General features: G+C 44.1%; 1 protein-coding gene across 1 annotated transcript; it reads left to right on the top strand.

The window, feature by feature from the left end:
* Positions 1 to 68545: 68545 nt before the first annotated feature.
* Positions 68546 to 130895, top strand: ABCG2 (ATP binding cassette subfamily G member 2 (JR blood group); the record flags this gene model as incomplete). Its single annotated transcript, XM_082272093.1, has 15 exons — positions 68546 to 68742; positions 88892 to 88951; positions 89496 to 89610; positions 95420 to 95572; positions 95665 to 95822; positions 96493 to 96644; positions 98989 to 99093; positions 106241 to 106488; positions 110063 to 110145; positions 113102 to 113191; positions 115666 to 115790; positions 115981 to 116135; positions 119990 to 120079; positions 125093 to 125178; positions 130543 to 130895. 15 exons carry the CDS (start codon positions 68546 to 68548, stop codon positions 130688 to 130690), a joined length of 1965 nt encoding a protein of 654 aa, XP_082128219.1. The 3' UTR covers positions 130691 to 130895.
* Between the last annotated feature and the right edge of the window lie 13284 nt (positions 130896 to 144179).

Raw genomic sequence — 144179 nt, 5'->3', positions numbered from 1 at the left:
GCTTCCGGTTCAAACAGCCGAACAAAGCCAATCCCGGCTTTGTTTGGCTGTCCTGCCTGCCGGCGGAAGCGTTGGCTGGTCACTTGGGTCTTCCAGTGGGACAGGAGACCTCAGGAGAGCCGTGAAAGGTGTCGGGAGGGGGAGACATCCCCTCCCACTGCTTGTAATAGCAATTAAGCGGCTTGTAAGCCACTCTGATTGCTATCACATGAGAGTGGACTGCTGGCTCTAAAAACGATACTGGGGGGATGCCTGCAGCTGCATGCATCATCCCGGTACAGACGGCCACCCCAGGCAAAAGCCTTGTTTACCTCAAGGTAAATACGCCCCTGATGCTGACAGTGGAGACATTGAGGGCCGGATAGGGATAGCCAAAGGGCTGGATGTGGCACTGGGGCAGCAATTTGCCCAGGTCTGATATACACATTGTGCATTTAGATCAGTACTTGCCCTCAATGCACTTAAAGTGGAATTGCAGCTTAAACCTAACTTTTCTTAAAAATACTCCCTTGCCCCTCCTAACACATATGCTTAATACCCTGAGTAAGAAAGATGTGTATACTTAGCTATTCTCAGCCTGCTCCAGTGTGGTCACGTGATCTCCTCTGTGTTAGCCAGTGATCCAGAGAGCACTCCGACAAAAGCTAAGAAAACCTGAAGCGGTGACGTCACATATATGCTTCAATGGCCCATCCATTGTCTGCGCTCCCTCCTCTCCTCGGCAACCATGCTGCCTGATACAGGAGAGCTGGATCACGTGAATGGACTGGAATTGCCTAAAATAGTATTCACATATTTCTTACACAGGTTAGCAAGCATTGATGTTGGGAGGGTGGAGGGGACAGTTATGGGAATAGTTAGGGTTGAGCTGGAATTCCACTGTAAAATCTAAGTTCTCAACCTCACATACTGGGGCCCTTCTAAGTAGGATCCCATTAACCTACAAACATATATTTGGAGTGGGGGAGGAAATCCAAACAAGCACACAAGGAGAATTCAAACTTCATGCAGGTTGTGTCCTGGTTGGGGCACAAACCAGAAACCCTAGTGCTGCAAGGCAGGAGTGCTAACCACTGAGCGAATGGTGCAACTACCAGGGTTGCAAAGGTCGCACTTGCAACCGGGCCCTGGCTCTCGGCCACTGTTAGGGGGGGTTTCCAGTGAGGTTGCTAGCCACAGGGCTCTGAGCTGAGAGTGTCTCTCTCATACAGCCCAGTTCCTGCACTGACAGTTCCTCCATCGCACAGGTGGGAGAGGAGAGAGCTGATCTGCTCCTTCTCCCGCCCCTCTCCTTCTCTGTGCACCATGGGAAGTGTGAAGTTAAGCAGCTGAATTCTGCTGCTGGGCTTTACGATTCCGACTTAACACTTCCTGTGGTGCACACACAGGAGGAGAGGGGTGGGAGGAAAAGGAGCAGATCGGCTCTCTTTTATCTGTGCAAGGGAGGAGGGAGGGGAAACTGTCAGTGCAGGGTCTGGGCAGTATGAGAGAGACGCTCAGAGACTTGCTGAGAAGGCACTGATAGGCAGCACTGATGGGCAGCACTAATAGGCTGCACTGATAGGCAGCATTGATGAGCACTGATAGGTGACACTGATAGGCGACATTGATAAGCACAGATAGGTGGCACTGTTAGGCAGCACGGATAAGCTGCACTGATAGGCTGCATTGATGAACACTGGTTGTTGGCACGGATAGGCAGCATTAATGAGCACTGATAAGTGGAAATGATAGATGGCTTTGATGAGCACTGATAGACGGCACTGATTGACACTGATAGGTGGCATTGATGAGCACTGAGAGGCAGCACTTATAGGCAGCACTGATAGGCCACACTGATGGGCACAGATATAGGCATTGATAAGCACTGATAGGCTGCACTAATGGGCACTGATAGGCAGCAATATTGAGCACTGATTAGGGACACTAATAGGTGGCATTAATGAGCAGTGATAGATGGCACTGATTGGCTTTGATAGGTGGAATTGATGAGCACTCATAGGTGGCACTCATAGGCAACACGGATAGGCTGCTCTGATGGGCATCGATAGGCGGCATTGATGAGCACTAATAGGTGGCACTGATGAGCACTGACACTGATAGGCGGCATTGATGAGCACTGATAGGTGATAGGTGGCACTGATAGGCAGAATTGATGAGCACTGATAGGCTGCACTGATGGGCACGGTTAGGCAACATTGAGTACTGGTAGGCGGCACTGAAAGACAGCATTACTGACCACTGATAGGTGGCATTGATAAGCACTGATAGGCGGCACTGATTGGCATTGATAGGAGGCAATGATGATCACTGATAGGCGGCACTCATAGGCAGCACTGATAGGTTGCACTGATGGGTGGCACTGATGGGCACTGGCAGGGGGCATTAATGAACACAGGCAGCATTGATAGGCTGCATTGATGGCCACTAAAAGGTGACATTTAATAGAACTGATAGACGGCACTGATGAGCACTAATAGATGGCACTGATAGGCGGCACTGATAATCAGGGCACTGATGAGCAGCGCCCTGATTAGAAGTGTAAACAATGCACTGACAGACTTGCCGGTGATCGCCTCTCCTGTCTTTACATAGACAGTGTGGAAGGAAAAGACTGCCGATCACCGGCAGGTCTGTTTAAATTTGATCAGCTGATCACCTGGTATAAGGCCACTGTGATTTGCCCTTTACAATGATCTGTAATCAGCTGTGTCCGAAAGACACAGCAGTAACACAGCGCGCTGGATGCATGACCCAGAGGGCACGCGGGAGGCAGGGTTCTGGGAGTATGTCCATGGATGCCCTCTCAGAATTGGAAGCCCGAGGCTCAGATAGAAGGGGGGGTTAGGGGGGCCCTTCATGGTTTCTTGAACCAGGGCCCTGAAGGTTCTAGTTACACCTCTGCACTGAGCAATGTTGTGCACAGTGTGCATATTAACACTGTAGTCATAAAAACATTGATGTGCCCAACCAAGTGTAATGCTTATTCTGAGTGCAGATAATATTTTCAATCTGTTTGTGCCACAGTACAAATTGTACAAATAGTAAGTTATCATCCACATTTCCATTGCGTTTTGCCTCGCATGTACTGTAGTTATTCTAGATTGTTACAAAACCTGCATGGCTGTGGGGCCCATCCCTTCTTTTTTCTTTATGGAGGATCAAAGTGCAGCATTAGCACTGCTTTCAGCCTGGCAGGTCCTTTGGGGACAGATCTAAACTCAAAAGCAAACTTGTAATAAATTGCAGTTTACATGTCCGATGTTAGTACAGCAAACTCCCCTGCTGTTCTATTGTTCTCTTGTGTTCTGACAGGGGATGGCCCCTCGCCAGAACACTCCAGTCAGCACTCTCAGCCATTGGCTAGGAGCGCTGATCGATAGCCAGTCGGCTGCTGATTCTCCAGCATGTTCGGACGACTTTTGCCATATACACCGTCCAAATGTCGGACATTTTTTATTGAACCGGCCGATGTCCTCTGACATTCGGCCCGTGTGTACTAGGCTTTAGATGTGGTGGCTACATTTGTTTTTTTAGGCTTTTTTGCCTTTTATTTTAATGTGGTGACCGAGCAAGTAAGGCTCTGTTCACATATTGGCGTCCCGGATTGACCAAGTATCAGAGAGTTGAGACAAACCATTTATCACTGGGTGCTTACAATGGTAAGCTTTTTTTTAATCGATTTAAAACCTTTATCCCAGAAGGAAAAAACTGTTCTTGTAACAGCTTAAAAAGTGTTTGCTGGAGGTCTACTTTTATTTGTTTGTCAAGTCCATCTGAATCTGCTAGTGTATCTAACACTACCTTCTCCCCAGACTGACAATGCTGTTGGCCAAGCGTGGCTCTGTACTTCTCCATTCAGAGTGGAGACACAAAGTGGAGACACCCAAAGACAGGAAGTGTGATACTGGCTGGATCACCAGGAGAGATAAAGGGAAAAAAATGAAAAAACGAAATGAATGCATCCACCATATTTAAAGAAGAATTCCTGCCTAACACTAAGCAGCCTTAAAAAATGTCATCCCACTAGTATATTTTTGTATAAATACAGGGCCCCCTTGTCCTGCAGGGGCTCTGTCACAGTTTGACGGGCAGCCTGGTCCCCAAATGTGTCACAACCCTCATGGGTGCTTGGGGCCAGGGTCTCGCTCGCCAGCTTAGCTTCTTTTCACCTCCTGCATTCGGTTTCCTTGGCTGCCGGGAGGACATAGGGGTGTATAATCCTTCATAAGGTAATCTTTGTAATGTGACATATTGCTGAGCCACACAGTTGGTTCCTGCTCTTCAATGACATGTACGTTTTTGTACTGGTTTCTCGAAGTTGTTTCACCTTGCTTATGTTACGATAACACTCTATTACCTTGTGTTATCAATAATGACTGTATTTGCGCTATTATCTCCAATAAAAATGCTTGAAAGAAAAAAATGTCCCCTCTCCACTCCTGCTTTCTATGCTGACTAACCTGTGTCTAATTGCTTACAAATTGAAAGTGTTTAGGTTTGACCTCGTATTATATGGTTTTGGTAAATTTAAAAGGAAAATTGTATAATGTATGGCAAGCCTTACTCCTCTCCCTTGCCGCCACCGCTGACTAACACAGGGGGTCACATGACCATTTATTCAGCAAGGATGGAGATGGGGCCGAAATTCTACTCTTAGGATCAGTAAACTGAAATATATTATTTTTTTGTTAGATATGCAGATATGCTTTACCTGCATGCATTTTTGCTGGGCAGATGTCTGACTGATTATGTCCAGTAATGAAGGGCGCTTGACACCCCTCCCCCAGGGAAAGGGAGCCTTGACTGCTGGAAGATTGGCAGCTACGTGGGGGTTAACCTAAAACAAGGAGGTTAGGTGGCTCAGAGGGAATTGGCCACTATGGCACAAGGTGACTGGGTGGAGCCTGAACTCTAGAAAAGGCTACGCAAGGGCACGTCCCACTACTCTCGGGAGATTCTGATGTCACAAGAGTTGATCACCCACCCATCAACCACCCACCCACCCGCCTGCCCGTTGTGAGTATCATCACCGCTTTTTTGGTGGTTTTACCTTGCCAGCCATTGATAATGCTTCATGGGCTATGCCCTCAAGTCACCACTGATGGTGGAGACAGGCCTTTTAGACTATCTGCGTTTTGTTTTTAATGCTTGGTATTATTGTGAGTGGCATTGTTAGTTATGTGGTATTTTGAATATTGTTACAGTTGGTTAGTTCAATAAAGCTATGGCTCTGCCCTAATTCCAACTTAAATCAGTCTGTGTCTTTTTTTTGGGGGGGGGGGGGGGTTTGGTTTGGTTTAATAGCTGGTTAAAACGCACCTATGCTTCTCAGCAGTCATGTTCATCTCGCTTATTGCAGGACTACCAGACAGGTCTATCTGACTCAAAACAATGTAGTCTCATTGTGGCTAGGATTTTTTTTCTTTGAAGTTATTAAATACTATTCTTGAAAAAAAAAATAATAATAAACTGCTTCAGATATGGGGTGTACATATCTAGAGGTTTTTGTACATAGTTGCAGTAGCATCCCAGACTTTCCTGTCACCATTGAATCCCAAGCCATTTTCACAGGTAAAGATTTGGCACTTTTTGTTGAAGTTTGCCCACACTTTCCTGTGTCCGTCACATTCCTATTGGCCATCGTACTGATATGCCTTTAAGAATATGTGGTGGCAGAAGGGCAAGCTTCAACTTTACCCAGAATTGTGCTTTGCCTGTCAAAAGTTAATTCAGTCATGAAAAGAAGGTCTAGGAGGCTGCTGCCCAGTATATAAATCAGTGAAGCAGATCATTTTTAAAGTGTGGAAGGAAAAGGGGCATTTTATATGCCCCTTTTTCCTCATGGGATAAGTGGCAGGTAAACAGGTATTAATTTCTAGTCAGAATTTAGGCGGGTTTTTCTTCCTCTGGTTTTTTACCTCAGAAAAAAGAGCGGGATTCTGCCTAGGGATAACCTAAGGAGGTGGGGACAAGCGTTTACTGGCAGGTGATAGGTTCACCTGTAGTAGGCACATCCCCTATGCTGGAAGGTTATGGAAATTACTTCGGAGCCTATATAAGGTCTGTACTTACCTCAAGGGGCTCATTCGCCTCACAGGACAGCAAGCTTGCGCTCCCCGCCCCCCCTCCCCTTATGTCGTGGCTGTTATTACCTTTGTAACTATGCAAAAGGGGACCAGTGGTTTAATAAGCTGTTTGGCAGTTGTTTTATGAAATTAATCTGATTATTTATTGATATAGCCTGAGCTGTAATGGCTAGGCTGTTTTAATTGTTTTTTAAGAGAAATAAATTATTTATTTATTTATTTGCTTAAACCAATAATAAACAGCCGTGGCTAAGTTAATCCACATGTTTGAGTCTTGGGGTTTTTATTCATAGTGTTAAGGGTATTTAAACATACATACTGCCTACTATCCCATAAATCCACCCTAACACTTAATCCCTGAATCTACAGACATCCACAATCTAACTAATCTATCTAACCCTGTAAAGAAGAAATCCGTATACATATCTTTTCTGAAGTCGATCCAATCTGGTCTCCAGTGGTGGAAGCTCTGCAGAGGACACGGCCGACAATGGCTGTGAAATGAATGGGAAGTGACGTCACCCATAGAATTACTATGGAGGTTCCGTTGTTGGTTGTGTCCTCTGCACCTGCCTCCACAGCGAAGCCGCGGCTGACAGCTCAGAGTGGGTTCAGGTCGGATGTTTAAAAAAAGGTATTTACACTAATTTCTTCTTTACAGGGCCAGATGGGTTAGTTTTAGATCGTGGGTGTCTGTAGATGCAGGGATTTTAGTGTTAGGGTGGATTTACACTTTAATCTTGCGTTTCTAACCTACCATCCGAATGCTACAGATATTTTCCCTCTATTACTGTTCCAATGACAATTTACCTCAGACCCTGCTTCTAGTGAGAGGATATCGCTTCAAGGTGAGGGAAATCCAAGGGTGTCCAGTTGAAGATTTTCCCTCTATTACCTTTCCAATGACAATTTACTTCAGACTCTGGTTAAGTGAGAGAAAATCTCTCCAAGGTGAGGGAAATCAAATGTGCCAATAGCAGATTTCCTTGCTATTATTGTTCTGGTGTCAATTTAAATCAGACCCTGGTTTAATGAGAAGAAATTTCTGCAAGGTGAGGGAAATCAAGTATGTCGTATGTCCAATGGAAGATTTTTCCCTCTCTTAGGCTCCATGTACACGGGACACTGGAAATGGCCGTTTAGGAGCAGTTGGGCGTTTTTTTCAGAAGCCCCTGAACCCATCTACATTTTATCTTATCTGTCCATGTACACCAGGTCGTTTACAGTCATTTGCAGGCAGTTGCGTTCAGGGACTGTTTTTAGAACGCAATTATTTGCATTCGAACGTGTGTTTCCCGGCGTTTCAAACGCACAAACGCGTCTGAACGCGATGACCCGCGTTTAGCGTTCGCAATTTTCCATTTTAAAGGGGAATAATTTTTTTGACCTCTAGGAACGCTTCTAAACGCAAACGCCCGCTAAACGCGGGTACAAACGCGACCGAACGGACGTTTCAAACGTCCTAAAAATTCCAGCATTCAAAGGGACTTTTAACAACGTCCCGTGTACATGGAGCCTTACTGTTCTGATGACAATTTACCTCAGATTCCCATTTTAGGTCACTTCTTGCAAGTACTGGTGAAATTGCTGAGGCTTAGCTCTATAATATATAGTATTGTATTTACTGTATTGTACTGTAGTTACTATTATTATTATAATTATTATTATTATATCGTATGGGTTTTCAATACTGTTTTTTTTTTTTTTCTTTTTCTTTTTTTTTAACCAGATGGACTATGTCTTTTTTCAACCTGACTAACTATGTAAAATTGTGAGGTTTTGTAGTATGTTTTCTATTTATTTTTTTTATAGTGTATCATATGATATATATAATGTCATAATGATCTGAAGGAATTTGTTATGTCTAATATTTATAGTTCTTTTTAAAATATGTTGCATAAAAAAATAATCAAGTTTCAAATATTTTCAATTTTTATTGTTGTATTTAGGCAGAGAAGAAATAAGAATATCTGAATTTTTCTTATTAGTTTCTAATAACCTTATGTATTTTTTTTTTCCAGCTCCAACTGCAGTAAGCAAACAGCTGTACTACCAAAGAACGCAGGCAAGCCAATTCTGAGTCATGATTGACCCCAGTGTTAAGTACCAGCCATGCAGTACCACCGACACATCCGTAAGTAACAAATGAACCTTTTTCCACTCTGCATGTCAGATCAACTCGCTCTCACAAAAGGTACCACCACAAAAAAGTTAAAGCCTAACACCAGGAAAATTGAAAATTCTCCCATGCATTGGGGTTGCGCCAGCACTGTTAGGGTTAACTGCTTATTTAGATTTAAGGGGCACCTCTGCTCCTCCCAAGTTGCTAAACCAGTCCCCACAGCGTCGTCTTCTCTATGCTCCAGTGTTCTTGACGTCCTTAAGACCATTGCAGGGTCCATAGCCCTATATTCAATTCTAGATTGTAAACTCTAACAAGCAGGGCCCTCTAATTCCTCCTGTATTGAATTGTATTGTAACTGTATTGTCTTCGCTCACATTGTAAAGCGCTGTGCAAACTGTTGGTGCTATATAAATCCTATATAATATAATAATAATAATGACGCAGAGGGACTGTCTAACCCTGGAGCACAGTGGAGCAGATGATCGAAAAAGTCAAATAATTTTCAGATTTCCTGGAGTTGGGTTTAAACCTGGCTGTGCACTGTATGAATTGTGGCCAATTCCTGATAATCTGGCTGCAGATTGCTACGTGGGTGGCCCTTTCGCCATTCTCCTGCCCGACATACTTCTTCCCGACATACTTCTTTTGAAAAATTTAAAGTAGAACTATGCTTAAACATTTTTTCATTTTGGATTGAGTAATGGAGGATTGTAACCCCTGTCAAATATTTTTTTAGTCATCTGTGTCCCATTACAAAGATTTTCCCTTCACTTCCTGTCCCATAGTTGAACAGGAAGTGAGAAGAAATCCCTGCAAATTAGGGGAATTTCTTGGGGACCTCTAGGTCACCAGAACTAGCCCCCATTGGAAGATTTTTCCTCTATTACCTTTTTGGGGACAACCCAAAATTTGGGATTTTCTTTTACTTTCACTGATAATGGTAAACAGGACAAATAGAGAGGGTGAATCTCCCTAACGGGGTAACAGACAGCAATAGGAACTGACAGGTGTTCTAATCCCTCTCCACTCTATCCAAAACTAAAAAAAAAATGTTTTGCTTCTACTATCCAGACAGAAAATTGTCAGACAAACAGCAGCTACCTCCAATCAGATGCAAACGCTGTTCCAGTATTCTGACGGTTGCCGGTGCCTGCTGTAAAAACGCAAAAGCTGCAGCCAGAAATTCGTCCATCTGCACTGTTCAGCATGGATGGAGGAATATGTTATGCCTCGTTTTCACTGAGCGGTATGGTTCGGTTTGGTACAGTTCGGAACGGTATACCTTGATCAGGTTTGCGTTTCCACCGCCAACAGTACCCTTACATGATAGGCGTGGTGTAGCCGGAAAGTAGTGATCAACGTCACTTGATAGGCGTGGTGATAGGCATGGTGTATGCCGGAAAGTAGAGAATGAAAGGAAAAGGGGAACAGTAATAAGCCCCCTTTTCCTCATGGGAGAGTGGCTGGGGGAAATAGGAAAATATTTCATGAGGTAATATTTCCCTCCTTTTTGCCTCAGGTAAAAAGGGAGGGATTTTCAAGGTATCCTGAGGGAATAGCTGTAGTGGGCGTTACATTGCAGGGGTCAAAGCACCTATAGGAATAGGTTTAGTATGGAAGTTTCTAGAGCCCTCTGAGACCTTATATAAGGTGGAGCTCCCCTCAGAGGGGCTCATTCGCCTCAGAAGATTCAGCAGTGTGAGTTCCCCATCCCCCCCTCCCCTGTCGCGGCTGTATATTATGTGGTGAAGTCACCTTTGCTATAGCAAAGGGGGACGGTTTTTTCTTGTATATTTGAGTGGAAGTTGATGATTTTAAATGGGATTTTATTTATCCGGCCTGAGCTGTGGTGGCTAGGCTGTTGAGAGTATTAATGTTTTATGATATACAGTATTTATTTATTGAAAAGTTTTAAAAACCAGTAATAAACGGCCGCGGCCTATGTCTGCTTTTTATTTAAGTTAAGTGTTAATATTAGATATTGGATCCTGCCTACTATCCCATTCTAAACACATTTGTGTTGCTTCCGTAAACATAAATGGCGCCCCCGCGGAAGTGACGATTCTCTGTCAACCAATCAACGTTCTGCAGAGTGTAGCTCCACCCTGTTGGTATGGTACGATTGTGCTTGCTACCCCAACGAAAGGATCCCAAAAAAGTGGTACGGTACGGTTCAGAATTAGGGTACCTTTCACAACTTTTGAAAATGGAAATGGCAAAAATTGCATACCGAACCGTACCGCTTAGGCTCCGTTCACATCTAGGCGTTTTGGGGCGTTTTTGGGGCGTTTTTCTGCTCTAGGATCAGCTCTCAAAACGCCCAACAAGACAAATCCTATTCATTTCAATGGCCCCTGTTCACATCTGAGCGTTTTGACGCTGTATACAAAACGCCCAATGCTCAAAAAAGTACATGAGCTTCTTTTTGGGCAGATTACAGGCGTTTTCCATTGATCTCTATTCAATCTAAAAACGCCTGCACAAAAATCGCAGTAAAAATCGCGGTAAAAAACGCCGCAAAAATCGCAGTAAAATCGCGGTAAAAAACGCGCGAAAAACGCTACGCTCAGGTGTGAATGTAGCCTTAGTGGAAAGGAGGCATTAGATCTCCTTGTGTATGGCTAGCTTTAGCCTTCTCTACCTTGTCTCACAACTCACAAAACTAACATTTCTTGACTCGCCTACACAAATTCTTATCAAATCACATTGCAAACACAAGATTTTCAGCTGAACAAGCAGTGACTATTTATTGACAAGTAACTTATAATAAAATTATCCAAAGTACTTTTCCTTCAGCCTTTGACAGCAGTAAAAAACAACACCTCTGTTAATGGTAAGTATGGTTTTATAATAAAAGCTATGATGCACATATTATAAAATCATGATTACTTAACATGTGAAATCTATTTGAAGTGAGCAAAGGCTATTTTGTAGGCGCACGTTTTTTATTAATAATGCGAAATCAGACCTAGTGGGAACAGGATGTATGTTCTGAGAAAAATATCTTGATAAGAGATTTGTAAATTTAGTGAAAACAGAAGATGGAAGTCTCCAGCGGTCCCAGTTTCCTGTGTATAGCAGGAGATGGGACTTGTGCTAACAAAAACCTGCTCCTTCTGAAACAATGAAGTGAGGTTCTCCACCTGAGAAAGAATAACAAACACTATACAATAGCCGTGGTGTAACTGTTGTGTCTATTGATGGCTTGCTTAACATTTACGCATATCTTATTATAATGATAAACCTTCACAGGTTGTGTGAAGGCCATTTGTTAGCAAATGAATAGTTGTAATGAATAATTCCATTTAAAAAAACGCCTCATTTTGTGGTTGTCCATTTGTCTTTAAAGCTTCAGCCCTCCCACCAAAAAGTGGAAAGTCAGCAGCTACAATGTAGCTGCTGACTTTTACTATTAGGGCAATTACCTGGTCCGGCAGTGTCCTCACCCAAGCCGATTCTTGAAACAGCTCTCGAGTGCTGGCGCCGCCATCTTGGGTAAGGGAAACTGGCAGTGAATCCTTGCAGCTTCACAGATGGTTTCCTACTGCACATGCGCGAATCGCAGTGTGCTTTTTCAATGGGCCGGCTGTGGCAAGGGCCAAACTTCCAGCAGAGTTTGCCGCTGCCAACTGAGCAGGAAGTGGGAGCAGGTACCTGTCAAAACCAGGTACCTGCTCCCCCTCTCCCCCACAAGGTGCCAAATGTGGCACCGGAGAGGAGGGGAGTGCAGAGCTTCTCTTTTTGGGTGGAGCACCGCTTTAAAGTGGATCTCTGTCAATAGAAACTGTCTGCCAGTCTATCTATATATGTAAGTATACATATGACGGGTATTTGTAATATTTTATTTACTGTCAATTATCTGCCTTATTAATTATTCTTTTGTCTTCAAATACCTACTCTTGTACTGGATCTATATGGAAACTTTGGATTGGCATTCTATTTGTACTTTTATTAATTTTTAATTTGTACCTCCCTTTTTTTTCCCCTTTCCTTTTCCTTTTTTAAATTTGTATTTCATGTACTGTTAAAAAAACTTTTTTCAATAAATTCATGTGTGTGTCTACATATATATGGCCCCGGCACATTAATCTCCCTGCCGGAACAGTGAAAGAGAATTGCATAGGCACTTCTCTTATGGCAGAGCCAGTAGGAGATCTGTCCTACAGTATCTTCCCATTGGCACACAGAGCAATAATGCTAATGCACATGGGGTGAGTAGAGTGTGTTCAGGCACATCTGGCACACCCTGTGCGCATGCCTTTGACCTGAGACTTTATGCATGTGGCTGCAAGGCAAAACCGCATAAATTCAGGGATAATACTTCCCTTTTATTTAAGTACCACTCAAATGTACATTTATTTGTACAGCTGCTGCAAAGTTCAGCCTGTTATCAATTTTTATAGGCTGTTGGCAGTGGGATATTTGCTGCACCTGTGACACATAGGCAGCGAATTATGCTCCAATGTACATTGTATGGCCGTCATGAAAAAACATTTTTTAATTTGATTTGTGGCTGGATTTGGATTTACTCTGTAGGAGAACATCCAGTGGTCATGTTGTCTGCAGACGCAGTGAGGGATCCTTTATTCTGGCCTGATTGTTACAGATAATTTGTGGGCATTACACACATGCATCTAGTGCACCATTGTCCATGAAGTGCTTAGTAAATGTCAAAGCCTGACAAACACCTTCTTTTACAGCCCATGTAAATTCAGGTTTAGGAAAATATGAACTATTTATTATGAATAGTTCATATTTACCAGCAATCAATACATTTGAACCTGATCTTTAACCACTTTATTAATAGGCTGTGAATAGCCTATCTATAGTCAGTCTGTTGCTTATCAGGTCTATTCATGTACTCAACTAAATAGTTTAGAGAAAGAATACACCTTCTCCCTCTGTTATTTTATATGGAGCCATATGGATTTTCCGTTAAATGCATGCAGTTCAAAAGTGAACAGGCATCACTGGGCTGTATTAAAAGAAAGTCTAGTATGCTATGTAAACATGATCATTAGGAAGTACCATGTTTAAAATGTCTATTTGTAAAGTAAAATTTAAAAAAAACTATATAGTAAAAGTAATAAAAATTAAAGGTTATTTTATTAAAAAGAAAACATTGACTAAATATTGTGATAGATTCCCATTAAAGTGGTAGTAAAGTCCGCTTTGTGATCTTTACCTACAGGCAGTGGTGTATTTCGATTTTGTGCTGCCCTAGGCCTGACTAAACTTGTGCACCCCCTAATTTAAATATGACCCCCCCTTCCTGTAAAGGCCACACCCCTTCCTGTTTCTGACCCGTTCTGTCATCTGTAAACCACAGACCACAACCACAGTGTATCAGTGCCCATCAGCGTAGCCTCATCAGTTCCCAAAAGGTCAGCCTCATTAGTGCCCATCAGTGCAGCCTCATCAGTGCTGCCTCATTACTCCCTATCAGTACAGTCTTAATTGTATATGATGGAATTCAATATGCTCGCTCAAGGACAAGGATGTTTAAAGAAATGAAAATTTATATTATTGACATGATGCCTGCAATACCTGGGGGGCTGAGGAGGGTAGGCGGAGCATTAGACTGCAGTGCCACACTTATTGGCATTGGGGGCCGTCGGGCCAGTTGTATTAAGTGTGGTTGGCGGCCTGCAGTCTGTCCGAATGTCCTCACCCGCCGGTATTATCATACTGGCTGGTAGCAGTATGAGTGCTTTATGTGGGTGCCAGACTTATTTGCCTCCTGGACCCTGCCCTCTGGCCCAATTCGCCCCATAAGACTGGCACTATCCTAAAAGTGTAGTGCAAGCTGACGGGAACCCTTTTCATGCGGGAGCAGGGAGGAGGCTGTTTTCTTTTCTTTTTTTTTATGCGGGGTGCAGCTTTTTTGCTGCCCCCCTGCAAAGTGCCGCCCTAGGCCTGGGCCTTGTTGGCCTAGGCCATGATACAACACTGCCTACAGGTAAGCTTATAATAAAGCTAGGTAAAATGAATATCTCCTAAACGTGCACCATTTCGGATGGAGATGCCCAACCAGTGGCTCTGGGTCACATATGGCCTGCAGAGCCCTCTGATGTAGCCGCAACCTTCTGCTCTGGGATGGCGGGTCAGCATGCCCAGATCGAAGGTTGCCAATCCTCTAATCTCAGAGCATCAGTGTTATGAATGAAGCCGACGGTAGAGGAAGCAAGAAGATGCAGGGCAGAGCCAGATAAGCCAGTGCTTCCTGTATATATTCGTAAAATCACAGCGTATATATGGGCATATCTGCTCTGCAGTGGTTACTGGGCTGCTTTTAAATTGATCCGCAGGTGCAGTGCAGTGCACCTGTGAGTTACCTGCACTAAACCATAGACTTCTGTTATTACTGGTGGGTTTGGTGTGCTTTCTGAAAGTGCACCACACCTACAGGATATAATAGAAGTCTATGGTGCTGCTAAACCGCAGGAAAGCCCCAGGTGCAATGCGCTGCAACCGCTGTGTGGGTAAAAGCAGTGTGAAAGCAGCCTTAGGCCCCTTTCACACAATCTGGTCCATCAGGCGGACTCAGTTTATCTCAGCGGGGGATCGATCCGCTGATCCCCCGCTGGGCAGGCAGATGGCAGCTGTGTCTCCGCGCTGTGTGCGGAGACACAGCTGTCAGGTCCCGCTGTTCTCTATGGGAGAATCGGATGGGAACGGACCATCTGTCCGTTCTCATCCGATCCGCTGGACGGATGGAAATTAGGGTTTCCATCTGTCCAGATTTGACGGATCGGATCAGATGTCAGCCGCTGACATCTGATGCCCCATAGAGTTACATGGGGTGTCCGTTAAGATCCGCCAAAAAAGCTGACAGGTAGATCTAAACAGTCCGCCTGTGTGAAAGAGGCCTAAATCCCCTTTCACAAGATCAATCTGACCGAAGCAGGCCCTCTATTCACCTCCATGGAGCGGCAGATGTACATTGACATGGGTGTGTGATGCATACTAGCATATTATACTTTTAACTTTTTGGTGGAAAAAACATTTTCCCACTTAACCACTTACCACATACTAACGTAGGTCTACGTCGGTAAACTTTGCGGTAGTGTACCGGGATGATGCCTCTAGCTAGAGACACCATCCCGGTACCGTGGTTTGAAGCCGATGGTTGGCTTTCCGTCGGTACCGACCGATGCGGCTCGGGAGCCGCTCGATCGGTACCCGGGGGGGCGGGAGGGGACGTCCCCCCCCCCCCCCTCCTGCCGCCTTCCGTGGCTTTGCTCGGGGCTCCCGTCTCAGCTTCCGCCGGCTGGATGGAGTCCCGATGAATGCTGGAAACGGCATCGATCGGGTCTCCGTTGACGTAACCCGGAGGCGGCGTCCATGACGTCACTTCCGGGTTACTGTGCTGCAAAAGGCGGCAAATTTGAAAATCGGCTGTATGCAAAAACGCAGTTTTTGGCGTTTTGCATACAGGGAAGTGTAGTGGAGGGGTCGAGGGTCTTTTAGACCCTCGATCCCTCCATAAAATGTACCTGTCCCTACATATTGGTGTCACAAGGGATGTTTACATTGCTTGTGACAGCAATAAAAGTGATCAGATTTTTTATTTTTTTTTAGAAACTGTAATAAAGTTAAAAAAATAAATAAAATAAATGGGGAAAAAAAAAATTTAGCCGCCCCCGTCACCGTTAGCTCGCGCACAAAAAAAAACGTATACGCAAGTCGAGCCGCAAATGAAATCGCTGTTCAAACCACACATGTGAGGTATCGCGGCGATCGCCAGAGCGTGAGCAATAATTTAAAAAAAAGAGCTACACTCCAACTCTAAACTGGTAACCGTTAAATAAATTTAAAGCGTCGCAGATTGAGATCTCTATTGACTGTAGTTTGTCGCCATCCCACGGGGGGGCGCAATTTTAAACCGTAACATGTTGGGTATCTATTTACCCGGCGTGACATGTTCTTTCACAATATACAAAAAAAAATGGGCTAACTTTACTGTTTAGTATTTTTTAAATGCAGTGAAATGTGATTTTTCAAAATTTTTCCAAAAAAATGGCGCTTTAAAGACCGCTGCGCAAATACCGCGTGACAAAAAGTATTGCAATGACCGATATTTTATTCTCCAGAGTCTTTGCTAAAATAATATATATAATGTTTGGGGGTTCGAAGTAGTTTTCTAGGAAAAAATACTGTTTTTAGCTTGTGAACAAAAAGTGTCCGAAATAGGGCTGGGGCTTAAGTGGTTAAAGGAGTTGTAAAGGCAGGTTTTTTTTTTTTTTAATCACAAAGTCTTCTGTGTGCAAGAGCCTCCCCAGCACCCCTTAGTACTTACCTGAGCCTTATCTCTGTCCAGCCATGTCCACGAGTCCCTCGGCCATCCGGGACTCTCCCTCCTGATTGGCTGAGACACAGAAGCGGCGCCATTGGCTCCTGCAGCTGTCATTTAGCCAATCAGGAGAGAGAGGGGGACACACAGAGCTGCAGCTCCCCTCATGTGCCCCCACCCATAGAAAGCTGCTTGCTGTAGGGGCACTCAACAGGAGGGAGGGGCCAGGAGCAGCGAAGAGGGACCAGAGGAGAGGGGGATCTGGGCTGCTCTTTGCAAAACCAACTGCACAGAGGAGGTAAGTAGAACATGTTTGTTTTTTAAAAAAAAAAAACTAGACTCTCATAATAATTTTAAGTCACTACTGCTTAAGGTCCCTACAGCCCCATTTTTTTTTACGGTATCTATTTTAAATGTGGGGTGCATGGATATGTTTCCTGTGCTTTGTGCTGTGCTACTTCCTTTGTCGCTTTCTCTTTTTTGATGTTTAAACAATCAGATCCAGCTTTACAAAGTAATTGTGAATCTAAATGGTCGTTGTAGGGAAGTAATTTTACTCTTAACCTATTAGTGACACTTTTAAATATTAGGCTTTTTGTTATGTGACAGCTGGAAAATTTCCTGAAGTGGGTATTCTTTTACAAACATAGCACTACCCCTGTAGGAGCTGCTGGATAGGATGGGTCCTCTGTTCATTGCCTCAACCTTTTCAAGAACCTCAGCCAGGCTGAGTGTGCAAACGTACAATATTACAGGAAATTACTGCAAGTAATACTTAGTACCCAATAGTAGTGCTATATATCAAAGAAAACAGGCACCAAGCCACGTAGTAAAGGCAAACTTAATATACTGTCACCCAATGTGGTTGGTAGGCAAGCATAAAATGGATTAACCATTGTAGTAACACAATTTAGCATACAAAGTGATTTACAGTAAGAACTAGGCATAAGGTGGCATTTGCCATCCAGATCAGCATAAACAGTGGCAAGGTCACCCCAAGGGCAGCAGTGAGCAGTAGTAAAATTGAGTCTACCGAATGCTGGACCTATACTGCCAGAGTGCAGTTATGGCAGAGATACTAGTCCTAAAGCAACTGGGTATAAATTGTCCAAAAGAAAATGAGGATGGGGGTGGGGGGGTTGGAAGGGGAACAAAGGAGGCTTGCAGAATAATTTTTCCAGGAGGGGCAGTCCTTTAAAATGTCCATTTGCTGGTTATTATTGGGGCCCTCTAAGAGCGTCTTTGCACTTAATGACAGTCCCAGTTAACCTGCATAGGTACAGTATAGTCTAAGCACAGGTTTAAGGTAGATGTGGTTCAGATCCCATCAAGGTTTCATATATTGCAGTATAGGGTTGGTATAGGTGCAGTCTAGGTTTGGAATAAGTGCAGTATATAGTGGGTACGGTATGGATTGGGTTCACTTAGTGTCCTGCCCAGGGGTTCAGTCCCTACTATAGGGACTATAAAGCCCCGTACACACGTACCGATGGTCGGCTTACAAATGTTCCTCTTTTCTCCCCGGGATGTCGGTGTCTGCTGAAAAGTGCAAAGACAGCACAAGGACAGCACAAGAATTTTGTCCGCCGACTGCAGAAGTGATGTCATGTAATGGTTAACTTTCCCTGTGTTTTCTATTTTCTGAGCATGCCCAGTCTTGCAAATCTGCGGTCTGTCGGCCGAATTGTGTACTGACAGGCGAACAATCGTCCGTTCTGGTGTCGGCATACAAATATTTTCATGTTTGCACGAAAGACTTTTGTCCGCGGATTGTGCGCAGACATCTGTCGGAGGCACCATACTAACACGCGTACAATCGGCAGATCCTTCGTCCACCGACGTTTGTATGCCGACGATCGGTACGTGTGTACGGGCCTTTAGCCTCTATGATAATAGGCCTCTCACCAGTTCCCAAGGTGACATGTTGCTGTAGAAGGGGGGCCCCCTCAGTCTCTCCCTTAAAGGCTTTGACGATCAGCGTTGGGAAGCAGAGGATAAGTGGACACTCCAGTCTCCCTGCTGCAGCACTTCAGGTAATGCGATGTGGGTTGTGCTGTGGGTTGTGCTCTCCTAACTCCCTCGGTGCACTGAGGAAGAACTTTCCCTGGCAGTTTAGCTCTCCCCCTGCTGGCCAGAGCAGGATGGTTCAGCATAACATTAATATCACAGTAGATGGAGAGAGGTAATGGTCCAAATAATTTGGGGGAGGGGGCATTGTGGTGTGGGGTTGTTTTTCAGGGGTTGGGCTTGCCCCCCTTAGTTCCAGTGAAGGGAAAATTTAAGGCGCCTGCATACAAAGACATTTTGGAAAATTTCATGCTCCAAACTTTGTGGGGAACAGTTTGGGGATGTTCCCTTCCTGTTCCAACATGACTGTGCACCAGTGCACAAAGCAAGGTCCATAAAGACATGCATGAGAGTTTGGAGTGGAGAACTTGACTGGCCCTAGAGCGGAGACTGCAAGCCAGGCCTTCTCATCCAACATCAGTACCTGACCTCACAAATGCGCTTCTGGAAGAATGGTCAAACATTTCCATAGACACACTCCTAAACCTTGTGGACAGTCTTCCCAGAAGAGTTGAAGCTGTTATAGCTGCAAAGGGTGGGCCAGTTCAATATTGAACTCTACGGACTAAGACTGGGATGCCATTACAGTTCATGTGTGTGTGTAAAGACAGGTGTCCCAATACTTTTGACACTATACTGTATATCAAAGGTTATCATTATCAAAAGTGTGAATGAAGGCTTACTCTCTCTCCTCTAGTGATGTCCAGGCTACCCTGTGCCATATCGGTCCAATATGTGGGGCACCGGCCACAGTTCTACTTACTGTACATTTTACATTTTGAATGGAATGTAGACCTAAAGCAGTTCTTCTTCTTCAAAAAAACTAAAAGTCAGAAGCTACACATACAGTAGCTGCTGACTTTTTTAACCACTTAAGCCCCGGAGGATTTGGCTGCTCAAAGACCAGGCCCTATTTTGCGATTCGGCACTGCGTGACTTTAACGGACAATTGCGCGGTCGTGCGACACTATACCCAAATGAAATTGACATCCTTTTTTTTCTCACAAACAGAGCTTTCTTTTGGTGGTATTTGATCACCTGTGCGATTTTTACTTTTTGCGCTATAAACAAAAAAAGAGAGACAATTTTGAAAAAATAACAATATTTCTCTGTCTCTCATTGACAGACGTAGTCCTCCTTGATTAATATCAACTCGGGTTATACTGCCCTCTACAGGAGTAGGACTAGACAGGAAAGAAAACGTTCTGGCCACACCTTAGGGGCAGTCCCAAAGGGTATATCCTCTCACTTCCTGCTACAGCAAATCAGTTTTTTTCTGTCTAGTTAGGAGTAAGGACCTAAGTTCCTTGCTGGGATCTTTTGGTCCTGGCAAGATTTTTTAGAAATACTTTTTTTAGGCAGCTTTTCGTCTCCAGTGTTCCTGTGAGATCTTCAAGCAAGTACGCTGAAACTGGGCGACGGGCTGGGTGTTGAGATCCAGTGGTCACCCCAGTTCAGCCTACGAGCGCGTGCAGGCCATAGCTCCGCGCTGGGTCGGCCGCGACATAGTCCCACTGGACGGGGACTGACCCTGCGAGTTAAACGTCTCGCCTGGACGCCAATGACCAATTGCAAACTGAGTCACGGCGTCTGTATTGGTCGACAGCCCCCCACCCCGGTGGAGAGGGGTTCTGTCAGGAGTTAGCGCCCGCCTGGTTCCGGTATGGTAAGTAAGATGTTCCCCCTCTCCCCCTGTCGGGTTTGTTGGTGAACGCGGGCCCCTCTCTGGGATGGATGGACGTGATCCTAGCTAGTGTCATTGATCCCCCTCTTAAGAGCTTGGTTTGGGAGCTGACTATCTATAGTCACTATATGACACTATAAGGGAGATGACTGAAGTCAGTGGTAGACTGCTAAAAGGCATTACTATTAAGCTATAGAGGTATCTTACCTGACATAATGTGTATACAGGCCGATGCCTATGTCTGGATTACCGCATCCACAGGTCGCCATCCTTCTATAAAGCCGGTCACCTCCGCAGGCTGCACAGCCTCCCGCAGGCCGAGCGCACACTCCCGCAGGCCGCACAGGCCGAGCGCACACTCCCGCAGGCCGCACAGGCCGAGCGCACACCTCCCGCAGGCCGCTGCTACCTTACAAGCCGCCGCTATCCTCCACAGGCCGCACGGGGGCGCCATTTTGGCGTAGCCTCGTGTCTCTAGCATGGGGGCGGCCATGTTTGAGGTGACCAAACACCTCGAGGAGCAATTGGGAGGCGCCGGAAGGCGTGTAAAGGGGCGGAGCCGCCTCCTATACCCGGGAAGGCAAGCCAAAGACTTCCTGTCTGTAACAGACAGTGCTGGAAGCAGGTTGTATAGAAACTTCTGAGCATCAAGTGGTGAGCCTTGGGGTCTCTCTCTCTCTGTAGGGGTCCTAAAGCAGGTAACACTGAGGGGCGCTGCTGCGCTGGGGGACTAAAGAAAATAAAAAAAAGTTTTATTTTTTGATTGCATTAATTTTTTCTGGCAAGTGTCTTGTATAATCATGGACCCTGCCACACATGTATCCCCACCTGATCCCCTCGAGGTGGCCGCAGGACCCTCCAGTGCCTCACAGAGTATTGATGCATTATCAGCAGTTTTGGAGTCTTTAGTATCCCGGGTGGAGATGGCCTGTCAGGGACGGGGGTCAAGAAAGCGACCCCCGCCTACCCCTATTTCATCTGATACTTCAGATTCAGATTCTGAGATGGTCATTGCAGCTGCAGGTCCCTCTGCAGGGGCTGTTGTCTCAGGTAATGTTCCCTCAGATAGTGAGGAGGACGGTTCTACCTCCGCCATAGCACAAGAAGAAGCATTGGTGGACGCACTAGTTGTGTCTGTCCGGGAAACCTTAAGACTTGAGGTTACACCGGCAGAGTTAACCGAGATGGAAATTCCCTTTGGTACTAGTAAGCCTACCAAGACGGCGAAGGTTTTTCCCTTACCCAAATGTTTTGGTAATAAGATTAAAGAGGAATGGGATCATCCGAAACGAATCCTTACTATTTCCAAACGCATTGCTAGATGCTATCCGTTTGAGGAATCCCTCATAAAAAAATGGACGGTACCACCAGTGGTGGATCCACTGATTTCCAGACTAAATAAAGCCACTGTTATCCCGTTGGAGGACGCTCCGTCCTTTAAGGATCCGGTGGATCGAAAAGTGGAAGCGGAATCCCGCACTGTTTTTTCCCTGATAGGGTCAACCTTTAGACCAGTGGTTGCCATTGGTTTAGTTTCACAAACATTGACAGAATGGGCAAAATTGTTACGCCATGACTTAAAGGGGAGAAGTATCCCCCAGGCAGTGTCTGATTTGATGGAGCAAATTATACAAGGACTACAGTTCGTCTGTGACGCAGCCCTGGATGCCACTCCCTTGTTAGCGCATGCATCGATGTCAGCAGTAGTCCTCAGACGTGTGCTGTGGTTAAAGTGTTGGTCGGCGGATCAAGGTTCCAAGAAAGCTTTGGCGAATCTCCCTTTTCAGGGGGATCGCCTATTTGGGGCCACCCTAGATGAGATCATAAAGGATGTCATTGGGGGCAAGAGCACTTTTTTGCCGCAGACTGCTAAAGCTAAAGGACCTCGTAACAGGCGAGGACCTTTCTTTTCCACTCATAAAAGGTTTGTTCGCTCCGCTGGGGCGAGCGTGAAGGGCAAAGCCCCTTCAGGAGGTTTCAAAAGGCACTGGTCGGGTAAACAAAAGGCCGACTCAGCCAAACCTGAAGATAAGGCTAATACAGCCTGAAGGTGCGCCCCCACCCAGCTCAGGGGTGGGGGGACGTTTTCACCGGTGTTCAGATCCAGGGCTTTCCTGAATCCCGGACTAAAGGGTTCAGGAGATCATACGATCAGGATACAAGATCGAGTGTCGATCACTTCTACCGGTGCGATTCTTCCCTTCCAACATTTATATGCTACAGGGAGCGGTAGTTCCCGTTCCTTGAGCAGAACGTTTTCTTTACCTTTTCCAAAGATCATTCCCAGTTCCCTCCAGGAATCGGATCCGGTTGAGCGAGCGGACCAAGGAGTCTCTGGTCCGGTGACTTCGGTCTCTAATGCTCAGCCAGGAGAAGTCATCACTTCCGATAGGAATCAAGTTTCTGATAAATGTGTGGGAACCGAGAGCGATCAGACTTTGTCTGATTGCCTGGACCAAGCAGCTCTAGGGCAGCCCGGTTCGGATCCAGTCAGACAATGTCATGGTGAGGACTTAGGTCGATCACCAAGGATTTCACCATCTGTGTCTTCATTAGGGCATCCCGGAGGTGGATCTGTTGGCATATCGGCTCAACAGGAAGGCGCGGAGGTTGGTAACTCGCGGCCGCGATCCTCTAGCGGACGCAGCAGACGCGCTGAACGCCCCGTAGGGGCAGTATCAGCTATTATGTCTTCCCCCCCTCTCAAGTTGCTGCTGAGATTTCTCCGCAGGATAGAGGTGGAGGGAACTCCAGTTATCCTGGAAATTCCGGGCTGGCCTCGTCAAGCCGGGTACGCCGACTTGGGCAGGTTAGTCGCGGACGCTCCGTGGAGACTTCCTCTCAGGGAGGATCTGCGGTCTCAAGGACCGATCTTCCATCGTGCTTTACAGTCGCTGGTTTTAACGGCCTGGCCATTGAGACCCAGGTACTGAAGGACAGAGTATTGTCAGCTTCAGTTATTCCTACTCTAATTAAAGCAAGGAAAGCGACTTCCAGCAAAGTCTATTTTTTGCACATGGAAGACTTGTATTGCGTGGTGTGAATCTTTGGGATTTCCCCCACGTACCTATTTGGTGACCCGAATTTTGGCTTTTCTGCAAAAGGGGGTTGAGCAGAAACTATCCTTGAGCACCATCAAGGGTCAGGTTTCAGCGTTGGCAATCTTCTTTCAGAAGCCGCTAGCTACTCATTCCTTGGTGCGGAATTTCATCCAGGGGGTGCGGCACTTGGCTCCGCCAGTGCGCGCGCCCTTACCGCCCTGGGATCTTAATTTGGTTTTGTTGGTTCTGCAGAAACCTCCCTTTGAAAATATCAGGGAGATTCCCTTGCTTACTTTATCCCAGAAGGTGGCCTTCTTGGTGGCTATCACTTCTGCACGCAGGGTGTCAGAACTGGCTGCATTATCATGCCATTCCCCATATCTAGTGGTTCATAGGGATAAGGTAGTTCTTCATCTGAAGCTATCCTTTCTTCCTAAGGTGGTTTCAGATTTTCATCTGAATGAAGATATTGTGCTACCTTCCTTGTGTCCTAAGCCCAATCATCCTCGGGAATGTGCGTTGCATTCCTTGGATGTAGTTCGGGCAATCAGGGTATACCTGAAGACTACGGAATCGTTCCGTAAAACGGATTCACTTTTTGTGATCACAGGTGGCCCCAGAAAGGGGTTGCCTGCATCTGCCGCGACTATCTCCAAATGGATTAGACAGACGGTGGTACAGGCTTATTCTATTAAGGGTCGGAATCCTCCGTTCCCTGTTAAGGCGCTCTCCACTCGAGCGCTCAGTACTTCCTGGGCCTACCGCCATCAGGCGTCAGTGGTCCAGGTTTGCAAGGCTGGCTACCTGGTCATTGGTGCATACCATTACAAAATTTTATAAAGTTGATGTGATGGCATCGTCAGATGCCTCTTTTGGCCGCAAGGTTTTGCAGGCCGCAATTTGAGGAGACCGGTGGTCTACCTCGAGGGTTTTTTTCTGTTGGAATTTCAGTTGAGTCTCATCTTTGGATTTGATGAGCCTTTAAGACTTCTAGTTGGCACCGGTTGGGCCTTCTAGATTGGATTTTGATTTTTTATCCCACCCCTCATTTGTGGCACTGCTTTGGGACGTCCCGAGTTGATATTAATCAAGGAGGAATATGTCTGTCAATGAGCGACAGAGAAAATGGATTTTTGTAAGATCTTACCGTAAAATCCTTTTCTCTTAAGCTCATTGACAGACGTAGTACCCGCCCCTCTGTTTTTGAGTTGGGTTGGGTTAAATTCTCTAAACACTGCTTTGTGACATAACTTACTTGCTGTAGCAGAGAGAGAGAGGATATACCCTCTGGGACTGCCCCTAAGGTGTGGCCAGAACGTTTTCTTTCCTGTCTAGTCCTACTCCTGTAGAGGGCAGTATAACCCGAGTTGATCTTAATCAAGGAGGACTACGTCTGTCAATGAGCTTAAGAGAAAAGGATTTTACGGTAAGATCTTACAAAAATCCATTTTTTTCAAAAAATTTTTATATGAAATTCCCCCCCAAAAAAATGTAAAGATCAAAATTTTTTAACATTTTAGGCCAATTTGTTTTCTGCTACATATGTTTGGTAAAAAAAATCACAATAAGCGTATTTTGATTGGTTTGCGCAAAAGTTATTGCATTTACTAACTAAGGGAAAGATTTTTGTCATTTTTATTGTTTTTTTTTTCTGGCGATCTGCGTTTTTTTTTTTTTTTGCGGGACTGCGACATTGCGGCAGACAGATCGGATCCTTGACTGACATTTTTGACACTTTTGGGGGTACCAGTGACATTACTACAGTAATCAGTGCTATACATATGCACTGTTACTGTAAAAATGACACTGGCAGGGAAGGGGTTAAATTTATTAGTGATCAAGGGGTTAAATGTGTCCCTAGGGGCGTGATTCTAACTGTAAAGGGGCATGGCTAGTGATGTAACCACAGAGACATACGATCCTACACAGCAGGATCGTATGATCTCTGCTGTTACATCAGGGAGAATGACAGGCGGCTTTGTTTACATTAGCCGCCTGCCTTTCTCCCTCTCCAGCGGGAGATCGCGGGTGACCGGCAGACATTGGAACCGCCGGTCACTCGCACGGACATGTCAGGGAACGAGCAGGGGCGGGAGCGCGCCTCCGGCGGTGCGCGCTCGCCCCCTAGAGGCTCGTAGGCGAGCGACATAGTACTACGTCACTTTGCCTGTACGGGGCTGACTGCCGCAGTAAATAGTTGTGGTTAAAGAAGTGGTTAAAAAGCAAGATAGACCGCACTCCGAAGTGAAGATCAAGCGGACTTTATTGAACAAAAATAATGTACCATGTTACAGACATAAAGGACACACGAACAGGAGCAGTTGACGCGTTACACAAACTAAATTCGCTTCCTCATAAATAATAAGTTATCAGGAAGCGAATATAGTTCGTATAACGAGTCAACTGCTCCTGTTCGTGTGTCCTTTATGTCTGTACCATGGAACATTATTTTTGTTCAATAAAGTCCGCTTGATCTTCACTTTGGAGTGCGGTCTATCTTCTTGTGTGTGGATATTGCTGGGTTCGCGGACCGGGCGTGCACCTGTTGTTTGAAGACCTAATTGCTCGTACTTGAGCGGCAGCAGCTCTGTGAGCTATTTGTGACTTTTATAAAAAGGACCCTCACCTGTCCAAGATTCCACCGCCATCCTCGCCGGTTGTTCATCGGTCTATGGGTCCCTGGCATGTTTAATGTGGGAAGCTGGCTTACCACTGCGTAAGCAAGAGCTGCGCTGTGTGAATGGTCCGCAGTTTGCTGGGGCCTGTGACATGTCCCAGAATGCTGCAGGCGGGGGGGCACTGACTAGGTGACCAGAAGTGGGAGCGGCATCTTCCAAAACTAGGTACCCCCCCAAAAAAAAAAATTTCCAAAAGAGGACGAGGAGGGGAGGGAGGACATAAGGCAGAACTTTCCCTTTATTATTATTTTTATTATACAGGATTTATATAGCGCCAACAGTTTGCGCAGCGCTTTACAATGTGAGGGAAGACAATACGGTTACAATAGAGTTCAAAACAGGAGGAACTACAGTGCCCTGCTCATTAGAGCTTACAATGGGTGAAGTACTGCTTTAGGCTAGGTTTACACTGGTGCTATGTGGGAACCAGCGCAATTCCTGGGGGGGGGGGGGGGGGGTTGTGTTCTGCATTGCATCAGACTCGCAGGCATTTCAGATTCCAGTGTGGACCAAAAAAGGGTCCTGCACTGTTTTGGTCCGAATGCAATGCAAAGTCAGCCATACAAACTGTATGGCTGAATTTGCATCACACAGACATTGCATGTGATGTGCACAGCAATGCAATGCGAATCACATGCGATGTCTGTCTTTCCAATAGTGTGAACCCAGCCTAAAACTTGTCTCCCTGGTCACTTACCCAGCCTTATCAAGCTTTACAGTACACCTGTTATAAAAGGAATAATTCCCTGCAGGGATGGGCAGTCCAGCCCTGTTAGCAATTAAAATGCAGAATGAACGCTAATTAGGTTCATGCTTTAGAAGATCTATTTACTAAAGATTAACATGATAATGTTTGATAGATGATGATTTAAACAAATCACTCAATATTTTGTTTTAGGTTTGTCACAGCCACATTCTTTGCTTAGCATGCAATCAGAATGCATGCTGTTATTACAGTGTCAGGCTTGTGTCCTCTCCTTTTACCTGTCTGTGGACAGTCCTGAATGCTGCAGAGAAAGGCGCTGACAAAATTACATCAGTGACATTTCTGCAGCATTTTCCTGTGAACCCCAGAAGGAGGAGGAGGTGATATACATTTGATATACAATTTGTGATACTAGTGCTGTGAATTTCAGTTTAGTCTGTTTAAAATGGAAAACTATGATGTTGATGTATTTAAAAGAAGAGCCTTGCGAGCTACCAGGTATGTTCACACCTAAATTCAATACAAATTATAATGAGCTGCTGACACTGGTCACATTCCCATATAAATGTGCAAAAGTTACAAATCAATAAATGTGCCGTGCTATGTAAAAAAAAAAAAAACATTTTGTGTACATACACATTAAAATCTGTGTTAAATAAACAATCATAAACACTAAAAAGTAATTATAAATAAATGTTAAAAATATCAAATAGAGTAAGGGCTCTTTCACACGGGCGGTCCGATCAGATCCGCCTGTCAGTTTTTTAGGCGGATCTGATCAGATCCTCCATGCAGCTCTATGGGGCAGCGGGTGTCAGCGGAGACACCTCCGCTGACACCCACTGCCATCCGCATCCGATCCTGTGCTGAAATCTGGACGGATGGAAACCCTATTTTTCCATCCGTTCAGTAATCTGTGCGGAGCGGATCTGATGAGAGCGGACAAGCGGTCCGCTCTCCTCCGATCCCCCATAGAGGGCAGCGGGTGCTGAGACACCTCCCTCTCTGCTCTGCAAGCGGAGACGGAGCTGTCATCCGCCCGGCTCAGCGGGGATCGCGGATCGATCCCCGCTGAGCAACACGGATCCGCCTGCGGAGGCGGACCGTGTGAAAGAAGCCTTACATGTAGTGAAAAGTGCTAAACAAAGTGCATCGAAATGTAAATCCACAGTAATCCACATGTGACTTGATTCTGTGTTGGAATCACATTAGATGAAAGATTCTGCGATCCAAAAAAAAATGCTCCAACTCCCGCTGTACCACCTCACACGTGCTTCCCCCCCCCCTTTTGGGTGTATTCTCACCTCAAGGTTTGTGACCCCTCACTTAAGTTGGGTCAAAAAACGCTTGTGAACCACTCCAGGGTCCCATTATGGTGCATCTAGATCCGCTGATTCCTACGCTCTTCCTTATGACAGTCTCCTCATCAATGGGCAGCATACAAGTGCATGTAGATGTAAAAAAACTCTTATAGTGCTTATATAATTTAGGCATAGAAATGTATTAAAAAATGTCAAACAGGGTACTCGCATGTACCTGGTGCTTCTAACGCATCAGGCTATATCAGGCAGTGGTATATAGGATCGCCCCCAAAGCAGCACAACCGCTATCTCCCTGCTGACCACTTACTCCTCGTAAGGGTTCGGGTGCCTTCATCATCCTCACCCCTCCTCTACGCGTATCAACACAGGGCCATGTGTCTTCCTCAAATCCCCCTGAGGAAGAAACTGGAGGGGCCAAGTGCGGCAAGGCCAGTCCGGAGCCACTAAGATTACCGGAAGATGACCGGAATCCCTTCTGCCTCGATCCTGCATAGAAGTCTTGGCAGAAGCTTGAGAGGAGGAAAGGTGTAAATCAGACAATACTGACCCCACGGGGCCACCAGCACGTCTGTGGCGTCCGCCAGAGGATCCCGTGACCGAGCCACAAACATCTGCACCTTTCTGTTGACTCGAGACGCCAACAGATCCACCTCAGGGATGCCCCACCGGAGACCCAACTGATGAAACCCCTCCAGATGAAGGAACCACTCCTCTTGGTCCAACAACTGCCGACTTAGGTAATCCGCCTGCCAGTTTTCCACCCCAGGAATGTGTACGGCCGAGAAGGCTGGAACAAAGTGTTTTGCCCACCTTAGAACGCTGGCAACCTTCAGAGCTGCCAGGACACTTCTTGTGCCCCCCTGGTGATTGACATAAGCCACGGCCATGGCATTGTCCGATTGAATGCGCACTGGACATCCCTGAAGACAATCCATCCAATGGTCCAGGCACAGTCTAATTGCTTGGAGTTCCAAGACATTGATCGGTAGTCTGGACTCTTCCAGTGTCCAGAGCCCCTAAGCAGAATTTTTGCCGAGGACGCCTCCCCAGCCAGGCGGGCTGGCATTTGTGGTGACCACTGTCCAATACAAGGGGAGGGAGGATTCGCCAAGCTGAATCGCCAGAGAACGAAGCCACCATATCAGGGACTCCTTTGTTCCACGGTTTAGCCAGATCTGATTGTCTAGAGACTGCGGAAGTCATGTCCCATTTGGCCAGAACCTCCCTTTGCAGGGACCTCTCATGGAGCTGTGCAAACGGAACCCCCTCAAAGGTAGACACCATCAGGCCCAGCACCTGCATGCAAGTCTGGAGAGATGACCATCTGCTGGACAGCAGGAGACGAATTGCAGCCTGCAATTTCTGGAGTTTGTCCAGAGGAAGCAGCACTCTGGCTAAGGCAGAGTCCAGAGTCAGACCCAGACCCAGATAGTCCGGCTTTGTGGCGGAACTAGGGCAGGCTTCTGAAAGTTCAGAATCCAGAGAAACAAGGAAAAAGAAGTTGCATAAGATGGCTCAAACACTGGTATGATGCAAGTAAAAATTGGTACTTTATTGAAACATGGTTAAACAGGTATATGCAAAATTTAATAAAACAGTACAATATCATAGATGAAAAAATGCTCAAGGACCCTAGATCAGAGCAGTATAAAATAGTCCCGCCTCTTGTGGAACGCTGGTTTCACCTCAAAGGCTCCACCCGCCACCCAACCAAGGCCACAGCCACCTATAGCTAACCCACCGCCCCAGCCACTCTACCCAAGTCCACAGACCAATTTGTGACTGCTAAGGGTCCCAGAAAAAGGTCTTGATTGAAGACTCACAGGGAAATAGAAACCATCAAGGATACAATGGGTGTATAAAGGGGCTGAGAAAGTACTGTATGCAGATACTTGTAAAGCTTTAGTGGGCTTGGTATGCAATCCTGAGGCTGAATTCCCACCTGATAGGATCAATAAATTAGACGGCTCAATTTCTCCAAAGCAGCCAGATCTGGTATTTAGAAGCACAGTTCGGTATGATAAGTCCTTTACCGGCACCTAGGCGGATCAGAGTGGACAGACAATTGGCAGAAGCGACAGTGCAAGACAGTCCAGCAGCACATTGAACAGCAAGCAAGCATAAGACAAAGCGGTGTGCAAGCCTCCTCAGCTCAAATCATCCCTGGGTCACAGGTATGGGGGTGCAGAATCCCACCCTAATTAATGGGCAAATAGCAGTGTCCACAAGAAATGCTTGATAGAGGAGCAGGTAGCCCAGTATACATATGCTGTGTGCAAATTGTCCCTTCGGACCCAGGTGGGAGACAGGGAAGAGGCTTACCGAGCAGATGCAGGCATAATAAAGCAGGGTGCTGCACATGGATCAGTCAGCATGTAGTAGCGTATCACTCACATGCCAAAGTAGTTGAAAGTCCATGGAGCTCCAGATGGTGCAAGCCGAAGGTGCCAGGTAACGATGTTGGAGATTCTGTAGATGCTAGCCAGATCAGAAGGAGAGAGCCGTGATCACTGGTGAATAATGCCGCAAGTCCGGCTACAGCTGTAGGGAGGAGTGGCTGCGGCATCAAGGTCCAGGTGGTGGGCGGAGCCGGAGGCGTGACCTCGTGTGACGTCAACGTGTTTCGCGTGACCCAGCACGCTTCTTCAGGACGTAAATTGCATCATGCACGTCCATCCATAAATACTAGGAGCTCGGGCGCTCATTGGCCGATAAACACCTGGTTTCAGTTGGACGTGCAATTAGGAGCTAAGAACATCTAGTGGACATCGGGAGGCTCTACATCAAACCCATAACTTGAAAACCAAAATCAACACATGAGAAAAGGTGAAAGAGGAAAAATATATAGCAAAATATAGCACAGGCAATAAGGGCAAAATGTACTATGATACATGGAAGCGGCTAAGAAGAGAGCATTTGACACTTTAACATAATATAATGTCATATAGGGAGCCCAGTACATTCCAAGCCCACTTAATAGCATCCATGTATACTAGTATAGGGGACATTAACTCTTGGATGTCCAGAGGGTAGAAGTTCAGAATCCAGCCGAACTCTCTCCGAGTTCATTTGGAGATTTCCAGGTTTTCCACCAGAGCAGTAGGAGACTCTGCTTGCAGAAGGAGGTCGTCCAAGTAGTCTAGTACCGCGATCCCCCATTGGCGTAACAATGCTAGCACCGGAGCTAACACTTTTGCAAAGACCAGAGGAGCAGAGGCGAGACCAAAGGGTAACGCTACAAACTGATGATGCTCCTCTCCCACGGAAAAGTGGAGGAAGCGCTGGTGACCGGCACATATTTGAATGTGAAGGTAAGCGTCCTTGATGTCGATAGAGGCAAGAAAATCCCCCTGATGCAGGGATGCCACCACCATGCAAATGGGCTCCACCCTGAACTTCTGCACCCGCACAAAGCAGTTCAGCGCCTTGAGGTCCAGGATTCGACGCACCTTGCCTTCCTGGGAACTGTAAACAGGTTTGAGTAAAAACCTTGAAAACGTTCCGAAGTAAGAACTGGGACAATCGCCCCTTGAAGTAACAGGCCTTGCACTGCCCCAAACGGACCCGTTAAGCAGTCCGGGGACAGGCGCAAGTTGGAAGGAAAGAACCTTGCTGGGGTACAAGAGCGAAACTCGATCTTGTAGCCTGACCGAATTACTTGGTGGACCCACTTGTCTTGTGCCAGGGAAGTCCATGGGTCCGGAAACCAGCAAAAACATCCACCCACCCCTGATACGGGTGAAGGCACACCTTCATGCTAAAGGAGCCTTGTCCGCGGGTCTGGAGAAGCCCACTCCCTGCTTTCCAGACCAGGTTTGTTTGGCTCCTCCAGAGGAGTCCCTGAAAGGCGTCAAGCCCTTACCAGTAGACCCTGAGGGACACAAAACTTCTTATGAGCTGAGAAGGGGGGCCCACATCTACGACGAGGGTCCTTGCCCTAAGTAGCCTGCGGAAGAAAGGTACTCTTTCCCCCTGTGAGACCTATAATGATGTCATCCAGGGTAGCTCCAAATAGTCGATCTCCTTGAAAGGGGAGATCAGTCAAGGCCTTTTTAGAAGTCTGGTCCGCAGACCAGCAATTGAGCCAAAAAACACGCCAAAGGACCACTGCCGCAACAGAGAGCCGAGCCACTAGGGGAGCTGCATCAAACAGATAAACTGCAGCCCCTGGACCAGCTGGTCCGCCGGCTTAGCAAATGCAGGGGGGAGCTGTTCTCCCCCCAGGTCTAGGCGTAAAGCTTAGCCCACCCAGTCAAAATTTGCGACACCATGGTAATGGGGAATACTGGCCTCAGTGCCAAACCAGCCAGAGTGTACATATTGTGGGCCACAGCCTCCGCCTTCCTGTCAGCCGGATCCTTAAAGTCTGGGGACTTCTCAACTGGAATCATGGTTGCCTTGAAAAAAACAGGAGAAAAATTTATATCTAAAAAGAAAAAAATGCCAGGACCAGAGATCCCAGCAAGGAACTAGGTCCTTACTCCTGACTAGGCAGAAAAAAAGTGTACCTATAGCAGAGAGAGGGAGTATACTTTCAACTTTCACAGTTGAAATGGCCCACTCCATTGTAAGTGCTCCCAGTTGGGTTGCTGTCTGGCCTGTTTGTGTTGCTGGACTTTTCTTTATAATATATATTTGAAATTGCACCTGGATTCTGTGTGTTTTCTGCCCGTCGAATCACACTGCACCTATCCACACTATTGTCTCCTGCAGCTGTCAGTCAAATCCTGTAACGAGGGAGCTGGGAGAGTGCTGTCTGTTTCTATGGACACAAGCAGCACTGCTCAGGATCGAGCCTGCTGGTGTGCCACAATAGGAAATGGCTTGCTATGGTGGCTCACACCGAGAAGAGGTGGAGCCAAGAAGGATGGCGGGGGCAGGGCTGCTGTTAGAAATCGCGGGGCCCCGTACAGACTACCTGGCAGGGCCCCTCCCAGAAAATATTAAAGATATATTTAGCTAAAATTACAACAAAATCACTATTATCAGACACAAATATAACATAACTCGCATAATTCCTGCTAAATCTAAAAAAAGAAACTATGTTAAACAAAAAAGAAGATGAGATGAGAAAAATATACAGGCTGGGCAGTTGGAGCTCAGTGGACAGAGAGAGAGAAACAAAGTTACAATTTACAAATAAATTCTGGGAGGGGGATTAGTGAGGGACGACTGTCTCTTTCTCAACAGATAAAAGCTGATAGCAGGGAGAGGGACAGATCAGATTCAGGTGCTGGAGGAAGATTTCTGTATTTGTTGTCCATCACTAATCCCCCTCTCTGTGTGGGCCCCCCTGTGTGCTAGGGCCCCCTACAAGAGGGCTGGTGGTCCCCCCCCCTATCAGCGGCCCTGGGCGGGGGACCCGAGAAGAGGAAGATCTGTGCCCCTCTGTGAAATTCCACTGCACAGAGCAGGTATTTAAATCATGTTTGCTTTTTTTTTTTTTTTAATAACTTTACAATCACTTTAAATAGTGCAGCGGGTCCGGTGGATGCGATGTCCGCCGGCCACCCGCAAGCGCCCCTTATGGAGACAGGACGGGGGTCTGCATATGTAAACAAGGCAGACCACTGTTCTGTCAGAGATGAACACAGGGATCCTGTGTTCCTCCTATTTAGGAACACAGGTCTCTGTGTTCATTCAGAGAGTCCACCCCCCATACAGTTAGAAAGCACCCCCTAGGAGCACACTTAACAATTTAATCGCCCCTGATATTAACCCCTTCCCTGCCAGTGTCATTAGTACAGTAACAGTGCATATTTTTAGCACTGATTACTGCAGTAATGTCACTGGTCCCCTCAAAAGTGTCAGGTGTCCGATCTGTCAGCCGCAATGTCGCAGTCCCTCTAAAAATCCCTGATCGCTACCAATACTAATAGAAAAAAAATAAATAAAAATGACATAAATCTATCCCCTAGTTTATAGACGTGATAACTTTTGCGCAAACCAATCAATATATACTTATTGGTTTTTTTTTTACCAAAAATATTGTAAGAATACATATTGGCTTAAAGAGGAAGTAAACCCTCCTCTGCAAGTTGTACCAATAGGTAAGCCTATGATAAGGCTTACCTATAGGTACTGTAAATATCTCCTAAACATGTACCGTTTAGGAGATATTTACCTTACATGCAGCCAGTGACGTCACTGGTGCATGCACTCTGAAGGAACGGCCGCTCGTGCCGTTCCTTCAGAGCCCCGTGCCGTGACCGTCGGGTCCCGCGCGCATGCGCGGGAGTGACGTCACCGCGGCTCCGGCCAATCAGATGGCCGGATGCCGCGATCCCGGAAGACGGGCGACTGGACATGTCGCCCGTCATAGAGGTAAGCGGACGGCACGGCGGGGGCTCGTTCTAAGGTAAGTATTTCATAATGAGATAGTATGTGATGCATACTAGCTCATTATGTGTTTTTCTTGCAGGGTGGAAAAAAAAATGTGGGTTTACAACCTCTTTAACCACTTGCCGACTGCTCACAGTATATTTACTGCGGCAGTCAGCCCCTCACAGGCAGAGTGACGTAGATCTACGTCGCTAGCTGTGAGGGTCTAGGGAGCGAGCGCGCGCCCCTGGAGGCGCGCTCCCGCGTGGTCACCGACCCCCCCGCGCGTGACCGGTGGACCCGATGTCCGCCGGTCACTCTGCGATCGTCGCTGCAGAGGGAGAAAGTCAGGCGGCTAGTGTAAACAAGCCGCCTGTCATTCTGCCCTGTGTAGAAACAGTGATCACACGGTTCTACTATGTAGGACCGTTGATCACTGTTTCTACAGCTCAAGCCACAGCCAATCACAGTTAGAATCACGCCCCTAGGGACACAAACAGCCCCTCCCTCTCAAATAAAGTTAACCCCTTCACTACCAGTGTCATTTTGCAGTAACAGTGCATATGTATAGCACTGATTACTGCAATAATGTCACTGGTAACCCCAAAAGTGTCAAAAATGTCAGTCAAGGGTCCGATCTGTCCGCCGCAATGTCGCAGTACCGAAAAAAAAATCGCAGATCGCCGCCATTACGCGTTAAAAAAAACAAAAATGACAATCTTTCCCTTTGTTAGTAAACGCGATAACTTTTGCGCAAACCAATCAAAATACGCTTTTAGCGTTTTTTTTTTTTTATCAAACATATGAATTTTGATTTTTACATTTTTTTGGGGGGAATTTCATATTAAAAAAATGTGAAAAATATTGCTATTTTTGCAAAATTGACGCTCTTTTTTTGTTTATAGCGCATGATCAAAAAATTGCACAGGTGATCAAATAGCACCAAAAGAAAGCTCTGTTTGTGGGAAAAAAAGGACGTCAAATTCGTTTAGGTACAGCGTCACACGACCGCGCAATTGTCCGTTAAAGTCACGCAGTGCCGAATCGCAAAATAGGCCCTGGTCAGGAAGGGGGTAAAATCTTCCGGGGCTTAAGTGGTTAAATTGATAACTTAATTTTTTAAATTTTTTTGTTATTGGAAATGTTTTATAGCAGTAAAGTAAAAAAAAAATATATATTTTTTTCAGAATTGTTTTTTTTTTTTTTGTTTATAGCGCAAAAAATTAAAACCACAGAGGTGATCAAATACCACTAAGAAAGCTCTATTTGTGGGAAAAAAGAAAATCAATTTTATTTGGTTACAGTGTCGCACCACTGCGCATTGCCGTATCGCAAAAAACTGCCTGGTCATTAAGGGGGAAAACCTTCTGGTCCTTAAGTACTTAATATTCTTTTTACAGCTGTTCAATTGCATTAGACAAACAATTCAGATCAGTGTGTGAAAGGGTATTGTTGTGGGTATAGGAAGCTATACAGTATGTGGATCTCCCAAATAGCTGAGTCACAGTCCTGTCATGTTAAAATGCTTATCGTTCGCTAGAAGAGGTGAGGAATCTACAAAGTAGTAAAGGTAACCAGACTCACCTTTACCTTACTGCTGTGACTTCATTGAATAACAGCTTACACAACCCATGTCAGTCACATATATAGCATGGTTATCTAACTAGAAGAAACGTGATGGCAAACATCCTTCAGGTGTCATAAACAGAAGAGCTAGGTGGCTATTTCAATGTAACAGTCACGCAAAGCATGAGAAACTCGGTTACAGAATCAGAACAAACATTATTATCACCTTTTTGATCTCAACTCTGTTTTTTGGTAGTATTTAACATTTTGTTCTTTAATTTTTATTGCAGGCTTGTGAAAATTCAGTACTAGCATTTTTTTTTGTTTTTTGTTTTTTTTTTCAAAAATCCATTATCCATAGTATTCCGAAAAGCAGGAAGAATATTTCCTGCTTTTAAGGGAGGGTGCATGGGTATATTTATTTCATCTTATACAAGCAGGATAAAAAAAAGTTGCTTTTTTGTCTTTTAAAAAAAAAAAAAATCAAATGTACTCTGTGTTAAAATAGAAAAAGTGCGGAAGGATTCAAACTTCTGTTAGGTTTTACCACTATATGGAGCTCCATTAGTGCATATTTCCTTCACTTCCTGTCATAGTGACAAATATGATCTGCAATAGGGACTCAGACAGCAATAAAAAACTGAGGGGTTCTATCCTTTGCTCTAAAAAAAATGGTTTGTTGGATTTAATTGAAAAAAATAAATAAATAATAAATGTATAAAAAAATTTTGCACACAGCATTTTAATAAAAAAAGACACATAAAACCAAAAAAGTACTTGAAGAAATTAACACCCACAATTTATTGTAAGCTATCCTAATGCATTCTGTATTTTCCCAATTAAAGATATTTAGTTAAGAAAACTTAAAGAAGAAATATAGGCAATACATTTTTTTCCCTTTGGATACAGTAAGGGAGGGTTATAACCCCTGTCAGATTTTTTTACTCTATCTGTGTCCCGTTGTGGAGACTTCCCTTCACTTCCTGTCCCATAGCCAAACAGGAAGTGAGGGGAAATCAATGCAAATTAAGGGAATTCCTTAATTTGCAGGGTAAATTTTACATAGAACTATATAGATCAGACTAAAATTAGGTCACCAGAACTAGTGCCCCCGTTGGAAAATTTCCCCTCTATTACTTTTCTGGGCAGAACCCAAAAGTTGGTATTTTCGTTACTTTCACTTTCAATGATAATGGTAAACAGGACACATAGAGAGGGTGAATCTCCCTAATGGGGGCACAGGCAGCAATAAAAACTGACAGTTGTTCTAATCCCTCTCCACTCTTTCCACAACTAAAAAAAAATGTTTTGCCTCTAGTTATACTTTAAATTCAGTGAGTCACACAAATTCAGAATCTTGTGCTAGCAAAACATTGCCTTATTTTTTTACATATATTTATTTAATATATCCCAACTTTTTGAAATGGAAACGAGGGACACCTATTAGCAAACATATGTAGGCATAGGCAATGTTCCCTCTAATTTTTTACTGTGCTGAGCAAATAAAAAATTTTCTGAGCGCGGTGCTCCCCAACCTTTTTATCGCCGCGGACCGGTCAACGTTTGATCATTTTTCTGTGGCCCGCTGGGGGGGGGGCTTTGTCAATGCAGAGTGCCCACAGCATTGCCCCCAATCCATGCAGAGTGCCCACAGCATTGCCCCCAATCCATGCAGGGTGCCCACAGCATTGCCCCCAATCCATGCAGGGTGCCCACAGCATTGCCCCCAATCAACGCAGAGTGCCCACAGTATTGCCCCCAATCAATGCAGAGATGCCAGCGTGCCACCTTTCAATGCAGAGATGCCAGCGTGCCACCTTTCAATGCAGAGATGCCAGCGTTCCCCCCGCGAGACCAGTGCACTTACCTGACGGCAGCTTCTCTTCAGTCCCGACTCCCTGCGTCTCCTCGAGTCCTCAGTCCTCCCGCCTCCTCCTCGGCCAATGGCATGGGTTTTGCCTTTCGGCCAATCAGGAAGCGGGAGGACCCACTCCCTGATTGGCCAGGAGGAGGATCCATGTGAATTTTCATTCGCTATTGTCACACAATGGGCGGGCTCGGGGCGCACTGCTCTGCTCCCCGGCCGCCACGTCTGCGGCTGCGCGGTCTGAAACTGTGCTTGCGCGGGACCGTCAATTAGACTGCGCGTCTGCGCATGCGCGCATCTTAAAGGGAACATTGGGCATAGGACACACACCCTGCCATGCCCCCTTGAAGGAGAATTATACCAAAAAGTGATTAGTTACACCCACAAGTGTTTTTTTTTTTTTTTTTTTTTTTTATTACTACCATTCCTTTTATACTGGTGTAGCAGGTTTTCCAGGCATTGGGTCTGCCATTGTTACCAGTGACACCTTCAGCCCATTTAAGCTGAATACCCAAGTGTGAGAGTTGAGTCAATGACCATTCCGGCATCTTTGGTTTGTTTGAAAATGGGGATGGGAGAAGGGAATGAGTGGGATACTCCTCTGGCTCAACTAGGTACAACTGGGACACTGCAGAGAAATGCCTGGTAGCGCTGTCTTGACGCCAGCTGGATGCCGACCAATGCTTACTGACGCTTGAAAATGCTTTATTACTGCACTGTGCGCGAACTTGACTTGTAACCCTCTGGTTAACTCAAAAGATCCTGGACTGTAGTGAGACTTGACACTTGACACTCTGTTAAGCTCAAAAGTCCTGTGAACAGCCCCCTCCAGCCCTTCATTGACTGAGGTAGCTCCTTGTAACTGCTTGTGCTGCTGCAACTCTCAACACTGTACACTTCACACTGTATAGTTAACTCTTCAGGGCCCAACCGCTGGTGCCTCCTTTACACTTTCAGGGTCCTCTCACTAGGCACCCCCTCAGCATTTCAGGGTCCTCTCACTAGGCACCCCATCTGACACTTCAGGGTCCTCTCACTAGGCATCCCATTTACCGCTAGCTAGCTCCTGGATCCCTTGGACCTTCACCGGAGCGGTCCCCTCTCAGCTAGGCAGACCCCCAGGGGCAGTTACAGTACTCATGAACTTGGAATGCTTTCCTGAAACTGGGCCCCCTCAACTCCGCTGGCCTTCGGCCAGTGTTGGTAGTAACTGCGTTTAAGTAAACGGCGTTACTTAACGCAGTTACTTTTGAGGGTAACGAGTAATCTATCAGATTACTCGTTCTCTCATTGTAACGCCGCTGCCGGTACTTTCGGCTGCATTACCGCAATTACATCTACCGCCACTAGATGGCAGTAGATGTAATTGTAATTCCCCCTCTCCTCTATGACCGAGGACGAGAGAGGAGGAGGAGGAGGAGACTGTGAGTGAGCAGAGAGGACGAGCGCGGACTCCGGACTGGGTGAGTACAGCACGCCAAGCCCAGCAGCAGCCAGCCAGCCACCACCATCATCCCCAGCCACCACCACCATCATCCCCAGCCACCACCACCATCATCCCCAGCCACCACCACCATCATCCCCAGCCAGCCACCATCATCCCCAGCCACCCACCACCACCATCATCCCCCAGCAACCACCATCATCCCCAGCCACCCACCACCACCATCATCCCCAGCCACCACCACCATCATCCCCAGCAACCACCACCATCATCCCCAGCCACCACCACCATCATCCCCAGCCACCACCACCATCATCCCCAGCCACCCACCACCACCATCATCCCCAGCCACCACCATCATCTCCAGCCACCACCATCATCCCCAGCAACCACCAACATCATCCCCAGCCACCACCATCATCCCCAGCCACCACCACCATCATCCCCAGCAACCACCACCATCATCCCCAGCCACCACCACCATCATCCCCAGCCACCATCATCCACAGCCACCACCACCATCATCCCTAGCCACCACCACCATCATCCCCAGCCAGCCACCACCACCATCATCCCCAGCCAGCCACCACCATCATCCCCAGCCAGCCACCACCACCATCATCATCCCCAGCCAGCCACCACCACCATCATCCCCAGCCAGCCACCACCACCATCATCCCCAGCCAGCCACCACCACCATCATCCCCAGCCAGCCACCACCACCATCATCCCCAGCCAGCCACCACCACCATCATCCCCAGCCAGCCACCACCACCATCATCCCCAGCCAGCCACCACCACCATCATCCCCAGCCAGCCACCACCACCATCATCCCCAGCCAGCCACCACCATCATCATCCCCAGCCAGCCAGCCACCGCCATCATCCCCAGCCAGCCACCGCCATCATCCCCAGCCAGCCACCACCATCATCCCCAGCCAACCACCAGCAGCAGCCAGCCACCACCATCCCCAGCCAGCCACCACCATCACCACCATCCCCAGCCAGCCACTACCATCACCAGCAGCAGCAGCCGCCAGCCACCACCACCAGCAGCCACCAGCAGCAGCAGCCAGCCACCGCCACCTCCAGCAGCAGCCACCAGCAGCCAGCCAGGCAGCACTGCAGCAGCAGCACAGGTACAAAAAAAAAATACGGTTACTCACAGTCAGGACAGGAGGGCACGGGACTCAGACCCCCACCACCAGTGTGCCACACCACCACCAGCCACTACCAGCAGCCATACACTCCAGGCAGCAGACGCAGGTACCACTCAGCAAATACCACTCAGGTACCAGTGTACCACGCAGCCAGCCAGTACCACTCAGCAAATACCACTCAGGTACCGTACCAGTGTACCACGCAGTTACCACTAAGAAAATACCACGCAGGTACCACTCAGCAAATACCATGCAGGTACCACTAAGCAAATACCACACATACAAGGGGCATACAAGTTATTTGACATATTTGATTATTTTTATAAAGTAACGCGATAGTTACTTTCCCTGGTAATTGAGTTACATCAGTAAAAAAGTAACTCAGTCACTAACTCAGTTACTTTTTGGGAGAAGTAACTAGTAACTATAACTAATTACTTTTTTTAAGTTACATGACCACCCGAGCCGCCCGAGAAACCTGATCCTTCTGACAGGAGGAGAGACAGCCGTACTTTCCCTCCTGGGACTCTGCTTCCCGCCAAAGACTCTGCATTATGTGCCCCCCCCAAACTTATACCCACTCCCAGAATGCTGTGCGTCAGAATCTGCCTTCCTAGGGTAGATACAAGCCTGAATGTGCCCCTGATTGGTTTTCTTCCACTGCCCAATGAGAACCCTCTCATGGAGCCAGTGGGGAGGCTCCCCTCTCAATAGCAACACCTGGAAGACTTGACAGCCCAGCTGAAAATCAGGGCCCTGCTGTTAGGCAGCCAAGGCCCACTATACTTTTGCCTAGCACCTACCTTGTAGGGTGCTACACTGGGGTAGCACCCTCCTAGGTAGGTGCTAGTGAGAGAGTATAGATTTTGGCTCTGTCTATCTACTAGAGGAGCTGCAGGTAAATCTATATTACTCTTTGCTTACCAGAGAGCAGGATCTGTTAGTGAGGTCTGCTCATTGTGCTCAGTATGGGATTCATTGTGTCTAGAGAGTGTTTGCATAGGCTTTGATACAGTCCTGGTGATTGGCAGTGGCAAGTCACTTCAGTGCATTCTGGGATACTGTATAAAAGCCAGGAGCACATGTGCTGCGGGGTCTTTGGCTGGAGAGCAGAGTCCCGGAGGGAAGGGGGCAGCTGCCTCCTCCTCTGTAGCAGTGGCACGTGGTCGCAGGAGGTCGTCCTGAGGGCCAGAGGAACGGAGCTGAACCCAGAGGTCCAGGAGAGCTTACTGGAGGGGAGACACTGGAGACCCTGGAAAAATAGTATCGTGAGTACAGGGGCTCGTGTCAAGGGGCCTGGCCTGAGGGGGGCCACCCCAGGAGTAGGATAGTCAGTGGACGGGTGTCGGCAGTCAAGAGAGCGAGGATACTGAGGAGAGTTTCCTGACGATAACACATAGTTCATCAAGTTGTCTTAAGAAAGCGACTCAAAACTAAATTCACCTCAGTGGCAGGGTGAATCAACAGCCTGGCTGTATCTAAAGATAGAGGTCCTCCAACATATTGAATAGTTAATTCGGAGTATCCCATTATTCCCTTCTCCCATCCCTAGTTTATAATAAAACACAAAAACAAACACATTCCTCTGGACTGGTTACTGGAGCGAGCTGACGAGTTGTAGAGAGAAACTGTGCATATTAAGGTTGCTAATAGTAACTCAGAGGGGCCCGAAAATGTGAAATCTGGCAGTCCTCAAGGGGGCAGTGCTAGACTGGCTTTTAAAATTTACAAATGCTGCAATTTAGAAATTGGATGAAAAGTTTAGCTCTGGGAAATATCTTTTGAAATATAAAAAGTACATTTTACATAGAACTATATAGATCAGACTAAAATTAGAGACAAGTGAGGAGGAAAGAGGGACACAGGGACTTTGTTTCAAATCAGGGACAGTCCTTCAAAATCAGGGATGGTTGGAAGCTATGTTCATATAGCACTGCAAACTGTATGCAGAACCTTATATACTTTCACATTAGTTCCCGCCTTAAAGCAGTATTAAATCTAATGACAAAAATGTAGTATTTTGCAGCTTACCAATCCTTATATGTTGTGACTGCTTTAGATTTTTATTTTATTTTTTTCCCATTTATTTTACACAATAATCCAGCCAGTAAAACTCTTAGGGTGTCTGCATTCTGGATGAAGTAGTAAAGCAGACACCTTTTGGGCAGCAGCATTGTTAGTCTAGAGCAGGGGTCTGCAACCTTTAAGACCTAAAGAGCCACTTGGACCCGTTTCCGAAGGAAATAAAAAACTGGGAGCCGCAAAAACTACAAAAACCTACCGGGGGATCGAAAACAGGGACATAATTAGAAATCACAGGGCCCCATAGCAAAATTTGCTATGCCCAATGATCATACCCCCAATGCAGAGACCAGCGTACATGCCCCTTTCAATGCAGTGACCAGCATACATGCCCCTTTCAATGTAGTGACCAGCATACATGCCCCTTTCAATGTAGTGACCAGCATACATGCCCCTTTCAATGCAGTGACCAGCATACATGCCCCTCTCAATGTAGTGACCAGCATACATGCCCCTTTCAATGTAGTGACCAGCATACATGCCCCCTTTCAATGCAGAGACCAGCATGCGTGCGTGCCCCCTTCAAAGCAGTGTGTGGACCCCCCCCCCCGAGGCATCACTTCACTTACCTCACACTGGTGCCTGGCTTGCTGCTGCTGACGGGAGTCTGGACGGACGTCTTCTTCGAACTGCATACGCGCCGCTGCCCTCCTCTCTGACAGCGGGCGGGAAGGTGCCGTCGGGACGGTGCGTGACTAACGCACGCACCGCCTCCCACGCGACGTCACAGCCAGGACAGCGCCACAGTGGGGAGTGTCGGGGCACACAGTGCGCCTCCTCCCCTCGCTAGCATCTGCCCCGGAGCCGCAGCAAAGGTTCAAAAGAGCCGCATGCGGCTCCGGAGCCGCGGGTTGCTGACCCCTGGTCTAGGGGGAAAGTAATGTTAGACTAGGAGATTTAGATGGCCTTGACTAACAAGTTGTAGCTGACCATTGTAGGCACCCCTTTCCGTGGTAAATGGTTTGTCTTAACACTGTAACTGCTACTTTGTCTGGATAGCTTGGTCTGCTAAAGGAAGTTGAAAAATACCAGACTTACTAGCTCAATCACCAGATGAAGAAAAAATGAAAAAGCCATAAAGAGTAAACGAATGCAGTCAGCTGAAGAAGAGGAGTCCTTAAAATGTGTCCTGCAACCCTGCACCCTGGGGGGACCACAATCCATCCAGTGCTGTTGAAGTGAAGAAGCCCAGGATCCCATGCAACCTCTCCCCTGCTCATCCCTCCTAGGATTCTTCTGTGATTCAGTGGACTTGTCCCCTTTGGACTACATAAACTTTTTATTTCACTCTTGTGAATATATATTTTACTATTGTTCAATAAAGCAGTGAATGTTTCACTACACAATGAGGTTTTCGCTGTCTTCCCCCTGCCCTGATTTATTCACAGGAAACTGTGCATGAATGACACAGCCGTGTAGGCAGAGCCCTGCCTCTTTTTAAATAGTGACAGTGGGTGCAGGGAGAAGATCCCCAGCCCGCTGTCACAGGGATGGAGGGCAGCGATGGGGGGATGGCTGCAGATGCTGGAACATGTTACATGTTCCACCCAAAAAATGTGTGGAAAATGCAACATGTTCCAAAAGTGAACTTGTCCTTTAAAGCATGGGTGTCCAACCTTTTGGCTTCCCTGGGCCACACTGAGTGTAGAGAATTTTTCTCGGGCCGTATATAAAATATATACTATAGTTAAGGTATATAAGTGATAAAACTCTGTCGCGCCCTTCCCGCACTGCCGCGCCCCCCCCCCCCCCCAGCACTAATTTAACACAACTATAGGATGATCCCAGCCTCTGCCTACAGTTAGCTGGAAGCCGCTTTGGCCGTGCCCCTGACCCGCTTTCCTTCCTCCCCAGCAAAAAAAAAAAAATTGTCAGGGGGCAGTGGGCCGCACTGCCTGTGGTTCCGGGCCGCAGGTTGGACATGCCTGCTTTAAAGTGTTACTAAACCCAGAACCGTAAAATCAGTGTGTATATGCAGTAAAGCATGCTTGTTATACTCACTATGGAACCTAAGGGGTTAATTCTCTGCATTGTGTAAAAAGGCTGTTTGATCCTGTATGCACAGATCCTCCTCTTCTTGTATTGTCCCCATGACATGTCCAGATAAGACAGAGTTACGGGAGTCGGGCTGCACATGCTCAGTTTAGTGTATATTGCTAGTTTTGTTTTCTTGGGAGAGTGCATGTGATCAGCACAGGGCCAATCCGCACAGTCCAGACAGAGAGTCAGTGGTCCTGCATCCTGATTGGATAGCCAGTGCAGTATGAAAACTTTTCCTACAAGCTTTACCCAGGTACTGAAAGAAGTTACAAAACTGCTATATACTGGTAATAAGAAAAGATATTTAGCAGTTTATATTTACTAAAATAATTGCATTTCCATGTTCTGTGTACTGTGGGAGACCAGATATAGTGAATGCAGGGTCCTGGGTTTAGTAACAATTTAAGATTTTGTAGCACCCTCTGTGGTACAGTGTTGGAAAATTCAGTTGTGCTTCTCTGTAGGCAGAGGAGCCTGGGTTAGTTTGTTTAGAGTTAGCTGGCAGAGCTCCAAGGACTGAGTCTCTGTTACCTTCCCCTGGCTTTTGAAATTGCTGGAGGGCTCTAGAATTTAGAGGGTGGAAGAGCAGAGATTAGGTCTGAATATTTTTATGGAGTTTCCTCTAATCCCTGGGTGGGGATGGCCCAGAAGGTGGAGAGATGGAGCATAAATATTCTGGAGCCTGGCCATGTGGAGAGCACAGTCCAAGGTCCAGTTACCTGAAGGGAACCCCTGTGCAGTTGATTTCTGCCCCTCGGCAAAAGGAAGGAGCCAGAGGAAGAGAGAGAGGCCAGAAGCAGATGAAGTTTCACACCTTTTCAGCTTTAGCTAGGCTTTTGTTAAGCCATCCTGAAAGCCAAGGTCCGGACCTGTTCAGAAGGAGGTCTGTCCAACGGAAGCCAGAAGATAGCTTTTAGTCCTCAGTTTGCATTCAAGTTACAATTCTGGGCATCTCATACCTTCCCATTCCCATCCAAGTTCATTCCCTAATACACTAAACATAAAACCAACCACCCTGGACTGACTCTAGAAGTCTGAGCAAGTGCTGAAAAATACCTGATGCCTGACTGCATGTGAGGAGAGACCCAAAAATCCTGTGGCTCCTAAGGGTGATAAGGCTATGCTTTTTAATATGGAATAAAATTTCAGCCTTGTAATCCTATTTTATACAATTTAAGGCTCCGTTCACATATATGTAAATTGGATGCGTTTTGAACCGCATCCGATTCACATGACGTGAATCAAACTGGCTTTCTATGGAGCTGGTTCACATATATGCGGTGCAGTGGCATTACAAATTCACTGCAAATTTATTAAGAGTCCTATTCACTTTCTGAGCACTGCAGTGCGATTCAGATGCAAATTCCAGGCTCATTGCCTTCTATGGGAACGCATCTGAATTGCACATCTGATCAGTTTTAAACACAAATTCATTCTAGGAAAAAAAACAGCGTGGGTTTCTACCCCAAGCCACACCAGACCCTTTCTGGTCTGGTATGGATTGTGAGGGGGACGCCACGCCAAAATAATAAAAAAAATGGTATGGGCCCCCCCCCCCAAATCCATACCAGACCCTTAGGTCTGGTATGGATTTTGAGGAGAACCCCCACACCAAATACTTTTAAGAAAATGGTGTGGGGTCCCCCCCAAAAATCCATACCAGACCCTTTTATGAGCATGCATCCTGGCAGGCCAAGAAAGGAGGGGGGGGGGTGAGCGAGCACCCCCCCCCCTCTCCTGAGCCTTACCAGGTCACAAGCCCTCAACATGGGGGGGGTGCTTTTAGGCAGGGGGTCACCCCAAAGCACCTTGTCCCCATGTTTATGGGGACAAGGGACTCTTCCCCACAACCCTTGCTGGTGGTTTTGGGGGTCAGGAGACTTATCAGAATCTGCAAGCCCCCTTTTTTTATCAGTGTCCTCAAATCCCCTTTATATTAGTGTCCTAAACCCCTCCCCCTTAAAAGCACTGTCCTCAGCCCCCTTTTAAAGCAGTGCCCCCCCCCCCTTTAGAGCAGTGTCCCCAGCTTCTCTTTATAGTAGTGTCCTCAGCCCCCATTTTTTATAGCATTGTCTTTAAACCCCCTTATAGCAGTGTCCTGTACCCCCTCCCCCTCCTTGAATGGCTGAACATACATGTGAATGAGCCCTTAGGTGATAAGAGCTCATGATTGCCCTTTGAATCCTTTGGGAATATTAAAATAATGTGGTTAATTCAGGCCTTCCTAATGTGCCTGTGTGGGTTTCCTCCGGGTACTCTGGTTTCCTCCCACACTTCAAAGATATCCTGGTAGGTTAATTGGCCCCTGTCTAAATTGGTCCTGGTATATGTATGTATGAATGTGAGTTAGGAACCTTACATTGTATGCTCCTTGAGAGCAGGGACTTATGTGAATGTACAATGTACAGTGCTGTATACATTTTCCACTCTATAAAAATACTTTTATTAGAAAAATTGACGATCAGATAAAAATAACAAAACTGAGAAATTTTGTCCAGTGTGTATAGCAAAAATAGTATTAGGCAGTCTCAAAGTTTTAAAAATAGTAACCAAAATAGATGAACAAATTTATATATCAGGACTTTTTTTGCAAAATAGAGGTTATCTGACAACTATACATGGAAGCAGGCCGCTCAGATGTTCATTGCATGGGAGATTAGTAGAAAGATGAATACATCATGCAGGGTGATGGGGCGAGAAAAGAAAAAAACAGGGTGACCTGTGCCACCCCCTACCTGTCATTGGTGTCTTAATGCATGTTCCAACCCCGAGGAGCGCAGCGACCTCAGTTGCTAGGACAGTGTTTGCTGCATAGCAATACTGGTTTCTAGGATGCTGTCGGCTGCATAGCATCACTAGTTGCTAGGATGCTGTTTGTTGAATAGCATTACTGTTTGGTAGGATGCTGCTGGGAGTACAGCGTCACTGGTTAATAGGATACTTTTGGCTGCACAACCCACAACACCTAGCTACCAGTGATGCTATGCAGCTGACAGTACCCTAGCAACAAGTGATACTTTGCAGCTGACAGCATCCTAGCAACCAGTAATGCTATGCAGCTGACAACATCCCAGCAACCACTGATGCTATGCAGCGGACACTGCCCTAGCAACTGATAACACTATGTGGCCCAGGAGCTTAACATGCACTTGGGAGACACTTGGGCCTCGGTGCTGCCCCCTATGTACCTCTATGTAACAAAATCCTGTACATGTACATCCAAAAAGTACATGAATTTGTAATCTCAGCTTATGACAGTTTTTTTATAAGTTTCAGGGACTGTATTTTAGTAATGCAATTAAAAAAATATTATAATATGACTTCTAGGAAAAGTTTTAAAGTGTTACTAAACCCACAACAGTAATAGTCTGTATATGTAGTAAAGCATGCTTGTTATACTCACTGTGGAACCTAAGGGGTTAATCCTCTGCATTGTGTAAAAAGGCTGTTTGATCCTATCTTCTCTGACCCCCCCCCCCCCTTCTTCTGCTGTCCCCAAACCATCTCCTTATAGAACAGAGCCTTGAGGGCAAACTGCACATGCTGAGTTTGGTGTGTATTGCTAGAGAGTTTTTTTTTTTTCTTGGGATTTTCATGTGATCAAAACAGGGCCAATCAGCACTGTCCAGATAGAGGGTCAGGGGTCCTGCAGCCTCATAGGACAGTCAGAGTAGAATGAAAACTCCTCCTACAAGCTTTAACCAGACACTGATAGAAGTCACAAGACTGCTATATACTGCTGATGAGAAAAGGTATCTAGCAGTTTATATTTGCTGAAACTATTGCATTTCCATGTTCTGTGTTCTGGGGGAGATCAGGTATAGTGTATGCAGGCTCCTGGGTTTAGGAACACTTTTTAAGCTTTTAGCCTGGGCTCACATTTGTGCGTTACAGACACCGCATTCCTGTGCACGTCACATACAATTTTTTTGGGGTTTGATTTGAGCCATATATTTTGTAAGGAATCCCATTGCATCCGCACCATAATGGTGCAGGACTCTTTTTTTTCCCCCGCCGCTGAATCGCATCGAATGGGTGTTTACCCCGGGTGTTTACCCCCATACGATGCAATTTTGGCAATTGCACTGCATTTTGTAATCTGTTTCGGGGTGTTAATCTAACTTTGACACCCGCAGCAGATCGCATGGACACTGTGCGATTGCTATGCAGTGCGATGCGGGAAAACCCAGCAAGACTTGTGCGTTCCCTGCATCAGTGTGAACCAGGGCTCAGCGCCGGTTCACATATATGCGATGAAAGACATTGCATGTGAATCGCAGCGCACTGCTCTGCAAATCACATGCAAAGTCTGTGCGATGCAAATTCAGCCATACAGATTGTATGGCTGAATTTGCATCGCATTTAGACACAACTCGCTCAGGACCCTTTTTTTGGGTCCACACCAGAATCGGATCGCATGGGTGTTCACATCTATGCGATCCGATTCATGTCCGAACTGACCCCAACAACCCCAGATCAGTTCGCACTGTGATATGCAAACTGATCTGGGGTTGTTGTTAATTTTGTATTGACACTCCCTGAGATTCGCATATGGCAGTGTGAACTGCCTGCGAGTTGAATACAATGCAGGAAACTTGCAGTGGATTTGCAGGGTTCCCGAATCGAATATATGTGAACCAGGACTCAAAGTTTTAGGCTGGGTTTACACTGCCGCATAGAGTGGCTCATGGCAGAGGTCCAGCGCATCCCTGTTCACCATTTCAGGTCCGATTTCAGTCCGAATTCTTGGCTGAATTCAGACTGAAACGGACCAGAAGATGCACAGGACTCCTGTGCGTCACTATACCTGGTCTCCCACAGTACACAGAACAACTGCTGAATCCTGGAGCCGCTCCGGAGATATGTGAACCAGCTCCATAGAGAGTCGGTCACAATCTCCTGACATGCGAATTGGATGTTGGAAAACCCGCATCCAGTTTGCTATAGTGTGAACCCAGTCTAAGTTTTGGATAGCGTGGAGAGGGATTAGAACACATCAGGTTTGTATTGTTAACAGCCTGTGTGCCTGCTTGGGAGATTCACCTCCTCTAATCACTGTTATTGCTGAAAGTGAAAGAAAATCCCAAAATTTGAGTTGTCACCAAAACAGGAATAGAAGAAAAATCTTGCAATGGGGGACACTAGTGACAACCGGGGATTCCTTCACTTAGGAGGGATTTCCCTTTTATTTTCTGCTTGGCAATGAAAAATTAAGTTTGTCTTTAGTTCTATTTTTGCCAAAGATAATAAAAAAAAAAACAAATAATCAAATGTATATGGAGTCCTAGGACACAGACAAATCCATGTGCTCTAGAAAGAACAATAGGCTGAAACACTACAAGAGCAGCAAAGAAAAATGCAGCAGCAGAGGAGTGAGCTAGCAGATTTCTAGCTTCTTTTGGAGGAGGACATTGATTGGTTGGCTCATGGATGACTTTATGTAAGTCAGTGTAATAGGTTTACATGTGGACACAACATGCCCCCTAACCTAACATTAGAGCAAGGCAGAGTGTGGGCGTGGCTGGTGACGTCTCTGATGGCTGTATCCGCCCAGCACATGTCTATGTCCCAGTATTATCAGCACCTCGCTCTCCCCATTGCAGTGCAGTTGATGTTTGACAGCACAGCTCTGTTCAGGACGTATGGAGATCTGAGATCTGTGATCTGCAATCTGTGATCTGTGACAAGCCTTCACATCTCATCACACCATCACCAATCCACTATCTTTTATGTTAGGTAAGTCATTTCCTCTAGACGTGGGAGGGCTTATACAACATGTTACACATCACCCATCCACTGCTTGTTCTTCTCTAACTCTGCAGGCAGGTAATGCTATTGATTTCTTCCCATATGAATATTGATCAATCCATGAGTTTACCTAATGATTTTTTCCTTTTTTGTTAGCTAATGGTGATTTGTTTTAAAAAAAAAAAAATACCATAAATTTCGAATTTTTAACTTGCACAGCTAGCGTTAATTTATTTACATTCTTGGGAAAGGTTAACAAAGATTGGCGCACGGTGAAAAATGTGGCAATTTTTGTACCCACACTTATTTCGTGTTTTCATTTTGAATCATTTTTATTAGAAGATCAGTAGTGAATAAAATTAGAAAAAATGTTACATTTTTTTTTTAAAGTGCAAATGACAGAGATCCAAAAGTTGTGCAAGACTGCAGTTTTACATTTAGATGACGCAACATACAAATAACGTTGGTTACCACTTTTTTTGCTTCACGGGATCGTAGCTTTTAGAAAAGAACAGCAAAGGTTTAGGTGGTATAAAATGCTATTGGTCTATTCTTAGGCAGGGCAGCATTGGGCAGTGCCTATATGGATGAGGGGGACTCACTGCAAGATCATGGGGTACTAAGTGAGAATACTACATTCTTGGGAAACATTAACAAAGATTGGCGCACAGGGAAAAATGTGGCAATTTCTGTGCCCACACTTATTTCGTTTTTTCATTTTGAATCCTTTTTATTCGACAATCAGAAGTGAACAAAATTTGAAAAAAATGTTACATTGTTTTTTAAAGTGCAAATGACGTGGATTCAAAGTCGTGCAAGGCTGCAGTTTTACCAAGACCGCATTCACACTGCAGCGGCACGACTTCGGGGACGACCTGTGAAGTCCTGTGCACCGTGACTTTGGCGCGACTTGCACGGACTTCACATAATGGAAGTCAATGCAAGTCGCTCCGAGGTTGCCCGAAGTAGTACAGGACCCTTTTTCTAAGTCGGAGCGACTTGTGTCGTTCCTATCCTATTGGAACGGCTCCTGTAGCAGTGCATGGACCGTGACGGACTGCGACTTGTCAGGCTGACAAGTCGTGGTAGTGTGAATGGAGCCGATAACACAACATACAAATAACGTTGGTTACCACTTTTGCTTGATGGGATCGTAGGTTTAACAAGAAAATAACACCAAAGGCTTAGGCAGTATAAAATGCTATTGGTCTATTCTAAGGCAGGGCAGCATTGGGCAGTGCCTATATGGATGAAGGGGGCTCACCGCAAGATCACGGGGTACTAAGTGAGAATATTACATTCTTGGGAGGGAAAGGTTAACAAAGATTGGCGCACGGTGAAAAGTGTGGCAATTTCTGTGCCCACACTTATTTTGTGTTTTCATTTTAATCATTTTTATTAGAAAATCAGAAGTGAACAGAATTTGGAAAACAGGTTAAATTTGTTAAAGTGCAAATGACATAGATTGCAAGACTGCAATTGCACATTTCGATAATACAACCTACTAATAACGTTGTTTCCCACTTTTGCTTTGTGGGATCGTAGCTTCAACAAGAAAATAACACCAAAGGTTTAATTGGTAGGAAATGCTATTGATCTTATCTAAAGCTGGCAATACACTACGCGAAAAATCGTTCAAACTCATCTTTGCAAAACGAAAAATCGGCCGTGAGAGCAGACGATCGTGCCATCATGTAATGACTGAATTTTGAGCGATAGATCGTTCAATGGACGTTTTTCTTTCAGTTTGTCACATATGCCTAGTGCAAACAGTTTGGCCGAGAAACACATTAACCTTTCAATTTATCGTTCGCTCGGCAGAATTTTCCAAACTGTTCCTTCGATTTTTCGGTTCTGAAAAGTTACAAACTATTTTCTATTTGTGCCCATTAACTGGACGAAAAACGAATGATCGGACAAAATGACAGATTTTCCAACGATTTTTCAGCTAGTGCATGGCCAGCATTAGGCAGGGCAGCGTTGTGCAGTGCCTATATGGATGAAGGGGACTCACCGCAAGATCGCGGGGTACTGAGTGAGAATATTGAGGCACATGAAGAAGGAACTAAAATGTTTGCCGTAGCTTATTTAGGGCTTTATGTGCCAAATAATTAAAACCTTGCAGGACGGTTGGATATTTGTTGCATGCTAGTGGTGTGGTGTCCATCCATACACCTTTATTGTCCGCCCCTCCTTACTACAGTATTTGCAACACTCAGTTCATGGTTTACGTTTTACATCAATTTTTAACTTGGAACCTTGCGGCACATTTATTTTGGCACATGCTGTGGGACATTATTAGAAACGGTCACATATCGCGTGTTCACACCACATCTAGAGACCTGTGTTTTTGTTTATTTTATTTATTTATCTTTTCTTGTCGTCTTTTTTTTTTGGGAAGTTTTTTTTTTTTTTATGGCCAATGTAGGTCTCTGCAGAGCAGACTTGTATAAAGTACTCGAAATTTCTACTTGAGTAAAAGTACAAGTGCTCGATCAAAAAATTACTTGAGTAGAAGTGGAAGTGCTCGCAGAAAAAGTTACTTAAGTAGAAGTACTAAAGTATTCAACATTTTTTTTACTTAAGTATTGCAAGTAGTTTTTCCAAAAAAATCGCTACTTAAGTACTAAAAGTAAAAAGTACCAGTAGTTTTGAAAAAAAATTTCTACTCAAGTACTGAAAGTAGAAGTAGAAGTACTGTGTTATGTAGTTATTAAAGAAAGAAGTCAAAAGTATGAACATCATATTGTTTTTATTATTTCAAATGATTTATTCAAATGATTAACCTGTGTTTGTTAGTAGTTTCTTGATGCACTTTAAGCGCTGTAGCACCATTTATTTGTTTGTTTCATATTTTCTTTTTATTGGAAAGATTTGGTATAGCAGCTTTTATTATACACAGCCTTTATTTTCGTATGCTCTGATTTACAAATGACATTATACACATTTTTTTGAGCTTTATGCAACCTGCCATCTACTGTTCTAGCAGTGGTAGTTTTTTTAAAAGTAACGAGTAACTATGCAGCACAAAAAAAAAATACTTGAGTAGAAGTATCGAAATCATCGAAAAAATGTAGTGAAGTAAAAGTAGAAGTAGGAGAAAAAAATTCTACTCTAGGAAAGTACAGATACCGCATTTCGGTACTTAAGTACAGTACTTAAGTAGTTCTACTTCGTTACTATACATCTCTGCTGCAGAGATACATAGAGAAACAATTGTTTTCTTTGTGCCCTGATCACCCCACAACACAGCAATGCGGAAAACTGTGTGCACTTTTTTTTTTTTTTTTTATGTAACGCAGATGAGCGCATGAAAACAGCACATAAATGCTGTAAAGTAAATCCTAAAGTAATGTGATGAGATTGGAAATAGGGGAAGAAAACGCACATCAGCAGACAAAAAAAAAGGTCACACACTCTAATATTTCGTTGGCTTTGATTATGGCATGCATTTGCTGTGGCATTGTTTCGATAAGCTTCTGCAATGTCACAAGATTTATTTCTGTCCAGTGTTGCATTCATTTTTCACCAAGATCTTGTATTGATGATGGGAGAGTCGGAGCACTGCGCAAAGCCTTCTCCAGCACATCCCAATGATTCTCAATGAGGTTAAGTTCTGGACTCTGTGGTGGCCAATCCATGTGTGAAAATGATGTCTCATGCTCCCCGAACCACTTTTTCACAATTTGTGCCCAATGAATCCTGGCATTGTCATCTTGGAATATGCCCGTGCCATCAGGGAAGAAAAAATCCATTGATGGAATAACGTGGTCATTCAGTATATTCAGGTAGTCAGCTGACCTCATTCTTTGGCACATGCAGTGACTATCCAATTTAGTTAGTTGCTTAGTTAATTTCAGGTAGCGACTTTTTTTTTGGCCAGGCAGTGTATCATCATGCATAATAATGCACTGAAATGTCTAAAAACAAATGTGTATCAGTGCAATTCCTTTTTCTATGCATTCTACACGTAAAATTTGTAACAGCATTGTTGAATGGGGAACAGAAAATGCATCAGTTAAAAAAATTACATCTTTCGTTTTGTCAACCCCCTCCTTTGTGTGCATTATTAAGTAATATTGTAGAGAATAAACAGCTATGGGACATCTCCAGAAGTCAATGCAAGTTGCAATGAAATTGCAAAAAAGTAGTGCAGGAATCTTTTTCAAAGTCGCTATAACTTGAAAAGCAGCTATTTGGTTAAATTGCCGTAAATGGGGTGCGACTTGTCATGCGATTTTTTTTGAGCTGTCAAATCACATGACAAATCACACTTGTGTGAACCAGGGCTTACTGTATCTAAAAACCTTTCTAAAGCTGGCCATGAACTAGTAGTATTTTATTCAAAAGTTTTTGTTTCTTAAACATTTATCAATTTTTTGAATTAGTTGGGTCAAAACATGTGTTTTCAACCACAGTGACCAGAATATGCAAAGGAGCAGGATGCAAATTTTTTCTTGATTGATCCAATATGTGGCTTTATTTCTGGAAAGTCCGTTCACCCCAAAAGTTGAATGTTAAAAGCAGATGTTTTTCTAAGTACTTTTGAACGACGCTCACCATGCCATTCCAATGTACTGATGGTAAATGTTGTACAAATAATCTTCGTTCGAAAAGCTGCTAGTGCTTGCTGAGCTCAAGGTTCATCCCGTAGTTTGTGGTGGTAGCAGGTTGAGCTTATTGACCGTGACAAATCTCTCACCTTTGGTCACCATTAAAGCCAAAAAGGGGTAATAAAAAAAAAAAAAAAAAAAAAGAGTGCCTGCGGAAATTGAAATTCCACTATATCTGATAGGACAGGCCTAGAGAATGAAGTTCTAAAAAAAGAGCTTTTGTAATCAGAAATAAAAAAAGATAAATATATTGTATCATATATTCTAGCAAAGAGTTGTTCAGCTGTAGGGCTCATGCACATGGGTATGTAACATCAAATACTGTATAACTGTATTTTGGTGCCCAGGAGCCATGGGTGTTGCATACACTTGCTTGTATAAATGAATTCCTGAATGCAGCTGTATAAGTAGCTCCAAGCTTAAACGTAGTGTCACTCTGCATCATGGGGAATATTTGTATGCGTTTTGTATGCTTATGCTCGGAGCTGCGTACACCCGTGTACAGCCGTATCCTGTAAGTCATGTGTAAAGGCAGCTGTACACAACGCCAGTGGCTCACCGGTGAGAAAATCTGACTGTATTTTACCTTATATGCTAAATACACTGTGTGGATGAGCCCTTAGTAACTTTTAGAAAGCCTGATAGAAGTAATGCTGTAATAGGTTACTATGAGCTACAGCACATTGCTGCAGGTCTTTACATTGTTGCTTAGACCGCCTAGTGTGCCAAGAATAGACTAATAAGAACATCCTTAGGCTCTGTTCATATCTAGGCGTTTTTGGCGATTTTCTGCTGTAAGCCTCAGCTTTAAAACCCCCCCCCCAACAAGACAAATCCCATTAATTTCAATGGCCCCTGTTCACATCTGAGCGTTCTGTCACCTTAGGCAAAACTCCGTTGCTCAAAAACTAAATGAACTACTTTATGGGCAGATTACAGGCGTTTTTATTTTTTTTCGTTGGTCACTTGTCAACCTAAAAACACCTGAAAAAAAACCACCTGTAAAATGCCTGTAAAACGCCTGTAAAAATAGCAACGCCTAGATGTGAATGTAGCCTTGGAGTTTGTCATTTATTTGTCAATCAGTTAAACCGTGTGTGAAAATCTAGGCATTAAAATGATAAAACGCTACAAACACAGTAAAAAATATATATTCTGTATGTGTGTATGAAAATGGAAAGTAAATGAACATAAGAAACATCCAAATCAATATTTGGTGTGACTACTCTTTGCCTTTTAAAAACTGCATTTAATTCTTCTGGGTACACTTGCACATAGTTTTTAAAGGAACTCTGCAAGTAGGTTGTTCCAAACCTCCTGGAGAACTAAACACAGATCGTCTGTGTGTATATATGTATGTGTGTGTGTGTGTGTGTGTGTGTGTGTATATATATATATATATATATATATATATATATATACTGCCTAAAAACTTTCTGTCTCTTCATGGAATCTCAGACTCCATGATGTTGAGATCAGGGCTCTGTGGGGTCCAAATCATTGCTTCCAGGACTCCTTGTTCTTTTTTACACTGAAGTGTGTGTATATATGTATATACAGAGTATTACATTGCTCCAAAAAATTAAAGGAACACTTTTTAATCAGAATATAGCATCAAGTCAATTATACTCCTGGGATATTGATCTGGTCAGTTAGGTAGCAAAGGAGGTTGTTAATCAGTTTCAGCTGCTTTGGTGTTAATGAAATTAACAGGTGCATTAGATGGGCTACAAATCAGACAACCTCCAAAACAGGAATGGTTTTACAGGTGGAGGCAAATTACATTTTCTCTATCTTTCATTGACAGACTCAGCTCCATATTTTTCTTAACCATCATTGGGTTAGGCTGCCCCCTACAGGAGTAGGACACTAGGCAGGAAAAAAAGTTACCACGCCTATGGGGCAGCCCCTGAAGGCATACACCCACACACTCTGCTATAGGATTCAGTTTTTCTGCCTAGTTCAGGAGTAGGACCTAGTTCGGTCTTAGCTTTTTTATTTTTTTATTTTAGAGGGAACCTTTTTATTAAAATTCTAATTTTTTTAGCTAGTTATGTTCCTGAGAGAACTGCAATCAACAGCCGGACTGGGTTTCGGACTGGATATCCTAGATACTTAAGGTCTCCCAGTCTGGCCAGCAAGCGTGTGCAGGTTATAGCCCCACGCTAGGCTTCGCAACGACAGAGCCCCAAGGGAAACACCTCGCTGGGATGCACACGACCTGGTTCGGCCTGAGTCACAGCATGCCCCTTGGCTGTCAGCACCCCCACACTGGGTGGAGAGGTAGTCTGTCCAGAGTGGCACCCACCCGATTGTCGTTGGTATGGTGAGTAGTGTCCCCCCCCCCCCCCCCCCATAGCTCTGGCGATCTCGGGGCAGATGTGGGCCCCTCTCCTGGAAGGTTGGATCCTCGGGTACCCCCCCCCATTCCTCCTGGCCTCTCTGTATGTACCAGGCTCCCCCCAAGGCCTTCCTCCCCACCATCATATAGGTTCCTACCTCAGTCAGCGGGGGGGGAGGGGGGGGAATGCGCCGATGCCACTATAGCGGATCTGCTGGGGGGAATAATCCTGCAGGGACCCTCCGATGCCACTAGATCGTTGGACTGCTCATGGGGTCCTGGAGACTACATGGCATGCCGAGGGGGCTGCCATTTTCTTCTAGAATCGTTCAGCTCCATTTTTTAGAAGTTACCATTGAAATGCATGGTCGGCCATTTTGTTGTGGTTTCCCCATAGGAATGCATTGGGCAGCCATTTTCTAGGAGTCCGCGTATGCTGGACAGCAGGGAGCAGCTAGGCCTTTACTCTAGTGATGACCCAGGTACTTCCTCTTACTGTGAAGATCTTTTCTCTACACAGTCAGACTGAGCCTATTCTCCTCCATATGGGATGGTGGTATGGGGTCCCTGTAGGTCTCTCTCTCTCACACCCTGCTATCTGCAGTGCTAGTGGCTGGGACTTGTAGTACCACTGGTGCAGCGATGTGGGTCAGTTTTTTTGCAGTTTTCTTAAAGTGACACTGCGTTATTCCAGGGTTCAAATGGAGCCCCAGGAGCAAGTTTAACCTACTTATCCCCTCCTTGTGGTTGCAGGGACCACCGGGTCACAACCCCTGTCTGCCTTAAAGGCGGTTTTGGAAAACCTGGTGTCAAAAGTGGATTTTGTCTTAAAAAATACCACTAGAAAAAAGCACTCAATGCCCTCTCCTGTATCCTCAGATTCTGCGGTAGATATGGCACCGCGGACACATCTTACCCTGAGGGTTCTGCATCATCGCACTCGGATGGCGATAACAATATATCCTCCTCTGCAGCCGCACGGGAAAACGTGCTTGTGGAGACACTTATAGTGTCAGTGTGGAAAACTCTAAAAATGGCGGATGATTCTGCAGCATCAGGGACGCAGGTGTCTTTTGGCACACGCAAATTCCAGAAGTCGGGCAAGGTTTTCCCTTGTCCGAATTTTTGACAAAATTGTCTCTGACCAATGGGGGCGCCTCAAAAACGTTAATGGTGCCAAAGCGTTTTAAGAGGCGCTATCCATTTGCGGACGCTGTAACCACAAAATGGACATTTCCACCGAAGGTGGACCATCCGGTCTCCAGACTGAACAAATCTACTGTGGTCCCGGTGGAGGAGTCTTCGGTCTTTAAAGACCCTGTGGATAGAAGAATTGAGTCTCTGTGCCGCCACTTACATGTGATAGCGGGCTCAATACTTGAACCGATCTTCGTGATCACTCTGGTGTCCCAGACCATAATGCAATTGGCAAAGTTACCAAAAAGTGACCTGGAAACAGAACAGCTCCCTTCGGGCCTGGCAGAGCTAACAGACCAAATGGTCCAAGCCCTACTATTTATATGTGATGCGTCGCTAGATGTGGCCCCTCTTGTAGCCAGAGTTTCCACGGTAGGGATTGCCATTAGACTCATGGTGTGGCTAAAAAGCTGGTCTGTGGACCAGGTTTCTAAAACGGCTCTATCAGAGCTCCCCTTTATGGGGGACCGCTTGTTTAGATCTTTATTGGATGAACTGATCAAGTGGCTTACAGATGGGAAGAGTACTCTTCTTCCTCAATCCTCCAAGGGCAAGTCACCACGTAATAGACGGGGGCCTTATTTTACGGCCCACAGGTGGCCTTTTCGTGCCTCCGGCATGCAGGAGAAATGATCATGGTTGGGTAAGCCGAGAGCAGGCCCCCCTAGATCTGCAGACATATCTCCGTCTGCATGAAGGGACGCCCTCACCCTTATCTGGGGTGGGGGGACGTCTTAGTTTCTTTCCCAAACCATGGACCCCCTTGGTTCAGGACAAATGGGTCCACAAACTGATCGGGTTACAAGATTGAATTCAAGTCCTGACCGTCGGACAGATTTTTCCCGTCCAATCTTCACCTATCTCCAGATCGGTTAAGGGATCTATGAGGGGCGGTACAGGACCTGCTGTCGCAAGGGGTGATTGTACCGGTTCCCTTCCGGGAACGCTTTCAAGGGTTTTATTCAAACTTGTTGAATAGTGCCTCCAGTTCTGGACCTCAAGGCTCTGAATTGCTTTGTGCGGGTTCAGAGGTTTCAAATAGTCCATTCGCATGGTAGTGGCGTCCCTACACCAAGGGGACTTTTTGGCCTCTATCGATCTCAAGGACTCATATCTGCACATCCCTATTTACGCTTGACATTGGCGTTTCCTTCAATTTGCTGTAGGAGAGGAGCATTATCAATTTGTGATATTACCCTATGGTCTCTCCTCCGCCTCCAGGGTCTTTACCAAGTGTTGGCTCGGGTATTGGATTTACTGCGACAGCGGGGTATTGCGGTCCTGGGGTATTTGGACTATCTGCTCATTAGAGCGGATTCCCAATCAGTTCTGGTGGGCGATCTGTCTATCACTGTCCGGACTCTGCAAGAGTTCGGTTGGACTATCAATTTCAAAAAGTCTGTTCTGGTCCCAACCTCGCAAGTTGGTTTATCTGGGACTGACTTCTTCCCCTGGAAAAGCTGCAAAAGTTGCAGAGGGCAATTGGTTTGCGGTTATTTAGCAACCTGTTCTCTCTGCAGACTTGCATGCAAACCCTAGGTCTGATGGTGTCTTCCTTCGAGGCGGTTCCATTTGCTTAATTCCACACGAGACCTCTGCAAAGGGAAATTCTTGTCAAGTGGAACAAAGATCCAAAATCCTTGGACAATATGATTTGGTTGAGTCACAGCACAAGGAGTGCTCTTCTGTGGTGGCTTCACTCATTGGCCTTACGCCAGGGCAAGTCCTTCCTCCCATTGTATTGGACCACAGATGCCAGCCTGTCCGGCTGGGGAGGAGTGCTTGGGAGGCTTTGTGTCCAGGGGACCTGGACTTTGGAAGAGTCCAGGCTACCGATCAATATTCTGGAACTCAGAGCGATAAAGCTGGACAAATCATCTGCAGGGTTGTCCAGTTCAGATTCAATCGGACAATTCCGTGGTCGTGGCTTACGTCAATCAATCTTGGCGGCCCGGGTGGTGGCCTAGATCCTGAAATGGGCAGAAAATTTTGTTCCAGCCCTCTCCGCCATTCATATCCCAGGAGTGGAAAACTGGCAGGTGGATTACCTGAGTCGTCAGGTGTTGGATCAGGGGGAATGGTCCCTACACCCGGAGGTGTTACACCTGCTGTGTGTCCGGTGGGGGACACCCGACATCGACCTGTTAGCCTCTCGACTCAACAAGGAGGTACAGAGGTTTGTAGTCACGTCCCGGGTTCCTCTGGCTGACACCACAGACACACTGGTTGCTCCTTGGGGTCAGTATCGGCTTATCTATGAGTTCCCTCCGCTGAAACTTCTGCCAAGGCTTCTGCGCAGAATAGAGGTGGAAGGGATCCCGGTCATTCTGGTGGTCCCAAACTGGCCTCGCCGGTCTTGGTACGCAGATCTGGAAAGGTTGGTCGCTGATGCTCCTTGCAGACTTCCTCTCAGGGAAAATCTGCTGTCTCGAGGGCCAATCTTCCATCCTGCTTTACAGTCGCTGGTTTAACGGCATGGCTGTTGAAAGCCAGGTATTGAAGGATAGGGGTCTTTCTGACTCAGTGATTCCTACACTGTTGAAGGCTAGAAAATCTACCATCTTCCATCTATCATCATACGTGGAAATCGTACATATCATGGTGTGAATCGCTGAAGGTGCATCCACGCTCCTTTTCGGCTTTGGCTGTGTTTTTCCAAAGCCCTTTAGCTATGCATGCATATGGCTCCTCCGTTACGTTCCCCGTTACCTCCGTGGGATCTTAACCTGGTACTGTCTGTTCTTCAAAAACCTGCCTTTGAGAATATTAGGGAGATTCCTCTGCTTCCACTGTCACAGAAGGTAGCCTTTTTGGTGGCTATTACCTCTGCTCGCAGAGTATCTGAATTGGCGGCGCTATCCTGCTGTTCACCTTATCTGGTGGTCCAAAGAGATAAAGTGGTACTAATCAGTTGTTTCTTCCTAAGGTGGTTTTTGATTTCCATTTGAATGAAGACATTGTGCTGCCTTCACTCTGTGCGAAGCCCAAGCATCCCAAGGAAATTGCCCTGCATTCTTTGTATGTGGTTCGGGCAATTAGGGTTTACCTGGCGGCTACTGAATCTTTTAGGAAATCCGACTCTCTCTTTTTGTCCTCACGGAAGAACCTCGAAAGGGATTGGCTGCATCTGCTGCGGCCATATCCAGATGGATCAGGCAGACGGTGATACAGGCTTATTCACTGAAGGGTCAGGCTCCACCTTTCCCTGTGAAGGCGCATTCTACTAGGGCACTGAGTGCTTCTTGGGCTTTTTGCCATCAGGCACTAGTAATGCAAGTTTGCAAGGAGGCAACTTGGGTCGCCTGTGCACACGTTCACAAAATTCTACAAAGTAGATGTGTTGGCATCCTCGGATGCTTTTTTTTGGCCGCAAGGTTTTGCAGGCTGCTGTTTAAAAGAAAATATTCTCTTTGATGGTGTATGTGTTTTTAGGTGAACTCCAGTTGTTCCTGGTTGAGCTCCATGTTTACTGGTTGGCTTAGTTTAGCCTTTGGGAAATTGCGTTCTTTTTGTGCGTTGTTTTCCCACCCCTCATGCAAATCCTGCTTTGGGACGTCCCAATGGTTAAGAAGAACATGGAGCTGCATCTGTCATTGAATGATAGAGAAAACTGGATTTTTTACTTAGCGTAAAATCCTTTTCTCTGAAGTTCATTGACAGACACAGCACTCGCCCCTCTATTTCTGAGTGGGTTGGGTTTTTTCCTCTAACACTGCTTGCAACAAAACTGTATTATAAAGGAGAGTGAGTGGGTGTATGCCTGCAGGGACTGCCCCATAGGCGTGGTAAAGTTTTTTTTTTTTTTTTTTTGTTTTTTTTCCTGCCTAGTGTCCTACTCCTGTAGGGGGCAGCATTACCCAATGGTTAAGAAGAATATGGAGCTGCGTCTGTCAATGAACTTTAGAGAAAAGGATTTTACGGTAAGTCAAAAATCCAGTTTTTTTTTCCCTGCTCATCTTTTCTGATTTTTTTTTTCACTAGTTTTGCATTTGGATAGGGTCAGTGTCACTACTGGTAGCATGAGTCGATATCTGGACCCTATAGAGGTTGCACAGGCAGTCCTTCTATGTGCCATTGCTAGAACGTTTTCTGTGTCTCCCAGCCAAGTCTCAAGAGCAGGGAGGAGATTCCAGGAGACAGGCAGTTACTCTAGGAGAGCTGAACAGGGCCGTAGAAGGTCCTTAACCCATCAGCAGGGCCAGTATCTGCTCTTTTGTGCAAGGAGGAACAGGATGAGTGCTGCCAGAGCCCTACAAAATGACCTACAGCTGGCAACTGGTGTAAATGTCTCTGACCAAACAATCACAGACTTAATGAGGGTGGCCTGAGTGCCCGACATTCTCAAGTGGGCCCTGTGCTCACTGCCCGCCACGTGGACCTTGATTGGCATTTGCCATTGAACACCAGAATTGGCATGTCCGCCACTGGTGCCCTGTTCTTTTTGCAGATGAGAGCAGGTTCACCCTGAGAACATGTGATAGACTTGAAAGGGTCTGGAGAAGCCATGGAGAATGTTATGCTGCCTGTAACATCGTTCAGCATGACTGGTTTAGTGGTGGGTCAGTGATGGTCTGGGGAGGCATATCCATGGAGGGACACGCAGACCTCTACAGGCTAGATAATAGCACCCTGACTGCCATTAGGTATCGGGATGAAATCCTTGGACCCATTGTCAGACCCTACTCTGGTGCAGTGGGTCCTGGGTTTCTCCTGGTGCACGACAATGCCCGGCCTCATGTGGGGAGAGTATGCAGCCAGTTACTGGATGAGTAAGGAATTGATACCATTGAATGGCCCCCACGCTCGCCTGACCTAAGTCCAATAGAACACCTCTGGGACATTATGTTTCAGTCCATCCGATGCCGCCAGGTTGGACCTTAGTCTGTTCAGGAGCTCAGTGATGCCCTGGTCCAGATCTGGAAGGAAATACCCCAGGACACCATTCGTGGTCTCATTAGGAGCATGCTTCGACGTTGTCAGGCATGCATACAAGCACGTGGGGGGGGCCATACAAACTACTGAGTACCATTTTGAGTTGCTGCAATGACATTTCAGCAAAATGGACTAGCCTGCTGCATCATTTGTTCACTTTAATTTCGGGGTGTCTTTGAATTCAGCCCTCTCTAGATTGATAATTTTAATTTCCATCAAATGATGTGGCATCCTTTAGATCCGAACACATTACCCAGTCTATATCAGTATAGATATCTAGCATGGTATTTTTCCCTATTGAGATCTGATGTGTTTTCAAAGTGTTCCTTTAATTTTTTAAGGTGTGTGTGTGTGTGTGTGTGTGTGTGTGTGTGTGTGTGTGTGTGTGTATATATATATATATATATATATATATATATATATATATATATATATATATATATATATATATATCTGACAGTTATATATAACTGTCAAGCTGATATTTCAGTTTTTCTTTTTTAATAAATCTGCAACAATGTCAACAATTCTGTGTTTTTCTGTCAGTATGGGGTGCTATGTGTACATTCATGAGGAAGAAGAATGAACCTAAATGATTTTAGCAAATGGCTGCAATATAACAAAGAGTGAAAAATTTAAGGGGGTCTGAATACTTTCCGTACCCACTGTGTATATATATATATATGTATGTATATATATACATATATATATATATATACGCACACAATAACATTTTGAAGTGTTATTTTTTCTTATTGCACAAATTAAAAAAAAAAAAAAAAAAAAGAAATCTGTAGTAGTCCGTTCTCCATACTGTTGAAAGCCACTGACACCTCAGCCTGTGTATTATTTCCTTTAAATCGGGTTGGTTCATTAAAATCATCTGTTCATGTTCCGCTTCTATCTATTTCTCAATCACCTGATCTTTACAGTTACAGAAAACGCACCCAGAAAATGGCTAATGGTTAACATGTTAGTGCTGTCAATGTTCTAATTACTGAAGCTGTTGCCTTGTTTCAAGCATTGTTATGTGTATCACCTGTGCAGTTAGTTACACAGAGGAGAATAATTGTACTAATTTGCAAAATTACTCTACCATTTTAAAAAAGTTATCCCATAGTTTGCGCTTTTCTTCTTCTTTATAAACCCTATAAAAACAATATATACAACTTATGTTAAATGACAGCTGTAGCAGTGAACTTTAAATATGGGTTCTATTGCTTAGAGCCGAACTCCGGACGAAATTTTCTTCCTTTTTTTTTTTTTTCTTTTTGTTATTTTATTTATTTTTTTAATTCAAAGCCCTCTAATCCGCAAAAATAAAACAAACACTGTTGCCCTCTCAACTTAACTGTCAAGCTGTCAAATGACTCGTGTCATAACTGATCACATGTTAAACTAGTTGTAAAGACAGAAGTTTTTTTTAATCTTAATGCATTCTTCTGTGTGCAGCAAACCCCCTCAGCCCTTCCAATACTTACCTGAGGTCCATCTAGATTCAGCGATGTTGCAGGAGTGTCTCGGCTCCCAGGGACTCTCCCTCCTTATTGGCTCCTTCCCATTGGCTTCCGCTGCTGTCAATCAAAGTCAGTCAGCCAATGGTGAATAAAAGGACATGGGGCCAGACGACAGCTCTGTGTCTGAATGGACACAGGGAGCTGTGACTCAGCTCGGGTGCCCCCATAGCAAGCTGCTTGCTGTGGGAGCACTCAACAGGAGGGAGAGGCCAGGAGCACAGAAGAGGGACCCAAGAAGACCTAAGAGGAGGATCTGGGCTGCTCTGTGCAAAACCACTTCACAGAGCAGGTAAGTATAACAGGTTTGTTATTTTTGCATGCTATAAATTGTGCAGGGTGCCCAAACTTTTGCAGGCGCCATTTTTTTGTTTTCTGTTATTTTGAAAGTGTAAATGATGGAAATAAAATCTAACTTTTGTTGACATATTATAAGAATGTATAATATGTAATTTGATGCCTTTTGGAGATTTTTCCATCTTACCTTGGCTTCTTTATGCACATTAATACAAATGTTTACCTGGGGTGCCCAAATTTTCGATCTCCACTGTATACTGTGATGGGGTGACTCCTAAAGGCACCGCAATGTACCTGTAAATTGCTGCCTGTTTCTGGGGTTTTGCATGCACCCCAGCCCGCCTAGTCCCCTGTGACATGACACAGCGGGAGTTTGTCAGCAGATCCTGGCCAATAATTAATGGCCGGGACCTGCTAAACGTCTGTGTCCAATCACAGCCCAGAGCCCTGTGTTGAAAAATTAACACAGGTCTCTGAGCAAAAGGAAGGAGTTCACTTTCAATCTGTAAATTGATCTGTAGAAAAAAGCAGCACATATTACACACATTGCACATTGTTAGGCAAACAATTAACCCTTTGATTGTCCCTGATGTTGACCCCCTTCCCAGCCAGTGTCATTAGTACAGTGACAGTGTACACAGTATTAGCACTGATCACTGCCATTAACATCTCCAGTGACACTAATACATTTACCAGTTCCCACAAAGTGTCAGATTGTCCGCCGCACTTTCACAGTCCAACTATAATTTGCTGATCGCTGCCGTTACTAGCATAAAAAAAATAAAGTATGTTTCCAGTGTTCCCGATGCTTGAGTATGAAACGATAACCTATTAATCCTCAAGATGTAGATATATTGTAAGGTTCCAATTAGGATGTGTAAAAATAAGCAATGTACGTAAATGTGTGTGTCTATTAGAACATGTTTTTATTGAATGGATGTATGAATATTTTTTTGAGCTTTTTGTATATTGTTTAAAATGTGAAAAATTAATAAAAGAGAGATTATAAAAAAAAGAAAAAAAGCCAAGTGTAGTGGCAGTGTATATATACCATCATTTTGTATATGCTTTAACTTTTTTACCATAGGCATGTAGAAGAATACATTATATATATATATATATATATATATATATATATATATATATATATATAATGTGTAATATGTTCTATAGCAGAAAGTAAAAAAAAAAAATATTTTTCAGGATTTTTGGTCCTTTTTTCGTTTTATATAATAAAAACTAAAAAAACACAGTTGTGATCAAATACCTCCTAAAGAAATCTCTACATTTGTGTGATAAAAAATTACGTACATTTCATTTGGGTACAGTGTTGCATGACCGCGCAGTTGGCAGTTAAAGTAGCACAGTGCTGAATAGCCAAAAGTGGCCTGGTCATGTAGGGGGTAAAACCTTTTGGAGCTGAAGTGGTTACAGTGATATAAACCCTCCTATCTTTTACAGCCAAGTGTGAATAAGGCCTACAAGAGTGTAGTGTTACAGGGTAGTCTTATTAATAATTATTTTTAGTTCGGATTAAAATAGCCCACAAAGCAATCTGCACAACGATACAGTTTCTCAAGGATCATGGGAAATACAGACTACACACTGTATTTTTCAAGGATCATGGGAAATACAGACTACACACATACAATGTAAAGGACGCACAATTGCTGTGGGAGCGAGCTGGGTAATAAATGCGTAAAATCAAGAACTACAAAACTGTGTGCCAGAAAAAGTTGCTGAACTTCAAAGTAGGTTACCCCGTTGTTTTTCACGTTGTTTGCTTATGCAAATCATTACTGTCCTTATAGTGCCAATCAAATATTGGGAGTAAGAACTTGTTTACCCTGTGGTGGATTGCTTTTAAGGCCCCTTTCACTCTTAGGTGACCTAAAAGTCGCGCTATTTTGCTGCGATTTTGACTGGACTTGAAGCAATGCCTATGTCTTTAGACCTCAAAATGCATTAAAATCAGCCCAAAGTAGTGCAGGGACTACTTTGAAGTCGTTGCCCCTTGAAGTCATACAGATATGAACGATAATCATTGGAAATCATGGAGTACGACTTGTCATGCGACTTTGCAGTCCCAAATCGCAGGACAAGTCACACAAGTGTGAAAGGGGTCTTAGATTGCATTTGATAGGCTTCTTGCCTCCTCACCTCCTGTTTTAACCCCTAAAGAGCTGCACCACCACGCGGCAACTGAGTACTTTGCACACTGTTTTAAGGAATTTGTGGCCCGGCACCATTGAATTGAAAGGTTGCGTTTGGTGGGCTAAACACAATGTGGGATCATTTTTACAGTATATCCCTGTACTTCTGCTTTTGCAAAACAATGTCACCACGATGGCATGTGTATATCCCTGTACGACTGCCTTTGCAGCTTTGGAGGGTGGTACATCGTATCTCAGTCGCCTGTTAATACCACCCCACCCACCACAAGTGTATACTAGGCCTAATAGCCACACATGTTAGACAGTACTGAGTTACCTACTTTACCTATATGTTATGTTACCTAAATTATCAGCAGAAATATTCTGAAGGGTGATTTCACTTTTTTTCTAGAGAACATCGTTTGGGGGTGTGACAGAACCATTTTATGTTTTCAGGCATTACATCTTCTGTCATTCTGAGATTCCGATTCCCTGACACTGCATTTAGGCTTGATGCAAAATACTTGGATCTATGCTGGATCCTTCTGCCAGTTGGCTGAAAAAGAAAAAAACTGTTCTTATTCCTTATCCAGGCTTTCAACGTGGATGCAGGAATCCTCCCCACTGTGTCATATTCTGACAGCAGGGACTGCCCTGCTGTCAGAATACACTGATCAGTACTGCAGCAAATTGACTACATGTGCTGATCCAGTGAACATTTACCAACAAACTGGTTCATGAGAAGTCGATCGATAAATTGACTTCACTTAAACAGGAACAGCCATGCATGGATGGAAATTAGGTTTGTGGCTGAATTTCGATCCATGCGTGTCTAGCTTCACCCACGGGCATAGAAAAAACAGATTTGAATTTTTAGAGGAAAGTTGGAACTCCTAGTCTACTTAATTGTTTTGGAAAATGATAAAGGTATCAGATATCTATGCACGATAGCCAGGCAGCTAGCATTTTCAGGAGAGGCTAGCAATGGAAGCTTGCATATTTTCTCAGTAGGGTTTTTTTCATGTATTTCTTATTTATGTTACAGTAGGAGGAGTAATGACTGGGGACATAGCTGGGAATTTGGCTGGCAGTGGAACCAACTGGGGAATATTGTTGATTCTGCCCACTAGTATTCATCCATACAGAAGCTGAATATATAGATGTTTGGTTTACTCATAAAATATGTCATATACTACCTGGCAGTCTGGAAATAAATGTGCACGCACGGTGTTCTTGTATCTTTACAGGAAGGTGGTCCCATCACCATGGCAGAGAAGAAGTCTACGACCGTTGTGCAGATGATAGAACCAGTGATAAATGGTATTCAGGACTCTGATAATAAAAAAAGAAAACTACAAGGAGCTACACTAACTTTCCACAATATTAACTATAGAGTGAATGTGAAGACTGGCTTACTTTGTTGCCGAAAAGTTACAGAGAGACAGATCCTAACCGATGTCAAGTAAGTGACTATGTGCGGAGGGACGGATTCTAATTGATTGTATTTGCCCACTTTCTTCACATTGAAATAACAAATCAAAGATAATGTGTACATTGCAGGCCTAGCAGCCAATAAGATCTGAGTTTATTGAAATTGGTTCACTGAATGATGAATTGTGTGTGGCAGCTGTTGGTTATTGCTTGTTTACCTTTTATTGAGTAAGGTCAGTTTTTCATAAAGCAAACAGTCTGCTTAATGAAAAAACTGATCTATATTCCCTTGTAGCATTCACATCAAAATGTCTGTTTGTATATAAGCTAAAGCCGTGCAGTTCTTATTCTTGTTTACACTTTAAGCGTTTATCTTAGTTAAAGTAATGCTAAAAGCTCATTTTGTTTTGTTTTTTAATTAAAAAATATGTTGTACTTGCCTGCTCTGTGCAGCAGTATTGCACAGAGCACTTTACACCTCTGCTGGCACTCTCAGCTCCACCTGTAGCAAGCCGGGTGCTGAGCAGACTTTCGTGCATGTGTGCCCCTGTTGGGTCCCAAACGAAGTTGTGTATGTCCATAAATACACAGAGTGCCTGTAAACCATGCCACTGCTCCCTTTTCCCTTCAGGAATCCATGGCTCCATTGTCTTCAGTGCCACCTTTGAGACTAGGAAGATAGAGGAGTGGTACTGGAAAAGTAGAGCCAGGTAAGTGTTTAGGGACAAAGGGTAGGGGGTTAGCTAGTGGGGAATTTGTTTCCTAATGCAGAGAATGCATCAAGATAAAAAACATTTATACTTTAGTAGCTTTCAAGGGAAGGTTTCATTCTGTTACAATGTTACCCACTTGTCGACCACAATATGTAGTGTATATATATATATGTTGCAGCTTGCAAGTGGTTTACCGAGGTTATGGCTGAAGCTATTAGCCATTACCCTGGTATTTTTTATTGATTTATTTTTTCAACCGGCGATTCTCTTTAGCATGTAAGCGATCCAAGTGGATTGGTTTTTAGAAGCAGCAGAAGGGGTCATTCGCCCACCCCCGTCATCTTACCGTTGAGCCTGGGAAATGATCCAACGGTTCACACAGCTGGTCACAGATGTCAACAGAGACCAGATCATCTCTGATCACCTCTGTGATCTAAGAGGACCGGAGAGGCGTCATGACGTCCCTTCCAGTCTAGGGCAGAAGAAAACGTTTTTTTTTTTTTCTTTAAGCAAAAGATCAACAAGATAGCTTTCAAAGATAGAAGAGAGATTTGGGGTCTTATAGACCCCAGATCTCTCCATAGAGAGGACCTTTAATCTCTTATTTTATATTACAAGAGATGTTTACATTCCTTGTAATAGGAATAAAAGCAATAAAAAAAAAAAATGTAAGCGCCCCCATCCCTCTTTTTTTGCATGGGTGCAGAAGCGAACGCATGCATAAGTTGTGCTTGCATTATGTAAGTGGTGTTTGCACCACACATGTGAATGTTAGAGCGAGAGCAATAATTCCAGCACTAGACCTCCTCTGTAACTAAACAGGTAACATGTAAACAATTTTAAAGCGTTGCATATGGAGATTCTTAAAGCGGAGTTTCTCTCAAAAGTGGAACTTCCGCTTATCTGTCCCCCCCCCCCTCCGTTACCACATTTGCCACCTTCTGGGGGGGGGGGGGGGGAAGAGTACCTTTTTTTTGACAGGCACCCTGTCCCCACTTCTGTCGTACCTCGCCGTGGTGAGGTATGTAAGAAGTTTGGCCTTCTACCTTCTCCTCCCTCTGCTTCTAGACTAGTAAGAGAGCGCAGTGCGCTTCGGGCATTCGCAGTAGGGACCCGGCCGCGAAAACACTGCTGGGTTCCCTTACCGGCAATGGCGGTGGCAGCATCCATGGTGCCGACATCGCTGGACTCCAGGACAGGTAAGTGTCCTAATATTAAAAGTCAGCAGCTACAGTATGTGTAGCTGCTGACTTTGAATTTTTGGAGGGGGGGCCGCGGAATACCACTTTAATATCGTAGTTTGTCGCCATTCCACTATTGCAGGCGATTTTAAAGCATGACCTATTAGGTATCTATGTGCTCGGCGTAACATCATCTTTTATAGTTTACCAAAAAAATGATGATATATTGCAGTTTTTTTTTGCATTTAAATTTATTAAAGTGTATTTTTTTGCAAAACAATTGCCGCTACGCACATACCATGTGACAGAAAAAACTGCAACGATCCCAAATTAATTCTCTAGGATCTCTGCTAAAAATTATATTTATATAATGTTTGGGGGTTCTAAGTAATTTTCTAGCAAAAAAAATTGATCTATATAATTTTTACTTGTGAACAAAAAGTGCCAGAAAAGGCCTGGCGCTGAAGTGGTTAAAACGGCTAAGGAAGGAATTTCTAAATCAAGGCAGATATCTTTAAAGCAGATCTTCACCCTCAAAACAATAATCCTTCCTCTCCACCCCCCCCCCCCCCCCTCTGGTCCTCTACACCAGAAATTGTCTGGCCATGCTCCCCCATATACACAGCACCCGCCTAGGCCAATGATGTGCACTGTCCCCCCTTTGCCTCCTCCTCCCAGGAGGCCTTTCATTCAGTAAAGGAGAAGGGGAGGGCCTAGCAGCGTGTCATCGGGAGGCGTGCCGACTGGATCTGGGACAGCTGTCAGCCTCACTATGACATCACATTAAAACATGGTGACGTGGGACAGAGCACTGCCAGAAAAGAAGAGAATCTCAGCTGGACATCCACCTTAACCTGTCTCTGTCTCATGCTTCTGTTTAGCATTGCCTGTTGATAGACAAAGTTGATGCATGTTTCCCAGTGTGTCTGTAGGCAAATGGTTTGCGTGTGTTTTTCTTTGCAAACGTTAACTGTACTGGTTCATAAACAGTTGAAAATAAAAATAAAAAATAGATGAGCTTGGGCAGTTCTTGGCGTATAGACCTAGGATGACATGTCTCACTAGAATGCACAGTGCACGTCAACTTATAAATTATTACTTCTGTTTTGTTCTCTCATCTTTAACATTTGTCTCACACGCTCAACTTATTTCTTGAAGTGAACCTGCATCTTGTCTGTGCAGGGCAGAGTAGTAGGTTTACTTAAAGTGGGAGAAGTATAGGGGCTAGCATTGCAGTCCTCCTGAAAAGGCTTGATGCCTGGCTGAGTCTGATTTCAGTACGTTTGTCATTCTCCCACAAGTCAGGAAGCAATCATTCTCAAACCCCAGGTTGAAAGAAAGAAAATTGCTTGATTCCCTCACCTACCCAGTCAGTGTTGATGGGGTAATTCCTCCCACAGCTCTATTGTGTTCTGCTGGCAGGGAGCCTTCTCCACTGGCAGAATTCAAAGACCACTGCTGGCGGCTATAGCCGCGGGCAAGAAAAAAAAGGACAGGCTGAAGACGATCGATGGATCAACTTCAGTACAACCAATGTGCTCCATAAATGGAGCAAAATCTGTCCGGTTCAGCAGGAATTTCAATCAGTCTATGCCTGGCTTTAGACTGCAAGGTTCGGCCTTGTTTTCAGTTTACGTATATTTGTCTTGGCACACTTGCATACCCAAAAGTACAATTTAATTTTGGAAAGGCTTTGGAAAAGCGGGCCATACATGGAACGAAGTTCAGCCGGTTCAGTAGGGACCGGACAAATTTCAAAGCGCATGTGGGCAGGATGGTCGCCCAGAAGTTGATCTTCCAATCGACGTCCTCTATAAATGTAAACATGTAACCTGTAAAAAATGTTAAAGCGTCGCCTATGGAGATTTTTAAGTACCGAAGTTTGGAGCCATTCCACAAGTGTGCACAATTTTAAAGCGTTAGGTATCTATTTACTCGGCGTAACCTCATCTTTCACATTATACTAAAAAAACAGGCTACCTTTTTAGTGTTTTTTAGTCATGAAACAGTTTTTTTCCCAAAAAAAACGTGTTTAAAAAATTTCTGGTCAGATACCTTGTGACAAAAAGTTGCCAGGACCACCATTCTTTTCCCTAGGGCAGTGATGGCGAACCTTGACACCCCAGATGTTTTGGAACTACATTTCACATGATGCTCAACTAGATTGCAGAGTTCATGAGCATCATGGGAAATGTAGTTCCAAAACATCTGGGGTGTCAAGGTTCGCCATCACTGCCCTAGGGTGTCTGCCAAAAAACTATATATAATGTTTGGGGGTTCTGAGTAATTTTCCATCAAAAAAATTATGATTTTACATGTAGGAAAGAAGTGTCAGAATTGACCTGGGTGGCAAATGGTTAATTACGTATTAAGTAATTAAGTAAGTAATATACAAATAATTATTATATATTGTTTTTACGGTTTTTACTATATCTTCAAAAACTGTACTCAAGCAGGTGGCTTAAAGGACAAATTACTGGACAGTAGGCTTTCCTGTAATAACAACTGATGCGGCAAAGCATTATTACAAGCAGCAGGAGGGGACATCCACCCCCTCCTGCCGCTCTGCCCCGGGTCTCCCGCCTCCCCCTGGGAGACCTAAACCTCCAGCCATGTCCGAACCAAGTCGGAATTGGCTATCATCGAGTCTCTTCGGTGTAGTAACCCAGAAGCGATGCCACAACGTCACTTCCTTTTCTCCTTTTCACACGGCAGCCAACCGCACCAGTTGTAATAAAATCCAAAATATTCAAAAACGCTGATCTTGGCGTCTTGAATACTTTCAAGTGTGGGGAAGGAGGGGGGGGTGTGGGGGTCCCAGTTTCCTACATAAAGAGTACCTGTCGCTGCCTATTACTGTCACAAGGGAGGTTTTCATTCCTTGTGGCGGCAATAAAAAAGGTCAGAACTTTTGGGTCAGTGCCCCATCCCTCTGCCAAAGCAAATGAATATAAAATGTAAATGTGTTTAACCCGCACATGTGAGGTATCGACGAGATCATTAGAGTGAGAGCAAACATTTTAGTGCAAGACCTCCTTTGTAACTCTAAATAGCTAACTGTTAACATTTTTTAAAACGTTGCCTATAGAGATTTTTAAGTACCGTAGTTTTTTATCGCCATTCCACGGGTGTGCGCAATTTTAAAGTATGACATGTTAGGAAGTTGGGCATCTATTTACTCAGCCTAACATCATCTTTCACATTATACAAAAAATTGGGCTAACTTTACTGTTTTTTTTTTTGTTTTTTTTTTATTTGTTGAAGTATATTTTTTCCAAAAAAATGTGTTTGAAAGACTGCTGCATAACTACAGTTTGACATAAAATATTTCATCGACCACAATTTTTTTCTAAGTAACTTTCTAGCAAAAAATACTGATTTTAACTTGTAAGCAACAAATGTCAGCAATAGGCCTAGTCTATATCAAGTGGTTAAACTGACTGCAGACAATATTCCATCCATCAAATCCCCCCCCCCCTTTTTTAATTTTTTAGTGCTAAGGATTTTTCTCAGTAAAGTTGTGTAAAGACCCTGAAGTGTAGTAACCAATCAAATGATTTTAGGACTAATTGTTAATTAGTTGTTAGGAAGACCTGCAGACTCACCTGCCTTGGACCTTACAAAGCTTTGGCTGTAGGACAATTTCTATTGAGATGTTTGTGCTTGGCAAAATGGGCAAGTATAAGTGTAAGGCTGGCCATAGACAGAGGGACTTTTCTTTCCTGCAACAATGGCTTGCAGTTAGTGTTGGATGGGGAATCCCTTCCGCCGAGCCATTGTGTGCTCCCGACGGGAGAACACCGTGATCATTGCTAGCAGCTATAACAGCCACTAGCAATAATCGGAGGTAAAATCTGACAGGCTGGTTGTACCCAAGTTAATCGCTCAACTTGGGTACATTCAGCCTGCCCATACATGGCTTAAATCTCAGCTGGCTGCTACTGAAGTGGCTGAGATCCATACTATCTATGGCCAAGGAAAAAAAAAAACTGACAGCTCAAGAGGAGCCACTGTACTAACCATCTGACATTAGTACAGCGATCTCCCCTGCTGAGCTATTGTGTTCTGACAGACAAATCCCCCCCCCACCATAACACTCTCGTCAGTGCTCTCAACCTTTTACAGTCATGGCCCTTCCCACCGGCTTCTGTCGGAACAACTGCACTATACGTGGGCTCAATGTTGGATAGTTTCTATTGAACCGACCGATGCCGCCTGACATGTGGCCCGTGTGTACTAGGCTTTGGGATTAACCTCCCCAGCGGTAATCCCGAGTGTGACTCGGGGTTATTTTTCAGTACCAAAAGCTGTAACCCCCGAGCCACACTCTGGGTTACCTTGTAGTGAAATTGACCCCATCCCTACAATCCCCCGATGTCCTCCGACCGATGCCAGGGTTCTATCCGGTTCTGCAACCGGAAGTGACGGATGAGAAAACTTACTGCGCGTGCACCATGTGTTCCAACATGGGCACTATGCATTCCAATAGCTTTCCTAATGAGACAGAACACGAAGCAGCAGATGTGTTCTTACAACCAAGCAACTCTTGAATTTCAGACTTATTTTAGCAGTAAACTCACCTTTTATACTGAAATAGAGTATTTCACTGCGGCCGAGTGAAATAGTCTATTTCACTATATAATCAGTTTGTCCCTGAACAGTGCGGGGTGTACCAAGATGGACGTCGCCACCTTCTACCTGCAGGTTTCTCACTATATTTACTATATTACAATAATAATAGAAATGTAATACTGTTATTCAGTCTATAGGGTCAGTTTACTGGTAAAATAAATCTAAAATTCAAGACTTGCTTGGGTGTAAGAAGATGTCCGCAGCTGCTTTGTTTTCTGTCACAGTAGGAAAGCTTTTGGAACGCATAGCCGCCATGTTGGAACGCATGCGCAGTAACTTTTTCTTTCCGAGCGTCACTTCCGGTTGCAGAATCTGATAGTTAGCGGTATTCTGATATAACGGCAGCATCCGTCTCCCGGGTTCCCTTCCCTGCCAGCGCCGCAACACAGGGGGGGGGGGGTGGAACCGAGCGGAAAATTAAAAAATGAAGTACACAAAACATGACATGATACATTGTAATCTGTTGGGATTACATTACTGTATCAAACCATTTCACCTCCGTTTTGTCCCTAGTGCTTTGTCCAGTGCCCTGCCTGCACTTTTACTGTTTTATTCCTTTTATTTTTATTAACCACTTTACGACCGCCCACCGCAGATATACTGGGGCAGGCAGCCGCTCCTGGGCAAAGTGACATAGTCACTCGCTCTCAGGAGGCTAGGGGGCGAGTGGGCGCCGCCAGCGGCACGCTCCCGTCCCCGCTCGTCAGCGGGGGAAGCCGATGCATGGGGCAAGTGGCTTCCGATTGCCGCCTGGCACCCACGATCGTCCCCGCTGAGAGAGAACGGTCAGCTGTTGTAAACACAGCTGACCGTTCTTCTCCCTGCAATGATCATAGAGCCCATGTGATCCTTCTATATAGGATCACATGTCTCTATGGTCATTTCAGAAGCCCTGCCCCCCACAGTTAGAATCACTCCCCTAGGCTCACATTTAACCCCTTGATCACCCATAATGTTAACCCCTTCCCTGCCAGTGTCATTATTACAGTAACAGTGCATATTTGTAGCACTGATTACTGTAGTTATGTCACTGGTCCCCCCAAAAGTGTCAAAAATATCAGTTAGGGGTCCGATCTGTCCGCCGCAATGTCGCAGTCCCGCAAAAAATCGCAGGTTGCCACCATTACTAGTAAAAAAAAAACAATAAAAATTACATAAATCTTTCCCTTAGTTAGTAGACGCGATAACTTTTGCGCAAACCAATCAAAATACGCTTATTGTGATTTTTTTTTTTTTACCAAAAATATGTAGCAGAAAACAAATTGGCCTAAAATGTTAATCAAAATTTTTTACATTTTTTTTGGGGGAGAATGTCATATAGCAGAATGTGAAAAATATTTTTTTTTTTTTTTTCAAAAATTTTTTTTTTATAGCGCAAAAAATAAAAATCACACAGGTGATCAAATACCATCAAAAGAAAGCTCTATTTGTGGGAAAAAAAGGACATCAATTTTATTTGGGTACAGCGTCGCATGACCGCGCAATTGTCCGTTAAAGTAACACAGTGCCGAATTGCAAAATATGGCCTGGTCATTAAGGGGGCAAATCCTTCCGGTCTTAAAGTGGTTAATAATTAATTTTATTAATTGATTTATTCATTTATTAATCATTTTTATTCACTTTTTTACTGTTTCATGTCTAAGAATTACAGGCCTACAATATAAAACGACAGATTTCAATGGAAAACAATATATAGCTTTGACATTCAAAATACTGACATAATCAGACCGCCAGGGAGGTTGAATAAAAAGTCCTTTATCATTCTTCTTCACAATATGTTCCTTGCTGTGACAATGTCTTTTAACCTGCAAATTGTTATAATACAATGGTGTGGTTTAAAGGTGACTTCTAGTCCCACCCTTACAGCATGATGACATGCAAAAAAGACGAACTTTGTAATTTGCCTGTCACATTGTTTTGAGACAAATCTTTTGAAGACCTTGTTTTCTTTAACAAAGTTCTATAGGGAATGTATGGAAGGGAGGAGTGTCTTGCATCCTGCTGATTCAATGAGTGTCCTTTAACCGGAAAATCTAGCAGCTTCCTTACCATGTCTACAACAAACTCAAAGTGATTTAAGGATTTTTATCCTGAATAAAATAATAAAAGGGTATACTTTTATTCTATTTTTTTCATGCTGTGTGTGCTGCCCTGAGTTATGTCTTGGTGATTCTAAAATGTAAAGGTGATCTTAGACCTATAATATTCTCTGTTTTCTGTATTATAAGTTGGCAGACTTTACAGGGAAAATGTCTGACTACTCATTAGAAACTGAGGTGTGGTGACCTCTGTCCGATGATTTACAGATCACAAACAGTTCAGGTTGTATAACTTGCATGGTCCAGATTACACAAGCATATTGTAGTGGTAGATGGATGTCCTTAGTACACCTTTGTGCTAATAACATTGAACTGGAGACATTATTTTTCTTGGACATGATGGTTTTTATTACTTTCCCTGTTCATTTTTTGGGGGGAGGTTTCTTTACTTCTGCTCAAAGCTTTTACCTGTTTGCAACAAGAATGAAAATTTTCAGTATTTTTTTTTTTTTATCTTGTACAATTCGAGACAAAAATTGGTTGTTCACGTGTCGGTTCACATATATACGATGCGGGAACCCTGCAAATCCACTGCGGGTTCCCGCATTGCATTCAAATCGCAGGTCATATGCAAATCGCTGGGGGTGTCAATACAAAGTTAACGACACCCCCAAGATCATTTTGCATATCTCAGTGTGAACTGTCAGTTCGGACATGAATCGGATCGCATAGATGGGAACCACCACCATGCGATCCGATTCTGCTGTGGACGCAAAAAAGGGTCCTGTGCGAGTTGAGTCTGAATCTGATGCAAACTCAGCCATACAATCTGTATGACTGAATTTGCATCACACTGACAACGCATGTGATTTTCAGAGCAGTGCGCACCGAATCACATGCAATGTCTGTGATCGCACTGATGTGAACCGGGACATGAAATATGAACACAACATATCCCTTTATAGCAGGGGTTTCCAAACTATGGCCCTCCAGCTGTTCAGGAACTGCAATTCCCATTATGCCTAGTCATGTCTGTGAATATCAGAGTTTTACAATGCCTCATGGGGCTTGTAGTTCCACAACAGCTGGAGGGCCGTAGTTTGGAGATCGCTGCTCTATAGTGTGCACTTGTCTCAATCTAGAGCACTAAGTGTCATTTCTGTCAGCTGCTTTGTTCCTCTGCTATCAGCATGAATCACTTCTGACAAGTTTTCCTGACACCAAGAGAAAAAGGTGACAGCGGAGGGAACTCCAGCTGCTTAACAGCCTAAACTCTGTTTCGGTGTGCTATGTGAAAAAGGGTGTGTCCCTCCCCTCCATTCAGTTGTCAGAGCTCTCCTTACTGAGCTTTGCATTATGTAATTTTAGCTCCTGCCCCCTTTTTTTTTCTGACCGCTCAGACAGTCTGAGTAAGGGTTTACAACCAAAAACCTCTTTAGTGTGCCTCTGCTGTCTTTCTACATTGGGGTGTATTACCCCCACTTCCTGTTGTGACTTGCAGCAGGGAAACAGATGGCAGTTAAACCTATAGTTAAACCACACTATTAACAAAAAGTTCCTGGGGGCCAGTTTTAAAAGTTTCGAGATCAAAGCTGGCAACCTTATAATGCAGGGGCGGGGAACCTTTTTTCTGCCAAGGGCCATTTGGGTATTTATAAAATTATTCGGGGGCCGTGCAAAATTATCAACTTAAAAATGTGCCTGTTATATTTGGTCAAACATTTAATTAACTCACTTCTAATGTGATGGCTGCGACTGCTTCTCTTTGGTGAGGTGTGTGATGTTAGCTGGTATTGATGATGTTGCTACTCGCACTTGGTTTTCCAGGTTTGCGTCGGTCAGTCTGGAGCGCAGTCGACTTTGTGGTGGTAACTTTTGAAAAGAACTGCTGGCAGGTAATGCTGGTGGGCATAGCTGGCTGGTACTGCTGGCTCAGGCTGGTACTGCTGGCTTGTACTGTGCTGTGGATACTGCTGGCTGGTACTGCTGTGGGTACTGCTGGCTCAGGCTGGTCCTGCTGTGGGTATTGCTGATTCAGGCTGGTACTGTGCTGTAGGTACTGCTGGCTGGTACTGCCTTGGGTACTGCTGGCTCAGGCTGGTACTGCTGGCTGGTACTGTGCTGTGGGTATTGCTGGGTGGTACTGCTGGCTCAGGCTGGTACTAATGGCTGGTACTGCTGGCTCGTGTTGCTGTGGGTACTGCTGGCTGGTACTGTGCTGTAGGTACTGCTGGCTGGTACTGTTGTGGGTACTGCTGACTCTGGCTGTTACTGCTTTGGGTACTGCTGGTTCTGCTGTGGGTACTGCTGACTCTGGCTGGTACTGCTGTGGGTACTGCTGGCTCTGGCTTATACTGCTGTGAGTACTGCTGGCTCTGGTTGTTACTGCTGGCTCTGGCTGGTACTGCTGGCTCTGCCTGGTACTGCTGTGAGTACTGCTGGTTCTGGCTGGTACTGCTGGCTCTGGCTGGTACTGCTGTGAGTACTGCTGGCTCTGGCTGGTACTGCTGGCTCTGGCTGGTACTGCTGTGTGTGCTGCAGGCGGGAAATGCTGGCTAGCAGCGGTGCCGTGCTGGAGGAAGAGGCGATGTTTCCTGTATTGGTCACAGGCGGAGTGCATTTGATAACACTCCGCCTGTGACTCACTCACTGTCACAATGGAGCCGGAACTATACAGAAAGCATTGGCTCCATTCTGACAGATCAGCTGAGAGACAGACTCAGCTGCACGGGGGGCCTGACTAAATGACTTAGAGGGCCGCATACGGCCCCCGGGACATAGGTTCCCCACCCCTGTTATAATGGATGGATTTTTGAAACTGTACAAAAATGTCATGGTGTTCTGTAAAAGAAGATATTTCCCAAGTCATTTGCTAGGACAGCATAGGATTACTCTTAAAAGATTCCTGGAAATTGAGTTACCAGGCAACAAACTTTTATTTTTATTTATTTTTTTGTGTTTTTTTGTTTTTCATTTTTGTATTAATTTTTTTATTGCTGGCTATTAGTGGGCGGATATGTCACTGATCCATTAAGCCCCGGTTCACATTTGTGCGAGTGCCGGGTTCGCATGTAATATCGGAGCGCACTGCTCCGACATTACATGCGATCAGCTGTGCGGTGCGAGTTTAGCCATACAGTTTGTATGGCTAAATTCGCATCGCACCCGGAGCAAACACACACAGGAGGCATTTTTGCAGCCGCATCAGGATCGGATCGCACAGCGGTTCACACTTGTGCGATCCGCTCCTGTGCGAACTGCACGATCGCACTGCGATATGCGATCAAACTGGGGGTGTCGTTAAGATTACATTGACACCCCCAGCGTATCGCATATGGCAGTGTGAACTGCCGGGGGTGCGTGTGCTATGCGGGAACAGGCTGCGAATTCGCAGCCTTCCCGCATCGCATAAATGTGAACCGAGCCTTATAGAACAGGCCAAGTTGTCTTTGGTGCTTGGTAACACATGAAGCCACACTGTGGAAAGCTTATGTAAGTTAGGCCAATTTTAATGTCTGTGTGCAGGGGGCTATCTTCTTCTGAATCATTTCTCACTTGTTTTGTAACAGGCTGAATTTCATTTATTTGTCTTAAAGTAGAACTATAGGCAAAACCTTTTTTTTTTATTTTGGATAGAACAAGGGAGGGTTATAACTCTGATCAGTTTTTTTTTTTTCTGTGTCCCATTGCAGAGATTTCCCTTCACTTCCTGTCCCATAGCCAAAAGGAATTGACAGGAAATCTCTGTAAATGAAGGGAATTCGTTGGGGACCCCCAGCTCACCAGAACTAGTGCACCCATTTGAAAATTTGGGTAATTTATTTTACTTTAGCTTTCAATTGTAATGGTAAACAGGACAAATATAGAGGGCGAATCTCCCTAAGGCTCCGTTCACATGTAGGCATTTTGGATCGCGGGCAGAATTGCCGCGATTCTGTCCGCAATTTCGAACCATTGCAAGTCGCGGGACGCCTGAGCGATTCCCGTGACTTGCAATGGGACCCCAAATGCGGCGGGATTTGCTCAAACCGAATTGCTGGATGCCTGATGCCCAAAAGAATTTCTTCTTTTGGGCGTCAGATGCCCCGCGATTCTGTTTGCACAAATTTCCCATGACTCGTCGGGCGACAATCGTGGCAAAATCACGCTGCGTTTGGGTATGCCATTGCAAGTCACGGCAATCACTCGGGCATCCCACGACTTGAAATGGTTCGGAATCGTGGGGCAGAATCGCGGCAATTCTGCCCGCGTTCCGAAACGCCTATATGTGAACGTAGCCTAACAGGGGAGCAGACAGCGCTAAAAACTGACAGGTGTTCTAATCCCTCTCTGTCCAAAACTAAAAAAAGTTTTGCCTTTTAGGTATACTATATCTGTACAATCCATATACATAGTTCCAATTTTCCAAGAATACAGGAATATTCCTTAAAGTACTGCTGTAGATTTCATGTCAGTGAAGTGACATGCGTGTTGTCTATAGACTTCTGATGATTGCAAGAGATTTAGGGGCCGATTCACGGCAAATAAAATGCGGTAAAATACCACATACGGTAAATCAGTTGGGAAAGTTCAATTCACAAAGAATTTACTGTAAATTCGGAATGCCGTATTTTTTTGATTTGTACAATGTACCCCAAACTCATTCACATGGGGGTGGGATCTGGGAGCCCTCTTGTTTAAGGGAGCTACCGCATTCCAATAAGCCCCCTGCCTGCAGACCCCCATAACCACCGGCCACAGTTGTGGGGATGAGGCCCTTGTCCTCATCAACATGGTAACAAGGTGCTTTGGGGTGGGGGGGGGGGGCAGGCTCCAAAGCACCCACCTCCCCATGTTGAGGGCATGTGGCCTGGTATGGTTCAGGAGGGGGGGCGGCGTCTGAAGAGCCCGGTATAGATTTATTTTTCTCATACTTTTTTTAATTGTCTGCTTTTTTTTTTTTTTACAATCAGCTGTTAGTGGGGAAGCCTGCTGACAGCTAATGAGTCATCGGTTGTTAAGGACGCGGCAGTTGACTTCCTGGCCCGCTGCTTAGCAACTAGCTATTTGTCAAATAACTGACCCCGGCTGTTTTTTGACGAATACTGCATGTGATACCACCAGCAAAATCCATGTGGTAATTATCGCATGCCTTTTTACTCTCTGGTCCTTTTTGGGAGTTGGACTTGGGAGCTTTTTATATAATATTTACCAGCACTTTTTTTGTCCGGTAAATGGCACATAATCGTCTTTTTTATTTTTTATGTGAATTGGACCTAATTTACCTCATGCAATAATTTATGCAAACAAGTAATATGACCCCTTATCACATGGGGTAAAGCTTAGTGAATTGACGTCTTAAAATGATACAAAAAAAATGTATTTTTTAAAATTAAAAATAAAAAAGATGTTATGCTTACCTGCTCTGTGCAACGATATTGCACAAAGTGGTCCCTTACCTCATCCTTGGCGGTCTCCCGCCAGTGCTAGCTGCTTTTCCTTCCTCCTTAGCATGCCAGGTGCTAAAGTGGCACTTGTTCATGCTCTCAAGCCAGGCTGTGTGCATACATTGACATACAAATCACCAGTATGCCACGCCCTCGCTCCCTCCTTACAGGAGTTTGACTGGCAGCAGCTGAGCCTATGGCTTCCGCTGCTCTGTGTCTCCTTTGAGACCAGGAAGTGAAAGGAGCGGTGCTGCAACCGGGAGAGCGCTGGAGCGGTGAGAGGAGTCAGGTAAGTGTTTAGGGCAGGGAGCCTCAAACTACGGCCCTCCAGCTGTTGCGGAACTACAAATCCCATGGGGCATTGTAAACCTCTGACATTTACAGGCATGACTAGGCATGATGGGAATTGTAGTTCCTGAACAACTGGAGGGCCAGTTGATTAGAGCAATCAGTGCTGTGTTTTTTTACCCTAATGAAGGGAATGCATTGTGGTAAAAAACATTTTGACTTAAGAACCATGTATATGTGTGTGTGTGTGTGTGTGTGTGTGTGTGTGTATATATATATATATATATATATATATATATATATATATATATATATATATATATATTCATTCTAGGAAATAGGAGTTGTCATAATATAGATTCAGTGAATGTAATGGTCCATAAATATTACATAGGGAAACCTATGAACAAAGTATGTTCAGATGGCCTGCTGGTTGGTACATCCACCAGTGGTTTTCATACAGCTTTGTACAGGCGGTCCCCGGGTTAAACATCCGACTTGCAAACCTCTCCTACTTACAAACGGAGAGAGACAACAGGAAGTGAGAGGAAATTCACCCCTATGAAGGGAAATTCACTCCTGGAAGAGTTCTCATGGGAAAAAGGAGTCTCTACTGAAGATTTATCGCCAATCCTTGTTTCTACAACAACCCTAAATTTTCAAAATCCAATAGTCATAGGGACAGAAAGTGAGGTGAAATCTTCTGAACAGGGGTACAGACCGCCAAACAAATGTTACAGGGGTGTTAACCCTTCCCTATGCTATCCCAAAAAAGTACAAATATTTTTTTGGGCTGCAGCTACACTTACAAAATGACCCTCTTCCGCACACAAATTCAACTTAAGAACAAAGCTACAGGACCTATCTTGTTTGTAACTTGGGGACTTCCTCTATACGTTTAGGTAAAGTATTACTAAACCCAGGACCTTGCATTCACTATATCTGGTCCCCCACAGGTACACCGAATATGGAAATGCAATCATTTTAGTAAATAAAAACTGATAAATATCTTTTCTCATGGGGAGTTAGAACAGTCTTGTGACTTCTATCAGTGTCTGGTTAAAGCTTGTAGGAGGAGTTTTCATTCTCCCCTGACTGCCCTGTGAGGCTGCAGGACCCCTGACCCTCTGTCTGGACAGTGCTGATTGGCCCTGTGCTGATCACAAGCACTCTCCCAAGAAGAAAAAAACTCTCTAGCAATACACACCAAACTGAGCATGTGCAGCCTGATTCCAGTAACTCTGTCTTATCCAGACATGTTTTGGAGACAATGCAAGAAGGGGAGGATCAGAGAAGACACAATCAAACAGCCTTTTAACACAATGCAGAGGATTAACCCCTTAGGTTCCACAGTGAGCATAACAAGCATGCTTTACTACATTTACAGACTAATTTTACTGTTGTGGGTTCAGTAACACTTTAAGACTACCCACATTTTTAGAACCTTCCATGTGGCCAATTTAGGATAATGAACAGGGAGTGTGTGTGTTTTTTTTTTTTTTTTTTTATTTAATTTTTTTTTTTTTTTATCAATTTCAAATGAATTTGGATTTGCAGTAGGGATTGACCAATTATCGGTGGGGCGATTTATAGGAGGCCGATATTCACTTTTTTTAAGTATCTGTATCGGCCACAAACTTGCCAATATGACCGATTATTGCTTCAAATGGTTGTACCCGAGCGATTTCTGTAGCTGCAGGCATCACTCCGGTACCACCATTTGAAGCAATAATCGGCCATATTGATAAGTTTGTGGCCGATACCGATACTTCAAAAAAAGTGAATATCTGGCTCCGTTTTTTCGAGCCGACGGTCAGCTTTCTTGCAATAACAACCAATGTGGCTAAGCAACCACTCGGCTGTTATTACAAGCAGCAGGAGGGGACATCAAGCCCCCCCCCCTCCTGCCGCTCCGCCTGGATTTCCCGTACCATGTGGAGGCCCGAGCCACCAGAGCCAGCATGTACTCTGGCTGGCTGAAGACCCAATCAAAGCCGGAATTGGCTTTGATCGGGTCTGCAATTTAGTAACCCGAAAGCAATGTCATGACACCACTTCTGGTTTCTGGAGCCTTAGAGGCGCCAGATTTTTAAAAAATTACAGTATTCAAAACAGCCAAATTTGGCGTTTTGAATGCTTTTAAGTGCAGAGGAGGGGTTTGGTGTCTTACAGACCCCAGATCCCTCCATAAAGAGTACCTGTCACTGCCTATTACTGTAACAAGGGATTTTTACATTTCTTGTAAGACCCCGTTCACACTGGGTCGCCTGACAGTCGCCGTGGGTCGCCTGCCATTGATTAGCACAGGACCCATTCTAATAGGAGCGACACAAGTCGCTTCGACTTAGAAAAAGGGTCCTGTACTACTTTGGGGCGACCTCGGAGCGACCTGCATTGACTTCAATGATATGAAGTCCGTGCATGTCGCTCCGAGGTCGCGGTGCGAGCTGTGCACAGCGACTTCACATGTCGCCCCGGCAAGTCGGGTCGCCCCTATGTGAACCGGCTCTTACAGCGATTAAAAGTGATCAAAAAAAAAAAAAAAATTAAAAGGACAGTGTAAAAATAAAAACTTTAAATGTGCTGAATATCGGCACCTAATATCAGTTAACAGCCCGAAGGGTGGTTGGAAAATCAATATTGGTCCTGAAAAAACAATATTGGTCAATCCTTACTTTGCAGTGCTTTCATCAAAGCTTTCAGCTGAAGAAGTCATGTGGTGTTTATGATGGTATCTGCAGAATTTGGAAAGGGGAAATAGTGTTTTGTTTTTTTTTTTTGTTTTTTTGGTACACGTTCATTAATGCTGAGCGTTGCAGTATTTTAATACAGTCATTGTCATTTGCCTTATTTCATTTCCCATTTAACATTAATTGTGCTAATCCCTTACTCATGTAATATTAGTATGTAGAATGACCATGCAAAATTTTGAGGTCTTACTGAAACATTTATACTTCCAGTGCCACATCAGCTAAAGTGTGTTTGTTGAATCAGCATATTACCTAATAGTTGCATTTTCACAGATTTTCAGTAGAATTTGGTGAATGAAAATTAGGAAGTAATAACCTGATGCACTTGGCCTTTAAGCTGCTGTGTTTGTCTCCCAGAGCCTGCCTTCCAAATATTTGTCTATTAACTTCATGCATAACAAACCTTTAGGAGCCAACTCATATTCATGTAACTAACTGATAGAGCGTCCCATGAGAAATGCATTGTTTACCTATGCAGAGTGAAAGGTTAACAAATATTGCGAACTGTGTAAAAGGTGTCTTATCACTGTCATCTGCTTTGGCAACTTGTGACCTTAGTACTGTGTGTGTATATCAGTTGTATAACAGGGAGGAGGCGCAGTATGACATGCAGGGAGGAGGAGCAGTATGACACGCAAGACATATCTACTGTCACTTATGAAAGCAATTCGAACTATGATCAGGAGTGTCAAAACTTTTTAAGCAAATGGCCAGTTTACTATCCTTCACACTTTAGAGGGGCCGGACTGTGGCCAGCGCGAGTAGAAAAATGTCCTGGCGTCGATCACCTTGCCTCTATATTGGTGTCTATGAAAATAATAATACTCCATTATTGGTGTCAGTAGGAGGAATAGTGTCTCATCATTGGTGTTGGTGGGAGGAATAGTGTCCTATCGTTGGTGTCAGTGGGAGGAATAGTGTCCTCTCGGTGTCGGTGGGAGGAATAGTGTCCTCTCGTTGGTGTCGGTGGGAGGAATAGTGTCCTATCGTTGGTGTTAGTGGGAGGAATAGTGTCCTCTCGGTGTCGGTGGGAGGAATAGTGTCCTCTCGTTGGTGTCGGTGGGAGGAATAGTGTCCTCTCGTTGGTGTCGGTGGGAGGAATAGTGTCCTATCGTTAGAGTCAGTGGGAGGAATAGTGTCCTCTCGTTGGTGTCGGTGGGAGGAACAGTGTCCTATCGTAAGAGTCAGTGGGAGGAATAGTGTCCTCTCGTTGGTGTCGGTGGGAGGAATAGTGTCCTATCGTTAGAGTCAGTGGGAGGAATAGTGTCCTCTCGTTGGTGTCGGTGGGAGGAATAATGTCCTCTCATTGGTGTCGGTGGGAGGAATAGTGTCCTATCGTTGGTGTCGGTGGGAGGAATAGTGTCCTCTCGTTGGTGTCGGTGGGAGGAATAGTGTCCCACCATTGTTGTTGGTGGGAGGAATAATGTCCTCTCGTTGGTGTCGGTGGGAGGAATAGTGTCCTCTCGTTGGTGTCGGTGGGAGGAATAGTGTCCTCTCGTTGGTGTCGGTGGGAGGAATAGTGTCCCACCATTGTTGTCGGTGGGAGGAATAGTGTCCTATCGTTGGTGTCGGTGGGAGGAATAGTGTCCTATCATTGGTGTTGGTGGGAGGAATGGTGTCCCATCGTTGGTGTCGGTGGGAGGAATGGTGTCCCATCGTTGGTGTCAGTGGGAGGAATGGTGTCCCATCGTTGGTGTCAGTGGGAGGAATGGTGTCCCATCGTTGGTGTGGGTGGGAGGAATGGTGTCCCATTGTTGATGCCGGTGGCAAGGATATTGCCCAACTGTTGGTGACATTGGCAGGATCAGGCGACAATCGTGGCAAAATCGCGTCACGTTTGTGGTGCCATTGGAAGTGATGGGAATTTCGCGGGCGTCCCCCGATTTCCTGTGATTCGGGATCACGGGCAGAATCGCCACGATGTTTTATAAAACATTTTATTTGGTGAGCAGAGATCTATTTGGGAAATACTGTGTCTAGTTATTTTTAGGTTTGCTTGCATTGAAAATGTTCTGTGTAGGAATTCATAAGGGTGCATTCACAATTGCAAATGCACCCTGTCCACGATTACCTGCCAGAACCCCAGAGGGGGTTCCTGCAATTAGCTGTGAGTAGGCAGCCCCTACCTACCCTACCGCTGTGATCCCATGTGTGTGATTGGTTCTGGACACAGTCCAGGGACGATCACTCGCATGTAATCGATGCTTGAGGCTGGGTTCCTACTAGCTGCGGCTGTGGCTCACAGCGTGGGGTCCGGTGCGTGTCTGTTCACCGTTTCAGGTGCAAATCCAGTCCAAATTTTTGGCTGAATTCGCACCTGAAACAGACCAGAAGACACACAGGACCCTTCTGCAATTTGGATCATGGCCGCCCCGGAGGTTTGTAAACCGGCTCCATTGAGATCCGGTCACTCTCCTGTCATGCGAATTGGATGCGGTAAAAACCCACATCCAATTCACATCAGTCTGAGAGATTATATGTGAGTGGGCACGATTAGCTTTGGGAGCAGTAAGCCTCCTATCGCTTTCTATAGAGCTGTCTACTCGCAGCTAATTGTAGGAACCCCTGCTGGGGTGATCGTGTGTAGGGTACATTCGCAAGTGTGAATGTACCTTAACAACCAATGAAAACAGTGAAGTTTAAATATGTATTTTTAGAGCTGAAAATAGTTTTAAACCCGTCAGGTTTTTTATTTTTTTAATTGATTTATTTTGGTATTGGTGTTCTACAGTGGAAAATTGCCTTCACTTCCTGTTTATTAGATACAACAGGAAGTAAGAAATCTTTTTAAAATAAAAGAAATTCCCCCCTCCTCGACAGTCTTTTCATCCCAATTTCTGTCGGTCACAAATATGGAGAGTAAATCTCAAAGACAATGATACAAATGCATCAAGTAATATTGAAAGGAAAGTAATATTGGCAGGACAAACTTTCCTTATCAACCATTTAGCTGACAGCTCTTACCTCAGCTGGAAGGCAAGTTTGTTGAAGACTCTTAATTTCTTCCTATGTAGGATATAGTAGGCAGGTTAGTGTATGTGTGTGTGTGTGTGTGTATGGTTATATAAATATATAATCAATATGCCCTTTGTTCTGTTCAGTAATCCAAATATTCATTAATTAAAATTTTCTTTTTTTTTTTACCTTCTAGTGGAATTATGAGACCTGGACTAAATGCAATTCTTGGACCTACGGGCAGTGGCAAGTCATCGTAAGTTTAAAAAAAAAAAAAAAAATGTTTAGTACAGATTTTCTTAATAATGGTCAAATCTGAAAATTAAAAATATTATGAAAATGTTGTATTTATATAATGTTGTATTTTATACAGACAGCAAGTTAATAATTTCACACATTGCGCTTTTTTTTCTCTCTATCACATGTTGAGGGTAAAAAAAAAAAAAAAAACAGCTCTTATCCTGGTTGGGCATTTCATTCAGAATTTTCAATGAGAGAAATCGTTAAAGCAAAGAGAGAAGTACTGCTCTGCTGTCTCCTTAACTAAACCATAGTACTCTGAGAATCCTTTGGCATGTGTGTTTTTTTTTTTTATTTAACAGAAATATTGATTTTGTGTAGATAAAAAAAAACATCACTTGTCAAAAGTATTAAACAATGTCAGCAGATGTTCAGTTATTCTTTCAGTCTAACATATTGATTTATTATACATTTCATTGTGTGTGTTGGTTGATCTAAACGTGAATTAACTCTGACTCTGACTAGCTGACTGAAGTACATTTTTCTGTGCATACTTGCAGGCTATTGGATGTACTTGCTGCTCGAAAAGATCCACATGGTCTTTCTGGTGAAGTTCTAATAGATGGAAAGCCACAGCCACCCAACTTCAAATGCTTATCTGGTTATGTAGTGCAGGTAAGTTAATTTGTAATTACAATAACCACTTAAGGACCAAGCCAATTTCTGACACATGTTGTATACAAGTTAAAATTAGTATTTTTTGCTAGAAAATTACTTAGAACCCCCAAATATATATATATATATATATATATATATATATATATATATATATATATTTTTTTTTTTAGCAAAGACTCTGGAGAATAAAATGGCGGTCCTTACCTTATTTTTTGTCATGCGATATTTGCGCAGCGGTCTTTCAAACGCAATTTTTTTGGAAGAAATACACTGAATTAAAAAAAAAAAACTAAACCGTAAAGTGAGCCCAATTTTCTTGTATAATGTGAAAGATGTCACGTTGAGTAAATAGATACCTAACATGTTACAGTTTAAAATTGCACACACTCCTGGAATGGCGACAAACTACGGTACCTAAAAATCTCCTTGGGTGACGTTGTAAAAATTTTTAGTGGTTACCAGTTTAGAGTTAGAGAGGGGGCTTTTTGCTAGAATTATTGATCTCACTCTGACAATCGTGGCGATACCTCACATGTGTGATTTGAACACCGTTTACATATGCGGGCGCGACTTACATATGTGTTTTCTTTGGTGCGCAAGCTCATGGACGGGAACGCTTTAAAATGTATTTATTTTTCCTATTTATTTAATTTTTAGTGTTTAAAAAAAAAAAAAAATGTGATCACTTTTATTGCTGTCACAAGGAATGTAAACATCCCTTGTGACATTAATATTCAGTGACAGGTAGGGCTCTTTCACACGGCCGTTCCGTATATCACCCCATCCGTTTGTGGGTGATATACGGACATAATGCTTGTCAATGGGATTGCGGATGTCAGCTGACATCCGATTTTTCGTCCTTTCAGTTCTGTTCCGTTTTTTGGAATGGAACAGAACCCTATTTTTCTTCCTTTAAAAAAACGGAAAGGAAGCAAAATCGGATGTCAGCGGTGTCATCCGCTGACATCCGCAATCCCCATAGACTTACATTATGTCCGTATATCATCCGCAAACGGATGGGATGATATGCGGACATACGGAGCGGATGACACAAGTGTCATCCGTGTCCGTCAAAAAAAAAAAAAGTGCCGCAGCGGAAGAAGAAATCGGAGCGGCCGTGTGAAAGAGGCCTTACTCTTTATGAAGGAATCTGGGGTCTCCAGACCCCAGACCCCTCCACTGCACTTCAAAGTATAGAAAAAACAGCGAAATTGATATGTATGAATACTGATGTTTTTTTTTAAATTGGCGTTGTTGGCAGCCGAGTAAACCGGAAGTGACGTCGCTTCTGGGTTGCATGATTAGAGACCTGATCGAAGCATGTCGGCCGGCTGGTTGCTTGGGTCTCCCGGTGGGACAGAAGACCTGGGCAGATTGGCGTAAGGCGGGGGGGTGGGGGGATTGATGGAGGCTGAACCGCATTGGTTGTTATCTCCAGAATGCCGAAAAAAAGCTGCAGGCATCAACCCTGTACAACCACTTCTTCAAGCCGATGTACAGGTACGTCGGTTTGCGGGAAGTGGTTAATACATCACAATAGTGCCACCAATCCGTATACTGCAGAGAGTGCTTGAAACACCGTTTTATGGACCTTTTTTATGAGGTGCCCTCATAGTTCGGTATGCTGTGTTTTTGTAGCCATAGCAATGTAGTGTAAAGACCTGATTGTAAGAATCTAGTTGGAATAAAAACATTTTCCTGACACATGGGAATTATTCAGAATGAAAAAGTCAATGTCCGTTGTTTATTTTGGCAAGGAGCAAAGCTTTGTCTGCATTGATTCATAAGCGGTCACACCAGGTTACTTTAGTCAAACAACATTTAAAGCGGCGCTCCACCCAAAAGGAACTTCGCACCCTCCCCCCTTTCACTACCACATTTGGCCCTTTTGGGGGGGAACAGGTACCCGCTCCCACTTCTGGTTAAGATCAGCGATCTACGACATTTCCGGCCCCCCTCTGCCTTTTGGGACACAAACGGGTCCTAGAAGATGGCGGGACTATTAAGAAAGTGTGACATGTGCATGCGCTGCAGAAGGCCCGAAGGCTTCACTGATGGTTTCCCTTACTTACAATCCCAGTGCATGCACCCGAAGCCAATTGACGAATTGACTCGGGGTGCCAACATTGTGGGATTCCTGGATAGGGAAGTATCCTCATAATAATGAACGTGTAAAAAATCCTTATAGTGAATGTTAGCAGCTACAGTATTTGTAGCTGTTGACTTTTTTTTTTTTTACAGACTGGAACTCCTCTTTAGGTGATGAAGTAAAATCTGGTTGCTGGGGATCATCCACCTTTCACTCTTTTTAACCAGTTGATCGGTTTCATAAAAACCCTCACTGTGTTGAATATACTGATTACTTGTTGCACGGCTGGCCCAAGACATTGTGCTGCCTGGGTCCAAGAATAAAAAGCTGCCCCCCCCAAAAAAAATAAAAAATCACGCCCAACAAATAGCCCCCACATCCATTTATTTTATATAAATATAACCTTTGGAAAATATTATGTACACTGTTATCTGTCCTCAATCCTCCTGTCACTCCTGTGTCTGCAGGGCCCCACACCCTAGAAGATACAGCCTGCCCTGCGTCAGATGGAGTGCGCTGATGTCTGAGGTCATTGCGCACATCACCATCACGTGAGGGAAGTTCCCCGGAGGAGACACTCTGCCTCCTCATACTCATCAGTTTGCACTACAGGCGGCAGTATGAGATGGGGAAATGTCACCCGTAACACGCCGCAAACTGATGACACACAAAACTGCTGGCTGAAAAAAATCTTGGGAGTCAATTTGCCGCCCCTCTCAAAGTCCTCTCTGGGTCCAATGTACCCAGTGGGACCCATGGTAGGGCCGGCCCTGACTTGGTGCACTGATTTTTTTGGAGGGAGAATATGAATGGTGTTTGTACCTAACTTTTACCAAGCTTTTGAGGTTGCTTTGAAACCTTTTTACAAGTAGAGAGTGTGAATGCTCATTGTGAGTTTCCAGCACACAAAGCTGTATACAGAGGGGTTCTAGGAAAGTGAATGGTCCTGTTTTGTGTTATTCACATTATCATATGTAAAGTGTATTCATTTTGTGGGGGTACTTGTTTGTTACCCCAGCACATTTATATTCCTTATGTTACCCCAGCACATTTATATTCCTTATATGTGTCTGCTGTCCCATGTGCTTGTATGGCAAAGTATCCTTTTCTCTTTGTGTTGCTTCCATTATGTGGAATATCTGGTGTTCCTGCCAGTCCCTCTGCTTTCCTATTAAAAACATGCCACACTGATCAGGAGAGCACAGCGTGGTCAGTTCACTAACTATGCTTGGAACAGAGGCTGCTCTCCTCCAATGATCAGACTTGTCATGAAATGACCCCGCTGCACAGCCATTAATTAGCAAGCTTGGTGTACTGCTGCTTCTCCTCCCCCCTGTTCTTATGCAGCTGAGAACAGAGGGAATGTGATCATTTTTAAAAATGGGGAAAAAGGTATGTATAAGGTTTTTTTTTTTTTTTTTTTTATATCTTTACAAAAATGTTTTGCCTTTCATTTCTATTTTAAACTGAATGGGTTGTTTTACTAGCTCCCTTGTCAACTCTTCCCATGCTTGCGTTCAGGACTTCTCCTGAGCTGCTCCCATCCTTTGGAACGTTCTACTCCTATCTGTGTATCTCCAACTTTGTCCACATTCAGACGATCCCTGAAAACACATCTCTTCAGAGAAGCCTATCTGGCCCCCAGCTAACAACTGTACATTTACTTTCTCCATCATCACACCCCCCTCCCCCCCACAGTTATTACCTCTTGTATCTCTAGACCTTCCCTCTTAGATTGTAAGCTCTAACGAGCAGGGCCCTCTGATTCCTACTGTATTAAAGTGTATTGTAGTTGTAGTGTCTACCATCAAATTGTAAAGCTCTGCATATACTGTCGGCGCTATATAGATCCTGTATAATAAGAATAATAATAAGGTGATTATTTACAATCACTTTAAAGCTGAACTCTAAGGAAAGGAAAGTCTCCTTTGCAGTGGGACTTCCCCTGCACAGCAAGGGTTAACTGCTCGTCTAGGTCTAGGGAGCTGCAAAAATCACTTTTACCTACCCGATCCTCCTCTCCCGCAGACTACCTCAATGCTGTAATACCAGTCCCTACAGCTTCTTCTCCCCTGTGCTCCAGTGGTCGCAGGTTCTCTGATGTCATCAAGTCCAATGCAGAGCCCAAAGCCTGCATTGAACATGAAGACGCTAATGGACAGTCTACTGCTAGAGTGTAAGGGAGAAGAGGAAAGCACCAACTGCTGGGGCAGTGGAGGATTGGATTGTTAAACCAAAGAGTTTAACTGAAATGGTGAGTTAGGCCTTTTGCACACTGCGGCTTTAAAAGTGTCACTACCGCGTTCTTTTTTTCGCTGATCTAAAATGCAGCCCTGTAAACACAGGAATGTAAACAAACGCTGCGTATTCTTTAGTATAAAAGATAAATAGAAAAATCTGCGTTCCAGGTCTGTAGTTTGCGCATGTGAGCATTGGTATTAACCCCTTTGTGCCGACAGAACGCAAATATGCGGTCTCGGCTTCAGGGGGTTGTACCAGGGTGATGCCTGCAGCTAGAGGCATCACCCCTGGATCGTTTTTTAGAGCCGACGGTCGGCTTTCTTGTAATGACAACCGATGAAGCTGAGCAGCCGCTCGGCTGTCATTACAAGGAACGGGAGGAGACATTTCACCCCCCTCCCGCTACCTTCTGCAGCTCACCCGGGTCTCCGGTCCCACCAGGAGATTCGAGCGACTAGCCGGTATGTCCGCCGACTGGCTGAAGACCAGAACACAGTCGGATTGCAGGTACTGAAGCCTTAAAGGAGCTAGATTTTTTTTTAAAAATGACCGCATTCAAAACAGCCAAACTTGGCGTTTATAATGCTTTTAAGTGCAAAGGAGGGATCTGGGGTCTTTTAGACCCCAGATCCCTCCATAAAGAGCACCGGTCACTGCCTATTACTGTCACAAGGGATGTTAACATTCCTTGTGACAGCAATAAACGTGATCAAAATGTTTTTTTTTTTTAAATGGATAACGTATAGTGTCCCTCTGTGTTTGCACACATAAGCGAACACATACGCAAGTTGTGCCCGCATATGCAAACTGTGTTCAAACCACACATGTGAGATATTGCTGCGATTAGTAGAGTGAGAGCAACAATTCTAGCATGAGACCTCTTCTTTAACTGTAAACATGTAACCGTTAACATGTTTTAAAGCGTCGCCTATGGAGCTTTTTAAGTAGCGTAGTTTGATGCCATTCCACGAACGTGCGCAGTTTTAAAGCATGACATGTTGGGTATCTGTTTACTCGGCATAACATCATCTTTCACATTATACAAAAAAACTGTCCTAACAGCAAAAAATACTGATTTAGCTTCTAAGCAACATATATCAGAAAAAGGCTTCGGTTCCAAGGGGTTCATGAATTTTCCCCAGGAAAGTATTGTGCGTGCGGCTGCAGATACACGCAACACACACACACCTGAAATTACGTCCAAAAAAGCAGATTCTCAAACATCAATACTGTGTGCAAGAGGCCTAAAACTTTATTTTTGGCCCCACCGGACCGAAGTTAGCATTTAACTCTTGTAGTGCAGAGGCAGGCCCAGTACAAGTACAAGAGAGCATTTTTCCTTTCCCTGGGCATGAGCCTTAAGCCTATTTCTTTTTTTTTCATTGTGGCTTGGCATGGACATAGGATAAAATATTTCTGGAGATCTGTTCCATTTAGACTTTGCATGTTGGTAAATCTGTCTCATTTACGTTTTAGGATGATGTTGTGATGGGCACTTTGACTGTAAGAGAGAACCTTCAATTTTCTGCGGCTTTGAGATTACCCAGGTCACTAAAACAAAAGGAGAAAGATGAACGTATCAATCAGATCATCAAGGAACTTGGACTAACAAAAGTGGCTGATGCAAAGGTACAGTGGATTGAAGCTACAGTATCTTTGGTAATGCTGTTTTCTGCTCTTTCATGTAAATTGACAATCGTTGTCCTGTACTTTGTTTTTAGGTTGGCACTCAACTGATCCGTGGTGTGTCTGGAGGAGAGAGGAAGAGAACAAATATTGGTATGGAGCTCATTACTGACCCAGGGATTTTATTCTTGGATGAGCCAACCACTGGTTTGGATGCCAGTACTGCCAATGCTGTTCTGTTGCTGCTGAAAAGGTAAAGGAGCCACCATGTTATATCTACTTCTCTGTCTTTATCACCTGTTACAATGCTAGCTGACTCTGTAGTTCCACCTTGTTCAGATCTTCTACCACTGCAGTCCTGGCATTTTACATGAAACTTGTTCCTGTTGTTTAATTATCACCAGATTATTATTTTTGCATGGGTTCAAAAATGAGATTTACTACTTGTTTTTATTTTGGTAGTTGTGTTATTTTCATATTTTCATATATTGTGGCACCGTTATTTTATATTGATGACAACTTTATTTAGATGCAGTGTATTATCGTAAAAAAAAAAAAAATTGCTGTAATCCTAGGCAAATGCCAACAACTGAAGTTACTGTGTCTGAGGTCATCACTGCATTGTGCCTAGGAAGAAAAAAATAAAACTGTATTGGAGATTCACAGTTGCATTGAAGGCAACCTGAAATGGCTGATCAGCTGCAGTGCACCTAATGGAATATGTTTACCACTTTTCCTTATGAAAATTAAAATAAGATTTTTAAGTTTTTTTTTAGTTTAGTCCTTCAGCGGCTTTTATGCTCCTCAACAACCTGCATGTTTTTATTGCTGCATAGCATTTTTTCTTTTTTATCTTGCTATATTATATTGTATATATCGCTTTCTTGAGTAGCATTTTAGTGTTTGCCTTTTTATTTGTTTAGGATGTCAAAGCAAGGCAAGACTATCATATTTTCTATACACCAGCCTCGTTATTCCATCTTCAGACTGTTTGATAGCCTCACTCTACTGGCTGCAGGAAGAACATTGTATCATGGGCCTGCTCAGTATGCACTGGAGTACTTTCAAGAGCTGGGTAAGAGGCTTAGATGGTACTTCATGAATTTATATGTGACATGATTAGGGTAGATCATTGGCTTTTATTTTAAGGGCTAACTCACATGACCTACTGCATCGTAAAAAAAAAACCCTGTCACAGCAAGGACACACAAAAAACAGTTGTTTCCTGTGTGTCCCATTCACTGCCACAATAAAATGCAGGCATGTTGCATTTTATCGCAGCTCGCCGTACAGAATCGCTTGGCACTGTACAGCAGCACAGCATAGCATTTCATGCTGCTGTGCAGCATCATTAATGAAGTGTATTTTTGTACACTTCTAATAAAGTTTATACAAAAAAAATAAATAAAAGGAGCTGTGTGTGATGCGCTGGTAGTGCAGGACAGAAAAGTATGTACCTAAAATCTCAGTTGATTGACATGTTAAAGTGTTACTAAACCCAGGAGCCTGCACTCACTATATCTGGTCTCCCACAGTACACAGAACATGGAAATGCAAGTATTTTAGTAAATATAAACTGCTAAATACCTTTTCTCATCAGCAGTTAGAGCAGTCTCGTGACTTCTATCAGTGTCCAGCCAAGCACTGGTTAAAGCTTGTAGGAGGAGTTTCTGACTGTCCTATGAGACTGCAAGACCCCTGACCCTCTGTCTGGACAGTGCTGATTGGCTCTGTGCTGATCACATGCACTCTCCCAAAAAAAACAAAAAAAAACCCTCTAGCAATACACATCAAACTGAGCATAAATGACTCCATAGACTCTGTGTTATCAGGAAATTATCAGTGGAAGGAGGGGAAGATCAGGAAATACCAGATCAAACTGCCTTTTTACACAATGCAGGGGATTAACCCCATAGGTTTCACAGTGAGTATAAGAAGCATGCTTTACTGCAAATACACACTGATTTTACTGTTGTGGGTTTAGTAACACTTAAGTTAAAACATAACTCCAGCCAGAACTTTTTGTTTAATTTTTAGGTTTTGTTTAAAGTGGAGGGAAAGGATTAAAGTTTGTTAACTTAGGCTACGTTCACATGTGGGCGTAGCGGATCGCGGGCAGAATCACAGCGATTCTGCCCGCGATCCGCAAATCATTGCAAATCGTGGGACGCCTGTGCGTTGCCCGTGATTTGCAATGGCACCCCAAACAATGTGCGATTTTGCCGCGATTTCCGCCTGTTGAATCGCGGTTACATCGCGCAAACAAAATCGCAGGACGCATAAAAAAAAAAGGTACAAGAGCTTCTTTGGGGCGTCATGCGTCACACGATTTTGTCTGCGCAATGTTACCGCGATTCGGCTGCTGGAAATCGCGGCAACATCGCACAATGTTTGGGGTGCCATTGCAAATCACGGGCAACGCACAGGCGTCCCGCGATTTGCAATGATTTCTGGATCGCTACGCCCACATGTGAACACAGCCTTACTGTTGCTACTTCTGTTCCCAGTTTTTTCCTCAGCCATTCATGGCTAGATTTATTTTTGGCTAAACGAGAGAAAATTTAATTGATTCTACCATCCATGCTAAATTGTGTGGCTGGAGAAATCTCCACTGCTGGGTATTGTATTCAAACAGCTGCAGCACCCAGGACTGCAGGAATACCCAAACAGTGACTGCATGTGATAGGAGGCAGTCACTGTTTGATCAATTACATTTTTTCACCCAGCCCAATTTATTATTAAATTAGGAAAGTTGGTGTTTGTTGGGGCACAGCTCGAATTGTGGACGATTCACCAGGCATTGGGTGAAATTGGAACCTTGTATGGGCAGCTTTACTGTTTGATGGATGTCAGACAGAACAGGAAGTAAAAGGAAATCTTACCACTATAGAAATGGACATCAATAAAATAATTTTTCTTTTTTGAGTATGGAAGATTAAGAATCTCCACAAATTGTTTTTGCTGTCAGTGCCCCCATTGACTAACTTTCTTCTTCTGAATTCCAGCAATTGGATAGGAAGTGAAGTGAAATCTCCCCATAAAGGGAAAGTAGGCAGTGTTTAACGTTCCTTCACAGTTCTACCCAAAACTAGAAAAAAAAACCCTTGGCTTAATGTGAGCTTTAATGCAGCTCCCTACTAAACATGAGCATGGGTTCAGTTATATGCTGCATTAAGCCTGCAATGATGTAGAGTGTTCACCACTGGGAAACTATATACTTTTTCTGCTATGAAATTGTGCTGAATTCAATACCTTTCCTAGTTTCTAGTAAATGTTGCACCTCTCATTACGCTAGTCCCTTTTATGTGAAAATACAGACTACAAAGAACTTTAGTATTTCCTGACTACTTTGAATACTTTTAAAGCTGTGTGTGGAAAATTAATTACAGTTATTGTATTGCACTTTTCCTTTTATTTAGGTTATGAATGTGAATCTCATAACAACCCTGCTGACTTCTTTCTGGACATCATCAATGGAGATTCAACAGCTGTCGCTCTTAGCAAAATGGAAGATGTTGATCTAGGTAAGGTCACTGTGGCTAAGATTTAGAATCTATGCAGACTGGTTTTGGGCATGTGTTGATAGTGTCTTTTGAGATGCTTTTGCAATCACTCAGAATGCGTTTGACCTCCTTCTGACCTGTATATGGCCTGTTTTTGGCTTTGCAAAATAGTATACTTGTATGAGAATGAAAAACCCATTTGCAGCAAGCAAAAGTGAGTTAATATACCCCCTGCCGTGGTGCTTAGGTAAAGGTGATGTCCCCATGCTTTTGACGAGATCGCAAGAAATGTCAATTACCCCATATCACATTTAAAGATAAAAGTACTGTGCATTATATTGCGAACTTTGGGCAAATTTTTATTCTTTAGAATCTTGGAATGATTACAGAGGCTGGGGGAAGGTAAGTAGGGTGTCTTTTTTTCCTTTTCCTTTACCAATCATTAATATGGCATCCTAACATCTATTTTACATATATATATTAGATTATCTTTATCAATTAACAAAATGAAAAGTAAATAAACATAAGAGAAATTCAAACCAATATTTGGTGTGACCACCCTTTTGGGTCAATTCACTAATGTTTACCGCATGCAATAATGGTATCATGTTACTAATTTGCATAAACTATTGCATACGGTAAACTAAGTCCAATTCACAAAAAAAAAAAACCCTTATGCGGTATTTACCAGGGAAAAAAAATGTGCCGGTAAAAAGCATTTGAAAAGCTCTTAAGTCCAATTCACAAATGGGCCAGAGCATTAAAAAGCAAGCAATAATTACCACCAGGGTTTAGCTGGTGATATCATATGTGGTATTTGTCAAAAAAACAGCCTGGGGTCGGGGGAGGGGGGGGGCTGTTCTTTGACAAATAGCTGGTTGCTAAGCAGCGGACCAGGATGTCGGCCGCTTCCCCGGTAACAGCTGATTGTAAAGAAAAAAAAAAGGAGACAATTAAAAAGTACCTCCCCTCAGTCCATACTAAGCACTTCGGGTCTGGTATTGATTTTAAGGGGAACACCTTATTTAAAAAAAAAAAAAAACCGGCGTGGGGTCCCCCCCAAAACCATACCAGACCCTTATCTGAATATGCAGCCCGGCAGATCAGGAAAGAGGTGGGGGCGAGTGCCCTTCTCCTGAACCATAGCAGGTCATATGCCCTAAATATGGGGGTGTGGGTGCTTTGGGGTGGGGGGCCCCCTGCCAGCATGGAATAAACTCCTCTGTGACAGCCGGGCATGTCTCCCCTCAAACTGTCTACACAGTGCACACCTCACAGACATCACTAAAGCCGGCTTCTCCTCCTCCTCCTCCTCGGCTCCAGTGCATTCCTGTACACAGACAGGAGGAGTCGGGGAGGAGGAACATTGAACTGGAAGAGCCACGCTGATGATCTGAGGTTTGTGTTTCTTGCTGTATACAGTGGAGGGGAACACAGTAACTGGGACAGGAGGGGGCAAGTTCTAAGAACTTACACCTGGAGGAGTGATAGGGGGGTAGTAAAAGAATATGTGCTAGGGGTTGCTGTGGGAGGAAAGAGGACTTGTGCTGGGGTGGGGTTGATCAGATTTAAAATCCCCACCATCACACCTTATAGCACAAATCCTCTCCCCTCCCAAAGCACCCCCCAGCACATATCCTCTTACCCCACCCAATCAAAGAGAATTCTGCCTGCCACAGGGGGCAGTCGCATTATTTGGGACCCTGAATAAGATGGGGGCCCACTCCGGAAGATTGAAAGGGGGGATCTGTGCCGGATGGCAGGGTGTTGTGCTGGAAGGGGGATTTGGGGGGTTAGGAGAATTTGTGCTGGAGAGGCTTAGGGGAGTGTAGAGGATTTGTTCCAGGATGGAGGAGACAGGGGTGTACGTACGGGGGTTGCAATTGTGGCACATAGAGGAGGTGCGGTGTGGGTGGCATATAAAGGAACCGATCCACTCCATTTTTGATAAGATCAGTTCCTCTACTTGCCGCCCCCGTCGACCCTCCTGTCCACCTGTTGCTGCCCCCAGACCCCTGTGTACTTCCCGGGTCCTCTCTCATCTGCAGCGCTACCGGCTTTCCCCTCTCCCGCTGGATACTGTGGGAGATGCTTTTAAGATGGAAGCCAGAAAATATTTCCTTTATTGGCCTCTTCTTTATGAATAGTCAGTTATCCGTATTGAACACTGTTTTTTACTGTTTTGTGTTTTTACTATGCTTCGGTTTATGAATGAATGGGAAGCTCTGTACAGATGTATTCCTGTCCATTCATTCAGTGCTGTAGAGGTGGAGATTAAGGGCTGTGTCCTCAGTCCCCTTTCTGTGTCTCAAAGGTGAAATATCAGAGGTCTGTTGAAACTCTGGATATCTCTCCAAAGCCCCCCAACAGGCTCTTAAAGAAATTTAAAAAAATAATAAAATATAAAATTGTAAACAAAAAAAAATGGTAAATAATTTTAAAAAAGCGACTAACACCAGTGGTGGAACTTCCCAGGTCGCAAAGGTTGCACTTGTGACCAGGCACTGGCGTTCCGCCACTGTGGGAGCCCCGGCTGGGGGTCAGGAGGGCCCTTTATGGTTGATGGTCATGAAGGTTGTAGTTGCGCATCTGCACAGTAGTGTGTGTGTGTGTGTGTGTGTGTGTGTGTGTGTGTGTGTGTACACAGGGGTGGGACAAAAATATGTAAACACTACATTATTTGCAGGTGTTAAAGTGACGACATGTTTCGTGTTGAAAGGGGAAGTGATGTAGCAACTCCAAACATACAAAGAACACTAGGCACACCAAACTGGTTCTCACAAATAAAACCATTAACAATTCACCAGAACTCTTTTAATTAATAAATACTTTAAACTGTAAACAAAATCAGCTGGGCGATCTTCAAAGACCCCCCTCAGGCTGTTGCTTAAATATAGGTCCTAGGAATTTCTGGAATGTTCTGGGGGTCAGATGACTTTAAATGATCTATCCTAGAGGACCCCCCCCAGAACTTCCAGAACAGCTGACCTTTTTTGACCTATCACAAAACCCCCCATTGAAATCAATCAATGGGGGCTTGAAACTCCTACTGACACCATCCCATGAGGGAAAGGGGGGCCTTAAAACAGGCTATCCCCCCTTTCCTCACATTCTTTTGCTTCTGCTGTGTGATGAGACCCGTAGCTAACAGGTGGGAAGCCTCACTTTCATCATTCACTGCATGCACTGCTAGTAATATGCAGTCATGTCAGAGCATACTGCGGCTCAAAGAGGGCATATTGTTGTTAGCTGGTGCCTCTGTGAACGAAGTTGCCAATTTATTTGCGGTGTCGCGAGGTACGATTACAAAGGTTAGGAGGGCATATATATATTCTTGGAAAACGCTGTCTGATAAGCATAAGCACGGTCCACATGGTCAACTGACCGAAAGAGACAAAAAGGACATTGCGCAGGATTGTGACCCAGAATAATATTTGTCAATTCCCAGGAGAATTTAGGAGGTATTGGATGCCAAAGGTGGTCCAACACCATATTGGGAAACAATTGAATTCTTTTACCTGGTGTTTCCATATATTTTCCAACGTGTGTGTGTGTGTGTGTGTGTGCATATATATATAAAGTAAATGCACATATGAAATGTAAAATAAGGGAGCTATTTTACGTTTTAAATAGTACATTTAATGATGTAATAATGAATACAAAGCTGTGTAAATTTTGTGCTTTTTATTACTGCCTTCATATCTGGATTCAGCTTTAATTTCGGCAAAAGGTGGTAGAGGTTTCATTCATCCTAACGCCTCATATACGCCACTAGTTTTATTTCATTCAACCCAGTAGCACTAACAATCTGACGTTAGTACAGCGATCTCCTCTGCTGTGCTATTGTCCTCTGACAGGGGGATGGCCCCCTCGCTAGAACACTCCAGTCAGCGCTCTCATCCATTGGCTTCTGTCGGACTGGCTGCCATACACAGGCCCGGATGTTCAATAGAAATGGGCTGATGCCGGTGTTCTGCCGAAATAGCCAACCTGTCAAAATCTCCGAACACGTCACGGTGAGCTGGCGAGACGTCAACACTGCGCATGTGCAAATCGTTGGAGGTCGAGGAAAATTATATAACACCGCCATGTTGGTACACCTAAAAACATTTCCGATTCCTCGTCCTATTAGTAAACTTGGGTAAACAGCATCCACTCACTAGAATTTTATTATAATATGCAGCCTGTCGGCAAAGACCCCCTTTCATAGAACTAAGGAGGAAGATCAGCTGCTCCGGAGTTTACGTATAGGAGGGGAAAACAGAAAAGTTTTGGGTGTACTAACATGACGCAACACCTAAAACTTTTTTGATTCCCCGTCCTATTGGTAAATTTGGGACCAGCTAATCTTCATCTATAGTTATATGAAAGGGTCTTTGCCAACAGGCCGTCATGTTATAATAAGTTTACCAATGGGGCAGGGAATCAAATGTTTTAGGTGTACCAACGTGGCAGTGTTTTATTATTTTCCTCGACCTCCCACGATCTGTGCATCCGCAGTGGTGACTCGGCCGCATCGGAAGTGACATGGTTAGAGATTTTGATGAGTTGGCTATTTCTACAGAACACCGGCCGACATTCTCCCCGTGTGTACTAGGCCTTAGGCTGGTTCTAAATTCACTTTTTTAATTTATATGAAAGTATGCTGCATTTAGGTAAAGGATGTGTTTACTATTTAATTCTTCAACTGCTTAACCCCGTAAGTCACACATGTATGTAATTACATTAATATAACATGTTTTAAAGGTGTTAAACAAATTTCATTGTTTTCATTTTAATAAAATACTGTTGCTGTAGGAGAAAAAGAAGCATCACTAGTCTTATTGCCTGCTCCTGTTATACGAGTTGTAGCTTGGTGGAAAAAAAAAAAGAAAGATATGTCCACAAAGTAAATCAAGCCTAGCATATTTTGTTTATTTTGTTTGTTGCTTGCAGAATTTTCTATTTGTTTTTTTTTTTTTTTCCTATTCAGAGGGCAAATATCTTGCTGTAGCAAAACTTTCCCATCTTACTTGCTGACGTAGTAATAATACAAATTGCTGGAAAAACTCTTGATTTTTTTCTCAGGATTGTTTTACCGCATAAGCTATTAAATGTCAGCCAGTAACATTGATTTTATCTTTGCATATGTGGTTCTCTGCATCTTAAAGTGTATGTAAACTCTAACAATAAATTCCTCTTACTTGCTCCATTATAGTCTGTTAAATCATCATTATTATTATTATCATATCTATTTGACAAGTGCAAAAAAAAAAGGAGCTCTTCATCCAGCCAGAAATCTTGTGCCCTAGTAATTTTCTCTACTCATTGCCACCAGACTGTTATCATTTAGCATTGTTCCCTGCTATCTCTGGACTACAAAATACCACCCTTGTTCAAGAGAGAAGAGAGGTGTTATGTAGTTCTAGCACAGTGTTATGTTATTTTAACACACTCGCTACCCTGGGGTGACCACGCTGCTCAGTATGGTTGTTGCCCTAGAACGGGAAGTATGTTAATGGCAGGATTACCAAGTTAAAATAAAGGACTAAAAGGGTAAAAAAAAAAAAAAATGCAGCCACCACATCTAAGTACCGGACAGCTGCAATATTATATATATCTTTTTTTTTTTTTTTTTCTTTCCTCGGGTATAAATATCCTTCTTTTTTAAACTTACCGGTGTAACCATTAAGTGAACACCAAGTGTGTGCCCAGTCTTTTCCTATGGAAAAGACAATAGGTGCTTTAAGTATCCTGGGACACTGTGATCTTTAAGAAAGTATTAGCCCCGGTTCACACTTATGCGATGCAGGAAGGCTGCGAATCCACAGCATGTTCCCGCATCACAAACGCACCCCCGGCAGTTCACACTGCCATATGCGATACGCTGGGGGTGTCAATGTAATCTTAACGACACCCCCAGTTTGATCTCATATCGCAGTGCGATCTTGCAGTTCGCACAGGATCGGATCACACAAGTGTGAACCGCTGTGCGATCCGATCCTGATGCGGCTGCCAAAAAGGGTCCTGTGTGTCTTTGCTGCGGGTGCGGTGCGAATTTAGCCATACAAAGTGTATGGCTAAACTCGCACCGCACAGCCGATCGCATGTAATGAAGGAGCAGTGCGCTCCGACATTACATGTGAACACCGCAGCCGCAGTAATGTGAACCGAGGCTTAAAGTGATTGTAAAGTCTTGTTTTTTTTTCCATTAAAAATAACAAACATGTTATACTTACCTCCTCTGTAAAGTTGGTTTTGCACAGAGCAGCCTGGATCCTCCTCTTCTCGGGTCCCTCTTCGGCTCTCCTGGCACCTCCCTCCTTTTGTGTGCCCCCACAGCAAGCAGCTTGCTATGGGGGCACCAGAGCCAAGGCACAGCTCTGTGTATCCATTCAGATAAGGAGCTGCAGTTCGGACCCCACTCATTGGCTAACTGACTTTAATTGACAGCAGCGGGAGCCAATGGCACCTCTGCTGTGTCTTAGCCAATGAGGAGTGTAGCCCTGGACGGCTGAGACAGTCTTGGACATCGCTGGATGGATAGGGGGCTCAGGTAAGCATGAGGAGGGCTGCTGCATGAGGGGTTCTGACTTTACAACCCCTTTAATTCTAGGCCAAGACATATTTTATTTTCCTTATGTAAAAATCCTTACCACAAATCAAACTGCCTTACTTTTTACATTAATACTCTACAGGTAGCATTCCTGACATATCAAGCACTAATTCTTGGTCCAGATGTGGGTTTCCATTTCTATGGCCTGTAGTGTTGGGGCATCATTTTTTCCAACATAGCATAGGTTGTACGCTGGAGGTGAAGCCTTCCATTGATATCAGTGCCTCTCCCTTTTCCCGTAGAGACTTGCTTGTTGAGTGTTTTGTGGAGCGAATTTCCTTCCAGTGTCATACCTCACATTGTCAACTTTGACCCTCTGCAATAATCCCTGGGATATATCTTTAAAAATAGGAAGAAAGACATTCAACTGATTTTGGAAGGGAATTTGTTTGGTACTCGCACAATTTATTTTTATAAGTGGCTAAACTTAACCTGATTAACTATGTGCAGTAACTGTATAAGTGAAAGTTCTTAATTCCCTGCCTCCATAGTTGCTGAACTAATAATTACGGTGTCTGGACTGCTGCTTTAAGGAAAGGTGCCTTTTAAGTAAATGTGCTTTTGATTTTTAAGGTACTGAAGAAGTAAATGATGGTGGCTCTCAAACAGTTGTGGAAAAATTAGCTGGGGACTTCTGCAATACCAGCTATTACAAAGAGACCAAGGCAGAGTTGGAGAAAATGTCTATCGGTGAAAAAGTGAAGACCAATTTCTTTAACCGACAGATCACTTATAACACTTCCTTCTTTCACCAGTTTAAGTGGGTTTCTAAAAGGACTTTTAAAAATCTCCTTGGAAATCCACAAGCATCTATAGCCCAGGTAAACCTTTTATTTCTCCTCCCCAAAGCACCCATCCTTTTGTTAAAAAAAATAAACAAATAGTGCTACATAAAATTGTGGTACACTAATGTTTGTGTTTTGCTTACTTGCTACCATATTATGTATAAAGAACTGGAAAGTTTCACCATTCATAAAAAATGACTGTGTACTTGCACCCTAAAACTCAAAATAATGTGTATTCAACAAATAGTCATTTATAGGCATTGTGCTCAGAAGTGGATTATCTTTTTCCATCCCCATTTTAAAACTGATTTACTCAAAATGTTGGAAATCTGTGGGTAGTTTACACATGGCATATTGGAAAAGACGACTTGATTGTCCTGTACTACCTGATGTATAAAGTGATGGCATGAATGGGCTTTTTCGGAAAGCTTACAGGTTTGATAAAGACCCTATGCTACACTATTTTTCCTTACTAGCATGGATGTCTCCAGATGGGCTCTGTTGGCTTTCCCTAAGCCTGTATTTGCATATTTGTGTCCAGCAAACAAAGATGTCCTAATCTTTGTTGTTTTGGCTGACCTCTTAAAAGAACATAAATTCCAACCATGTTATTTTTTTGTGCAACATACTGTACACACTTTATCATTCAAGATGTTCCTACTATCCTGTAATAAACTATACTGCAGTGCAATAAATGAGACCGATCACAAACTGTTGACGAAACGCAGTCCCTGTGTATGCGTATAAAACCCCGCTACTACTTCCAGAGGGCTAGTAAGTGTAAAGAGGAAAGGATCACCACTACTCCTGACCAGACATGTAGGCTAAGGCCGTTACTTACATTTTATTCACCTGGGCTGATCAGGAGTAGCGATGATCCTTTCCCTTTTATGCTTACTAGCCCTCTGGGTTGGTATCTGGATAAGCCTGCACCCCATGCTCTGGGACACAGGGATATATTGTCATACTTTGAGAGGCGCATCATAAGAATTTAGGTTGGCTAATTTTATCAAGAGCAATCCGCATTGAGAGGGATCCCCAATACTTTTCTTGTCTCGGTCCTGGACCCAGGCTAGCTGGGTCCAGGACCCGTGCAGTGGAAAATTCAGTTCAGTTTAGCACCTGTTTCAAACATTTACCATTGCCATTTATAGTTACACTTGTATTCTGAAGATCTAAAATTGGTCTGCCACTTTTAGTTCTTCAGTCTTGTGTTCCTGAATAGTAGGTTCATATAAAACAAAAAATCAGCTAGTTTTGGATTTCGTGAACGAATTGCTGCCATCCTGGTATCCCTTTTTAAAGAGAACCTTTGGCCATTTACAGCAAAAGAATCGGACACATAATATAGTCAGTGCCTTTACATGTATTCTAATTTATGGCATAGCTTCCAGGACTGTTTAAAAAATGTGACTGTCTGAAACACAATCAGCAAGCAGCTGTTGGCTCTAGACAAAATCCCATGACTTACTGTTTGACCATCATTTTGATGGGCAGCCTTCCTAACCAGTATTAATTGTTTATATAAGCAATAGTTTAATTTAATGGATACGCACAGAAAGCCTTCCAGTGGTAATTATTTCTTCCAGCAAACAGTCGTGTTTCACAGCAGTCACTGGGGTGAATGGAATATTGGAATTTTGATGTTGAATGGATGTCTGTCTCTCATCCAAAAAAGAGCTGTGAACACACTGGACCTTGTGACAAGAATTAGCTTTCCTAGTATTGGAGTTAATTGTCCTGCCTGATTTTGCATTGAATGCATCTCTCTCTTTAATGTACCCGACACCTCATTAGCACAAGATTTTCAAGGCTTTCTACGCGTGGTACACAGTTCATTAAAACCATTTCATCCTATCCGACTTAAATTGGTTCTGATATGATCCTTGTTTTCCACTACAGTTAGCTTAATGGCTCAGTAATCTGTGCCCTTTGATCTTTTCGGCAGGTTCTTAGTAATACAGTCCCACTTATTCCAGTGATTAGGGAATTAGGGGCTAATGCATCCTTACAGCTTGTACTTAAACGATCAGCCTGATACCAATCATTTTAAAATATTTTACCAATCTTTTATACAATCCAGTTGGCATCTAAGGTCAAATCATTTTATGTAATCTCTTAATCTTCTTCTTTGTTCCTCTGTATCATTGTCACTTGATCATCAATAGGCCATGCTTTGCTGTGAGCAAATGTTCAATAAGTACTTAAGCTTTTTTATTTTTATTGTGAGCTTTGCTTAGTGTTTCCAAATACTGGATTTTTCTCAGTTTTTACATATCTGCTTAGCAGCAGATGCCAAAAATACAGCTAGTAAATACTGTATAGCTTTTGTGTTTAATTTTGCTGGATACAAAGCAAGAGAACTCATTTCATCCTTAAAGTTCTACAAGCAGTGTTTAAATTTTAGTTTTAATAGTTGCCTGTTTGCAGTTTTTTAAATTGGAACACCACTAACTTTGACAAATGTTGTTTGCGGTTTAGTTTTATAAATTGAAAAAAGCTGCAAACGTGATTTTAATAAATAATTTGATTGGGTTTGTCATGAATAGTCATCTAATTTATTCTACAGTTTACTTTAGTGGTTTTACAGAGTGTGTTAATAATATACATTTATTCCCCATGTAGGTGAATACAATTAGGCATCTTTATTCTTTGTGTATGTTTTAATTATGTTTAACCACTTGCCCGCTGGGCACTTATACCCCCTTCCTGCCCAGGCCAGCTTTCAGTGCTGTCACACTTTGACAATTGTGTGGTCATGCAACATTGTTCCCAACTGAAATTTGTATCTTTTTTTTTTTTTTTTGAGACCGATAGAGCTTTCTTTTGGTGGTATTTATTCACTACTGGTTTCTTTTTTTTTTTTTTTTTTTTTTTTTTTTTTGCTAAACAAACAAAAAAAGGACAAAAACGTTGAAAAAATTTTTTTTCTTAGATTCTGTTATAACTTTTTGTAAATAAGTAATTTTTCTCCTTCACTGATGTGCACTGATGAGGTGGCACTGATGGGCACTAATGAAGAGGCACCGATGAGGCTGCATTGATAAGTGTCACAGATGGGCACTCATAGGCGACACTGACAGGCACTGATGAAGAGGCACTGATGAGGCAGCACCGATTGGCAGCACTGATGGGCAATGATTGGCAGCACTGATGGGCAATAATTGGCAGCACTGATGGGCACTGGCTGGCACTGTTGGGGCTGCACTGATAATCAGGGCACTGATGATCAGTGTCCTATTTAGGAGTGTAGATGTCCTCATGCGGATTTGCCAGTTATCGTCTCTGCTCTTCTCATGTGCTGTCAGCGTAAGGAGAGGGATGCCAATAACTGTCAAATCCTGTTAACACTGTGATCAGCTGTGATTGGACACAGCTGATCACAAGGTAAAGAGCAGCTGTGGATTGGCTCTACTACGATCTGTGAAGCATGATCATGGGAGGACGTCATATGATGCCTCCTGGCAATATGCAGCCGCTCTGTGGCCATCATTCGGCTATAGTGCGGTCATAAAGAGGCTAAAATCTAACTTTTAAATCATAATAAATCACACTTTTGTTTATTTCTTAAATCTAATTGAAGGAATATTTGTTTTTTTTTCTTTAACAGATAATGGTCACTGCTATTCTTGCGTTGATTGTTGGTGCTATTTTCTTTGATGCAAAGAATGATCAAAATGGAATACAAAACAGGTGGGTAGAACACAGAACATGGAAATGCAATAGTTTTAGTAAACTGCTAAATACCTTTTTTCATCAGCAGTTAGAGCAGTCTTGTGATTTCTATAAGTGTTAAAGCTTGTAGGAGGAGTTTTCATTCTACTCTGACTGTCCTATGAGGTTGCAGGACCCCTGACCCTCTGTCTGGACAGTGCTGATTGGCCCTGTGCTGACCTCCCAAGAAAAACAAAAATTCTCTAGCAATGAACAACAAACTGAGCATGTGCAGCTTGTCCCCAAGCCTCAGCAGATGGATTGGGGACTGTGGAAGAAGGGGAGGAACAGAGAACACAGGATCAAACAGCCTTTTTACACATTGCAGAGGATTAACCCCTTAGGTTCCACATTGAGTATAACAAGCTTGCTTTACTGCAAATACAGACTAATATTACTTTTCTGGGTTTAGTAACACTTTAAAGTAAACTAGGGACAAGTTTACATTTATTCTAATTTAGTGCTTCCTAACCTCTTTCAGTCAAGGCACCCTTTAAAATTATGCACAATTTTGAGGCAACCCGTTCTAAAATGTAAAAAACTGCATTAATATTTTTTTACATATCACTGCAGCATTCACACACTTGGGCCAACCAACATTAGAGCTGATTTATTACTCCCTCTTTGTATAGTGATACAGACTAGTATTCCAGCATTTCTCTTCTCACTCAGTTACTTTCTGTCTCTGGTAACTTGACCCCAGTGCTAATGGAAAGGGGCAAACAAGGATGCTATGCAGGTGCCTAATATCGTCCTAAAATCATGACATCATTGGTTGTTGGGATGTCAGTTGCTGGCATGCACTTCTCTCAAGGTTGTAATGCTGCACAATAAAAACCTGCGGCTTTGTGTAACAAAAAGGCAGGCTTGATCCACTCGCTGGCTTGTTGACAATTTTTGGGCAGTTTGTGGCAATTCTTTAGCTGTATGCTAAGGCACCCATGAAAAAACCCAGAAGGAACCCTGATTGAAAAAGGCTGTTCTAATGCCAATAGGGTTTACTTGCAGGCAGCTCCTGGTACTTGAATGTCAGTTTCAATCTCTTGCATATGTTTTCATGAGCAAACAGGTGGCTTCTCTTTCCATATCAGAGTGCCAGTTTTAGTGGTTCCAGGGCGGAATGCAATACAATGATTGTAACCAATGTGCAAGTATTTGAAGGTGCTTGTTCAATGTAAGTGGCAATTAGTATAAGCCCAATTGAAGACTCCCTATTTAATTATTACTGTATTTTTTGTACATACTAAAGTGCAGCAGCAACGGTTACAATACTGAATAGGTGAATTTGCTTCTATGCACAGAGTGCAGCAGCCAGAGTCTTAAATGGTCTAGCACTTCCTCTTCAGTGTTTCGCCAATTTCTGGTTAGTACTGTTCCTGGATGTAATTGGTAAGGAATAGCGACGGTGGTGGGAGGGCCTTTCCTCCTGGGTTGAATCTGGCCTTGCAAAAGGCTTGTCCCCAGTTGAAGGCAGGCTCTCCCAAAGCTGTTTAAGTTCCAATGCCTCCTGGTAGGGATGGGCTACGCTGGTCTGGCCGAAGGCCGGGACCGAAAGAAGCCCGTGGTGTATGTGCCCCTGGGGTGGCAGCCAAGGGGTGCCGTAATTCTCACTGGTGGGGGAGCTTACCTTGAGTTTTTGGCACCTTGGTTACTGCACCACACACACTTTTTTCTCACCTGCCTCTTGGGACGGGCCTTTTGGCCGGGGACCAGAGGAATTTTTTATTCCTGGCAGAAGGGCCTGTCAGGGTCCTGCACCTTGACACTATGCACTTTCACCACTTCCCTTTCCTCACTGTGTGTTTGTGTGTTTTTTTTCTTTGTAGTTTGTCACCTTTGCTTTCTCACTTCTTTTCACGATGAGTAGGGTGTGGGTCCTTGGGCCTACCTTGAAAGTCTTGGGAGGGGGCGGATATGGCCTTTTAGGCTTAGTTCGCCCTCTCTCATGGGGTCTCCCTTCGGGGGAGCCCCACCTAGTACTTGGGGTGGGCTTTTTCGGCAGTCCCCCCCCCCCCCCCCCCCCCGGAGAACGGGGTCTGCCTGTTTTCGGCCGGGCAGGCCATACTGAGTACCCTAGTCCCTGTCAGGAGTCTTGCGCCCCGGGGGATCAAGGTCAGGGTCCGTCCTCTTCGGAGGTGGACTTTTCGCACACCCTGTGCACTTTTTGTGTCTCCATGTTTGCGTGTGTGCACTTTTTTATTCACCTGGTGTTAGTTCGAGTGTGTTCACACACCACGGCTTTAAAAACAGTGTAAGCCCCGGTTCACACTACTGCGTGTGCGGGGTTCGCATGTCATGTCGGAGCTCCGACATGACATGCGATCAGCTGTGCGGTGCGAGTTTAGCCATACAGTTTGTATGGCTAAATTCGCATCGCACCCGCAGCAAACACGCACAGGAGGCATTTTTGCTGCCGCATCAGGATCGGATCGCACAGCGGTTCACACTTGTGCGATCCGATCCTGTGCGAACTGCACGATCGCACTGCGATATGCGATCAAACTGGGGGTGTCGTTGAGATTACATTGACACACCCAGCGGATCGCATATGGCAGTGTGAACTGCCGGGGGTGCGTGTGCGATGCGGGAACAGGCTGCAAATTCGCAGCCTTCCCGCATCGCATCAGTGTGAACCGAGCCTAAAAGTGGCACATTTTAGAACTAACTGAATTTGGTGCACGAGTCGCTGTCGGAACCAAAAAACGTTGCAAATGCTTCTTGCGTTTGGTGCAATACATTAACGAGCAATTAATGCCAGAAACGTGTTGCAGCAGTTTTATTGAATTCCTCTCCATAGTGTCTTTTTAACACTATTAGTTCTAGGTAGTTACTTTAGACACAAGTAAAAATGTGGTGTGTTATTTCAAACAACAATGAAGGTGGAAAATGGCTGATTTAATTGCTTATTAACAATGATATTGTGTTTTATTTTCAGAGTTGGAGCCTTGTTCTTTATAACTACAAATCAGTGTTTCAGCAGTGTGTCAGCAATTGAACTCTTCATTGTAGAGAAGAAGATATTTATGTGAGTGACTTTCTCTACTGTTGCCGCTTTCCAGTGGTAGAATGATTACATTACTTACCCTGCTGTGTGTGATAAGATGTACTTTTATGGTAAATCATTCTGGCAAGAGGTACAAGATTCTGAGCAACACTTTTACTATGTGGGCAACAAATTCAGAGCCTCAACATGCACTTCCAAGTGCCAGATGTGCTCAATAACCATGGATGGATTTTTTTTAGTTATTTTAATTTCTAGAGCAACCAATCACCGCAATCCTAAGATACAGAGCCTCTTGGACAGTATCTGTGAACTGAACCATCTAAGGACTGCTCCATTCAGACAATCGCAAGTTCAACAACAGCACACTGTATACAAAACCCATCCATTACTTCACTGTTTAAAGGCAATAGTGAATCGGTTCAACAGCTTTCCCAAACCATAGTTTTGCAATCACTGGGAAATGAGGGTGATTTTAATTATAAAGTGATCTTTATAGAGAACTGGGAGTAAAGCCTGGTACACATGGAACATTTTTTTTTTTTTTTTTATCAACCCATAGCGCTGAGTGGGAAAAAAAAACAGATGTGCTCATGAGAAGCTTGCTGTACTAAATATTCAATGTTAGTACCGCAATCTCCCTGCTGAGCTATTTACATTCTGACAGGGGGACAACCACTCCACCAGGACACACCGGTCAGCGCTCGCAGCCATTGGCTGGCGGTGCTGATTGGATGCTGGTTTTTGAGCAAACCCGTTCAGCCGGCTTCTGTCAGACAGGCTAGTGTACACATACTTTATTTCATGATTCCAAGCACATGGCCAAATGTCAGATGGTTTCTTTTAAACCAGCCGATATTCAGCTCGTGTGTACCAGGCTTTAGGGGCTTTCTAAAATTCTTTGCTTTCTTTAATGAGCACAATACAATATTAGGTATGGTACTGAATATGGTAAATAAAATAGCACTTGTCAGCCTGTGTTCCCTATGTATATGCAGGGTTAAGGATGGGGAGCCCAGGATGGGATAGTTGTTTAAGAATAATAAAAAATATAAAAAAAATCATAAGGACAATTAAAAGGAGAGAGACTAGCAGGGCTTCTATTATAAATGCTGGGCCATGTTATAAATAGACTTCACTTATAAATTCCATACATTATTAATCTATTCCCATTGGTGAATCAAGCTATATCACATAATGCAGCTTTAATAATGCAGACCCTACCTTCTAATGCAGTCATTTTTAAGTGTGGGTGGGAGTATTGTGATCACTTTAAAATGTGTATTCATAATACATGCTTGCACAATTTATTAGTACAAAAATTATTGTAGTTTTTTAAATGTTCTGTAGTATACAGAACATGCTCAGCAGCCATATAGCAACCAGCCATAGGTTTATAATTGCCCACCAAATACTAGGTAGGTCCCCCTTTTGCCACCAAAACAGCCCTGATCTGTCGAGGACTCCACTAAACCTTTGAAGGTGTGCTGTGGTATCTGGCACCAAACAGTCAGTAGCAGATCCTTTAAGTCCTGAAAGTTGTGAGGTAGGGCCTCCATAAATCGGACTTGTTTTTTTTCCAACATATCCCACAGATGCTCAATTGGATTGAGATCTGGAGAATTGGGAAGCCAAGTCAACACCTCAAACTTGTTGTGTTACTTAAACCATTCATAAACCATTTTTGCAGAGTGGCAGAGCACATTATCCTGCTAAAAGAGGCCACTGCCATCACGAAATACAGTTTCCTTGAAAGAGTCTATTTGGTCAGCAACAATGTTTAAGTAGGTGGTACATGTCAAGTAACAGCCACATAAATGGCAGGACCCAAGGTTTCCCAGCAGAACATTGCTAGAAGCATCATGCTGCCTTCCCAAGCTTGCCTTCTTCCCATACTGCATTCTGGTGCCCTCACTTCTCCAGGTAAGCGATGCACCCAGCCATCCACATGATGTAAAAGAGAACATCATTCATAAGACCAGCCTACCTTTTTCTTTTGCTCAGTTGTCCAGTTCTGATGCTCATGTGCCCATTGTAGGCACTTTTTGCTGTGGCCACAGGTCAGCATTGGCATCCTGACAAGTTTGCGGCTACACAGTCCCATACACAACAAACTCCATTAACCATTTTTTTTTATTGCTTTCAACACATCAACTTCAAAGACAACATGTTTTCTTGTTGCCGAATATATCACTCTGACTTTCTGATGCTATGGTACTGACATGATTAGTGTTATTAACTTAACCTGTGAGTGGTCCTAAAGTTATGGTTGATCAGCGTACATGGCCCATATTGTCTTACAAGTTGCAGATTGTTTTAATAAGGCATGTGTCAGAAATGTGACCTGAGATGATTTAGATTTGTTTTCTGAAGGTTTTTCCACAATTGCTTTATTTCATGATTCCAAGCACAAAATGTAAATACTGTAGTTATCTAGCATAGTATATTTATATACTTTTCCATGTGAATTCAAATGTATGCTTGTTTTTTTTTCACAGACATGAATACATTAGTGGCTACTACAGATTATCAGCATACTTTTTCTCCAAGTTGATGGCAGATCTGATTCCCATGAGGACAATGCCAAGCATTATCTTTACCTGTGTTATCTACTTTATGATTGGTAAGATTCTTTTAGGGTGAACTATTCTACTGAGGTTTTGTTAAATGCTTCTAAGTAAGAAATAAAAATGTTTGACTTGAGCAGCTTATCTTGCTGCTTTTCCCATGTAGATTTTTGTTGAAATTTTCTGGAATCCTAAAGTCTGTGATTTTTTTTTTGCCTTCATTGACTTTACATTTTCATTTTGCAGGATTTAAACGTACGGCAGAATGTTTCTTCATTATGATGTTCACCTTGATGATGATCTCCTACACTGCTACATCCATGGCTCTGGCTATTGCCGCTGGTCAAGATGTTGTTGCTGTAGCTAACCTGCTCATGACAATATGTTTTGTCTTCATGATTGTAAGTGTTACCAGAGTTTTTCTATCTTTTATTTGTGCTTTATTTACTTGATTTGCTTAAAAGCCAAATTAGCTGCTGGCCTTTTAGGTGATGAGGTTGTGTCAGCCTGTCCATTACAGTTTGGCAGAAAGGAAATTTGGTGCCAAAGCTGTTATTGATGTAGAAAATGTGGTGAATATTGCAATTTGCTTTTCTTGATGTATCTTGGAGTTGCCATCTGTAACAGTGGTGTCTCTGGCACCTCATAGCAGTAACATTTTAGGGCCCCTTTCACATGGGTGTCTCCGTGAAGCGGGATCTGCTTGCTCAGCGGGGAATCTCTCCGCTTATCCCTGCTGAGCAGGCGGATGACAGGTCTGTGTCCATTCCACTGTGCAGAGCGGAACAGACACAGCCTGCTCTCATCGATGGTGCAATCAGATGGAAACAGACCACTTGTCTATTTTCATCTGATGCCATCCGATCTGCCAGACAGATGGTGAATCGGTTCCTCTTTCTGTCTTTTTTTTGGAGGGCAGGATCGGATCAGATGGCGGCGAGTGTCAGCAGGCATGTGTCTGCTGACATCCATAGCTCCATAGAAGAGACTGGAGGGTCCGATCAGGTCCGCCTTAAAAACTGATAGGTGGACATGATCGGATTGCCTGTATGAAAGGCCTTATGTGGATAACATTACAATGAGTCATTAATCAGTAGACGTTTTTTTTTTCTTTCTTTTTTTTCACATAGACATTCTTCGCCCAAAAGTAGTTAACCTGTAATATATGTTACTATTGAAACATTTTAATCAGTGAAAAATGAGCAAAGATCACCTGCTAAAACGGAGCTTGCTGTTTGCTTTAAAACTCCAAAATAAATATGCATCGGCTTGACTGCAAACAACTAAATATTAATTTTAAAAAATGTTTAATGTTTTATCTGTCAATTCTGCAGTCTGATGATTTTACTTGAATATATCCCAAGGGTAGCATCAATATATATGGTTTTCTCTTAGTTCATTGGCGGACACAGCTCTCCATTATTCAGAACCACATGGTTATATTGCCCCCTACAGGAGTAGGACACTAGGCAGAAAAAAGTCTTGGCTAAGCCTATGGGCAATCCTATGTGGTACACATCCCCCTCTCTGTTATAGGCCTTCAGTTTTTTTCTACCTAGTCAGGAGTAAGGACCTAGATCCCTGCCGGGATCTTTGGTCCTGGAAATTCTTTTCTTTTAAATGGCTTTTTTTCTCCTGGTTTTTTTTTCTTGCGAGATCTACAATCAACTGCCAGACTGGGCAATGGGCTGGATATCTAACTCCAGTGGTCCCCCTGGTCTGGCCAGCGAGCGCACGCAGGCCACAGCTCTGCACTTGGTCGGCTGCGATATAGCCCCACCAGACGGGGGCAGACCTGCGAGTTAAATGCCTTGCGAGGTCGCATACGGCCGGGTCTCAGGCTGAGTCACATTGTTCCTCCTTGCTGACAGCCCCCCATTTCGATGGTGAGGAGGTTCTGTTTGGAGTGGTGCCCGCCTAGTTCGTGAGTAGCTTACCCCCCCCCTCTCCCCCTGGATAAGTTTGGGGTGGATACGGCCCCTCAGACCTTCCCTTGGTTTGGTGGTCCCTGTGGGTCATCTCGGTAACGCCCCCAACCCAGGGTAGCATTAGATGTACCATAGAACACAGTGAAGACAGTCCTCATCAAGTGGCGAATACATGGCACTACAGTGACATTACCAAGAACTGGATGTTCCTCCAAAATTGATGAAAAGACGAGAAGAAAACTGGTCAGGGAGGCTTCCAAGAGGCTTACAGCAACAATGTGATTCTTCGTATGACTGGGCTATAGGGTAGAGTGGCAAGACAGTAGCCTTTTCTTTGTAAGAAAAACATCCAAGCCCGGCTAAATTTTGCAAAAAAAACACATCTGAAGTCTCTTAAAAGCATGTGAGAAAAATGGGTGATGAAACCAAGGTTGAACTTTTTGGCCATAATTCCAAAAGATATGTTTGGCACAACAACAACACTGCACATCATTAAAAGAACACCATACCCACAGTGAGGCAGAGACAAAATCTTCAGGCTTCTACTAGAAAGCTGAACATGAAGAGGAACTTCATATTTCAGCATGACAGCGACCCAAAGCATATATCAAAATCAACAAAGGAATGGCTTTACCAGAAGAAGTTTAAAGTTTTGGAATGGCCCAGACCTGAATCCTATTAAAAATCTGTGGGGTGATCTGAAGAAGGCTGTGCAAAGGAGATGCCCTCGCAATCTGACAGATTTGGAGTGTTTTTGCAAAGAGTGTGTAAATATTGCCAAGTCAAGGTGTGCTATGCTGATAGACTCACCCAAAAATCAAAAGGTGCTTCAACAAAATATTAGTTGAAGGGTGTGCACACTTATGCAACCAGCGTGGACTGGCCTCACCAGTCTTGGTACGTTGACCTGGTGTGACTGGTCACCGACGTCCCTTGGAGACAGCCTCTCAGGGAGGATCTACTGTCCTAAGGGCCGATCTTCCATCCTGCTTTACAGCTGCTGGCTTTGACAGTCTGGCTGTTGAAAGCCAGGTGCTGAAGGATAGAGGTTTGCCTAGGTCGGGGATTCCGACACTGCTGAAGGCTAGAAAGTCTACCTCTAGGAAGATCTACCATCGTACGTGGAAAGCGTACGTTTCACGGTGTGATTCAATTGGATTTCACCCTCGTTTTTTTTTTTTTTTTTTTTTGATGGCTCAGATTTTGACCTTCCTTCAATGAGGTGTTGAGCAGAAATTGGTCTTGAGCATCATCAAGGGCCAGGTGTCAGCCTTGGCGATCTTCTTTCAGCACCCCCTGGCCACATACTCCCTGGTGTGTATTCAAGGGGTTCGACATCTGACTCCACCGGTGCGGTCTCCTCTACCGCCGTGGGATCTGAACTTGGTGCTTTCAGTCCTCCAGGAGCCACCCTTTGAGAATATTTGGGAGATTCCCCTGCTTACAGTGTCCCAGAAGGTGACCTTTTTGGTGGCTATTACCTCTGCTCGCAGGGTGTCAGAGCTGGCGGCATTATCTTGTCGTACCCCCTATCCGGTGGTCCACAAAGAGGAGGTGGTTCCTCTGTTCCCTGTAACGGCGCACTCTACTCGGGCACTTAGTGCTTCTTCCATCATCAAGTGTCAGTGGCGCAGGTTTGCAAGGCGGCCACTTGGTCGTCGGTGCATACTTTTACTAAATTCTAGTGGATGTGTTGGCATCTGCGGATGCTTCCTTTGGCTGCAAAGTTTTGCAAGCTGCTGTTTAGAGGGTTTGTTCTCTCTTTGGGGGTGTATTGTTCAGGTTGGGCTCCAGTTGTTTTTTGTTTTTTTTTTAAGCTCCTGTTTACCTGGTTGGCTATTGTGTTTAGCCTTGGGATTTTTTTGATGTCCCACCCTTCATGTTTGGCACTGCGTTTTAATTCTTCTGATACTGCTTGTTTCTAAACTGAAGGCCTAAAGCATAAAGGGGGATGTATACCACCTAGAACTGCCCATAGGCGTAGCCAAATCTTTTTTTTTTTGCCTTGTGTCCTACTCATGTAGGGGGAAATATAACCCTGTGGTTCTGAATAATAGAGAGCTGTGTCTATCAATGACCTCAGAGAAATGGATTTTACGGTAAGCACAAAAATCCCATTTAAAATAAAAAGATTTGCTCCTGTGAAATTAAAAGTTTGTCCGCATCAAGCTGAAATGGAAATACTAATTATCAATAACTTGTTCTGGAAGTTTAAGTATTTTAATTTTTAAATGTAAAAGTTTTATTTTCTACTTGCAAGACAGTATCATAGTGTCTGTATGTGTTTTTAAACATTTGCCAATGTTCTGTTTTTTTTTTTTTTATAGATATTTTCAGGCTTGCTGGTGAATGTGACTTCTATAATGGATTGGATATCATGGCTGAAGTACTTCAGTATTCCTCGATATGGCCTGACTGTGAGTGAATTATACAACTGTTTGTGCATTTTCTTTTAACTGAGTTTCTGTAATAGTAAAAAAGTGATATTGGATTGGTTGCACTGAAAGGGTATCTTCCCACCTGAGAGGTGATAGGCAGGATAGTTCCTCCTGTTGCTTCACATCTTCTAGTGGTTGGGAATCGGGGTGCTTATTTGCAGCACAGTTTAGCACTTCTGACCAATGTTATCTAACATTTCAAATGTGCAGAGAAGAATATCCCATTGACTGAAATTTTGAGGGGCCGAGCTTGAATAAAGCAGAATGTTGACCTAGGCATGTTTACCCCCCTCCCCTCTATTCCTTAGATTGACAGGCACACCTCCTTTACATTGCCTGTACGGGCATTGCCCGATTAGACATTAATTGCCTACAAGTGCATCCTCCTGTGTGAAGCTTTGACCAATTATGCTACCCACTGGTCTACTGCAAGGGAATACATTGTGTAGCTTGGCCTCTTTGACATTCTCTGGACCTAAAGGTCCGTACACACTGGGCAAATATCGGGCGGCATCGGCCGGTTAAATAAAAACCAGCCGACATTGGGCCTGTGTGTACAGCAGCTGGTCCGACACAAGCCGGCCATTCAAAGGGGCATAAGCAAAAAGGTCTGCCAATCGGCATCTGATCAGTGCTCTCAGCTAATGGCTGAGAGCGCTGGCTGGTGTATTCTGGCAGTCCCCCTGTCAGAACACAATAGCTCATCAGGGGAGATCACTGTACTAACATCATACAGTTAGCACAGCGGCTCCTTCCGAGCTCTTCAGTTTTTTTTTTTTTTTTTGTTCAGCTCGCTGGCTTGAATGGAAAAAAAAACTAACAGTGTGTGTACTAGGCTTTAGTCTTTTGCCCAGTTTATCTGGTGGATGATCTGGCTGCAGTGGATAGTGCAGGGAAACCAATGTTGAAAGCATTGTATGACACACCTTAGAAGTCTGTGTATCAAAGTTGGCTGAATGTGTATGTTTTAAGTCCTTGCATTCTTGCATAAATTTGTAGGCTTATATAAGCTTTGTTGTTCGCATTACAATATTGCACAGTCCCCTGATAGGTAAACAGCTAAATATTTGTACTTTTATTCCTCTTTCAAAATAGTTGCCTGTTATGCTGACCAAATGTAACTTCATTCTGAAGTCCATAGACCGTTCATGCGTGCAATCTTAACCACTTCCATACAGAGCAATTACACCCCCTTCCTACCCAGACCAATTTTCAGCTTTCAGCGCTCTCTCACATTTTGAATGATAATTACTCAGTCATACAACGCTGTACCCAATCAAATGTTTTATCATTTTTTTCCACACAAATAGAGCTTTCTTTTGGTAGTATTTAATCACCACTGGGTTTTTTTATTTTTTTGCGATATAAGTGAAAAAAGAGCGAAAATTTGGAAAAAAACACATTTTTGTTTTAGTTTCTATTATAAAATTTTGCAAATAGTAATTTTTTTTTTCATAAATTTGGGCCAACATTTATACTTCTACATATCTTTGGTAAAAATAACCCAAATTAGTTGTTATTTAGTCTGTCTGTCTGAAAGTTATAGAGTCTACAAGCTATGGTGCCAATCATTGAAAATTGATCACACCTGATGTACCAACGGCCTATCTCATTTCTTGAGGCCCTGAAATGTCAGTACAGTACAAATACCCCCCAAATGACCCCTTTGTGGAAAGTAGACATTCCAGGGAGTTTAGTAAGAGGCATGGTGAGTTTTTTGAAGTTGTATTTTTTTCCCACAATTCTTGGGAAAATGAAGAAATATATATATATATATATATATATATATATTTTTTTTTTACACAAAATTGTCATAACAAGTTATTTCTCACACGCGGTATATGCATACTTGCAATTACACCCCAAAATATATTCTGCTACTCCTCCTGAGTATGGCAATACCACATGTGTGAGACTTTTACACAGCCTGGCCACATACAGAGGCCCGACATTCAAGGAGCATATCACGTACCTGAAGGTGAGCCTGAAATGGTGAGGAAGGCCTCTCTTACCCCTCTGACTCAGGGCCCCTGATAGTGCAGACAGGAGGCGTTTGAGTGTAGAGTAGCACGAGTGCCTGACGGTAGCTGGAAACAGGCCGGTGTCCACAGACAGAGATAGCCAGGTAAATCCGGTAAGTATATAGGTGTGCAGGCAACAGATGATGGAGGCAGAAGTCAGGATAGCAGGGTAGGCTGACTGGACCCTCACAGAAAGGGTGATCAGATTTGGAGAAGACAGGAGCGTGGTGAGACAAGCCGGGTCAGAAGCCAATTGGTAGTGCAGGAGCCAGTAGGAGCAGACAGGAGCAGAGGTCAAAGGACTAGCCGGGGTCGGTGCAGGCGGAGAACAGAAGATGGTCAGGACAAGCCGGGTCTGGAACTTGGAAACAGGATACAGGTTTGCAGGTAACATGTCAACCAAGGCTAAAGACAAAGCAGCACTGAAGCTGAGCAAAGGCTGGGTTTAAATAGCCCATTTGGCGCCAGCATCTATCACACGTCGTGTGCAGCTGCGCGAGTTCACGCATCCGCTATTGCCAAGTCTCTGCGGGTTTTAACAGGAGCCCGTTTTTGCATGTAAATAACAAACCTCTTCTTACAGAGCACCGTCAGGTGTTCTAGAAGCATAAATTACACCTATAATTTCAACGACCTATCACACCTTTGGAGCACCAGGACAATGGAATTACCCACAAAATGACCCCATTTTGGAAAGCAAACACCCCAACGTATATTCGATGAGGCATAATGAGTCTTTTGAACATGTCATTTTTTTTCCACAAGTTTTTGGAAAATGTGGAAAGAAAATGAAAACGCTGCAAATAGGTGATGGGCTGCAGACTGGTACTCCGGTACACTGATCGGGTTCAGAAAGGTACTCAGGTACTCTGATTAGCTTCACAGAGGTACTTGTGTATTCTGATGGGCTAGAGACAGGTACTCGGGTAATCTGATGGGGTGCAGATAGGTACTCGGGCACTCTGAGCTGGAGACAGGTACTCGGGTACTCTGGTGACAAGTTCTTGGGTACTCCGATGACAGGTACTCAAAGTACCCGAGTACCTGTCATCAGAGTACCTGTCGTCAGAGTACCCAAGTACCTCTCATCAGAGTACCCGAATACCTGTCACCAGCCCATCAGAGTACCCGAGTACCTGTCATTAAAGTACCCAAGTACCTGTCATTAGAGTACCCGAATACCTGTCAAGAGTACCCGAATACCTGTCACCAGCCCATCGGAGTACCCGAGTACCTGTCATCAGAGTACCTGATGGGCTGGTGATAGGTACTTGGATACTCCGATGACAGGTTCTCAAAGTACCCGAGTACCTGTCATCAGAGTACCCGAGTACCTGTTAGTACTCGGGTACTCTGGTGGACTGGTGACAGGTACTTTGATGGGCTAGTGACAGATCCTCTTTATTGGGGGGGGGGGGGCAATCAGTGTGTTTTGGGGTGCACTGTGATCGGTAACTAGCTGTTACCACAATCTCCTCCTCACACAGGATCAGTGTGTGAGGAGGAGAACACGGTAACAGCTAGTTACCGTGTTCTCTGTTGACATTCTGTGACCGGCTGTGAGTGACAGCCGGTCACGTGGTAAAAAGCCAATTTCATTGGCTCTTTACCTAAATTGGGGATGGGCTCTGTCCGAGGGACGAGCTTTGTCCCCGATCGGCGTGCATTGCGGAGAAAACGAGCGGCTCGCGCTGGAGCCGCTCATGTGATCGCCTGTGATTGGACACAGCCGATCACAGGTAAACTGCCAATTCTATTGGCGGTTTACCTTGATCGGGGATGGGCTCAGTCCGAGGGAAGAGCCTAATCCCTGATCGCCACGCTGCGTGCCCTCGGGTTAGAGGTTAGAGGGGCCGGCGTCATATGACGGCCGCCCGGATCGAGGAGCCCTTCCTGCCGGCGTCATTTTACTATGGCCCGGTATGGAAGTGGTTAAATATCTTTTCGTCTGATGTGTGCTCCATCGCCTTTATATTGCCCTCCCCACACTTCCCTTTAGGAGTGGACATGTCAAATTCAATGTATTTCTATGAGAGCCATTCCTACGGACACTATAGAAATCACTGCCACTTAAGAAAAGGTTCCTGCACTGCTTTGGTCCAACTTTTGATGCTACTTTGATCCAGAGAATGTAAAGTCAGATCAAAGTCGCACCAAAAGTGGCGCTCCAAATTTGTGCACCAAAGTCACAGTGGAAATCGCGATAATGTAGAAGAAGCCTTATGCCACACATGCACCAATATTTGTGGACCCCTTAATTCAATAAGTAGGTCTACAAGCACTTTTACATGTATCCAAGGTCTATTCTTACTCGAGTTCTCCTCTTGACTTCCATTCTCCAAGGTTAGCAAAGCCAGATATTTAGCGTACTCCAGATGGTGAAAAACTCTTCTTCTCCAATCCAAATTAACCATGCATTTTGTCATTCAGTCGGACAGCATCAGGGACATCCATAGGGATGACGTCTGAATGAATAACGAAACATGTTTGGTGGGACTAGCCTGTCATTTCCACTATATCATTTCCAGCTGGTTGTAACTCATGTTTGCGCTCCACAGATGTCTGTGGCATATATCATAAGCCCTATTCATCCTTCTTCTGTGTAAGTGCATATGCTTTATTACTTTGTTTTTTTGAATCCTAGACACACAAGGTTTTTTACCTAAATGCAGAGAATGCATTGAGGTTTTAGAACCACTTTAAGTTGGTATATGATTTAGGAGGGTTTTTACTTAAGTGCTGCACGATTTTCTTCTTTTTGCTGATTACTGACCTCCAGTTGGGGAAAAAAATGCTTCCATCTTGTTGAACATCTAATCCAAATTTCCTAAATGCATTTGAAGGATTTTCTTTAAAATTGTAGCAAAGCATAGCAGTACTCCTCTCTCTTAATACATTATATAGACTTCTTAAATCAGAGTAAGTAAACTGTAAGGCTTATCTGATCTCTTAATCTTTCTTCCAAAATTAGGCTCTGCAAGCCAACGAATTCCCAGGGCAATTGTTTTGCTCTAACATCACCACCTATCCTTGCAATGCAAGCAGCCCTTTTATCATGTAAGTATACAGTTTACACAACATTCAAGCTGGTTCACATGATCGTGTTTTTACTTTTTCAAAAAGATATACAATCAGTCACTAAAGATAATGTTCAGTAGACAATGGTAAGCTTACATTTTCAGAAGCATTGCGCAGTATTCAAGTTTTGGATAGCGTTGGGAAGTTTTTGGCCCTTTCTCAAGTTTGAATTGCAGTTTGTAGCCAAAAAAACACTGACAAGGGTTTTAGTGTTTTCTTTGGGCAACCAAAATGTATTTAAGGTGTCCCTGGAGAATTCTGTCCTGGCGACATCATAGTAATTTGGTCAGCAAGTGAGTTGAAATCCCCTACAAGGGATCCCCGGACAGCAATAGAGACCTGACAGAGGTTCTCCAACCCTTTTTGGCTAATAATGTAAATTAAAGGATTGTGTGTTTTTTTTTTTTTTTTTTTTTTTTAAATGCTTAAGGGGTAAATCCCTCACAAATGTGGTGTTGCTCAAGCATATGGTGGAACTTTACAACCACGTTTCCCTATCGTTCATTGAAGGACGCAGTTCTCTCTGATTCATATCAGTAGGGTTATACTGCCCCCTACAGGAGTAGGACACTAGGCAGGAAAAAGTTCTGGCTACGCCTATGGGCAGTCACGGAGGGTACACCCTCTCTCTTCCTGCATAGGATGTCAGTTGTTTTCTGCCTAGTAAGATGTAAGGACCTAGTTCTTTGTTGGTATCTCTGGTCCTGGCACAAAAGTATTTTTTTATGTAGAATTTTTTTTTAGCTAGCCTTTTTTTCTCCGGAACTTTTTTTCCTGTGAGATTTTCAAGCAATTATGCTGGGCTGGGCGACAGAATGGACCACCATATCCAGTGGTCACCCCAGTCTGGCCAGCAAGCACGTGCAGGCCTTAGCAACCGGGCTGGGTCGGCCGCGACATAGTCCCACTGGACGGGGACTGGCCCCGCGAGTTAAATGTCTCGCCAGGATGCACGCGACAGGGTCTAGGCTGATGTCGCAGCGTTCCTATTTGGCCGACAGCCCCCCTACTCCGGTGGTGTGGGGTCCTGTCAAAAGATGGCGCCCGCCTGTGTTCCCGGTATGGTGAGTAAATGTTCCCCCCCCCCCCTTACCTGGCGGATTTTGGGGTGAACACAGGCCCTCTCCCTGGGACGGTCGGACCCTCGCACTCCTGGGTTTCCCTCTGTCCTATTGTGACCCCCCCTCCTCTCCACCTCCCCTACCCCCCTCCCACGTGGGGGACTGTCTGGGCGGTCGGGCGAATGCGCTGTCCGCGGTGCGGTCCCGATTACCGCGATTTTCGGGCGGGGCCGCCATTTTGTTGTAGCCTCTGTCTGCTTCTATGGAGGTGGCCATCTTGGTACACCCGTTTTCGGCCATTTTGCTTGAGATTTTTTGCAGTGAAGGCCGGTGGGAGTGCCTGAAGGACAGTGAGTTTTGAGGGTGGTCTCTCCCTCTTTGTGGGGGTCTGTTAGCGCGTGCCTGGCCTCTGGGGGGGGCGCTGTAGCGCTGTGGGGCCGTTTAAAAAGAAAAAAAAGTAATTTTTTCATTTTTTTTTCTTTTAAAGTTGCTGGCGGGTTCCTCAGGTTCAGTATGGACCTTGCAGGCCATTTTTTCCCACCTGACCTCCTCACGGAGGCCGCAGGGCCTTCTGGATCTCCACTGTCTGTCTATGCCTTTTTGGCAGTTCGGGACGCATTTGGGCCTGCCTCTTCTGATGTCTCAGAGTCTAAATGGCCATACACACTATAAGATTTTCTGAAGACTTTTTCCTTCAGATTTACCTTTTCTATGTAGTGTGAGGGCCTGCCAGATTGCATACAAATTGAAAGTGTTTAGGTTTGACCTCATATTATCTGGTTTTGGGAAATCTAAAGGAAAAAGTCTTCAGAAAATCTTCTAGTGTGTATGGCCCATTAGTCTGTCTCAGCCGCTGCAGACGTGGGCCTTCCTGCCGGGTCTGTTACCTCGCGCCCTGTCTCCTAGGATGATGACATTTCCACCTCCCCTGCCGCGACAGGTGCTGGTGGACGCACTGGCTGTTTTCGGTGCGTGGCACCCTGCAATTTGGGGGTCACAGCGGCGGCTGCGCCTAGGGCGCAGGTGGCATCTGGCACTTACATGCCACCTGGAGCTGCTCATTTTGCTGGCTGCTCATTTAGGTGGGGACCGTCTGAGACGTTCCCCTGGGGTGTCTAAGCGGCCGTTAGCCGTTGCCCTTTTGGGGGAGTTTCTGGTACAGAGGACAGTTTCTGCCTTTGGTGGACGTACGGTCTCTAGCTGAATGGGAATACCATTTTTCCGGTGGAGGAATCCCTGTCCTTTAAAGACGTAGGGGATAGGATGGCGCGGGCTGTGGCCTGCACTCTGTGCTCCCTGGCGTAGCTGCACTGGGAACAGTGTTTATGTTTTCCCTTGCTACGCAGACTCTGCCTGATGGGCGGAGTCCCAACACTGCAATTTGGTGTGGGGCATGTCCCTCTTGCCCTGGGGGAGCTGTTGGACCAGCTGGCGCAGGGGCTGCATTTTGTTTGTGATGCCGCGCTGGTCGAGGCTCCCTTGTATAGCACCTTTTCGTTTTTGGCGGTGGATGACCGAAGTGTTGGTCTGCGGATCAAACTTCTAAGAAGGTCTTAATGGATCTCCCTTTTCAGGGGGATCGCCTGTTTGGCTGAACCTTCAGAAGTCATCCCTGATGCATTCCATGAGGCTTGGCTGTTGTAAGCCAGATGTCAAAGGACGGGGGGTTGTCTGCTTCGGTGATTCCCACCCTGCGTAAAGCGTGGGAAGCATCTTCTATGATGATTTTTTTCCATCATATGAGAAAGTAGTGTATTGCGTGGTGTGAGTCTTCTTGGGCTCGCTCTTGCTCAGTGGCCGGATCTTGGCTTCCTTCAGGGGGGGTTGATCAAAGGCCTTGAGTACGGTCGGGTTTCGGCTTTGATCATTTTTATTCCACAGGCCATTGGCCGCCCGTTCCCTGGTGCGTAACTTTATCCAGGGGGTGCGACACTTGGTTCTTCCGGTGCGACCTCCGCCGCCAACTGGGGACCTTGGTTGGTGCAGTCGGTTCTTCCAGACCCTCCTTTGCGAGTATCGTGGGTATCCCCTGCTTACCTTATTGCAGAAGGTGGCCTTGGTTGCTGTCACTCTGTACGCGGGGTGTCGGCACTGGTGACATTGTCCTGTCATTCTCCCTATCTGTTGGTTCATGGGGCCAGGTGGTACTTCGTCCGGATCCGTCCTTCCCTCCGAAGATGGTTTCTAGTGTTCACTTGCACGGGGCCATTGTTTTGCCATCTTGTGTCCTGAGCCCTCATCCTACGGAATGTGCGCTGCATACTCTGGATGGAGTTCGGGCACTCGAGGGGTACTTGGCGACTACTGAGTCTTCCCGTAGTCAGGTTCGCTCTCTGTGCTCACGGATGGCCCAAGGACAGGGCTGCCTGTGTCTGCTGCGACTATTTCCAGGTGAATCCGGCAGTCGGTGGTGCAGGCTTCTTCATTTATGGGTCAGGTCCTACCTTTCCCTGTTTCGATACGTTCAACGGCTTTCCTGGGCTTTTTGCCATACAGGCATCTGTGCTTCAGGTTGTAAGATGACTACCCGGTCGTTTGTTCACACCTTTGCTACCTTTTATGAGGTGGATGTGCTGGCACCTGCAGATGCCTCTTTTTGGTCGCAAGGTTTTTTCTGGCTGCTGTTTGGAGGGCTTTTGGCCTTCCTTGAGGGTGTTTACTGTTTGTTTTCAGGTGGGCCTCATCTTTTGTTCTGATGAGTCCTATGTTGCCTGGTGGGCTGTGTTTGGCTTTGGGGACTTGTTCTTTACTGCTGTTCCCACCCCTCATTTTATGGCACTGCTTTGGGACGTCCCTACTGATATGAATCAGAGAGAACTGCGTCCGTCAATGAACGATAGAGAAAACTGGATTTTTGCCTTTTCTCTTAAGTTCATTGACGGACGCAGTACCCGCCCCTCTATTTTGGGTTGGGTTGGTGTTACTTTCTGACACTGCTTTGATACAAAACTGACATCCTATGCAGGAAGAGAGAGGGTGTACCCTCTGGTACTGCCCATAGGCGTAGCCAGAACTTTTTCCTGCCTAGTGTCCTACTCCTTTAGGGGGCAGTATAACCCTACTGATATGAATCAGAGAGAACTGTGTCCATCAATGAAGATTTTACCCCCTTCCTGACCAGGGCCTATTTTGCGATTCGGCACTGCGTGATTTTAACAGACAATTGCGTGGTCGTGCCAAGCTGTACCTAAACTAATTTGATGTCCTTTTTTTTTCCCCACAAACAGAGCTTTCTTTTGGTGGTATTTGATCACCTGTGCAATTTTTTTTTTTTTTTTGATCATGCGCTATAAACAAAAAAAGAGCATAAATTTTGCAAAAATAACAATATTTTTAACATTTTTTTATATGAAATTCCCCCCAAAAAAAAGTAAAAATCAAAATTTTTTAACATTTTAGGCCAATTTGTTTTATGCTACATAGGTTTGGTAAAAAAAATCGCAAAAAGCGTATTTTGATTGGTTTGCGCAAAAGTTATTGCGTTTACTAACTAAGGGAAAGATTTTTGTCATTTTTGTTGTTTTTTTTTTAACGAGTAATGGCGGCGATCTGTGATTTTTTTTTTTTTTTTTTTTTGCGGGACTGCGACATTGCGGCGGACAGATCGGACCCTTGACTGACATTTTTGACACTTTTGGGGGAACCAGTGACATTAATACAGTAATCAGTGCTATACATATGCACTGTTACTGTAAAAATGACACTGGCAGTGAAGGGGTTAACTTTTTTGAGAGGGAGGGGTTAAGTGTGTCCCTAGGGGTGTGATTCTAACTGTGATTGGATGTGGCTACTGGTGTAAGCACAGAGATCAACAGTCCTACATAGTAGAACCGTACAATCTCAATTCTTACACAGGGAAGAATGACAGGCGGCTTTGTTTACATTAGCCGCCTGCCTTTCTCCCGGTGTAACGGACAATCACGAGTGCCCAGCGGACATCGGGTCCGCCGGGCACACGCGCGGGGGGGTCCGTGACCGAGCGGGAGCGCGACCTGGCGGCGTGCGCTCGCTCCCTAGAGCCTCACAGGCTAGCGACGTAGTCCTACGTCACTTTGCCTGTGAGGGGCTGACCGCCGCAGTAAATAGTGCGGCGGTCGGCAAGTGGCTAAGAGAAAAGGATTTTACGTTAAGTCAAAAACCCAGTTTTCCAGAATGGCATAGAACTGTGAAAAAGAAAAGCATCTACCACCTCTTCATCCCCTTGTGATATATTGGTGAACTTGTCATGTCAGTCTGTTTTGTATTTACCTACTTCAAAAATGTTGTTTTTTTTTTTTTTCAGAACGACTGGAGATAACTATCTTTACAATCAGGGCATCGAAAACAGCTCCTGGGGTTTATGGCAGAACCATCTAGCATTGGCTATAATGACAATTATATTTCTCACAATCGCCTACCTGAAGTTGAATTTCATGAAGAAGCTAACTTAAACATGAGCAGACCTGCACTTTACATTTTCATTGCTTATAGATGTGCATATGTAAATATGTTCTATAGGTTGAATCACCAAGTGACCTCTTAATCTGAATGTGTGAAACACAGCAAAGATAAGAAAAAGCCATTATATTCTTATTCCCATGTTACTTAAGATGCACTACTAAATTTGTAATGGGAGTTTGGTTTGAATCTTTTTACTCTTTTGAGGCAAATAGAAGTCGTTATGCCAAATGAGGATTATTTTATTATAAAGTATTGCTCCATGCCTTTCCGGTATACCAAATATTTGGCTGTTTTGTGTATATAAAAGAAATGCTTATCTTTACTGTGTTTTGTGTAATAAGTGTTCTTTTACATGGTGTAAATGTTGAGATTTATTTATGGCAAAATTGTTTATAACATGCTGCATTAATGTTCTAATTTTAATAATGTTCTATTTTTGTTTGTTCAGCCCACTAAAATTTCTCTTTTGATAACAACTATAACAATGGTAGATCCAGTATATTTTGTGACAGCCATTATTTTGTCAAATGGCATTTTGCCTAAAAAAAAAATGTTGCCATTTTCCATAAAACACTGAAAATGGAAATAAAACTTTTTTCCATATGGTAACCTATGTGGATTTTATTTGCATTCTTTTTTGGTTTGTTTTATCATTGTATGTAGTTATTGTATTTAAAGAGGTTTTCCAGATTTAGTGAAAATTCATGCCCTTTTTCATAGTCTTGGAAAAGTGGGAACGTTTTGCCAGCTACCACTGGGTTTTTACATTGTCCTAGTATGTATGCATATTTGTATGTATGTCCAGCCTTCAGAAAGAAATGTCAATGGTATAAGGCCCCTTTCACACAAGAGGTCCGATCCGCTTAGGATGTCTTTTTTTTCAGTCGGACCCCATCAGACCCTCCATTTTCCTCTATAGAGCGCTGGATGTAAGGAAACATGTGTCTGTTTACAGCTGGCTACCAATCCTGACCCAATCCTGCCAAAGAAAATGGAAGGGGATCTGTTCCCCTCCGTCTTGCCGGATGGGATCGCATCGGAGGGCATTCGGGTGTAAACGGACAGCTGATCTGTTTGTATCCGACTGCCCTTAGAGCAGAGAGGGCTGTGTCCGTGACTGCTCTGCATAAGCGGAATAGAGACTGACCTGTCATCCAGCCGCTTTGCTTAGCTCAGTAGGGGATCAGTGGACAAACCCCCTGCTGAGCAAACCTGGATCTGGCCCACGTGAAAGCGGCCTTAGTGTAGAAAACGTGCTAAGTAAACTCATGTAGAATGTAATAAGATAACCATAGACACATGCTAGCTGTTCCTGATCTGGTTGTTTGCAGAGAGAATTTCATGTATGTAGGCCCATCTCTAATAATAATCATTCCCCTGCCAACACAGTGTTGATGGGGGAATCAAGCAAATTTCTTTCCTGCTAAGAAATTTGCTTTGTGTATGGCCTGCATAACACTGTGCTCACTCTGAATACCCAGTCATGTGCAATCTGATTTCACCTATGTGTTTGGGTGCTCAAAATGAACATAGCTACACCTTGGTAAAATAAAAAATGTTACTCCCTTAGTAATCAATCCCCCTGTTTGCCTGTTGTGTTTTGGAGAGTTGTACTACAGCATCTACCCTCAGCCGTGCTTTGTAGCCACTAAGGTAAATTTGTCTAACCAAAGCTCACTAAAAAAAACATCTTCTAGGACTAGGTCCTAGATTAATTTCTGGATTTTATTTACCCAGATCAACACCCACCATAGGTAGGAGAGCTATCCACAAGAAATATATTGAATAATATTAAAATCTGGATTGATTGCTCTGCCTACTCCCCATGAGGATGTTCTATCTTTAAATGCTGCATATCCAATAAGCCAAACTTTTCCTGGCAGGTATCATTTCAAAACCTTTATTGTATACAAAAATAACAAAAAAGGAACAAAACCCAAAAGCACACATTTAAAACCATTGCAATTGCCAAATGCCCTTAAATGCTCTAAAGCACTTTAATCTACATATATTCCTGGAATATGATTGGAGCTTAGAGAAAACATCGAGAGGCATTAATAGAACAAGGAAGAATTATTATAGTAAAAAAAAATCCTGGGATCAATGGTGTATCACCATCAGATTCTTCAAATGAATCACTAATCTATAAATAAGCATTAAAGCAGGGCTCCACAAACTCCAGGCACCAGGTCGCATTGGCGACTAGAATTATCGGCCTGGCGCCTGGGCAGGTGTCTTGTCCCCATGCCGCCCGCACCTGCGGGTGCGCAGACTAAGATGCCGCGCAGGCGCTCACGACATGGTGCAAGGGTCTTCGCAGCACTCTGGTGGCAGAGTCGGCCTCTCCGACTGCCCTTGCTATGGTGGATCAGCTTATCCAAACAGCGATGTTCCTGTGCGACGTGGCCTTGGACGAGGCACCGTTGGTCACCCGGTTGTCGGCGGTGGGGATTGCGATCCACTGCATTACCTGGTTAAAGAGCTGGTCGGCTGACCACGCGTCCAAAAAGACAGTGTCTGAGGTCTCCTATGAGGGGGGTCGTCTTTTTGGGGAAACTCTAGATGAGTTAATTAAGGGGCTCACGGGAGGTAAGAGTACTATGTTGCCCCAGGTCACTAAGGGTAAGTCCCCCCGCATGCGGAGGGGGCCCTCCTTCAAGACTCAACGTAATTCCTTTCGTGCCTTTGGGACGCAGGAGAAGGGTAAACCCTTCCGACTCCCGGTGGCCACAAGAAACCGTGGTCGGGTAAGCCAAAAGCTGGTCATTGTGGCTTATATCAATCACCAAGGGGGCACCAGGAGTGCCCGGGTGGCCAAGGAAGTGGCCGAGATTCTATCTTGGGCCGAATCGCATGTACCAGTGATCTCGGCTGTTCACATTGCGGGTGTGGACAACTGGCAGGCGGACTTTCTGAGTCGCCAGACCTTGGACCAAGGAGAATGGTCCCTGCATCCGCAGGTATTTTGCCTCCTGTACGCCCGGTGGGGGACGTGGGTCTGTTTGCATCCCGTCTCAACAAAAAGGTGGAAAGGTTCGTGGCCCGAACTCGCGATCCTCTGGCGGACGCGTTGGTGGTGCCTTGGCATCGCTATCGGCTGATGTATGCCTTTCCTCTGATTCAACTGTTGTCCAGGTTCCTCCGCAGGTTGGCATCGGAACCGATGTCAGTCATTCTAGTGGCCCCGGACTGGCCTTGACGGTCCTGGTACGCGGACATCGTTCAGATGGTCGTCGAACCTCCCTGGCGGCTTCCGCTGCGAGACGATCATCTGCCTCAAGGACCGATCTTCCATCCTGCTTTACAGTCTCTGGCTTTAACGGCATGGCTGTTGAAAGCCAGGTCCTGAGGGATAGAGGTCTTCCACAGGCGGTCATCCCTACCTTGTTAAAGGCTCGTAAAGCCACTTCAAGGAAGATTTATCACCGCACCTGGAAAGCGCATTGGGCTTCACCCTCGTTCCTTCTCAGTGGCGAAGGTCTTTGCCTTTCTGCAGAAGGGCGTGGATCAGCGCCTGGCGCTCACTACGGTCAAGGGTCAGTTGTCACCCTTGGCCATCTTTTTTCAACGACCTTTGGCGTTGTATTACTTGGTACGCACCTTCATTCAAGGGGTGCGGCATTTGGCCCCCCCGAGGAGAGCTCCTTTGCCTCCCTGGGATCTGAATTTGGTTTTGTCTGTGCTACAAGAACCTCCCTTCGAGAACATCAGAGAGATTCCTCTGTCTGTGTTGTCACAAAAAGCTGCCTTTCTGGTGGCCATCACGTCAGCTCGCAGAGTGTCTGAGTTGGTGGCCTTGTCCTGCCGCTCTCCTTATCTGGTACTTCATAGAGATAAGGTGGTTCTGCGACCAGATCAGTTGTTTTTTCCCAAGGTGGTTTCTTCGTTCTACCTCAATGAAGATATCGTGTTGCCTTCGCTGTGTGCACGACCCAAGCATCCTAAGGGGTTTGCCTGGCATTCCCTGGATGTGGTCTGGGTGGTCAAGGTTTATTTGTCCACCACGGATTCGATTCGGCAGTCTGATTCTCTATTTGTTCTTCCTGAGGGACCTCGGAAGGGAGCGGCCGCCTCTGCGGCAACCATTTCTAAGTGGATCAGACAGACGATTGTTCAGGCCTATTCCATTAAGGGTAGGATTCCCCCTTTTCCGGTAAAGGCTCATTCTACTTGAGCTGTTAGCGCCTCTTGGGCTTGCTTTCCCACCCCTCATACCTGCACTGCTTTGGGACGTCCCATTAGTGAAGGCTAATACCATCGGGCGGCGACTGTCAGAGGACGTAAGAGAAAATAGAATTTTTGTAAGAACTTACCGTAAAATTATTTTCTCTGAGTCCTCTGACAGTTGCCGCCCCGCCCCTCTGGTTTTTGGATCTAGGGGTTGTTGCCTTCCAGTTCTGCTTGCTAGAAACTGAGGTAATATCAGATTGGGTTCAGGATAATGGCTGAGGGATGGCCCCCTAGTGGCGTGCCGAGGTATAAGTTTTTTTGTATTAACCTGATAATCAATTATCTGCCTAGCCTTGCTCCTGCAGAGGGCGCCATTACCCATTAGTGGAGGCTAATACCATTGGGCGGCGACTGTCAGAGGACTCAGAGAAAATAATTTTACGGTAAGTTCTTACAAAAATTCAATTTTTTTTTTCATTCTCTCCCTGTCATGCCAGCCAAAGGCCCTTTCACACGGGCTGTCTGATCACGTCTGCCTATCAGTTTTTCAGGTGAACCTGATCGGACCCTCCAGTTTCCTCTATGGAGCGGCGGATGTCTGCTGACAGCCGCCGCCATCCAATCCTGTCGGCCAAAAACAGACAGATGGTGGCCCTACTTTCCATCCGTCCAACGGATCGAATCAGTTGGCATTGGTTGGAAATGGACAGGCAGTCCATTTCCATCCAACTGCCCCATAGAGGAGAGCGGGACTGTGTCCATGTTCGCTCTGCATAGCAGAGTAGACACCTGTCATCCGCCTACTCAGCAGGTTCCGCTTAGCGGAGGCGCCCTTGTGAAAGGGGCCTAAGGTGGCATGAGTACTGGATCTCCTATCGCCTCCACCTTGCTGCACTGTCCTTCCATAGTGAGCCACTGCCCATCACACCATCAAGACAAGTACACATGGGCCAAATGCCGGGCAACATCAGCCGGTTCATTAGAATTTGCCGACATTCGGCCCGTGTGTATGGCAGCCAGTCCGACAGAACCTGGCCATTTGGCATGCGAAGAAAAAAAAATGGTTTCTAACTTTCTTAGCTGGCTCCTAAATTCCAAGCAAATTTGTCAAGCCCTGCATTAAAGGATCAATCATGCATTCAGAGTGTCCTGGTTGTGTGGTTGATAAATTGTTAATACATCAATGCATACAGAGTATCCCTGTGGTCAAGAGGATGAGAAATCACTGCTATCAAGGGGTTATCCCCAAAGTCAAGTCCATTCACGTGGGATGATGGTATAGATGGCAGCTTTGATCAACGTCCCTCGCACTAGACCTAATATTACAGCCACCATGAAAAGATGTGTTATGCGACAAAGTGCAAATCATGAAGCAACTGATAAACCACAAATCATCCAGAAAATATTGTAATATTATGGCTGTTTAGGCATCCAGGAAGATGCCATCAATCTAAACAGTCACTGTGGTCCAGAGAAGGTGATCATACTGTTATTGTGAGTAATTGTGATGTCCTTCACTTGTGATAATGATATAATTAACAGCCATGTTCAACCTCCCTCACAGCCATAGAGAAGAAAAAGAATGCATGGGCTCATTGATGAACATGTTATGTGTCCATAATATAGCATCATTCAACATGGATCTCTTAAAGTGTTACTAAATCCAGGACCTGCATTCAATATATCTGGTCTCCCACAGTACAGGGAACATGGAAATGCAATTACATAGTTACATAGTAGGTGAGGTTGAATAAAGACAATAGTCCATCCAGTTCAACCTGTGTAGGTGTGTGTGGCCGTAATCATCTCACATAACTGAATGTTCTGATCCTTGAGATGTACGTCTAAGAGTCTTTTGGAAGCCACCATACTTCCCGCAGAAACCACCTCTTGTGGTAGAGAATTCTACAATCTTGTAACCCTAACAGTAAAGAACCCCCCACGTTGCCTGAGGTTAAAACGCTTCTCCTCTAATTGCTTTGTATGCCCTCGAGTCCTCATGCAATCCCTTCGACTGAATAGCTTTTTTTCGATGCCAAGATCACCATTGAGATATTTATAAATTGCTATCATGTCCCCTCTCAGGCATCTCTTCTCCAGGGAGAATAAATCAAGCGATTGCAGACGCTCTTCATAATTAAGGTCCTCCAATCCCCTAATTAGTTTAGTTGCCCTTCTCTGGACTCTCTCCAGCTCCAACACATCCCTCCTGAGGACTGGCGACCATAACTGGACAGAGTACTCCAGATGTGGTCGAACCAGAGTTTTATAAAGTGGAAGGATTATAGTCTTATCTCTGGAATACATCCCTTTCTTTATGCATGCTAATATTCTGCTGGCTTTGGCAGCTGCTGCTTGACATTGCATGCTATTGCCTAGTCTATCCTCTACCAAGACTCCCAGATCTTTCTCCATTTTTGGTTCCCCCCCTAACGTGTATTGTGCTTTTATGTTTTTAGTCCCCAAGTGCAAAACCTTACACTTCTCCACATTAAACCTCATTTGCCATGTCGTTGCCCACTCTGTTATTTTGTCCAGGTCTTTTGTAGGATATCTGCTTCATGCTGTGCAGTTATTGCCCTGCCCAATTTTGTGTCATCTGCAAAAACTGATATAGAACTACTGATCCCGTCCTCAATGCTGTTTATGAAAAAATTGAACAAGGTTGGTTCCAGGACTGAGCCTTGGGGGACACCGCTTACCACCTCAGACCAGTCTGAGTATGCGCTGTTTATTACCACCCTTTGGACACGCCCTTTTAGCCAGTTCCGTATCCAAGAGCAAACCCTGCGGTCGATGCCTGCAGACCTTATCTTATAAATTAAGCGTTTGTGGGGAACTGTATCAAATGCCTTAGCGAAATCCAGGTACACCACATCCACTGGTCTCCCCCTATCTAGCTCACAGCTGACCTCCTCATGGAATGTTAAGAGATTGGTTTGACAAGAACGCCCAATTATTTTAGTAAAGATAAACTGCTAAATACCTTTTCTCATCCACAGTATATAGCAGTTTTGTGACTTCTATCAATGTCTGGTCACGCACTGAGGACCAGTTTTCGTTCTCCTCTGGATGTCCTATGAGGCTGCTGATTGGCCCTGTTCTGATCACATGCATCCTCCCCTCCCAAAAAAAAAAAACTCTCTAGCAATACACACACTAAACTGAGCATGTGCAGAGTCCCCCAAGGCTCTGTACTATCAAGAGATGGATTGGGGACTGTGGAAGAAGGGGAGGATCAGAGAGGACAGGATCAAACAGCCTTTTTACACAATGCACAGGATTAACCCCTTAGGTTCCACAGTGAGTATAACAAGCATGCTTTACTGCATATACAGACTGATTTTACAGTTGTGGGTTTAGTAACACTTTAAGGATTTAGCCAGCTTTCAATAAATATGTATAAAATATAAAGTATACTTATTAGTCCCCTTTTTCTGGTACTATATCCACACCATAGCTCCATATTCCGGAGAGTAATGTATGCTAAATGGCTAAAATCCTGCTGAACTGGTTTTCCCGGCTCCAGTTGGCTGCATCAGAGGAAAACGGCAGTACATTGTGGGCCATGTGCTTGAAATGGACAATTGCCGTCATGCATAATGGCCTCACAACGTGCGCATGCCATGCGGGTGACATTTTAAGGGGAGAACCAATAACTCCTATGTATTGTACAATACAATAGATATTCCCGAGAGGAATTCTAAGAGACATTTTTTAGGAAACAGAGCATTAACCACTTGCTGACCGCCGCCCAACTATATACGGCGGCGGTCAGCCCCTCCCAGGCAAAGTGACGTACCTGTTAGTGATTTGGTCAATCCCATCCTCACTGTGGTTAAATCTAATCTGTTCTATGTAACAGCGGAGCCTCCGGGAGTGTCCTTTGCCACTGGAATAAATCAAGTAGCCTGCGTGTGGTACAAAGGACTTCTCGTCTGTTTAATGCCCCATACACACATGCAGATTGTCTGCAGACTTACCAAAACCATATAATATGAGGTCAAACCTAAACACTTTCAATTTGTATGCAATCCGGCAGGCCCTTGCACTACATAGAAAAGGTAAGTCTGCAGACAATCTGCACGTGTGTATGGGGCAAAGTACATATCCAGAGATCTTTATACAAAGAATACAGGATGCACAGTAAAAGGGGGGGGGGGTGTCTAGGGTAGGTTATGTGTGCAAATAAATGGTTAAACGTGAAAGTTAAGCAATACTGATTTCAAGTTCTAAAAGCGGAACTAGGGGTACAATGTCTACAGGAAGAAGCTCATGTGTATATACAGTATAATCAGATAAAAAGTTAATCTGATTTGAAACTTTTGGCTCTGTGCCAACAGGGTCCAATGGTCACACTAATTGCGGTAACTCTTTCTGTCCAAAAATAAATTCCACAACTATAACAGGAACAAAGATATGACATTTGAACGCTTTCTTGGCAAGTAGCCAATTTTCAAAATTTTGCAGGAAGGCTCCCCTTCACATAGGGGACCATTTGCAAAATATAATTTCTCATTATCTATTTTTTATAGAATTATAATCTCAAAACATCCTGCCGACAATGGCAATTTATGTTTTGCCTAATAAAATAGTGTTTTTATTCACTATTATTACTGTTCACAGAGGTTGCTATGCTTTATACACAATGTATAAACCTTACAAAGTTTTAGTAGCCTAATCAGAAACTTCCTGTTTTACAATTAACATGTACTGTGACTTTAAATTAACGACAAATGTTTGAATTATAAGACTGTGCTATTCAGCAGTGACACTTAACTTCAGGCCAAAACTCCCAAACAGTCTCACCCGTCTTCTGTCTATAGGCAATCGCTGTGGTCTATATCTATGTGTTTAAAGACTTTCACTTTCACTTCTAATAGCGCTACGTAGCTTTTTTTTTACCTATTCTATTGTACTAATATGGGGCATAAATAAACCAATTCTCCCCGCTTTTTCCAAGTACTTTATATTACAACTAAACATTTACTAAAATATTTACTTGCATCCTAATATCTCTAAGGCTGGCTACACATGTCCGGACAACTCTTTATTGTACAATTTTCTGTTAAATCCACCACAAACCACATAATAAAAGGTCAAAATTAAACCTATTCATTTGTATCCAATTAGGCAAGCGTTTGTACTACATAGCTGAAGGTAAATTTCAAGAAAACCGCACTGAAAATTGTAAGAAAATTGTATCATGTATGGCCAGCATCAGACCTAAACCTTCAGTATAATTTCACAAAAGCATAAACAAAATCCAATATTCTCTCACTTAACAAAACATGTCTCTAAGATTTACACATTCACAAAATCACTTAAATGTATCTGGGTCCTTAGACCCTCTTTATGGTTAAAAACCCTCCTGAAAAGCCATTTGGTGTATGTATATTGAACCCTATACTCCCAGGTATAGTGGCTATATAGAAGGCTTTCCTACCATTATAGACAAACAATACACATAATAAACATTTATCTTGATTTGTCTGATAACCTACGATCGGTCAGTCAATTTTTACAGTAATAATGAGACTGTCGCTATCAGGAACAGTGTGATATATTAACAATCCGCAGGTGCAATTTTTACAAGTCATATATAATTATAGATACAGTTTACATATATGTCAAACCAGTAATCGTGACAAATAATTTCCTCTTATTAGACATAAAAGTAAATGAACTTAAATCGCTACACAAAAGTGACAAACCAGTTCATTTAACTTACCAAACTGAAGCTCCATGTCACACAAACAGATAATCTTATACTTTAAATCTTACAGTTCTATGCGATAGAGAGATGTAAGCAAGAAAAGGGGTAGTTTTTTGTTTTCTTACACAGAACAGATTGACATCTATTTATTATTCACTAAAGGAACGGGGTTCTCCTAAAACCCCCTGGGCTTCCCTGAAACCCAAAGAAAAAAACTGTCTTTGTTAAAGACAGCTTCAATGCCTCCTAGAGACGTTTTATTTGTCCCTCCCAGAGGAACGGGATTCTGGCTTCCCTGAAGCCTCTATATATATATATATATATATATATATATATATATATATAGATATATAGATATATATATGTACAGGGCTTGACAAATTTTCCTGAAATCTAGGAGCCAGCTAAAAAAGTTAGGAGCCAGTTTTTTTTTTAAACAACCAAGCTTTATTTAATAAAACGGATACGAAATTTACACATAAATACGACTAGAACCCCACTCTCCTCTATAGCACAATTGGATGAAAACAGACTGTCTGTCTCTTTCCATCCGATGCCATCTGATCCGATCCACGGGATGGATAGAAAATAGAGCCACCATCCGTCTGCTTTTGGTGGACAGGATCAGATGGCGGCAGATTACTGCTTCATAGAGGAGAATCAAGGGTCCGATCAGGTCTGCCTGAAAAACTGACAGGCGGACCTGATCAGACAGCCCGTGTGAAAGGGGCCTTCGGCTGTGGCATGGCGATGAGGGGAAAAAAAAAAAAACAGTATATATATATATATATATATATATATATATATATATATATTTTTTTTTTTTTTTTAATAATTGGAAAAAAAATAATTATTTTTTTTATTTTTTTTTAATAATTAAAGAAAAAAATATATATATATATTTTTTTTTACATTTAAAAAATAAATTAAATAAATAATAATAACCACACTCCCTGTCAAAGGTAACTAACTGGACAGGGAGATGGTAATGAATTGAGAACAAAAAGGCAGTTCATTACTCCCGGCCTCCACAAGAGGGCGCCAGTTCCCCATTGGAAGCCTGTCATCTCAAGTAGGCCGAAAAGCCGGGGCCTCAATTTTCGGACGGCCCGGAAGTCCGTGCACTCCGTGCGCGGAAGTCCGGGCAAAAATGACAGGACACCTTCTGCAGGGCACCCCCAGGCGCCAGGTCGCTAATTCTAGTCGCAAATGCGACCTGGCGCCCGGGGATTGTCGAGCCCTGTATATGTATATATATATAGATATATATAGATTATATATATATCTATATATATATAGATATGAAACCCAGAGTGTCTCCCAGAGCCACCCTCTATATCTAACACGCTCCCTGAGCGTTTGGTGTATGGTTCAGAGATCGGAACCAGGGCCAAAAGTCCAAGTCCCCCAGACAGGTAAACAGATAAAATAAAATTTCTCCTTACCCAGTACCGGTGATCCTCGGACCTGTGATGACCTCTCTTCCGTCCCATTGACGAGCCCCCAACTGTTAGTGATTTGGTCAATCCCATCCTCACTATAGTTAAATCTAATCTGTTCTATGTAAGAGCGGAGCCTCAGGGAGTGTCCTTTGCCACTGGAATAAATCAAGTAGTCTGCGTGTGGTACAAAGGACTTCTCGTCTGTTTAATACATATCCAGAGATCTTTATACAAAGAATACAGGATGCACAGTAAAAGGGGGGGGGGGTGTCTAGGGTAGGTTATGTGTGCAAATAAATGGTTAATGTCCGCCTGTCACAAAGCCGCCTGTCATTCTCCCCTGTGTAAAAGCACAGAGAATGCTATGTAGGACCGATGATCTGTGCTGTTACACGACTAGCCACATCCAATCACAGTTAGAAACACGCCCCTAGGGACACACTTAACCCCTCCCTCTCCAATAAAGTTAACCCCTTCCCTCCCAGTGTCATTTTTACAGTAACAGTGCATATGTATAGCACTGATTACTGTAGTAATGTCACTGGTACCCCCAAAAGTGTCAAAAATGTCAGTCAAGGGTCCAATCTGTCCGCTGCAATGTCGCAGTCCCGCAAAAAAATCGCAGATCGCCACCAATACTCGTTAATAAAAAAAAAGACAAAAATCTTTCCCTTAGATAGTAAACGTAATAACTTTTGCACAAACCAATTAAAATACGCTTTTTGCGATTTTTTTTTACCAAACATATGTAGCAGAAAACAAAATTGTCGCTCTTTTTTTGTTTATAGCGCATGATCAAAAAATCGCACAGGTGATCAAATACCACCAAAAAAAATCTCTGTTTGTGGGAAAAAAGGACGTCAATTTAATTTGGGTACAGCGTCGCACGACCGCGCAAGTGTCCGTTAAAGCCACGCAGTGCCGAATCGCAAAATAGGCCCTGGTCAGGAAGGGGGTAAAATCTTCTGGAGCTTAAGTGGTTAAAGTTTAAATTAAGACCAAAGGGTTCAAAACATTTTTTCTTCTATGATTAAAACTTTTTTTTAAGAACATTAATAAATCACATTATCAAAAATAACAATTGGTACTGTAAATACATTTCATAGGACATACTCATATTAAACTCAAGGGCTTCTCGTGTATTTTAGATAGCTTAATATTGCTTTTTCACCACGCACCACAAAGATCCAAATTAAAATATATGAAATATTATACATCCACATTATTGTACAATATATATAATAAAAATAAATCACTGTCAGGAACTTCTTGTTTGATAACATATTATATCTCATGTAACTTTCATTTGAGCATAATTTTAGATTCAAACAAATCAAACTCCAAATATTGTATGTTGGATAAGCAGCATATATTATACTTTCACTGATCTTATTTAGTATGACTAGGCTTATCTCAGACTGCAAACATGGAGAGTGAGACGCAAACAAGTCTCAACAACAAGAAAGCATTTTAAGTGTTCAAAAAAGGAGCAAAACTCAGACTGTCATTGAGACCAGGGGATCTGGTTGCTTCCCAGATCCAACTGGTTTCATGTTGTAAATGTATCTGATCAAAGTTGCCCCATCTGGAGTTTTGGAGGACAACCTCAATGACCCAGCAGCTTAAAGAGTTTGTAAATGATCGCCTTGTAAAACAACCCATTCTGTTTAAAATAGAAATGAAATGCAACATTTTGTATAGATATAAAAAAACATACATTAAATATCCTTTTTTTTTTTATAAGTGATCATATTCCCTCTGTTCTCAGCTGCATAATTGCTGGGGAGAGGAGAAGCAGCAGCAGCACACTGAGCTTCCCAGTGAATGGCTGTGCAGTGGGGGGCGTGTCAGGACAAGTTTGATCATTGGAGGAAAGTACACTGAGTTCCCAGCACAGCTAGAGAACTCACCACGGTATGCTCTCCTGCTTAGTGTGGTCAGTTTTTAATAGGAAAGCAGAGGAACTGACAGGAACACCAGGTATTTCACACAAAGGAAGCAATACAAAGAGAACAGGATACTTTCTCATACAAGTACATAGACCAGAAAGCACATATCAGGAGTATACTGTGTTTGGGTAAGAAACGTTTTAAGCACTCTGGGTCCCTATCATGTTGTAAACAGATGTGTCTTGCAAGAGGGGCTTTCAAA

This window comes from Pelophylax lessonae, assembly GCF_965119305.1.
Source record: "Pelophylax lessonae genome assembly, chromosome: 1".
In the NCBI taxonomy this organism is placed as follows: domain Eukaryota; kingdom Metazoa; phylum Chordata; class Amphibia; order Anura; family Ranidae; genus Pelophylax; species Pelophylax lessonae.
The sequence above is the reverse complement of the archived record's forward strand: the minus strand, read 5'-3'. Positions and strand labels throughout refer to the sequence as shown.